This window comes from Mytilus galloprovincialis, chromosome 10, assembly GCF_965363235.1.
Source record: "Mytilus galloprovincialis chromosome 10, xbMytGall1.hap1.1, whole genome shotgun sequence".
NCBI lineage: Eukaryota > Metazoa > Mollusca > Bivalvia > Mytilida > Mytilidae > Mytilus > Mytilus galloprovincialis.
This window is the reverse complement of record NC_134847.1, coordinates 69,759,278-69,903,456: the sequence shown is the minus strand read 5'-3', so window position 1 is coordinate 69,903,456 and position 144,179 is coordinate 69,759,278. Positions and strand designations below refer to the sequence as shown.

The window sequence follows — 144,179 nt, the reverse complement described above, 5'->3', positions numbered from 1 at the left end:
AAACCAATGTTATCCTATATAATAGATGCAAATTATTCAGTTATCCCGTTTTTTTTGGGGGGGGGGGCAAAATATCTATCAGGTCAAAATATTCTTTATTCAGTTCCTAAACCCCTCCTCCTTTAAAAGAAAACCAAAAGAAGCAAATAAAATCAGATTGTGGTTCACAAACCCCGATCGTATGAAAAACACTCTTTAATCATCAACCGATCATCCTGTTATCTTGATCGATAATGTCACCGTAATCATGTGTTTATTTATTCAAAGTATATCCTTAAGGGATTACAGTGTAGTATTCTATTTAGTAATAGTATTTGAAATATGAATGATTAATAATCATAAGTATCATCAGTTTAAACTATGAATGACGTTAGTTAGATATTTAAATCTTAATATCTCATTTAGATCAATCAATACACGTCCTAATACCCCAGTCCCACTAGGCCACAATCGCACTACAATCTGTGAAAAAAATGCAAGTTTTGATGATCGTAGTGCGATCGTGTAGATCGCAGTAAGGTCGTATCACGGTCGTGGTGAGGTCTTCAAGATCGTGAAGAGCGTGGCCAACTTTGAACATGTTCAAAACAATCGTGGTGCGGTCGTGGCGAAATCAGGTCGTAGTAGAAGCGTAGTGAGAGCGCACTAAGATCGTAGTAAGATCGCAAAGGTCGCTGTACAATCGTATCGAGAGCGTAGCGAAAGTATGATTCTATTCGGAGATACTGCGCTACGATTTCACAGCGACGTTATCACGACCTCACTACGACCATCTCGTTCTCACTGCGACCCAACTACGCTTCCACTACGACTATACCACGCTGTTCACGACCATTGTACGATTCTAGCACGCCCTTGCTGTCCTCATCACGCTCTTCTTACGACCTGACTACGTTCACACTACGATCATCATTCTCATTGTCATTTTCACATAAAATATATAAAAAAGCTCCTAGATTTTGTTTCTTTGAATGTAATTATCCATTTGCTCTAACTGCTCAACCATGCTTCTCGTTTTTATATAAATTAGACCGTTGGTTTTCCCGTTGAAATGGTTTAACACTAGTAATATGTTGGGTCCTTTATAACGTGTTGATTGATTATGAGCCAAGGCTCCGTGTTGAAGGCCGAACCTTGGCCTATAATGGTTTACTTTTATAAATTGTTTCTTGGATGGAGAGTTGTCTCATTGGCACTCATACCACATCTTCCTATATATATCATCTCTGCTATCGTTCACTAAAATATCGTCATTGAGCTTTATGGACCAGTAATAGGTTGTAATTTAGGTTGTATTGGTCGGTCCGACATCTCTGCTAGATCAGGATTCGTTACTTTGCTCCCTCTGCCTCTACATCAACTCCTACCACCATGCCCAGGTGTTTTGTAGATTTTGGTGGCATGACTGTATGTTTCCGAGAATCTACGATTTAATCAGAAATAGATGGAATTGAACTGTATTGATATGGAACACGATGTTGACGTTATTGCTGAGAACGTAGTAAGATCGCGCTATGAACGTAGTATAATCGTGGAAAGAACGTGTTATAATCGCAGTAAGATCGTGTTGCAATCGGATAACTCGTGGTATGGTCGTAATGAGAACGTGAAGAGCGTAGAAAGATCTTGATAAGCGTAGTGAGGTCGCAGAATAAGCGCGGTGAGAACGTGGTATAATCGTAGCGGGATCTTTGTAGAAGCGTAGAGAGGACGTAGTAGCATCGTGAAAGCAAAGAAAATTTACATTTTCATGCAGCTCATACCGCGACCTCACCACGATCTAAATTTATTTTAGATCGCGGTGAGCGTGGTGCGATCGTGGTCTAGTGGGACTGGGGCTTAAGGCTTGTTAAGATTTCACAGATTGTTCATGTGATAGCCTAGAAATGTATAAATGAATTATTATTTTTTAATGATATTTGTCAATGTGAATGGCTAACGAAACAAAAAGCCCAAAGTCTACGCGCGTTAAGTGAGGCATTTAGCAAGCTATAAAACAAGGTTTAATCCCACATTTTCTACCTAAGAAAATGCCTGAACAAAGTTAGGAAGTTGTCCATTCGTTTGATGTGTTTGAGCTTTTGATTTTGCCATTTGATTAGGGACTTTCCGCTTTGAATTTTCCTCGGATTTCAGTATTTTTATAATTTTACTTTTTTCTATATATACTAACCCAGTAATTTGTATCACAACTTTGTAATATCAGATCAGGAATGCAGAACAATTTGTCTTTTCTAAATAGATTATTTTAAGTTGTCTGTATTATTTTCTTGGCATGTAACCTAAAGTTCTCTTATAAATGTAGTTAAGCTTATAACTTATAGATAAAGATAGAATTCAAGGCAAAATTATCTTTTTTTAGTGAATGCTTCATCCCTGTGAGATTCTTTGATGCTCACAATTACTGAATAGAAGAACCTTTATAATTTTACTCTTCACAATAATATTATCTTCGATTTGAAACCACCACACCTAGACAACGACCTTCAAGTACTGTTTGTCCCCTCTGTCAACACAAGTTGTGTGTTAGATTTGTAAATAGTCTTTGCATCTTTCGCAACACTTCAAGATACGAAGGGGGTGATTTTTACCCAGCCACACATCTCTAAACAATTATCTTAGTATGTTATCAACCCTGCCCTACCCAGACCCTGTGAACATAGTGGAAAACGGATTTAGTTTTGTTCATATCCGCAGCTATTGGTGTCTGAGATTAAGTAGATCTTTTCTGTTTATAACTTATACAATTTATATAAAAAAAGAATTGAGTTGCCTCTCTTGACATGTTAGTGTTTAAATTTTGAATATCATTCATTTTTTAATATTTCACAAGTAAATGTCTGTCCATTAATAATGTCCAAAAACTCTAAAAGTATCGTATATATGTAACCCCCCAAACGTGTCTGATTCCCCCAAACGTGTCCACATCGACGTCACTGAACTGCAAAGACATGTCTAGTTGTCAAAGGGCGCCAAAGCGTGTCATTTGTATAAAGGCTCAAACGTGTCCATTTTTTAATAAACCCCCAGTCGTGTCCAATCCCCCAAACGTGTCCATACCAAGCTTTTTTTTTATTTTACTTGAACTATCATTCGTGTTCATATTATAAAAACGTAGGTTATTTGTGGTTTTTTTTTATTATTATCATTGTATACTCATTTTACGATCTTTTACTATTTCATTAAAAGATCAAAATAAATTAAATAAATTACTTAAATTCTTTTTCTATGCTTTGAATTTTCCTCGGATTTCAGTATTTTTATAATTTTACTTTTTTCTATATATACTAACCCAGTAATTTGTATCACTACTGTGTAATATCAGATCAGGAATGCAGAACAATTTGTCTTTTCTAAATTGATTATTTTAAGTTGTCTGTATTATTTTCTTGGCATGTAACCTAAAGTTGTCTTATAAATGTAGTTAAGCTTATAACTTATAGATAAAGATAGAATTCAAGGCAAAATTATCTTTTTTTTAGTGAATGCTTCATCCCTGTGAGATTCTTTGATGCTCACAATTACTGAATAGAAGAACCTTTATAATTTTACTCTTCACAATAATATTATCTTCGATTTGAAACCACCACACCTAGACAACGACCTTCAAGTACTGTTTGTCCCCTCTGTCAACACAAGTTGTGAGTTAGATTTGTAAATAGTCTTTGCATCTTTCGCAACACTTCAAGATACGAAGGGGGTGATTTTTACCCAGCCACACATCTCTAAACAATTATCTTAGTATGTTATCAACCCTGCCCTACCCAGACCCTGTGAACATAGTGGAAAACGGATTTAGTTTTGTTCATATCCGCAGCTATTGGTGTCTGAGATTAAGTAGATCTTTTCTGTTTATAACTTATACAATTTATATAAAAAAAGAATTGAGTTGCCTCTCTTGACATGTTAGTGTTTAAATTTTGAATATCATTCATTTTTTAATATTTCACAAGTAAATGTCTGTCCATTAATAATGTCCAAAAACTCTAAAAGTATCGTATATATGTAACCCCCCAAACGTGTCTGATTCCCCCAAACGTGTCCACATCGACGTCACTGAACTGCAAAGACATGTCTAGTTGTCAAAGGGCGCCAAAGCGTGTCATTTGTATAAAGGCTCAAACGTGTCCATTTTTTAATAAACCCCCAGTCGTGTCCAATCCCCCAAACGTGTCGATACCAAGCTTTTTTTTATTTTACTGAAACTATCATTCGTGTCCATATTATAAAAACGTAGGTTATTTGTGTTTTTTTTTTATTATTATCATTGTATACTCATTTTATGATCTTTTACTATTTCATTAAAAGATCAAAATAAATTACTTAAATTCTTTTTCTATGCCCATTAAAATGTTTGTAGCATTTCACTCGTTATAATGTGCCATACTTTGTATTTTGGAAGGCAAATTTTTTTTTTAATTTCTACAACTTTTATTTGAAACGGCCTCTATATTACATAACAGACATTGAAGTAGTTTCTTACTGAAGTCATAAACAAATCGGTCTTTACTCGCATTTATTTTTCTTTAGATTAAAATCCAAACTAGTGGTCATCCCAAATAACCGTAAAAATTAATGCCCAATTTTAAATTCCCGGTTTGATAATATAACCTATTTACAGTATATATCGTTAATATGATATCGTTCAAAAAACGAATGAAATATTTGGCACTGGACGTTATTTCTCTTGTTCGTGTGTCTTTAGTGACGCTCGTAACCTAAAATTTATTAAAATTAGAACTGTTAAAAAAAGATGGGAGGTCAATTCGACTGAGAGCCCACCGTGGAATATTCTGATTAATATAAAAGGCATCATCGGAGCTTATTAGTATAAAAGAATTTACATAGTAAACGATTAATTCAACTATACTAGAATTATTTGTATGTTCGCTTTAAATGAGTATGAAATACTTGCAACTGGACAATAAGCAAATTAAGTCAAAAGTTAATGCATATGTTAAATTTCAGTAATGATAATCATTAACAACCGGCATTGAACAAGTTAATGTTAATAAATTACCACTTCATCACCTGTGTCCCCATCATAGAACTGCCGTGAACGTTATTGATGTCGCGTTTAGGACATGTATTAGCGCAAAAGACACGAGACGTTCTGGCGTTTAAAAGTGGACACGTTTGGGCGAATAACAATAGTATCGGGCACGTTTGGGGTTCTGAAATCGGACACGTTTGGGGAATATTGAATATTATGGACACGTTTGGTGAGAATAGACACGTATGGGGGAATCGGACACGTTTGGGGGGAAGGACACGTTTGGGAGTGTTACACACATATATATATATATATGGAATAAACACATTAAAAATTTAAATTGTTTGATCGATATTTAAATACCAAACCAGTTAGACATTTTTTAAACAGAATAGCTTGTATGCCTTCGACGTTTCACAATTATACTCTCCGCTTTGAGTCAGAATAAGGCATACAATTAAATTTACAAGTCGATCATATGGTCATTGCTATATTAATAGTATCAAAATTACAACACAGAAAGCCCTTCTAGTTAGACTAATATGTATTATGCTTGATGGTTAATGCTTTATGAAATAGTTTCAAAATTACAACACAGGGAGCCCTCCGAGTCAGACTAATATGTAGTATGTTCGTTGATAATTCACATTTGATTCTGTATAAATCCATTAAGACCTAACTTTATATAGACGCCCTACTTAATTTCAAATACGGTTTCAAACCATAGCCAGCGTAGATTTCAATTTGGTATTTGTGTAAAATTGCCAGATTATTTAATTTCACTTTCAGATATATTGATGATGTTCTTTCCATAAACAATCCGAACTTTTCTGATTAGGTTCCATAAATATATCCCCCAGAACTAGATATTAAAGAAACAACAGACACGGCTTCCTCCGCCTCATTTTTAGACTTATATCTCGAATTTGACTTAAACAGTCATCTCAGTACCAGAATCTATTACAAACGAGACGATTTTAATTTTGAAATTATAAATTTCCCCCACCTTAGTAGCAATATACCAACTTTACCTGCATATGTGATATATATTTCCCAACTTATTCGATATTAAAGAGCTTGCAGCTCCTACTCAGACTTTGTAAAACGTCATCAGTGTCTGAGTAGAAAGTTAATGAACCAGGGGTATGTCAAAGAACGTCTCGTCCTTTTTCTAAAAAAGTTCATCGGAAGGTACCAAGACCTTGTTGATAAATATTCCGTATCAACTTCACAAATAATACACGATGGTCTTGATGTATAGATTCTGCGTACTGATGTTGTTTATCATCTTAACAACGTGTTTTATAGTTCTTTCATTTGTCTTTGTTCTATTATTAATATTACTTTTACTGTTGAATGGTTTTATGTGATATCCGTTTGGCGTGGCTCGGTACTTGTACATCTCGTCAATGTGTTTGTATTGTCTTTCAATTTTTGGTGTCGTGCTTTGTATATGCGACTTTTTGTATTTCTTTGGTTCTTATAACGTGACTCTGTACTTCAAAAGATCCCGTCAGTATGATATTGTTCCAGTTTATGTCATTATGATATATTTCTATTATGAATTACAAAATACGTTGAACCATAAACGTCAAAATCATTCAATCGCGTAGTGGAATTTACTATTTGTGGATTCTTATAAATTCTATATATAACTTTTGGACTATTTTCAATCTTTTACATATCTCAAAATTAGATGTTTTTCACCTTTTTCACATTTTTTTCTCGTTCAAAATTTCATGTCACCATACCAAGGACCGGTAACTCGTAAGAACCTCCGAGGTGATACCAAAGATATTTGTTTTAGATATGGTAATGTTCCAGATTTATGGAATAGAATTATTATAAATCCTATTCCTAAATCTAACATGTCGGACCCGAGAGACCCCCTTTGTTATAGAGGGATCGCCCTGGCAGCCGTGTCTTACAAATTGTATTGTAATATACTGAGCGATAGATTAGCTCAATGGGTAGATGATAACAATGTACTGGCTGACGAGCAGAATGGTTTCCGGCAACAAAGTAGTACAATTGACCAATTATCTAGTCTTACTAATTTGATAGATGTAAGAAAAAAACTTCGTAAATCAACATTTTGCGCCTTTATAGATTTTAAAAAGGCTTACGACACTATACAAAGGGATATTTTGTGGTATAAATTGAATAACATGGGTGTTGCACAGCCTTTTTGTTCTGCTATTAAGTCAATTTATACAAATGTTTTATGTTCTGTAAGAATAAACGGTCATTTCACAGACTGGTTTGATGTTAACTGTGGCTTGAAACAAGGATGTCCCTTGTCGCCCATTTTGTTCAACTTGTATATTAATGATTTAGTTACATTTCTTAAGTCCTTTGACTGCGGAATAGAAATAGGTGATGAAAAACTGTGTATTTTATTATATGCTGATGACGTTGTAATTATAGCAAACGATGAAAAAGAGCTTCAACTTCTGTTAAATGCTTTATCTACATGGTGTGAAAACAATGTATGACAATTAATGTAAACAAGAGTAACGTTGTACATTTTAGACCGCCATCTATACCTAGATCTGATGTAATTTTTAATTGTAATGGTCATACTATTAATTTTTCTAGTAATTATACTTATCTTGGTCTCGTTTTAAACGAGCATTTAGACTATAATGTTACTGCAAAAGCCGTTGCATCTTCGGCAAATAGAGCTTTAGGGTTGGTAATAGCCAAATGTAAACTTTTAGGTGGTGTTTGTTTCGATGTATTTGTAAAATTATATGAAAGTTTGGTTTGTCCTATAATAGAATATGGAGCAGGTATATGGGGTGTAAAAACATATTCTTGTATTAACTCCATACATACTAGGGCTTGTAGATTTTTTCTCGGAGTAGGAAAATATGCACCAAATGCTGCAGTTACTGGAGACTTAGGTATAACACCTATTTTTGATAAGCAGTGGAAAAGTATTATTCGTTTGTGGTGTAGATTAAATAACATGAGCTTAAATCGGTTAAATGCAAAAGTTCACAAGTGGGCTAATAGTAAACTAAATTTAAGTCATTTATCGTGTCCTGAAAATATGGACACTAACTATGTTATAAAAAAAATTATGTCAAAATTACACGAAAAACATGTCGATAATTGGCATGGTGTTTTACATTTAGATAAATCTATATCCGACAGAGGTGGCAATAAGCTACGAACTTACAGACTGTTTAAGGAAAATTTTGAATCGGAGGAATATTGTAAAATAGCTTTACCCTTCAGTCACAGAAGTGCTTTCGCCAAATTTAGATATGGTGTTGCTCCCCTAAGAATTGAAACAGGGAGATATGAAAATATTGTTTTAGAAAATAGAATGTGCCATATATGTGACGTTTTTATTGACGATGAAGCGCATGTTTTATTAAAATGTCCTCTGTATGACGATTTTAGAAACCATTTATATTATGTTGCTGAAACTTTTAATGATAATTTTAATACTTTAGATGATAATCAAAAGTTAGTGTTTTTATTCTCAGATGTAAATATGATACGTGTGTGTGCCAAAACCTGTCATTTGATTTTTAAAAGACGTAGAAATTTTATTTATTGTAAATAGTATTTTATTTCATATTGTGTATTATATCTATGCATTTTAATAGTCTCTTATAATTCTGTATAGAATGGCTCTTATTTTATTTAGTGTTATTTTACAATGTATAAAGATTGATTGTACTTGTTGAGAGATGAGACTTTAATAAAACATTGAATTGAATTGTATTTTCCTAAATCGTTAAGAAAACAAAACATGAAATATTCACACAAGTCACGAATATGCCAGGCTATTACTGATTAGACGTCGTTATTGACAATTAGAACATCAAACCTTCTTCTAATCTTTTATCTTCAACTTATTGCCAGAGGCATAAGGATTAAATTTTAAAATGATTTTTGTAAAAATAATCTAATAAAAAAGTTGTTTTAATGTTCCTTTTTTTCATATTTCTATTTCGATATATGGAATTATTTGCAATTGCATCCGTATCTGATTCCTTCATAAGTTAATTTTGTCTTGTTTTTAGTTTGAGAAATTCAATGATATTTTGTCAATAAACGGGTTAATAGAAGCACATATAAATTGATCACTATTGTTGCTAATAAATTAAACATATAAATTGAACGAAACACCAAAATAAAACAAATGATTTTTGAGAGAAAACAGCCAAAATATCGCGACGCCAAAATTTCCCAATTTACGGTATTAACGAAGTCGTTTCCGTCGGTTAATCATTAGTACTCGGAGAGACCGAAGCTTGATCAGCGGTGGTCTTTAGCAGGTTTGTTGCTGCTGTGTGTGTGGTTTCGTCAGATGTTTGTCCGTGAGGCTGAGAAACAGTAGTTGTACCTTCTGTGTTTGTGAAATATTTATCGGTGATTGTGCCAATGATCCTTGTGGCTATGCTAGCAGTATAAGACATCGAGGTAAGTTGGATGGTTTTTGCAGCTGTAACAGTAGCTTATCTACTAGTTGTGTTTGTCATCGTAGTATCGTCTGTTGTGAAGCCGATCGTCTGCGTGTCAGATATGGGTGTAGACGTTTTTCTTGGCGTTTCAAAGTTAGCTATGATTTCCGTATTTTCCGTCAATTTATCATTAGCAATCGAATTGACCGAAGCTGGATCAGCGGTTGTCTTTAACAGGGTTGTTGCTGCCGTGTAAGTTGTTTCGTCAGATGTTGGTCCATGAGTCTCAGAAAGAGTAGTTGTTTCATCTGTGTTTGTCAAATGTTTATCGGTGGTAGTTGTTTTGTCTGTCATCGAAGTATAATCTGTTGTAAAGCCGATCGTCTGAGTGTAAAAAGTAAAATGACAAAAATACGGAACTTAGAGGAAAACCAATTCGGAAAGTCCATAATCACATAGCAAAATCAAATAACAAAACGTATCAAAAACGAATGGAAAAGAACTGTCCTATTCCTGACTTGGTACAGGCATTTTAAAATGTAGAAAATGGTGTATTGAAACTGGTTTTATAGCTAGCTAAACCTCTCATTTGTATGACAGTCGCATCAAATTCCATTATATTGTCACCGATGCGTGAATAAAACAAACAGACACAATAGGTAAAAATGTCAAAAATGGGGTACAGCAGTCAACATTGTGTTATCATCTTAATTAATCACTATAAAAACAACAAATGTAACGAAGAAGCACAAAAAGGCATACATCAAATTTAACATCCTCATTTTGCTTATATTATACGATTTTATTAATTTATGTAAAATGCAACCATAAAGGATGGAGGGTTTTAAGTACTGGTGTAAAATTGCGCGTATGAAATTCGCACAGGTAGAAATGAAATAATTTTGTCGTTCAAAGTATGACGGGATACATAAATACAGTCACGTAAAATGGATATAACAATACAGACTTAACAGTAAGAGTAATAATAATAAATAGAATAATAGTGTGGTTAAAAGTATGACGGGATACATAAATACAGAGTCACGTCAAATGTATATCACAAAAAAACAGACGTAACAGTAACCCGAATAATTCAGTCCCTCCCCGTAATCGATCTCTCCTACTTGTAATGTAGTAAGCGGAATATAACGACTGAATTATTCGTGTTAACATAACAGTAAATTTAAAGTAATATTGATAAATAAAATAATTTTGTCATTCAAAGTATGACAAGAAACATAGGTACAGAGTCACATCATAAAATAATTTTGTCGTTCAAAGTATGATGGGATACATAAGCACAAAGTTTCGTCAAAAGGATATCTAAAAAACAGACTTAACAGTAAAAGTAATATTAATAAAGAAAAATAAAAGAATAATATAACACGTTATTAAGATGATAAACAACGTCAGTCATATACAAAACACAACACCAAAAACTGAAAGACAAGTGTTAGATATGGCTGTAGTCGTTTTTGTTGGCGTTTCCGAGATAGCTATGGCTTCCGTATTTTCCGTCAATTTATCATTAGTAATCGAAGTGACCGAAGTTGTTTCGTCGTATGTTGGTCCATGAGTCTCAGAAAGAGTAGTTGTTCCATCTGTGTTTGTCAAATGTTTATCGGTGGTAGTACCAATGGTGCTTGTGGTTATGCCAGCAGTATTATATATCGAGGTAAGTTCGATGGTTTTTGCAGCTGTTACAGTAGCTTCACTAGTTGTTGTGTCTATCATCGTAGTATCATCTGGTGTAAAGACGATTGTCTGAGTGTCATAAATGGCTTCATTCGTTTTTGTTGGCGTTTCTGAGCTAGGTATGGTTTCCGTCAATTCCGTCGGTTTATCATTCGGAGAGACCGTAGATTGACCAACAGTGGTCTTTAACAAGATTGTAGGTGATGTGTGTGTAATTTCGTAAGATTTTGGTCCGTGAGGCTGAGAGACAATTGTTGTACCTTCTGTGTTTTTCAAAGGTTTTTCTGTCGTAGTACCAACAGTTTTTGAGGTAGTGCCAACATAATTTGATATAGAGGTAAGTTCGATAGTTTTTACAGCTGTAGCGTCACTAGTTGTTGTGTCTACCATCGTTATAACATCTGTTGTAAAGACGTTCGTCTGAGTGTCGGATATAGATGTAGTCGTTTTTGTTGGCGTTTCTGCGCTAGCTATGGTTTCCGTCGTTTCCGTCGGTTTATCATTAGTATTTGGAGAGACCGTAGATTGACCACCAGTTGTCTTTAGGGAGATTGTAGGTGTCGTGTGTGTGGTTTCGTCAGATGTTGCTCCGTGACGTTGCGATACAGTAGTTGTACCTTCTGTTTTGGTCAATTGTTTTTCTGTGGTAGTCCCAACAGTGTTTGAAAAAGTGCCAGCATAATTTGATATTGAGCTGAATTTGATAGTTTTTGCAGCTGTATTAGTAGCGTCACTAGTTGCTGTATCGACCATCGTTATATCATCTGTTGTAGTGCCAATCGTCTGCGTGTTGGAATTGAATGCCGATGTTATCCTTGGAGTTGCTAAGCTAGCTATAGTGTCTGTCATTTCCATTGGTTTATTATTATCAATCGAAGAGTTCGTAGTTTGACCAGCGGTGGTATTTAGCAGGGTTGTTACTGCCATGTAAGTTGTTTCGTCAGATGATGGTCCGTGAGTCTTAGAAACAGTAGTTGTACCTTCTGTGTTTGTCAAATATTTATCGGTGATAGTACCAATGGTCCCAGTGGTTATGCCAGCAGTATTAGATATCGAGGTAAGTTGGATAGTTTTTGTGACTGTGTCAGTAGCGTCACTAGAAGTTGTGTCTGTCATTGTAGTATCATCTGTTGTTAAGCCGATCGTCTGGGTGTTATATATGGGTGTAGACGTTTTTGTTGGCGTTTCCGAGGTAGCTTTGATTTCCATATTTTCTGTCAATTTGTCATTAGTAATCGAAGTGACCAAAGCTGTATCAGTGGTAGTCTTTAGCAGAGTTGTTGGTGCTGTGTAAGTTGTTTTGTCAGATGTTGGTCCATGAGTCTCAGAAAGAGTAATTGTTCCATCTGCGTTTGTCAAAAGTTTATCGGTGGTAGTACCAATGGTGTTTGTGGTTATGCCAGCAGTATTAGATATCGAGGTAAGTTGGATAGATTTTGTGACTGTGTCAGTAGCGTTACTAGATGTTGTGTCTGTCATTGTAGTATCATCTGTTGTTAAGCTGATCGTCTGGGTGTTAGATATGGATGTAGACGTTTTTGTTGGCGTTTCCGAGCTAGCTTTGGTTTCCATATTTTCTGTCAATTTTTCATTAGTAATCGAAGTGACCAAAGCTGTACCAGTGGTAGTCTTTAGCAGAGTTGTTGGTGCTGTGTAAGTTGTTTTGTCAGATGTTGGTCCATGAGTATCAGAAAGAGTAATTGTTCCATCTGCGTTTGTCAAATATTTATCGGTGATAGTACCAATGGTCCTAGTGGTTATGCCAGCAGTATTAGATATCGAGGTAAGTTGGATAGCTTTTATGACTGTGTCAGTAGCGTCACTAGATGTTGTGGCTGTCATTGTAGTATCATCTGTTGTTAAGCCGATTGTCTGGGTGTTAGATATGGGTGTAGACGTTTTTGTTGGCGTTTCCGAGGTAGCTTTGATTTCCATATTTTCTGTCAATTTGTCATTAGAATTCGAAGTGACCAAAGCTGTATCAGTGGTAGTCTTTAGCAGAGTTGTTGGTGCTGTGTAAGTTGTTTTGTCAGATGTTGGTCCATGAGTCTCAGAAAGAGTAATTGTTCCATCTGCGTTTGTCAAATGTTTATCGGTGGTAGTACCAATGGTGTTTGTGGTTATGCAAGCAGTATTAGATATCGAGGTAAGTTGGATAGTTTTTGTGACTGTGTCAGTAGCGTCACTAGATGTTGTGTCTGTCATTGTAGTATCATCTGTTGTTAAGCCGATCGTCTGGGTGTTAGATATGGGTGTAGACGTTTTTGTTGGCGTTTCCGAGCTAGCTTTGGTTTCCATATTTTCTGTCAATTTTTCATTAGTAATCGAAGTGACCAAATCTGTATCAGTGGTAGTCTTTAGCAGAGTTGTTGGTGCTGTGTAAGTTGTTTTGTCAGATGTTGGTCCATGAGTCTCAGAAAGAGTAATTGTTCCATCTGCGTTTGTCAAATGTTTATCGGTGGTAGTACCAATGGTGCTTAGGGTTATGCCAGCAGTATTATATATCGAGGTAAGTTCGATGGTTTTTGAAGTTGTTACACTAGCTTCACTAGTTGTTGTGTCTATCATCGTAGTATCATCTGGTGTAAAGACGATTGTATGTGTTTCATAAATGGATTCATTCGTTTTTGTTGGCATTTCTGAGCTAGGTATGGTTTCCGTCGTTTCCGTCGTTTTATTATTAGTATTTGGACGGACCGTAGATTGACCAGCAGTTGTCTTTAGGAAGATTGTAGGTGTCGCGTGTGTGGTTTCGTCAGATGTTGCTCTGTGACGTTGCGATACAGTAGTTGTACCTTCTGTTTTGGTCAATTGTTTTTCTGTGGTAGTACCAACAGTGTTTGAAAAAGTGCCAGCATAATTTGATATAGAGGGAAGTTCGATAGTTTTTGCAGCTGTAGCGTCACTAGTTGTTGTGTCTACCATCGTTATATCATCTGTTGTAAAGACGTTCGTCTGAGTGTCGGATATAGATGTAGACGTTTTTGTTGGCGTTTCTGCGCTAGCTATGGTTTCCGTCGGTTTATCATTAGTATTTGGACGGACCGTAGATTGACCAGCAGTTGTCTTTAGGAAGATTGTAGGTGTCGCGTGTGTGGTTTCGTCAGATGTTGCTCTGTGACGTTGCGATACAGTAGTTGCACCTTCTGTTTTGGTCAATTGTTTTTCTGTGGTAGTCCCAACAGTGTTTGAAAAAGTGCCAGCATAATTTGATATAGAGGGAAGTTCGATAGTTTTTGCAGCTGTAGCGTCACTAGTTGTTGTGTCTACCATCGTTATATCATCTGTTGTAAAGACGTTCGTCTGAGTGTTGGATATAAATGTAGCCGTTTTTGTTGGCGTTTTTGCGCTAGCTATGGTTTCCGTCGTTTCCGTCGGTTTATCATTAATATTTGGACGGACCGTAGATTGACCAGCAGTTGTCTTTAGGAAGATTGTAGGTGTCGCGTGTGTGGTTTCGTCAGATGTTGCTCTGTGACGTTGCGATACAGTGGTTGTACCTTCTGTTTTGGTCAATTGTTTTTCTGTGGTAGTCCCAACAGTGTTTGAAAAAGTGCCAGTATAATTTGATATTGAGGTGAGTTGGATAGTTTTTGCAGCTGTATTAGTAGCGTCACTAGTTGTTGTGTCGACCATCGTTCTATCATCTCTTGTAGTGTCAATCGTCTGCCTGTCGGAATTGAATGCCGATGTTATCCTTGGAGTTGCTAAGCTAGCTAAAGTGTCTGTCATTTCCATTGGTTTATTATTATCAATCGAAGAGTTCGTAGTTTGACCAGCGGTGGTATTTAGCAGGGTTGTTACTGCCATGTAAGTTGTTTCGTCAGATGATGGTCCGTGAGTCTTAGAAACAGTAGTTGTACCTTCTGTGTTTGTCAAATATTTATCGGTGATAGTACCAATGGTCCTAGTGGTTATGCCAGCAGTATTAGATATCGAGGTAAGTTGGATAGTTTTTGTGACTGTGTCAGTAGCGTCACTAGAAGTTGTGTCTGTCATTGTAGTATCATCTGTTGTTAAGCCGATCGTCTGGGTGTTAGATATGGGTGTAGACGTTTTTGTTGGCGTTTCCGAGCTAGCTTTGATTTCCATATTTTCTGTCAATTTGTCATTAGTAATTGAAGTGACAAAAGCTGTATCAGTGGTAGTCTTTAGCAGAGTTGTTGGTGCTGTGTAAGTTGATTTGTCAGATGTTGGTCCATGAGTCTCAGAAAGAGTAATTGTTCCATCTGCGTTTGTCAAATATTTATCGGTGATAGTACCAATGGTCCTAATGGTTATGCCAGCAGTATTAGATATCGAGGTAAGTTGGATAACTTTTATGACTGTGTCAGTAGCGTCACTAGATGTTGTGGTTGTCATTGTAGTATCATCTGTTGTTAAGCCGATTGTCTGGGTGTTAGATATGGGTGTAGACGTTTTTGTTGGCGTTTCCGAGGTAGCTTTGATTTCCATATTTTCTGTCAATTTGTCATTAGAATTCGAAGTGACCAAAGCTGTATCAGTGGTAGTCTTTAGCAGAGTTGTTGGTGCTGTGTAAGTTGTTTTGTCAGATGTTGGTCCATGAGTCTTAGAAAGAGTAATTGTTCCATCTGCGATTGTCAAATATTTATCGGTGGTAGTACCAATGGTGTTTGTGGTTATGCCAGCAGTATTAGATATCGAGGTAAGTTGGATAGTTTTTGTGACTGTCTCAATAGCGTCACTAGATGTTGTGTCTGTCATTGTAGTATCATCTGTTGTTAAGCCGATCGTCTGGGTGTTAGATATGGGTGTAGACGTTTTTGTTGGCGTTTCCGAGCTAGCTTTGGTTTCCATATTTTCTGTCAATTTTTCATTAGTAAGCGAAGTGACCAAAGCTGTATCAGTGGTAGTCTTTAGCAGAGTTGTTGGTGCTGTGTAAGTTGTTTTGTCAGATGTTGGTCCATGAGTCTCAGAAAGAGTAATTGTTCCATCTGCGTTTGTCAAATGTTTATCGGTGGTAGTACCAATGGTGCTTGGGGTTATGCCAGCAGTATTATATATCGAGGTAAGTTCGATGGTTTTTGAAGCTGTTACAGTAGCTTCACTAGTTGTTGTGTCTATCATCGTAGTATCATCTGGTGTAAAGACGATTGTCTGAGTGTCATAAATGGATTCATTCGTTTTTGTTGGCGTTTCTGAGCTAGGTATGGTTTCCGTCGTTTCCGTCGGTTTATCATTCGGAGAGACCGTAGATTGACCAGCAGTGGTCTTTAACAAGATTGTAGGTGCTGTGTGTGTAATATCGTAAGATTTTGGTCCGTGAGGCTGAGAGAAAATTGTTGTACCTTCTGTGTTTTTCAAATGTTTTTCTGTCGTAGTACCAACAATTTTTGAGGTAGTGCCAACATAATTTGATATAGAGGGAAGTTCGATAGTTTTTGCAGCTGTAGCGTCACTAGTTGTTGTGTCTACCATCGTTATATCATCTGTTGTAAAGACGTTCGTCTGAGTGTTGGATATAGATGTAGTCGTTTTTGTTGGCGTTTCTGCGCTAGCTATGGTTTCCGTCGTTTCCGTCGGTTTATCGTTAGTATTTGGACGGACCGTAGATTGACCAGCAGTTGTCTTTAGGAAGATTGTAGGTGTCGTGTGTGTGGTTTCGTCAGATGTTGATCTGTAACTTTGCGATACAGTAGTTGTACTTTCTGTGTTGGTCAAATGTTTTTCTGTGGTAGTCCCAACAGTGTTTGAAAAAGTGCCAGCATAATTTGATATTGAGGTGAGTTTGATAGTTTTTGCAGCTGTATTAGTAGCGTCACTAGTTGTTGTGTCGACCATCGTTATATCATCTGTTGTAGTGCCAATCGTCTGCGTGTCGGAATTGAATGCCGATGTTATCCTTGGAGTTGCATAGCTAGCTATAGTGTCTGTCATTTCCATTGGTTTATTATTCTTAATCGAAGAGTTCGTAGTTTGACCAGCGGTGGTATTTAGCAGGGTTGTTACTGCCATGTAAGTTGTTTCGAAAGATTTTGGTCCGTGAGTCTTAGAAACAGTAGTTGTACCTTCTGTGTTTGTCAAATATTTATCGGTGATAGTACCAATGGTCCTAGTGGTTATGCCAGCAGTATTAGATATCGAGGTAAGTTGGATAGTTTTTGTGACTGTGTCAGTAGCGTCACTAGATGTTGTGTCTGTCATTGTAGTATCATCTGTTGTTAAGCTGATCGTCTGGGTGTTAGATATGGGTGTAAACGTTTTTGTTGGCGTTTCTGATCTAGCTTTGGTTTCCGTATTTTCTGTCAATTTGTCATTAGTATTCGAAGTGACCGAAGCTGTATCAGTGGTAGTCTTTAGCAAAGTTGTTGGTGCTGTGTAAGTTGTTTCGTCATATGTTGGTTCATAAGTCTCAGAAAGAGTAGTTGTTCCATCTGCGTTTGTCAAATGTTTATCGGTGGTAGTACCAATGATGCTTGTGGTTATGCCAGCAGTATTAGATATCGAGGTAAGTTGGATATTTTTTGCGGCTGATACAGTAGCTTCACTAGTTGTTGTGTCTGTCATCGTCGTATCATCTGTTGTTAAGCCGATCGTATGAGTGTCAGATATGGACGTAGACTTTTTTGTTGGCGTTTCCAAGCTAGCTATGGTTTCTGTCGGTTTATCATTAGTAATTGGAGAGACTGTCAATTGAACAGCGGTGGTCCCTAGCAATGTGACTGCGGTATGAGTGGTTTCGTCAGATGTTGGTCCAATAGTCCCGGAGGCAGAAATTGTACCTTTTGTGTCTGTTAACCGTTTTTCTGTAATAATGCCAACAGTCTTATTAGTAATGGCAATATAAGTAGATATTGAGGTTATATTGGCAGTTGTGACAGTATCTTCATCAGTTGTTGTGTGTGTCACAGTCGTATCATTTGTTATAGTGCCAATAGCCTCAGTGTCAGAAATGAATGCCGGTGTTTTCTCTGTATTTGCTGTGCTCGCTATTGAGTCCCAAGTTTTCGTTGTTTGATCATCAGTACTTGGAGAATGCGAAGCTTGATCAGCAGTAGTTTCTAGCAAGGTTGTGTTATTGGTTTTGTGAAATGATGGCCTATCTATCTCAGAGACAGTTGTACCATTGGTTTTTGGCAACTGAGAACCGATAGTGTTAGTGGAAATACCAACAGTATAAGATATGGAGGTAAGTTCGATGTTTTTTTGTGTTGTGTCAGTAGCTGTCACAGTCATGTTATCAGTTTTAATGCTAATGGTTTGACTGTTTGACATTAATGCCGGTGTTTTAGTTGTCGGTTTTGAGCTGGCCATAGTGTCTAGCATTTCATTCGGATTATAAGAAGTAGTCAGAGAGACCCAGGCGACATCGCTTGTCCCTAACAATATTGTTGCTGCTGTGTCATCTGTTTTGTCAGATGATGATTCGTGAGTTTCAGAGATAGTAGTTGGACCTTCTATGCTCATCAACGAGTTTTCTCCGGTAGTACCAACAGTCCTAGTGGTAACGCCAACAGTATTTGATATCGAGGTAATTTCAATGATTTTTGCAGCTGTGACAGAAGCTTCATCAGTTGTTGCGACTGTCATAATTGTGTCATCTGTTCTAGTGCCAATCGTCATAGTATTAGACATGGATGCCGGTGTTTTCGTTGGCGTTGATGAGCTAGATATAGTATCTGTCATCTCTTTATGTTTTAGATTAGTATGTGGAAAGGTTGAATATTGATCAATGGTTGTCTTTATCAAGGTTGATGCTGCTGTGTGAGTTGTTTCTTCAGATTTTGACCCATGATTCTCAACAACAGGTGTACCTTCGGTGTTTATCGGCTTTTCGGCAGAAGTACCAACAGTGTGAGTGGTAGTGCCAACATTATACGATATAGAACTGCGTTTTACGGAATCTTCGGCTGTGACCGTATCTTCATCAGTTATTGCGTCTGTCAAAGTACTATCGTCTGTTGTAAAGCCAATCGTTTGAGTGTGAGACATGTATGCTGGTGTTTTCGTTGGCGTTACTGAGCTAGCTATAGTGTCCGTCGTTTCCTCCTGTTTATCATAAGACGTCGGAAAGTTCGAAGATTGACCAGCAGTTGTCTTCAGTAATTTTGATGCTGCTGTGTGAGTCTCGGAGACAGTTGTACTCTCGGGGTTTGTCAATGTAATTTCAGCGGTAGTTGTAATAATCTTAGACATAGAGGTTAGCTTTGTAGTTTTTGCAGCTGTAGCTTCACTAGGTGCTACGTCTGTTACAGTGCCAATCGTCTGAGTGTTAGAAATGAATGGTGGTGTTGCTGATCTAGTTTTAGTGTCTTTCATTTCTGTCGGTTTATTATTAGTAATTGGAAAGATCGATCTTTGATCCGAGGCTGTCTCTAACAAGATTGTTGCTGATGCGTGAGTTTTTTCGTTAGATGATGGTCCATGAGTCTCAGAGACAGCAGTTGTACCTTTGGTGTTAATCAACGGGTGTTCTTCGGTAGTACCAACTGTGTTCGTTGTAGTTCCAACAGTATTCGATAAAGAGGTAGGTGTGATGGTTTTTGCGGATGTGATAGTAGCATCACTAGTTGATGTGCCTGTCATAGTCGTATCATATGTTGTAGTGCCAATAGTATGAGTGATAGAGACGTGCACCGGTGTTTTTGTTCGGGTTTCTGAGCCAGTCACAGTTTCTGTCGTCAACTTCGGTTTATCATTAGTGATCGTATAATTCGAAACTTGATTAGCGGTGGTTTTTAGCAATCTCGTTGCTGCTGTGTGAGATGTTTCGTCAGATGTTGGTCCATGATTGTCATATACGGTAGTTTCAAATTCGGTTTTGGTCAAATGTTTCTCGGCGGTAGTAACAACAGTCTTAGTGGTTGTGCCAACATTAATATATATGGAGGTAAGTTCTGTGCTTTTTGTGGCTGTGCCAATCGTCTGAGAAATGGAGGCCATTGTTTTTGTTTGCGCTTCTGAAGTGCCAGTATTTCGAATGTTTGTATTGTCGTTTGTTGTTGTTTTAACCGATTTTGTAGTGGAAGTTGGTTCTGAAAAAGAGAAAACGAGACGTCATTATTCATCCAAATCTGGATCGTACTCGAATTTAAAACGTTCAATTTCAATGTTTTGCGACGTGTTCTTTTATTTGTATATGAATATTATTCCATTTACTGTTTAGGGAGCTACCATTTGATTTTTATGGGGGGGGGGGGGGGGGGGGGGGTGCTAGGATGAAACATTTTGTCCTGCATTTTTTGTTAGCTGTAATCTCTGTCCTGCCTCTTTAGTTTTCACTCTAATCGGTCCTGCCTTTTTTTTAAAGTTTATCCTGACTTTTTTTTACCTAAATTGTCGTCCTGACTTTTTTTTTTGCAAGTGTCACATCCTGCCTTTTTTTTTTACTCAAAACTCCTGTTCTGCCTATTTTTTTCAAATTTCATCCTAGCCCCCATAAAAATCAAATGGTAGCTCCCTTAGTACATTTTCAGTGATTTTTTTTTTCGCGTGCCTCGGTATTCATATATCCCGCCATTTGTTTATTGTTCTGTGACCAATTTGTGTATTCCTGTCTTCCATTTTGGCTCATGTACTTTGTCTATAGATGCCATGTTATTTTTAGTTGTTGGCATAGTTGTTCATTTTGATAGTAAATAAGATTTTAACAAAATAATGACAGCTTTTGTTCACATATTGTTGTCAATATAAAGACATTTTATGCGATGGTCACACAAAAGGGAGGAAAAGCTAGTTATAAAATCAGGTTTAATCCACCATTTTCTACATAAGAAAATTTATGTACCAAGTCATGAATATGACTGCTTTTTTCCATTCGTTCGTTTGAAGTATTTACGCTTTTAATTTGCCATTTGATAAGGGATTTTCCGATTTGAATTTGATTGGAGTTCGGTTTATTTCCTCACACTACTTTTTTTGTTGCATCATGCTGCATCAAGATGTGTCAAAGGCGTTCACAACGTTATTGGAATTTCATCACATTTCAGACACGGCGTTTGCAGGCAACATGTCATTTCGGAATTCAGATTGATTGAAATTACAATTTATGTATATTCCATGGATGAAATTATCAAAGGAGTAGGTCCGATGAGGGCTGGTTTTAGCCTCAAATTTCAGGTTCATCTGACGAAAGATTTTGTACACTTTTTAAAACTTAAGTATCTATTTCAGTTGATTCAATAAGTATATGTGAACTATTTCGACCTATTTACTCATTAAAAACGCTCAAACAATTCAAGCTTAAATAGGAAAAATCTATGCACAAAAATGTCACTTTTCTGATAGTTTTTATCAAAGGATTTCGTCTTAAATGAAAGTGGCAGCATCAGTGTTCATCCCAAACGTTTATATATGTTATGTATTATCATCAAATACAACTTACATTTCAATATTAAGAATGAACACAAATGCGGCCACTTTCATTTAAGACGAAAACCTTCTAAAATTTAACTAAAAAACAAAAAAAGTTAAGATTTCAGTAATTTAGCATGACTTAATGATGTTTATACCCGATATATGTGCATTGTAATGTCAAAAACAGCACATGTTTATGTAGCAGAAGAAATTTACAATCCAATTAATAACTAAAAGTCTACATTTTAACAATTTTGTAAAACTGCTATATTTTGGGGCCAAAAGAGGGTCCAATTGAATCTACTCCTTTGTTTTAATTCTCTGTTTGATTTGGCAAATACATTAAATGTTTGTTCCTATTGAACATAATAGGTTAGCCAATACTATGCCAAAATGTATAATCATTAAATTACAATGATAAAACTTTATCATTAAATATTAAAATTACTAATCGTATTGTCTTTATTTCAAAACCCTTTTACCTTTATAGTCATTGTTTCTTAAAAAAGATAATTACATTAACTCTTTTGTTTAGTATGCATTTAAATCAAGGAAAGAATGATTCCACCTAACTTTCCCGCTCCTTTTTAATTTTCATTACAACAAAATATCTATTTAATCATACACAAAACAGAAATCTTACAAATATTTCAGATATTTCCGACAATCAACGATACATTTACCTTTAATTATGTACTTATTATCTTTTACACAAAATGTGTTTCCATCCAGTTTTATTTCACAAATCTCTGCTGACTTGCAGGGTTTTCTATGACATGGATCCAGTAGAGGGTCCTAAAATGTTGAGATAGGATCATGAGTGCATAGTATATAATACCGATTTAAATGCATTGGTGTCTTGAATGATCTTCAACAGGAACAAACAAGGCCAATACTGTGAATTCATTTATTTTTGTGGATACCAATTTTCGTGGATTGAGGAAAACTTGCATGTTCGTAGATATTTGATTTCGTGGTTTTGCCTAAATCTGAATATTACCTTATAGAAAATTTGTATTTCGTGAATCCACGCAATCCACGAACATTAATGAATCCACAGTATCTAAGATTTTAAAAAAAGTATCATATGTACCAAAGCACATCAATAGGACTGGTAAAGATGACTCAAATTATATTAAATCTGTACGAAACCACTATTTATCATGTTCAAATTTTCCATTGGTTATATGTCTCCAAACTCCTGACGTCTAAGAAAATAAGAAATACGAACATAAAATTGAGAATGGAAATGGGGAATGTGCCAAAGAGACAACAACCCAACCATAGAGCAGTCAACAGCAGAAGGTCATCAACAGGTCTTCAATGCAACGAGAAATTCTCGCACCCGGAGGCGTCCTTCAGCTGGCCCCTAAACAAATATATACTGGTTCAGTGATAATGAACCCCATACTAAACTCCAAATTGTACACAAGAAACTAAAGTTAAAATAATACAAGACTAACAAAGGCCAGAGGCTCCTGACTTGGGACAGGCACAAAAATGTGGCGGGGTTAAACATGTTTGTGAAATCTCAACCCTCCCCTATACCTCTAGCCAATGCAGAAAAGTAAACGCATAACAATACGCACATTAAAATTCAGTTCAAGAGAAGTCCGAGTCTGATGTCAGAAGATGTAACCAAAGAAAATAAACAATAAACAAAATAAAACAAATGACAATAATACATAAATAACATCAGACTACTAGCAGTTAACTGATATGCCAGCTCCGGACCTCAATTAAACTGATTGAAAAATTATGTCTTCATCATATGAATATCAGGCACAATCCCCCCCTGAGGGGTTTAGTCTCAAATCATCATAACAAATATGAGAAGAACATAACCCGTGTCATGCCAACAACTGGTTTATTAATAATAAATGTGTTTAGTTCCGATGCAAAGACCCTATAAGTGAATCAATATTAACGCCAAAATATGCAATCTTTAATGACCTGACAACAGTATCGTAACTATATCCCTTCTTAATAAGTCTATTTAAAGGTTTTGTTAGCTTCTGAGGTGAATACTGACATTTTTGTGCTTTATAAAGAATATTTCCATAAAATATTGGATGTGAAATACCTGAACGTATAAGAAATCTGCATGTTGAGCTATATTTACGAATGATGTCCTTATACCGATGATAAAATTTAGTAAATGTTTTGACTAGTTTGTGATATCGAAAACCCTGGTGTAATAATTTTTCAGTAATACATAAATTTCTATCGTTAAAATCTACAACATTGTTACATACACGAGCGAATCGTACAAGTTGAGATATATAAACACCGTAAGATGGTGACAAGGGAACGTCACCATCTAAAAATGGATAATTAACGATAGGAAATGAGAAATCATCTCTTTTATCATAAATTTTAGTATTAAACTTTCCGTTAATGATATATATATCAAGATCGAGGTAAGGGCAGTGGTCATTGTTAGCATTAGCTTTATTTAAAGTAAGTTCAACAGGATAAATTTCTTTAGTTTACATACTTAAGTCGTCATTATTGAGAGCTTAAATATCATCCAAATATCTAAAAGTATTATTAAATTTGTGTATCAGAAATGTTTCGATGGGTCTTTGCTGATTTTTGTCATATATTGTAACTCATAGCAATACAAAAACAGGTCCGCAAAAAGTGGTGCACAGTTAGTCCCCATTGGAATTCCGATAACCTGACGATATACGGAATCTGCAAAGCGAACAAAAAAGTTATCTAGTAAAAATTCAAGAGCAGATATAGTATCAAAGCATGTCCAATTGACATAGTTTTTTTGTTTATTGCTACTAAAAAATGACCTAAAAGAGTTTGAACATATATATTCACATTCTGACTTTTTAAATGCCCATTTAATTAGGTGTGTGAATTTTTTCTTAATGAGAATGTGAGGCAATGTGGTATATAGGGTAGAAAAATTAAAACTTTGAACAGATTCAAAATCACCAATATAAGCATGCAATTTATCAAGTACTTCCAACGAGTTTTTGACACTCCAAAAGTAATTAATTCCACTATTTTCGAAGGCCTTATTTGAACAATTTATTATCAGGTTTTTGATTGTACCAAGTGTACTGGTAAGAAGAATAGATAATTTAGTAGTGGAACAATGGCTTGAAGACGAAATAAATCTATATTTGTAAGGTGTTTTGTGTAGTTTCGGAAGCAAATACATAGTTGGGACTTTCATTGTTTTTGGTTCTGTTTGTAAAGCAGTAGCTAAAAGTTTATGTTTGTTACAGATGTCGTTTTCTGAAAATGGAGTCAGTTGGAATATTGTTGAATTGGTGATTTCTTTTTGTAGAACCTCAATGTAAAATTTACGTCAAACAATAATAATATTATTAGCAGCTTTATCGGCCGGGACAAAAACAAATTCTTTTAGTTTATGTTTGATACGAGTAATAGGTTTATTGTGGTTATTGTTAAGAGTAAAATGTTCTTTAAAATGTTGAATACGTATATTAACAATGTTTATTACTGAATTAAAAAAAGAGTCCAAAGATTTTTTGTCAGCTTTTTCCCGTTTTATCCATTTCAAACAGTAAGTACGGAGTGAGTCGTGGATGATATCACGACACTCATTCCAATTAATAGTTGAAGGGGGACGATATTTAGGTCCTTTACTGAGGAATGATTTCAACTCTCGGTCTTGAACGATGTTAAGATCTCCTGTTATAACATGGGAAATGGGTGCATAAATGTATTTGGAATTACTGCAATTACATGAAGTAGGTGTATTTTCACTGATATTAACATCTTTACACAATTGGCTATAATTAAACACAAATTTCCGGGTAGATTTCTTGTAAATATAACAAATAAGAGGGAGCTCAGTATTATCAAAATATCCAGGAATTTGTTCTTTAACAGAATGGTCGTTAAAAATACCAGCAATATTAGCAAAATCAAAACCTTTATTGACATACTTTATTTTAATAAAATGTTTTTTATGATCTTCAGGACGATCAATTTTAGGACAGTTTAGAATTATATTTAACTTATTAATCGGTAACGAACAGAGCTTAGTTAACAGATAATGTCTGCCGTTGTTTTTTGAAATAGAAATTAGGTCCGAAATATTGGTATGATTTGTCCGAAGTTTTCTTTGATTGCGATTTTTTCTACGACCATGAGAGCGGTTTTTTTCGAACAGTTTTAGAAACAATATCCAAAATGTTAACAGAATCGGTTCTTGATATATTGCCAATTCCCATGATATTATCAATAAGACAGAGAGGGTAGACTATCTGTAATTTTTTAATTCAATTATTTTCCGTGATCGTACAAACTTTGAATGAGATTCACCAGGCTGCTTATTTACTACTTCCAAAGGTTGAACTGCTAAATATTTAATAGGATGATTGTGCTTCTTAAGGTGTTGATAAATGATACTTTTGAATTTATTGGGTCTTTTAAAACGATACTTATCAATAGAAGGGTAACCAAGATTTTTATTGTTAAAAATATTAGCGATGGTTGTACTTTTATATAAGCGATTTTCAAGATTGAGACGTGTAGATACCCTTTGAACGAGTTTAGTATTTAATATTTTTCCATTTCTAAGCTTCATATTTGTTTTTTGTTTGTGAATTATATTAGAAAGGAGCAAAGACTGGTGTCCAGAATATGAACCAGCATACAATGAATTAGGTTATGTAAAAATGATAAATCTGTACGGCTAAAGATGTCAAACGCTATCCGTATTAATTACCCCGAAACGATAGGGTGTATTAGGGTAGCGACTGACGTCTGACTAAATTGTAGAAAGGGGCTGAATATCTATGTTTGATTTTTGTCATTTATATATCCTTTGCTCAACAGCATTGTTTACAATTATCTGAAACGATGTTGCAGTAGGTAAAGTATTTTTTGGGTGAAGATTTTGATAAATGTTTTACCATAACTATGTGTAATGTTATCGTTTTAGGTCAAATGAATCAATTTTACTATTTTAACATGACAAACTATATTTCTGCACCACGGTATTTAGATGTTTTGTTCTAAAAGAGTGGCGAAAGATACCAGAGGGACAGTCACATTCATAGATCGAAAATAAAATTACAACTCCGTGGCTGAAAAAGAAAAAGACAAACAGACAAGTAATAGTACACAAGACACAACAAAGAAAACAAAGAAGACAAAGCAACAACACGAACCCAGCAATCACCACAAAATTAACCTATTTACGTTATAATTGATATGATTGAAGGCTGATAATAAGTTAAGAACATATTATTTTTCTAATTATATTTCTGTCTTTACGAATCACGGACAATGCTCAAAACTTATATTTCGTTCAGAATAATACAATAAATCGAAAACGTTAGTCAAAAAAGATATTATTTTCCTTATTATATGAATTTTTTACATACCCCTCTGTACTGTTCAATTTCAACATACACATATCCATTCTGAAAAAAGAAATCATCAGAAGATACAGATTTTGGCTTGTTATTTAGTTCACATGTCAGTAAAGATTTATTATAGTTGTACGAGTGACAGTTAGGTCGTCGTATACATTTGTTAAAGCACAACCTCGGTGATATTTTCTCAAATGTTAAATAAATGTATCCTTGCAGTTTAGAATCAAGCCGATCTGGGTGAATGCGAAAAATGTTTGATTCAGTTTGAGCCGGACTGAAAACATTTATAAAGAATAAAACGTATTTAACTATAAACATGTTTGCACTTTGTGGTATCATTAAATATTTCTACGAAAAATTCGTATCGTCTTTGCAAGATTTCTTGCAGATTCTCACTCACGTACCTGTAGTATTATAATCATGAATAATTAATGAATTTAAATATTAGGTATACACAAATGAATGATTTATGTTTGTATCTACCAACGGGAAAACTTTGACATTGGAAATATAATTGCTACTATCTAATTATCAATGTCATTTCAATACAGTTATGAGAAGGATTTGTTTGCATATTTTGTATTTAAGGAGGCTCGCGGGTACAAAATTTTCAGCAAAAAATTAAACATTTATTTTTTCATTACAAATTTTATGTATTACACTATTAGTTATTACTTTATGATATGGTACAAAAATCAACCAATAAAATCGATTCTGTTTGTCCCCAGATGACTTTTAAAATGTTTATATCATTGAAAAAGCTCCAAATTATCTGCCTTTGGTCCAAAAATGCAATTTTTTGGCAATAAAATTGAAATACATCGGTGACCTATAATTTTTTATTATTGTTTTTAAATAAGTTGTACATAAACTAAATAATTGTAAAATTTAAGCGATTTCTGTAATTAGGTTATCATTTTATTTCGATATTACCTCTATTTCTGCTAATAGTTCTACAGAAAAAAAGTACCTTTACAAAAAATGTATGCTTCTTTCGAATGCAGATTGTGAGCGTAAATGAACGGTGACCCCAATTTTTTATTTTATTTTTCTTTTAGGTATAAGATAAAGTTCATTTATAGAAAAATATAGCGAAATCCTATATTAGAAAAAAAAAATTGATTTAGACCCGCGAGCCCCCTTACACATAAAAGGTTGAGGGGAGAAATACATCATTGAATATCAAAACACATAACCTGTTCCTGTTTGTTAGTTAGTATTTATTGAAGTCATTCTCCTAAAAAAAACAACCGAAATCCTCCTTCCAAATTATGAATGATAAGAGCCTAAGTTAAATTGAATTCTGTAGTGTTCCAGTAAGTATGGTGTATATATAATATCAAAGATATAGGTTAAACGAAAGTACAGAAGATATTCATTTTTTTTTTTGGTTCACTGTCTCGAAAAGGAAAGATTTATACTTATTGTAAGTGAAGATAAATGTCGTGATGGCACTTTTCCAAAACTCTTTATCATGCGGTTCTTTTTGTAAGAGTCGTTCACCACACGTCGAAATTGTAGAGCATATAAAGATTATATCATTAGAAATAAACTGCAAAACTTTGTTGTGTATTTTATATTCAGATTTATTCATTGCGAAATGATATTGAGAATAAAGAATATGTTACATATTTCAAATTTTTATTTACTACATTTCAACATCAGGTGGGTTTATTCTTTGATATGTTTGTGATTGTTTAAATGCTAAGATGGAAAATGTGTATGTTGCTTACATGCATTTCATAATATCTTTATGACAGAATTTATCTTATTTATCTTATTAATTTTGGTGTCCCCAAATTCTTATGGTCGTCTAGTTCTGCGTTAATGAATTCCATAAACAACTTATATGAAGGTATTCTTTATCTGTCTAATGCTTTTGAATAATCAACATTTTTATTGACAAAGTCGTCAAACGATAATGACTTATATTAATAATAGAGGACAGAACCTGAAAACAATCAGTAAAATGTAACAATGTTTCACATGGACTTTACAGCGGTATCTTGTTTTAGAGATCTTTCCAGCTCTGCTGCCAATGTAAAGTTAACATTTTTCTTTTGACATGAAATTTTTCGCATGAAAACATAGCCTTAATTATGTAGGACCAGAAGAACAAAATTTCTGATCTTTAATGTTAAATTTCTGAAGCATCAAGTTCTAAAATCATATTAACTTTTCTTTCGGGGATTTATATTTTAATAATAAGGGAATATAAAAGGAGAAACATAATATGCATTGAAATCATCTTTCCATATTTTGTTTCAAATAAATAAATAATGGGTCGTTTTCAAAATCCATTCATAGTTCATTTGTATTAGTTAAACTATATTTTTAATATTCTACTGAACTCACAGTAGTTTATATGAACAAAGTCTTTAATATGCAGTCTTGTGCGAAGATAATTTCAAATGCAAAATGAGATAACATAAATTTGTCAACTACATTACAATAGCATTTATGTTGATATATCAATGTTCTGTAGTGACAAATGATGACATGTTCCTTAGTTATTAAAAAATCGGTGGAGTTTTTAGTCCCCGATGGTATCACCAGCCAAGGAGTCAGCACTTAAGTGTTGACATAAATTATGATTGATATGGTTATTATTATAAATTATCTGTTTACAAAACTTTGAGTATTTAATATTAAGGCTTTTCTACCTCAAGAATAGATAACCTTAACTGTATTTGGGAAAAACTTTAACGAATTGTTGGTCCTCAATGCTTTTAAACTTCATACTTTATTTGGCGTTTTCAATTTTTTTATTCGAGAGTCACTGATGAATCTTTTGTAGACGAAACGCGCGTCAGGCGTTAATACAAAATTTTAATCCTTGTATCTATGATGAGTTTATTTACTCTTTTCTTATTACTTAAGTTATAACATGTTAAACGTACGATCTTGACTTTTGCCTTTTGTCACTTATAAAACGATATTATTAACTACATTAGAAGAATGCCAACTGCATAAAAAATTGATCTATTGTATTGTAGTTGATCGTTTTGTAGTGGACGTCTTCACACTTTGTGGCATTTGTTAATACCACTGATATTTCGACATCACAAACACTGTAAATGCAAAACATTGATTATAATGATATAGATATGAACGTGTTTGATGTTCCATTGTAATCTTTATTAAAAATCCCGTTTCCAAGTGGACCAGTTAAAAAATACATTTTACCGCTACCTACTTAAATGTAAAAAAATATTGATTCCATTACAGAGTTATTTATTTATGCAGCCATTATTATTATGATAGGTAGAGTTATAGTTTAGTATAGGCACTTTCTAGATACAAAAGGAGTTTCATGAGTTATATTATAGCAAACAAATATCAAATACATTTAAAATATTAAGATAAATCTGAAATCAAACCAACAACTAAAGGTGTTGTTATATCAATCTACATTATATTTTCTATCTAAACAGAAATTTGTAAGATTTGTGTAATTGTAAAGATGTTTATATTGATACGATATTTGGTATTTTTGGGGTTGGGTCATGCAGTTTGAGGTCATGTTAGAACTTTGAGCATAATTTTCAAGAAAATCAACGGACCTATTCCTTATTTGTCTATTGCAAATAGTAGAACTTACGTGGCACTAAGCAGGACACCAAAATTCAAATAATGACACATCCGTATTTTCCTCAAAGGTCAGTTGTACAAGAATGTTGACAGATTTTGAAAAAGAACTTATACTAAACAAAATATTTAGTAAATAAGCAAATTGCACAGGTTTACGATGAAAAAAACCCAATGTTATCCAAATGCAAATTATTCAGTTATCCTGTCTTTTATTTGGGGCAAAATATCTATCAGGTCAAAATACTCTTTATTCAGTTCCTAAATCCGTCCAAAAAAAAAAAAAAAAAAAAAAAACCAAAAGAAGCAAATAAAATCAGATTGTCGTTCACAAACCCTGATCGTATGGAAAACACTCTTTTATCATCAACCAATCATCCTGTTATCTTGATCGATAATGTCACCGTAATCATGTGTTTATTTATTCAAAGTATATCCTTAAGGGGTTACAATGTAGTATTCTATTTAGTAATAGTATTCACAAATCTTTGTTAAGTAATGGCATGGAAATATGAATGATTAATACTCATAAGTATCATCAGTTGAAACTTTGAATGACGTTAGTTAGATATTTAAATCTTAATATCTCATTTAGATCAATCAATATACGTCCTAAGGCTTGTTAAGATTTTACAGATTGTTCATGTGATAGCCTAGAAATTATAAATGAACTATGCTTGTTTTATGATATTTGTCAATGTGAATGGCTAACGAATCAAAAAGCCCAAAGTCTACGTGCGTTAAGTGAGACGTTTAGCAAGCTATAAAACAAGGTTTAATCCCACACTTTTTACCTAAGAAAATGCCTGAACCAAGTTAGGAATATGACAGTAGTTGTCAATTCGTTTGATGTGTTTGAGCTTTTGATTTTGCCATTTAATTAGGGACATTCCGCTTTGAATATTTCTCGGAGTTCAGTATTTTTATGATTTTACTTTTTTTTATATACTAATCCAGTAATTTGTATCACAACTTTGTAATATCAGATCAGGAATGCAGAACAATTTGTCTTTTCTAAATGGATTATTTTCAGTTTTCTGTATTATTTTCTTGGCATGTAACCTAAATTTCTCTTATAAATGTAGTTATGCTTATAACTTATAGATAAAGATAGAAAACTTTTTTTAGTGAATTCTTCATTCCTGTGAGTTTCTTTGATGCTCACAATTACTGAATAGAAGAACGTTTATAATTTTAGTCTTCACAATAATATTATTTTCGATTTGAAACCACCACAGCTAGACAACGACCTTCAAGTACTGTTTGTCCCCTCTGTCAACACAAGTTGTGAGTTAGATTTGTAAATAGTCTTTGCATTTTTCGCAACACTTCAAGATACGAAGGGGGTGATTTTTACCCAGCCACACATTTCTAAACAATTATCTTAGTATGTTATCAACCCTGCCCTACCCAGACCATGTGAACAAAGTGGAAAACGGATTTCTTTTTGTTTATATCCGTAGCTATTGGTGTCTGAGATTAAGTAGATCTTTTCTGTTTATAACTTATACAATTTATATAAAAAAAGAATTGAGTTGCCTCTCTTGACATGTTAGTGTTTAAATTTTGAATATCATTCATTTTTTAATATTTCACAAGTAAATGTCTGTCCAATAATAATGTCCAAAAACTATAAAAGTATCGTATATATGTAACCCCCCAAACGTGACCGATTCCCCCAAACGTGTCCACATCGACGTCACTGAACTGCAAAGACATGTCTAGTTGTCAAATGGCACCAAAGCGTGTCATTTGTATAAACGCTCAAACGTGTCCATTTTTTAATAAACCCCCAGTCGTGTCCAATCCCCCAAACGTGTCCATACCAAGCTTTTTTTATTTTACTGGAACTATCATTCGTGTTCATATTATAAAAACGTAGGTTATTTGTGTGTGTTTTTTTTATTACTATCATTGTATACTCATTTTACGATCTTTTACTACTTCATTAAAAGATCAACATAAATTACTTAAATTCTTTTTCTATGCCCATTAAAATGTTTGTAGCATTTCACTCTTTATAATGTGCCAAACTTTGTATTTTGGAAGGCAAATTTTTTTTTAATTTCTACAACTTTTATTTGAAACGGCCTCTATATTACATAACAGACATTGAAGTAGTTTCTTACTGAAGTCATAAACAAATCGGTCTTTACTCGCATTTATTTTTCTTTAGATTAAAATCCAAACTAGTGGTCATCCCAAATAACCGTAAAAATTAATGCCCAATTTTAAATTCCCGGTTTGATAATATAACCTATCTACAGTATATATCGTTAATATGATATCGTTCAAATAACGAATGAAATATTTGGCACTGGACGTTATATCTCTTGTTCGTGTGTCTTTAGTGACGCTCGTAACTTAAAATTTATTAAAATTAGAACTGTTAAAAAAAGATGGGAGTTCAATTCGACTGAAAGCCCACCGTGGAATATTCTGATTAATATAAAAGGCATCATCGGAGTTTATTAGTATAAAATTTACATAGTAAACGATTAATTCAACTGTACTAGAATTATTTGTATGTTCGCTTTAAATGAGTATGAAATACTTGCAACTGGACAATAAGCAAATTAAGTCAAAAGTTAATGCATATGTTACATATTAAATTTTCAGTAATGATAATCATTAACAACCGGCATTGAACAAGTTAATGTTAATAAATTACCACTTTATCAACTGTGTCCCCCATCATAGAACTGCCGCGAACGTTATTGATGTCGCGTTTAGGACATGTATTAGCGCAAAAGACACGAGACGTTCTGGCGTTTAAAAGTGGACACGTTTGGGCGAATAACAATAGTATCGGGCACGTTTGGAGGTTCTGAAATCGGACACGTTTGGGGAATATTGAATATTATGGACACGTTTGGGGAGAATAGACACGTATGGGGGAATCGGACACGTTTGGGGGGAAGGACACGTTTGGGAGTGTTACACATATATATATATATATGGAATAAACACATTAAAAATTTAAATTGTTTGATCGATATTTAATTACCAAACCAGTCAGAAATTTTTTATACAGAAAAGCTTGTATGCCTTCGACGTTTCACAATTATACTCTCCGCTTTGAGTCAGAATAAGGCATATAATTAAATTTACAAGTCGAATCATACGGTCATTGCTATATTAATAGTATCAAAATTACAACACAGAAAGCCCTCCTAGTCAGACTAATATGTATCATGCTTGATGGTCATTGCTATATGAAATAGTATCAAAATTACAACACAGAAAGCCCTCCTAGTCAGACTAATATGTATTATGCTTGATGGTCATTGCTATATGAAATAGTATCGAAATTACAACACAGAAAGCCCTTCTAGTTAGACGAATATGTATTATGCTTGATGGTTAATGCTTTATGAAATAGTTTCAATTACAACACAGGGAGCCCTCCGAGTCAGACTAATATGTAGTATGTTTGTTGATAATTCACATTTGATTCTGTATAAATTCATTAAGACCTAACTTTATATAGACGCCCTACTTAATTTCAAATACGGTTTCAAACCATAGCCAGCGTAGATTTCAATTTGGTATTTGTGTAAAATTGCCAGATTATTTAATTTCACTTTCAGATATATTGATGATGTTCTTTCCATAAACAATCCGAACTTTTCTGATTGGGTTCCATTAATATATCCCCCAGAACTAGAGATTAAAGAAACAACAGACACGGTTTCCTCTGCCTCATTTTTTCCCGTTGTGTCGTTTGTTTTCTTCTATTTTTGAGTATGAATTCACATTACTATAAGACGTGTCACAGTACTTTTCTATCCCAAATTCATGTTTTTGGTTTTGATGTTATATTGGTTATTCTCATCGGATTTTGTCTAATGCTTAGTCCGTTGCTGTGTGTGTTACAATTTAATGTTGTGTCGTTATTCTCCTCTAATATTTAATGCGTTTCCCTCGGTTTTAGTTTGTTACCCCGATTTTGTTTTTTGTCCATAGATTTATGAGTTTTGAACAGCGGTATACTACTGTTGCCTTTATTCATTCTTAGACTTATATCTCGAATTTGACTAACACAGTCATCTCAGTACCAGAATCTATTACAAACGAGACGATTTTAATTTTGAAATTATAAATTTCCCCCACCTTAGTAGCAATATACCAACTTCACCTGCATATGGGATATATATTTCCCAACTTATTCGATATTCAAGAGCTTGCAGCTCCTACTCAGACTTTGTAAAACGTCATCAGTGTCTGAGTAGAAAGTTAATGAACCAGGTGTATGTCAAAGAACGTCTCGTCCTTTTTCTAAAAAAAGTTCATCGGAAGGTACCAAGACCTTGTTGATAAATATTCCGTATCAACGTCACAAATAATACACGATGGTCTTGATGTATAGATTCTGCGTACTGATGTTGTTTATCATCTTAACAACGTGTTTTATAGTTCTTTCATTTGTCTTTGTTCTATTATTAATATTACTTTTACTGGTGAATGGTTTGATGTGATCTCCGTTTGACGTGTCTCGGTACTTGTACATCTCATCAATGTGCTTGTATTGTCTTTCCATTTTTGGTGTCGTGCTTTGTATATGCGACATTTTGTATTTCTTTGGTTCTTATAACGTGACTCTGTACTTCAAAAGATCCCGTATGTCAGTATGATATTGTTCTAGTTTATGTCATTATGATATATTTCTATTATGAATTACAAAATACGTTGAACCATAAACGTCAAAATCATTCAATCGCGTAGTGGAATTTACTATTTGTGAATTCTTATAAATTCTATATATAACTTTTGGACTATTTTCAATCTCGGTCTATTTCTGAAATTTATTCTTACATACTTTTGATTTTTTAACCCTATATGCTTACGTTGCCTTTGTAAATTTTAAAATTGATTGTATGCACATTGAACGACAAATTTATGTGACGTATAAAATTTTCTGACGTCAGACACTCAAATCAATGAATGTGTTTGTAGATAGATGTTTTTGTGTTCTGTTAAATTGTTCCTTTTAAAATTGTTATACGATGATGACTGATGTGCCCATATTTTGACTGTTTTATTTATTGTGTCTGTTTAGTTTACGCATCAATGTAAATATTACGGAATTTGATGAGACTGTCATCAAAGTGAGAGGGTTATCGCTATAAAACCAGGTTTAATCCACCATTTTATACATTTGAAAATGCCTGTACAAGTCAGGAATATAACAGTTCTTGTCCATTCGTTTTTGATGCGTTTGGTTATTTGATTTTGCCATGTGATTATTATTGTCTTGTGCTAAACAGAAATATTCCGTTTTATTGATTTTGTTATCTATATAAATATTGACAATGGTTGAATATACTGTTGCCTTGTGACAGGGAACCTACAACTCCCTAGTCAGACGCATCGAGTTCTCGAACGAACATGTATCGTCAATTCATCTATATATTTATTACCTTGAATTTAACCTCTGACAGACTGTCATCATGACGAATCCATACCTGTACTTTTACTATTATTCATTAGTCGATCGACATTTCTTTTGCCAGTATCCAGCAACTAAAGAAAACCATTGGCGGATCCAAGGGGGGGGGTTCCGGGGGTTGGAACCCCCCTTTTTTTGGCCGATCAATGCATTTGAATGGGGACATATAGTTGGAACCCCCCCCTTTTGTCCTGGGTTGGGAACCCCCCTTTTTAAAATGGCTGGAACCGCCCCTGAAAACTGATAAAAATGTCACCGCGTTAAGTATGAAAGCTCTGATATATTACGTGGTAAAGTATGTAATTCTATTATTGTTTTGTACAATTTATTCATAATTAATACTTTGATGGTTTGTTAAATGATTTTTCGGCGTTGTGAGTAGCAATATATATATGTTAGAAATATACATGATATATGATCAAGGTCAAGGTACCGTTATTCTATTCTGGTCATTAACATTTTGCCTGTCAACAAATAGCTATAAGAAGATGTTGTATGAGTGCCAGTGAGACAACTTTTCATCCAAGTCACAATTTATAAAAGTAAACCATTATAGGTCAAAGTACGGCCTTCAACACGGAGCCTTGGCTCACACCCAACAACACGCTATAAAAAATCCCAGTTTCAGTCCTTTCTTTTGGATATTGTGCAGATATAAGCACAACGCTAACCTCCAACTAGAAATTCTGTTGTTTATAGTTTCATTATATTGGCAAAATTAGATAAGAAAACCAAAAAAACTTAATAGATAATTTGAAATTAATTGGGATTCAGCATCCAAAACTGTGTAAACATACATCACAACTGACAAATTAATCTTACAAAGACGCAAGCAAATTCCTATTTACAACTACCTGACTAAGAGTACCCTTTTAAACAAACAGTGCTAATTAACTTTGTCACTCTGCATTGTATATATAGAGCTGGCTATCATGGATCATTTAAGTACAGCTCTTTGTAAGAACCAGGCAGAGTGCGATACATGATGGTTTCAGATTTTTTCTATAATTGGCCTAGTAGTAGCAATAAATGAATCCTGCTCAAAAAATAATTTTGAGTGGGAAAATATGAGTGGTTGCCATGGTAACGGCCACTCTATTTTTTGGTTGTTAAGCGTGGTAAAATCTGTCAAAAAACAGCTAAATCACCACAATTCAGAGCCTGATTATGAATAGAATCATGCATTTTTCATTAATTTTCATATGTAACATAGATAGAACATCGTTTAAGTTTCATTTTAGTGAAGATTGCATGTCAACCAAATTTGTAAATTTTTTGAAAAATTTTGTGAAAAAATGCATATTTTCAACTTTTCTGAAATTTGGATTTTTGCTGAATTATCAAATTTTCTCTAGTGTTTTTCAGAAAAGTGCAAATGTGTACAGAATAGTTAGCACTGTAGTTATGAAGTTTGGATACTTCTTTATCAAATTAAATAGTGAAATGCGTGGGATTTTTTTTAGTTTTGTCACCATAGCAACCGATTTTTTCCTTGGAAACGGAGTTTTTATTTGCAGAATATTGTAGTTTAAGAGCTCAAATGTCCTGAATTGTTTTATAACCGATAAAAAAAATACATAAAAGCTAGCGCAAACTTAAAATTACATTCGTCAAGTGTTGTTGACTTCAATTGTTACCACGGAAACACATATTATCCATAGCAACATCCACTCTGAAATTGGATAATTTTTTTAAATCTCAGAATATGATCAAGATTCTTTGATAGAAAGTCATTGAATTTTCATTTCAATATAATAAAGTATTCTTTTTAAGATGCTTGGGTAGCAATTTGAATAGATAGAATATGATTTTATTAATAAAAACATCTTCATTCTATATATTTATTGCAAAACTACTTTACACAGTTCTCAAACGAGAGCTTACTTTGGAAGTATATTTATATTCGGTTATAGTTATATTAGCAGGGTTGATTTTTGTTCTTCCGTATCACCTCAATTTACTCAATTTTCTTTATAGTATATATACTAGTAGTAACAAGGATATCGTTTCTGGGGGCCTTTATAGTTTCTTGTTCAGTGTAAGCTAATGCTCCGTGTTGAAGACCGTACTTTGGCCTATGATAGTTTACTTTTAGGAATAGTGACTTAGATAGAGAGTTTTCTTATTGGCATTCATACCACATTTTCTTATATAATTTTGCTCATTATTGAAGTCAATGATATATGATCTAATTATTCAAGGATTTTACTTTGCAATCTATTAATAACTACTGTTTCCTTTGAATCTTAAATAAGAAATAAGCTAAAACAAAGGTTTGCGTTATTTCGCAAAGGTTTGCGTTGTAACGCAAACATTGGAAGAAAAAATTTAAAAAATGTTTGGCGCTAATACGCTTCCGTAGATTTTAAGAAAGGTAGTGCATATATTACTTAAGAATCGGTGCTCACCCATTACATTAAGAATTGAAAACTGCCAGACAAACGTAATGTACAGCTGATAGAGTGGAGGATGAGCGTCATTTTTCAATCGAATGCTTACTTCATAATGATTTGAGGGAGGAACTCTTTCAGCACATTTCTAGCACATCTCGATGTTAACACAAAAAAACTTTACTATTATGGGGATACTGACGATTGTATTGTTAAACAATAGTTCTTTTGAATAATGTAGTGCATGTTTGGGCGGGGTACATTGTATCATCAGTAGTTCGCACCACCACTGGTTTTTAATATGCTCTTTATAGACCCTTTAATTTGGAAAAATGAAATATTCTGTTCTGTTTTATTCTATATACAGATTTCGAATTGAGTATATAGAAAGTATTCGAACTACCTAAGCCTTATGTTATATATACAGAGTTATTTCTTTAAAAACATGTTACTTTATCGTATATCTAAACGTAATATAATAATACAGACAGACAATTTTCTTTTATCCTGTTACCCTTATGCTTGACTTGATAAGTGTTGGACTAATGTGTTGTTGGAGTATTGGGCTGTCGGAGCAATTGATTGTCAGACTATTGGGTGGTTGGACTAATGGGTTGTTGGACCAATGGGCTGTTGGACCAATGGGCTGTCGGACCAATGGGTTGTCGGACTAATGGGTTGTCAGACTACATGTTATGGGCTGTCGGAATAATGGCGTGTAACCATCTCATTAACAATTATACCACATCTTCATTTTTAAATTAACAGAAAAGATAAAAAGAAATCTACATGAAAGTCGAAAAATATAATATTGAATGTATGACGAAAAGAGGGCTACAAAAAGGTTCTCAGTCCTAAGATCAAATGGTAACTTTTAGAAATTTATTTAGTTAACCAGGCCATATTAGGCAAATTATACAGTTAACACTTACAGTGACACCAACAAAATTCAAACTTGATATCTCTGTGTATACATGTTTCATAAGATTTGATTTAGGCAAACTAAAATCATAAAATGGAAACAAACTTTGTGATGACTAATGTACTGACAAACATGGGTTAAAGCTACTACAACCCTTCCCCCTCCAAAACAAAAAAATTGCGACACGGTCATAAAAGTGTTTATTTTAGTTTTTGCCCGGCCTTGTACCTTGAATCGATCAAATGTGTGGGACATTGGAAATTTATTCTCTTATTTCACAGGGGACACTAAAGTCTTGTACATGTATTCATGAATGTTTACAACTTGTTGGGATTAAAAAGCATTGATAATTACAAAGAAAAATAAGATTGGTATGTACTGCACTGTTTCTAGTGTTGCAGTTTATTGAATGTGTGGAATTTGTCTTCAAATTATTACTGTTTTTATACGACCGCAAATTTTGAAAAAATTTTCGTCGTATATTACTATGACGTTGGCGTCTGCGTCGTCGTCGTCGTCGTCGTCGTCGTCGTCGTCGTCCAGCGTCCGAATACTTTTAGTTTTCGCACTCTAACTTTAGTAAAAGTGAATAGAAATCTATGAAATTTTAACACAAGGTTTATGACCATAAAAGGAAGGTTGGTATTGATTTTGGGAGTTTTGGTCCCAACATTTTAGGAATAAGGGGCCAAAAAGGGCCCAAATAAGCATTTTCTTGGTTTTCGCACCATAACTTTAGTTTAAGTTAATAGAAATCTATGAAATTTTGACACAAGGTTTATGACCACAAAAGAAAGATTGGGATTGATTTTGGGAGTTTTGGTTTCAATAGTTTAGGAATAAGGGGCCAATAAAGGGCCCAAATAAGCATTTTTCTTGGTTTTTGCACAATAACCTTAGGTTAAGTAAATGGAAATCTATGAAATTTAAACACAATGTTTATGACCACAAAAGGAAGGTTGGTATTTATTTTGGGAGTTTAGGACCCAACAGATTAGGAATTAGGGGCCAAAAAGGGACCCAAATAAGCATTTTTCTTGGTTTTCGCACTATAATGTTAGTATAAGTAAATACAAATCTATGAAATTTAAACACAAGGCTTATGACCATAAAAGGAAGGTTGGTATTGATTTTGGGAGTTTTGGTCCCAACAGTTTAGGAAAAAGGGGCCCAAAGGGTCCAAAATTAAACTTTGTTTGATTTCATCAAAATTGAATAATTGGGGTTCTTTGATATGCCGAATCTAACTGTATATGTAGATTCTCAACTTTTGGTCCCGTTTTCAAATCGGTCTACATTAAGGTCCAAAGGGTCCAAAATTAAACTTAGTTTGATTTTGACAAAAAATGAATCGGTTGGGTTCTTTGATATGTTGAATCTAAAAATGTACTTAGATTCTTGATTATTGAAGTTTTTTTGGTCCAGTTTTCAAATTGGTCTTCATTAAGGTCCAAAGGGTCCAAAATTAAACTTTGTTTGATTTCATCAAAAATTGAATCCTTGGGGTTCTTTGATATGCCAAATCTAACTGTGTATGTAGATTCTTCATTTTTGGTCCTGTTTTCAAATTTCAAATTCTACATTAAAGTCCAAAGGGTCCAAAATTAAACTAAGTTTGATTTTAACAAAAATTGAATTCTTGGGCCTCTTTGATATGCTGAATCTAAACATGTACTTAGATTTTTGATTATGGGCCCAGTTTTCAAGTTGGTCCAAATCAGGATCTAAAATTATTATATTAAGTATTGTGCAATAGCAAGTCTTTTCAATTGCACAGTATTGTGCAATGGCAAGAAATATCTAATTGCACAATATTGTGAAATAGCAATTTTTTTTTTAATTAGAGTTATCTTTCTTTGTCCAGAATAGTAAGCAAGAAATATCCTATTTGTGCAATAGCAAGAATTTTTTTTAATTGGAGTTATCTTTCTTTGTCCAGAATCAACTTAAATCTTTGTTATATACAATATACAATGTATATACACTTTTTACTACCAACTGATAAATTTAAATAATCTTTACCATTCAGTGATAACAAGCAGTTTTTTTACATCTTAATATTTTATGATGTATTTAAATGAGTAGTTATTGTTGCAAACTCCATTAGAAATTTGAATTGATATCAGTTTTGAAAAAGGGAAACGGGGATGTGAAAAAAAAGGGGGGGGGGGTTAAATTTTTCTCATTTCAGATTTCATAAATAAAAAGAAAATTTCTTCAAACATTTTTTTGAGAGGATTAATATTCAACAGCATAGTGATTTGCTCAAAGGCAAAAAAAACCTTTTAAGTTCATTAGACCACATTCATTCTGTGTCAGAAACCTATGCTGTGTCAACTATTTAATTTTAGATTTAAAAAGTTTGAAGAAGAAATCTTTAATTGATTTGTAAAATCTTGGCATTTGTTTTGTGTAAAAAAAAACCATGTAATGTCAAAAATTTGATCACAATCCAAATTCAGAGCTGTATCATTCTTGAATGTTTTGTCCATACTTGCCCCAACTGTTCAGGGTTCGACCTCTGCGGTCGTATAAAGCTGCGCCCTGCGGAGCACCTGGTTAATCTTGTATTTATGCAGACATTCTGAGCTTAGTGGTTTCATTCCAAATCTCGGGATTAATGCAGTCTTTTGTAAAGGTTACAGAGACAGATACAGAAAATAAGGGCGTAATTCATGTAAAGGTTAAAAAAAACGTTGAGAATAGCAAAACAATTTTTTCGAAGATTTATCCTAAAATATTATACCTCAATTTACAGGTCTCTTAAAGGACAGGAGGGGGATTTCAGAAGGATTATAAGTGTGCTTCAGCTGAATCCCCCTCCCCAACACACACAAAACAAGATATTATGATATTGGAATCATGAACTTAAAAAATGTGAGATATATGTAGAACGACGCATAGTAAGAAATGATTCATTATTGATACAATTATATTGCTTGATAATTTTGATTTCATAGTTTTGCCGGTAATAGCATAAATATTTTACTGGGATTAGCACAATTCTAACTTAGCAGATGTATTATATTTGTCTATCTCGGAGATCCGGAATTCCAATTGCGGGATAGTAGTACAACAAAGCCGTTATTAATGATATGTTAATAGCTACATGTATATATTAAGAGGATTCCATTATACTGGACTTCCGATATTAGCTATCACCCATTGACTATTATTATTTTTTAAATCACCACCAACTTAAAATATGTTCAATTTGCCAGTCCGTCTATCCGCTTGTCCATCACACTTCAGTTTCAGTTTAGAAATGCTTTGACCAAATTATTAGTTTGTTAATATTATGTTGCGGGTGAATTTTGTGATTTATGCTGGTGGAATAACATCTCAGACGGATGTGTGCCATAAGAAATTACAATTGTTAGTGCCATATCTATCTTGCCTTTCCATAAGCCAGGTTGGCACAGCTATTGCAATCCCATGAAGTTCATCATCTGTTAACCTTAAACCAGATGCTCCACAGGGCGCAGCTTTATACGACCACAGAGTTCGAACCCTGAACAGTTGGGGCAAGTATGGACACAACATTCAAACTTGATACAGCTCTGAATTTGGATTGCGATTAAATAGTTGACACAACATAGTTTTCTGACACACAATGAATGTAGTCTAAGAACTTAAACTTAAAAACTTAAACATTGGAGATTTACCTATTATGGTCCAATATCCAAAATCTAAATACACGGTTAAATTCAGCATATCAAAGAACCCCAAGAATTAATTTTTTGTTAAAATCAAACTAAAAAGTTTAATTTTGGACCCTTTGGACCTTAATGTAAAATAATTTAAAAACTGGACCAAAAATTTACATTTACAGTAAGATTCGGCATATCAAAGAACCCCAATTATTCAATTTTTGATGAAATCAAACAAAGTTTAATTTTAACCCTTTGGGCCCCTAATTACTAAACTGTTGGGACCAAAACTCCCAAAATCAATCCCAACCTTCCTTTTATGGTAATAAACCTTGTATTTAAATTTCATAGATTTCTATTTACTTATACTAAATTTATGGTGCGAAAACCAAGAAAAATGCTTAATTGGGCCCCTTTTTGGCCCCTAATTCCTAAACTGTTGGGACCAAAACTCCCTAAATCAATCCCAACTTTCTTTTGTGTTCATAAACCTTGTGTGTGAATTTCATAGATTTCTATTAACTTGTACTAAAATTATTGTGTGAAAACCACGAAAAATGCCTAAATGAGCCCTTTTTTCGCCCCTAATTCCTAACCTGTTGGGACCAAAACTCTCAAAATCAATCCCAACCTTCCTTTTGTGGTAATTAACCTTGTGTTTAAATTTAATAGATTTCTATTAAATTAAACTAAAGTTAAAGTGCAAAAACCAATGTGTCTTCGGACGATGTAACGCAATTCTCTTTTTCTCAAGTATCTACTTGTATGCAACATTTTAAAAAATCAACATACCCCTCCCCCCTTTTTCCAAGCCCCCCAACCCCAATGTTTCGTTACATATTAAATTTATTGAACCATCTGAAGAAAAAATTTAGACAAGACTGTGAGTGAAGCAAAGAAGGAAGTCATATTCCAATTTGAAAATTAACACCCTTTATTTATGTATTTTTTTACATAAATTTCTATTTATGCAGTTTTTTAATGGATGTTGCTATGGATAATATGTCTTTCTGTGGTAACAATTGAAGTCAGCAACACTTGACGATAGTAATTTAAAGTTTGAGTTAGCTTTTTTTTTTTCTTATCGGTTATAAAACAATTCAGGACATTTAAGCTCTTAAACTGCAATATTCTGCAAATGAAAACTCCGTTTCCAAGGAAAAAATCGGTTGCTATGGTGACAAAACTAAAAGAAATCCCACGCATTTTTCTATTAAATTTGGTAAAGTAGTATCCAAACTTCATAACTACAGTGCTAACTATTCTGTACACATTTGCACTTTTCTGAAAAACACCAGAGAATATTTGATAATTTCGCAAAAATCCCAATTTCAGAAAAGTTGAAAATATGCATTTTTTCGAAAAAAATTTCAAAAAATTTACAAATTTGGTTGACATGCAATCTTCACTAAAATGAAGCTTAAACCATGTTCTATCAATGTTACATATGAAAATTAATGAAACATGCATGGTTCTATTCATAATCAGGCTCTGAAATGTGGTGATTTAGCTGATTTGTGAAAGATTTTACTACGCTTAACAACCAAAAAATTGTGTGTCCGTTACCATGGCAACCGCTCATATTTTCCCACTCAAAATTATTTTTTGAGCAGGATTCATTTATTGCTTCTACTAGGCCAATTATAGATAAAATCTGAAACCCCCCATATATCACATGTATATGGCACTCTGCCTGGTTCTTATAAAGAGCTGTACTTAAAATTTGATCCAACTTAAATGTTCAATATAGTGGTCCTATTTTTGTGGTAATAAAGGCAGGCTTGAGTCAGGATCGTGACAGGTATATTGACCAATTTGACCAAAGTCATGTCAAAAAGCATACATATTCCAAAACTATATATCAACTAGTAAATAATTCATATATCAGATGATAAAGAGTTATATAATGAATAATCAGAAAGTTCTATTGATTGGTCTCCCACGAAAAGTAATCGTTATCGATGAACGTTCTTAATTTACTACCACACAGACCTGATGAAGGTCAAGTAGTACTTGATCTACCTTTTATGTATTAAACTATGTAGGATTGTCAAAATCAATTGATGAAATCTATTATTTGATAGCAAGTTGTATATGCCATTTCTATTGTGATATCTATAATACATTTCATAATTCGATAAGGCAAACAAGAACATCTAGTGCTATTTTAGACCCATGCACAATGCCGAATGATGAGAACGGAAAATCATCAAACTCTTGACATTACAAAAGTAATTGCCTGCCTTTGGAAAGACAAACATAATGAAAAAGATATGATTGCCATTGTGTCAACTAGCCATAGCCTGAAATGACAAATACGAATAATTACAAGTCAATATGCAACTTTTAACAATGAACAAAACCCATTTTAACTTATGTTTGTCAAACTCTCTCCATATCTGTTACCGTGGTTTAACAACACACTCAACAACAACAAAAAAACTGTATTAAGATAGTTGTTCTACATAGCACAGTTGAAAACAACTTTATAGTTAGATAAATAATTCGAAAAATAAATAAATAAAAAAGAACAAATAGATAATTATTTGAAAAGGGTTGATTTCATCCGGTCGCTACACAACCTAAACACCAAAGGACAAAGGACAGAAAGTGCCGACCTTAGAGTACTCGCAGTTATAAAAATCTAATTTAAACTCAAATTCAGCAAAAAGATAAGTCATTATCTGCAAGACTCAATTTTTATTTATTCCATCTCCGATAGATCTGTATATGTTTGACGGAGAAATAAGTCGTTCAGCTGGAAATCATTTAGGAATTTGTTAATATGAGATCATTGAATTTCAACGTCATTGCTGGATTACAGCATATTTCTCAATGATTACAGCATATTTTTCAGCGCCTACACCATATTTTTCTATGGTTTTCAAATGTCTCGATATTGCTCTGGGATTTTTTCCATAGTACGCATATATACACTTTGGTTGGGGTATGTTTTACTTTTTATATAGATATTATTAATTTATTATATTCATATTAATATTGCCACTTCTAATCTTTGAAGCCAAACAGTTGTTATGGAATAATTGAATTTACCGCTGACATTGACGTTAGAAACTCCTTTGATCGTGCTTAATGGTTTGACTGATTTGTTTCATATTTAAAAAATAGTTGATAATATCTACGTCTGGACAGTTATTTGCAATTATATCATATTTATTTTATATTTATATGTAAGATGATGAAAAGTAAGCCACGGGACTGTCAAGTTTATTTTCAATTTATGAGTTTGAACGTCACTGTGGTAAAAACTAAGGATTTTCTTGTCCGAAGAATAGATTACCTTAGCCGTATTTGGTACAACTTTTTGGAATTTTGGATCCTCTATGCTCTTTAACTTTGTATTGTTTGGCTTTATAACTATTTTGATATGAGCGTCACTGATGAGTCTTATGTAGACGAAACGCGCGTCTGGTGTCTGGCGTGGTAAATTATAATCCTGGTACTTTTGATAACTATCGTCTCTCTTTTGATATTTTTATCATTTCAAAGTAACAAATTTGTTAATATCTTTTTACACATACACTCACCCAATATGCCATATTTATGATTATATGATATTCAAATAATACACAGTAGATTTGGGTGTTTAATTGACATTGAACTGGATGGATGATATTAAAAGTTTAAATCAATAATACATTTTTTAACCTTTTCACAAAAACAAAGCTCGAATTTTACATGGAAAAACCTATGTTTTCGTCAAATAAGTTGATTTTAACATGTTTATAATGTCATAGTGACATCACAAGTGACACTACTGCACTGACGTTTCCTGATTATACAAAAACACTCATTAACCAATAAATCTTACATGATTTTATTAGATTTTAAACAATTTGCTTATATTATCCATATTATCTGAAAACTCAGGATCTAATCTAATTTAATGTTTTGGAACCATATAAAATTGTGTAATTGACATTATTTTGATTATCAAATAATTATTTTCTTCATTTATTTGTCCTGTGTGATATATTTGGATAGTTGTTTTCTATGTCTTCCACTTTTTACAACATCTCAAACAGCTCAGCTTTTCACAAGGATTTATGACTAAGCGGTTCTATGACATTGCCGACATAGTTAACAAAAATCCGAGAACGACTTACACATTTATATATCTGAAACTTGAAAATAGAATATAATGTTATCTTAAAGTTGGGGGTATAAATAGCACTTGTACTTTTTTTAAAGTAAGATTATAATTTTAATTTTAAAACAGTGAAATACCAAATATTCAATTTTCTCTTAACAACAAAGTATTGAAACAAACAAGTTATATGTCATTTTTTTACTGATTTGATGTATTAAAGCCCAATATAGAACAATGGTTTAGAAGATGTAATAAGAGAATAGAAACATTTCGTTTTTTTTTGTAGAATGTCTAAACGAGAAATGTTTGTTTTTTGCTTTAGAAATTTGACACTGAATGTTTTCAGTAAATTTGAAAAATACACATTTTTATTAACGAAATGCCTCCATATATTTCAATAGTCATGACTATGTCATTCCGTTTTCCGTACAAAACAACCCTTAGTTCCTTACTAGATCAGACTTGAAGCAAATCTGAACAATGATCTTCATGACTTTCTGGGGCACCGATTACATCGGGGTTTGATTTAAATTCTGGTATCTCAAACTTATTATTATGGTGTTTTCGTCGTAATTTTTAGATTGGTTTATATTCAAAGATATCAACTCTCAATGATATACAATATAACATTTAACATATGATGCCCACCATTTTTTTTTCTTAAAATGTACCAAGTCAGGAATATGGCAGTTGTTATCTAGTAGTTCGTTTCTATGTATTGTTTTTTTTCTAATATTGCACTTGTATGTTCTGTTATTTCGTTGTTTTCGTTTAATAGTTGATGTGTTTCCTTCGGTTTTAGTTTATAACCCGGATTTGTTTTCTCTCAATCGATTTATGAGATAAGATAAAATCCATATAAGTGTTTACGACACACGCGTTCCGAATGAAAACGATCATTTCTATATACCACAAATAGACATATATGCAACATTACAATGCTATGACTTTAAAATATGTTTTGTTTTTTTAATCTTCATATAATGGACTTGTTTAAATGAGCTTGATATTCGAAAATATTTTAATTTTTATCACAGAGTTGATCTTGTGATCTCGTAATAGTTAAAACAGTATGAGGTTAAGCTAGCTATGAGACCAGCTTTATCTCCCCTTCCCCCTTTTCAATGGTAAATGCCTGTGCCATGTCACAAATATGACAGTTGGTTTCCAATCGTTCTGTTGGTTTATATAAACAAACGTTTGATTTCTGGACTTTCTCCTTTAAAAATTTTTTAAGAGTGCGATTTTTGTTAAAAATGTCTTTCAAATTGTCCTGCTTCGATTTTAAATAGTGCAACACCACGTAACAATGTATGTATATGAATGGCATTGGAATTGTCAAAAGTCTTCCAGTTTCAAAACTTTTCTTGAATAGATTAAGACAACGATCCAATAGAATATTTTTGGAAAATTAAGTAGTACTAATACAGTATGCGATTTTACACACACACTCTAGATTGACACAGAAAATGCATTCATCTAAAAAACAAAAAAAGTTTTCTACACCTTTTGTTTCTGTAAGGAACACCTGGAAATAAGAAAATCGTTTTAACTTTCTAAATATCATTTGCATCTACATTATTCGATGTATATTTTACGGCATTAACAAACAATAAAATTGAGAATGGAAATTGAATGGAAATGAGGAATATTTCAAAAAGACAACAACCCGACCAAAGAGCCGAAAACATCTGAAAGCTCCAAGGACCAGCACCACATTCCTAATTGGGAACCTCATAAATACATCACAATTTGTACACCACAGAAACTTTTACACTTAGATATTCAAAGACTAAGCGCTCTATTTGTAGAGGCGATAATAAGTTTAGCAGTAACACTATGATATGAAAAAGCTCGACCTAAAAACGTTTATGTAGTAGAGGACTGAATACTACAAATCCCCCATTAAATATAAAATGTTGTGTTTTCACAAGATGTCCTTTATAATACACAATATTACTCGTGTTGTTATTAACATCCATATATTACGCTACACGCCAATTATGTAATGCTAAAAAAAATCTAAACACCAGAATAGAATAATGATATGAAAATATGTTGTATCAATAATATAAACACCACACTCATTTGAACCAAGGTAACTTATACCAACGTTGAACATAGGTGAGAATTGACATCACTTTCGACATTAATAGTTCTGGTAAATGACCACTTTATAGTTGTACTGACCATAGTACATTTGTATAAATAGACCGTTAAGCTTTGATCACAGTTAGTTTTCGATTATGGTATAATAATTTTTTTTAAGTCAATTAAATCATGTCAAATCTCATATGCTTATAGATTGTTATTAACTACCTTTTGCGTTAGTCTTTCGTTTGAAAAATTACAAAACAAATGTTAATACAATACAAAATAAGTGGTAACGCAGATTTAACGTGTTTGTTTAAGGTATGAGATTTATCCGAACCAAAGCTTTCTCTACATTGCTTTTATTTTTCTTTCGTTTGTTAATGAACTATAATGATAACTAAGGTGTAGAAATATGTCAATATAGTTCCTCCTTTCTAAATGCAATACCCGTTCTAATAATGACAGGGATGGGTATAGTTATATGTTATTAATATGCTGATTATTTTGGGTGAAATCAATGTTGCATAGTGTGAGAATATTTTGCGTCAAGATACGCAAAAGATACCAAAGGGACATTCAAACTCATAAGTCGAAAATAAACTGACAACGTATTAATTGATAACAAAAAGACCAACATGCAACCAACAGTACACAGAACACAACATAGAAAACGAAAGACTGAGCAACACGACACAAAACAAACACTGGGGGTAAATACCGACACAGTTGAAGAACGATAAGACCAGAATATTTATCCAAATTTATCCAGGGTCAACTGTGATTAAGGGAGTTAAAATCTCAGTTTCTTTTCAACTTCTAAGTTCATAAACGAACAGTTTTTTTTTAAATATTGCAAAATTGAATCATGTCGGTACCACAGTATGGAATACTTAGCTGATGATACCCTCGTCAACTTGTGGTCCCCTAACAGTGATATCGAGCCTCTGATGTAAATATGAAAACAGCGCTTTATTAATTTTAGCTCTAAAGAAACCGTCCCTTTTTTAAAGTTTTTTTCCCCTCATGTATGACACGACTCTTGTTATATTTAATGCATATGCAGGCAATCATGTGTTATAAAACTATGAAGTTATCCCTTTATTTTTATACTTTAGTATGACCAATCAAGCTGATCTGAATGGTGACTTTGAAATTATGTCTATAAATATCTGTTCAGATTTTATAGAATATCAAAAAATAATTCAAGTCAATTACATCTAATTTCAATAATTGATAATATTTCCGGATTTCCAGTATTCTTTTCGTTTTTTAAGCAATAACCCATCATCTAGTTGAGTTCGTGTGGCTCATTCCTTAATTTTTGCCTGGTTGACTTGTTTGTCTTTATTCTATTTTTTATTTGTTTTGATCATGGTGTTGCTATCGCATTCTTTCCCTACACTTTCGAATTTTTATTGTCCCGCTTGTTCATCCACGCCTTCTTATATTGTGACTTAAACTCAAAGTTTACATAGAAATTTCTCGGCCATTCTCCTTTGAAAACTTAACCATAAATATATCTCCTCCGATTCGCTTTTGTTTTAATCTCAGGAAAAAAAAAGTAATTTACGATTGGCAGAGTTCAAAGTTTTAAAGTACAGTCGAGCTGTTTACACAAAGATTAAGCAACCTTGCATCTTAATTGATATATGAAGGGCTATTTAGACTTTTTATATCTTTTTATCGAGTCAGAAAACTGTCATTGACATCTGCAAGATAAGTGTCCATAAATATTAACCACACAGTATTGACCAATTTAGATTGTCAATACTATTCTTATTAAACTTGAAGTGGAATGCCATTATTGGATTAGCCTTGTAAACAAAGCATAACATTGAGATTCTTATTCTAGAGGTCAAATTATCTTGACTGCTAGGAACAACCATAGAGAAACACTCAGAATATCATAAACATTCAAGATAATACTGATAACAAAATTTATACGATAATTTCAAAATTTATTATAAAGCTGGTCTTGTATGACTTCCGTTGAAATAGGTATTTCATTTCAATGTTTTAGCTATTCAAAGTCATTTTCATCAAGTTATTTTAGCCAGATTTAATGTTCGTATCTTTTGCGACTATAATTTTTGCATTATATACCTTCTTTGTAATATTCAATTTTATAAATCAAAAAAATGTCTAGATATTCTACATCATCTGCAAATTAGAAATGAAGAAAACTTTGATTTATAATTATCCTGTCTTCTTAAAAAATATATTGACTATTTCATTGCAAACCAATACAGACACTTAAAATTAATTTTTTAATGACAAAATTTAGTATAAATGAATTGATGTGTATATGATGGATGCATTGACCATAACTTAGTATATGAAGAATAAACAATTAAGGAAAAAATGTTGTTATAAACTCGAGACTAATCTCCTTCTGTTTTTTTTTTTTTATTTTTTTTTTTTTATTTTACTTCGCTCAGATTTACATATTCATGAAAAGATATCGAAGACCTGGTAAGACGCAGTGAATGGGCTATTTTCATAAGAACATTCATTATAATAAAGAAATACAATGCGTTAATAATTTGGTTCAAGAGCTCTCTACTATATATACCAGTGACATCCATCTGTTTACCTGTTTAAACCGATTGAAGTGGGATAACCGACACAATGGCATTTTACAATAGCAGATTGGTAAATGTCTCTTAGTCTTGCACATGCTAGTAAATAGAAATTTCAAAAATATCGGTACCTTTAAACTGAATATGTGAGTTAAAAAAAAAAGATTTATAAGGGCAATGATAAGAACGTTGCCAATAGTAAAACATATAAATGTTTACAAAAATTATTCTAAAAACGATGGTGCTATAGATTGGTAAGCGGTTCCTGCTTCACTGTTTGTGTCTGTTTTGTAGAAACCCAGTGTAAGTCTAATTCAATTTTATAAAGTAATATCGGGAAAATGGATTGGATAGATATTACGACAAATGAAACACATTAGTATCACCACTAACAAATATATGTCATTACCGTCAACCAAATTATAATAGGGGCAGTAAACCTTTGGAAGAAATAGCTGAAACAGCTTTATTGTAAGAGCAACAAATAATAATCAGCTGGAATAGGCTTGACTAATCAGATTGACATTAAGCACCAAAAAAAAAAGCCATAAAATAACGTGTCGACCTAGGAAAACTCGCAGTTACTGAAAGTTTGGTTAAATATAAAAAAAAGATGTGGTATGATTGCCAATGAGACAACTGTCCACAAGAGACCAAAATAACACATACATTAACAACTATAGGTCACCGTACGGCCTTCAACAATGAGCAAAGCCCATTCTGCATAGTCAGCTATAAATGGTCCCGATATAACAATGTAAAACAATTCAAACGAGAAAACTAACGGCCTTATTTATATATAAAAAAATGAACGAAAAACAAATATGTAACACATAAACAAATGACAACCACTGTATTACAGGCTCCTGACTTGGGACAGGCACATACATAAATAATGTGGCGGGGTTAAACATGTTAGCGGGATCCCAATCCTTCCCCTAACCTGGACAGTGGTATAACAGTACAATATAAGAACGAACTATAAAAATGAGTTGAAAAAGGCTTAACTCATCAGATGGACAAAAATACTTTCAAATATAAAGAGAAAATCATCATCTTCCAGAATAAATTTCATTCAATACCCCTCTTATATGTCTGCATATATTTGGAAGGAAACTGAATCATTGCAGAAGCAGGAGAACATGTAATGATGAGTTTATATGAGATCTGGTAATTTTTTAATGTGTGTGGTTTAAAGGAATCATTGGATCTCATTCAAGAAAATTCTCAGCTACTTTTGTTTTCATAAAGTAAGTATAAATATACATATTTTTATTATTTTCAATTACCACTCACATTCATTATCTTGGAATCAAGACTATGTTTAGGAATATATATGAATACCTATCACATTGACACAAAAAACGACCTTTATCTGGCTATATTATTGGCTGCTTTGTTTCATAATTAAGTACATCACATTTGGATGATCGATTTATGAGTTTTAAACATCGGTATACTACTGTTGCCTTTATTTAAAGCAGAAAAAAGTTCAACTGTTAGTATTTTGTCTATTTTAATGTGTTAACTTTGTTATTTTTGCTTTTACAAGTACATCCAAATAATACGACTTCGTTGAAAAAATCAACGACTTCAACTAATGCGAAGGAAACCGAATTGACATGGAAGTGAATGGATGACGGTGCAAATTGATAGTTATGACATTTATGTTATATTATTTTTGTTTCCTCAGACAAACATGACTACTGTTACAACAACAAATATCATCACAAACATTCAAACAAGAAAACATATTTGTCAGTAAGGTTAGTTCAACTAACGATCAATTTAGTTCATTAATTCACCCGTGTAAAATGTCACTGGATCGTTCAGATAAGAAATAATTTATTATACTTCAATTTAACATAAATGAACCTATATATTTAATGTTCCTTTTTCAGTCAAAAAACTTGAAAAACATCTTAAGGCGAAAAATTAACCTCAATTTTGAATATAAATAGGGTTTTGCTACATTTTTAAGTCAAACATATACTAGTATTCTGTAATGTTACAAAAATATTCTATATTATGCCAAGAAATTGTTTCCATTAAAAAAAATTCCAAATTTTGTCGGTGTTTTATATTAAGAATATCTGCCAATATGAAACCTCTCTGTTCAAATAAAGAGGCAGAATATACTATGATCTTGAGGCGGTTTAACTATACCTGTAGATTTATTTTAAAAAACATGATATCGCATCCTTTTTTTTACGGTGATGTTGTTTTTAAAGTCTGTAAATGTAGCTACAACCCATGTAAACTAATGAATCATTTGAATTACCTTGTTCTTGAAGATTTTTAAGTTAACATAGTTATGAAATATTTAAATATTGTTTTTATTGGTACTTACACTGATGTTGTTATTGAAAATATAGTTTGCAATATATGATCCGACAGCTTGTCGATAACCAAGGTCATGTATTTTTCAGAGTATTTATGACGCCTTAACACTAAACATTCATTAAATGTATACTGACTGAAATTTTAGTCTGACCGAACATAATTTAGTTGAAATAGGCTTTGAACTAGCTTTCAGTAACTGCGAGTACTCTTTTTTTAGTGGTTTATGTCTATTGTTTTTACGTTAGTTGTGTTAGTGCCTCGTGTCAATGGTTTGAGTGTAGGCAATTGTACCTGATTTTAATAGTTTGTCTTAAATTGTGCTGCTACACCACTAGCATACCGGGACCTCACAAACATGTTTAACCCCGTTACACTCTGTATGTGCCTGTCCCAAGTTAGAAGCCTGTAGTTCAGAAGTCGTCGTTGGTTCGTGTGTGTCATATTTGCTTTTTATCGATGTTTTTTCTTTTCTTAAAACGCTGGCTTCCTCGTTTGAATTGTTAATCATTTTGAATGTCGTGTCTTTTATAGCCGACGATACGGTATTGGTTTTCAGCACATTTACAAACTCATAACTACCACAATTTGATATTAATTAGTATTGTAATTTTCATTGTTATTAATAAATGTTATATCAGTATTACAAATTCAAATGTGACGTCACTTTGTGCTTTGATGACTTTGGCTAACTCGGCTGTGTTTTTATATGTACTAGTTTAGATTGTTTTATGTAATGTATCCGTTTTTATTCTGTAGTGTGTCACCACTTCGGTTTTATCATGTATATCTATTATATAGTCATTTTATAAAATTTACTTTTGCAAAAGTATGAATTATTCTTAATAATAAGGATGTTCTTATCCCAGGCAAAAAAACCCTAGTCGTATTGGGCACAACGTTTTGGAACTTTTGGTTCTCAGTGCTCTTCAACTTTGTACTTGTTTTGGCTTTCGAACTTTTTTCATCTGAGCGTCGCTGGTGAGTCTTGTGTGGACGAAACGGGCGTCTGGCGTATTAAATTTTTGACCTGGTACCTTTTGTTCGCTATTATTCGTGTGTTTCTCTGTTCTATATGTTCTCCAATTTATTTGTATTGTAGTCCAATCATGTAATGTTGTCATTTTAATGTTATATTTAACATTGCCATAAAAGAGGTTGGGTATGCCACAAAACCAGGTTCAACCGACCATTTTTTTCTTAAAATGTCCTGTACCAAGTCAGGAAAATGACCATTGATATATTATAGTTCGTATCTGTGTGAGTTACATTTTAATGTTGTGTGTCTGTTGTGTCGTAGTTCTCCTCTTATATTTGATGCGTTTCCCTCAGTTTTAGTTTGTAACCCGGATTTGTTTTTTTCTCCATCGATTTATGATTTTCGAACAGCGGTATACTACTGTTGCCTTTATTCAGAGGAATAAAAAATCTACAAGCTTTATTATATATGTCATTATAAAAAGAAAAGTCTAACAACACTAAATTCCAGCATCATTTTCAACCAGTAGGGTTACTAAACTCTCATCGAGTCTCTATTTGCATATAATATTCATATAAATACTCAAATATCCATCTCATCAGTATACAGTCAACTGCAACATTGTTCTTTATTCTCTTCAAGACTTCACTCATATAACACCAGAAAAGCCACCTTGGTAATTTTTACAGAGATTAAGGCGAGTGACGTTTACCAGAATTTTTAGTTGAAATCATATGCAATGCATATAGGTAAACTGATTTTTTTTTTTTTTTTTTTTTTTTTTTAAATTTTGAAATGCAGTTCAAATGATATTGAATCGGCTTCCTCCACTGACAACAACTGGCAGCCACGAAATTACCCAAAAAGCAGTGCTTAAAAGTGGCGTTTAAAACACAAAAATCAAATAAAGTCATATAATATTTTATTCAGAAACAAGCATTCTTTCTAAAGCTTTTACAATTGTTCCAAATACCACCATCTGCAAGTAGGGATCATTTATCACTTTTTTGTGTATATAACACATATGTGACCAGCCACGACATATCCAAGCTTATGGAGGTAGAACGTCATTGTAAGAAAAAAGCCGTTAACTATATGTGACTAACCACTTCTAGGCTTAGGAGGGTACATTGTCTAAAATTTGCTTTTTGTATATTTATCTAGAATATTCCGAAACAAAACTCTCTGTCATGTTGTTATGATATATTTATTTTAATGGCAATGAAACGAGTCATTTCGAATATCGTTATGAAAATGAGACTGTTCTATGACGGCTTTAATTTATTGAAGGCACTAATTTATAAAATATAAAATTATTGTATTTATTGGCTCTTAGTAATGTTCAATAGCGTATTTGAATAAAATTTCAAAGACTTAAATTTACTACACTACAAACAATTCTTAGCTCTATTTTAGAACATGTAATTAAAATTGTTGAAATGAAGTTAGTTTAAAATTTGTCAAAGTAAGCTTGAAGAATTTCTTTTTTTTTTAATTCGTCTTTTAATTTAGATTTATCATGCATGTCTCTAAACATAGTATGCGACGCGTAACAGTTTATAAGTAGGTGTTCTCATATATGCATTTGATACGGTGCATTTATTATGGATATATTTCAGACTCAATTTATGAAAGAAAATTTATAAAGCAGAGCATTTTTTTTTGTAGCTCTATTTTAGAACATGTAATTTAAACTTGTTGAAATGAAGTTAGTTTAAAATTTGTCAAAGTAAGCTTTAAGAATTCCTTTTTTTAATTTAGATTTATTATGCATGTCTCTATACTTAGTATGCGACGCGTAACAGTTTATAAGTAGGTATTATCTTGTATGAGATCTTGGATACGGTACATTCGTTAGGGATATTTTTCAGATTTCATTTATGAAAGGAAATCTATAGAGCAGAAATTTGATTTTTTTTTTTGTATCAATTTAAAATGGTAGATTCAAATATTTTCACTTCAAACGATAAAGTAAGACTTCTTCAAAACTATATATGATGTATAGTTCGGCGTCAGCAAAAAAAAAGCCAAGGAAAGTGCTTATCTCTTCTTCACAAATACGTATTTCATTGAATCTCGATATTTATCATGTTTATAATTTTTCTAACAATGACGTTCTACCTCCATAAGCCTCCAAATGTCATGGCGGGTCACATATATTGCTGTCAATATCATTAACAAAACAATTTACAATATCTGAAAAAGGTATATAAAAGGTATCTGCAGAAAAAAATATGTTGATGCGTGTCTATAAATTAACATATGTGATAATTTTCATCGCAATCGATATTAAACCATTCTAATAAATGTCCTTTTCTAAGATTGTACTGAACATAGTACATGTGTATGAAAAGCATCACACCAGTTTCCTGGAATGTGAAGACCGTTTTGCTTTTACCACAGTATATTTCTATCAATGAACCAATATAATCTGTATCAAATTCCTTTCAAAAATCAATGAAATTACAAATGTAGATTTACAAAGTTTTTTTTTCAGTCATTGTTAGAGTGAAAACAGTTGTATTAAAACCACTTGTTCATCTTAGAGAATATCAATGTCAACTTACCATTATAATAGCATTTTATTTGAAATATTACAATCAAACTGATACGAAACACAGGTTGAACCTGGTTTTGTGGCAAACTTTTAGGAATTTTGGTCCTCAATGCTTTTTGACTTCGTACAATATTTGGCCTTTTTAACTTTTTTGGATTCGAGCGTCACTGATGAGTCTTTTGTAGACGAAACGTGCGTCTGGCGTATATATAAAATTAAGTCCTGGTATCTATGATGAGTTTATTTGCAGGATAAAGTCACAAGAATCTATCATGTTTATTTTGTATATTGCTGTAATTAACACAATATAATTGTATTGTTATCTTTTTTTGTATCGTTTGGCCAATGGTAATAAACTGAGATATAGGTATATGTCAACAAAGTTGCAATACTTGTTCTGAAAAGTAAAGACTCGAAATGTTTGTCCGCGTATGACAGGTATGTATATACTGCGTTTTTTTTTTTGGTTAACAATACATTCATGATGCTTGATGGGAAAATTATATATAGCTCTTCATCCTGTTTATAAGATTGAGATTTTAAAATGTTTTGGCATCAATCATCATTGAAGAGACATTGGTACCGTTTAGGTTATTGCGTGCTGTTCACGCTTTTAAGCAATCTGAACTTCTGACTCTGCTATAAATGTCGTTGTTCTTTTAAAAAAATTACAAAAAAGTCAAATGTAAGAAATTAGTGGATCAAACCACTCATTGGTATGACAGACAAAACCTATGTCCTAAAAAGTAAAATCACAAAAATACTGAACTTAGAGGAAAATCAATTTGGAAAGTCCATAATCAGATGGCAATTTCAAATAACAAAACGCATCAAAAACGAATGGACAAGAACTGTCATATTCCTGACTTGGTACAGGCATTTTCAAATGTAGAAAATGGTGGATTAAACCTGGTTTTATAGCGCTAACCCTCTAACTCTGATGACAGTCTAATCAAATTCCGTTATATTGACATTGATGCGTGAACTAAACAGATATAATAAATAAATAGTCAAAATATGGGTACATCAGTTATCATCCTAAGTCAGTCCGATAATTATACATTTTCGTATTACCAATTCCAAGCTAAAACAAAATTCTAAAGACATTGCATGTGAAAAGTAACCTCACAAAAATACTGAGCCCCAAATAAAGATCAAAATGGAAAGTCCCTTATAAAATGACAAAATCAAAATCTTAAACATGTTAAACGAATTGATAACAATTGTCATATTCCTGACTTGGTACAAACATTTTCTTATGCAGAAAATCATGGAATAAATCTGGTTTTATAGCTGGCAAAGAGATTATATTTTAAAAGCTTAACCGTTTCTTTTATAAACCTAACTTCACCATGGTTAATATCAACAAAACTTTACTTTATAATGTTAAATTGGTTATATACACGGACAAAAGAACAGTCGAGCTGTATACACAATGATAAGCAACCTTGCCTCTAAATTCATAGATTTGTTATTTAGATTATAAAGAAAGATCTTGAGTCAGGATAATTGTCATTTTCAAGATACGTGTCCATAAATATCAACCAAACATTATTGACCAATTTAGATTACCATTACTATTCTTATCAAACTTGAAGTGGTTTAGCCTTGTAAACAAAGTAGAATAGCATTGAGTTTTTTTTATTTCAGAGGTCATATTATCTTCAGTTTATGGAAAATCAAAGGAAAGACTGTTATTAAATGAAAGCTTTAAAAAAATCATCAAAGAATCAAAGACTTTCAAAAAACTTATAAAAAGCTTTTTACCATAATTATGTTGACAAGAAACGAATGCTATTAAATACATTATTGGCTCTCAAATATAAACGCTGATCATAATGTATAAACAAACCTGGACTTGAAGGATAGTTGCTTTATGGAGATAGATCTAAAAGGCATTGCATTTTTGTTTGGATTACAATTAAATCAAACTAAGACAGATTATGGTTATTTACTTCGTTTGTTCAGCCATATAAAGTCTTTTTATCCTTTATTCGCAGTGTTATTTACACCAGGCTTGGTGTGAGCACATTTGGCCACTTTTTTATTGTTTGTATTATATTTCGAATGTCTTTGCAATTTTCGTCGCCATGTAATACAGTGTCGAGTTATTCTACAACTTATGTAAAATAGTAGTAACGAAGAAACCTTTGATTTTATAGATAATTCAGTCTTCTTAAAAATATATTGATTATTTAATTGCAAACCCATGATATTATACAGACACGTGAAATGATTACCTTTTATGACAACATAGAACAGAAATCGATCGAGAAATATCATTTGACCATCAATAAGAAGACTACACAATATGTCGGAAAAATTATTTCCATACACTGTATAGATAAAGACGACTTATCTTTGTTTTATCTGCATATATTTACATATATATTAAAAAAAACTTAATACCTGTGTGGAAGCAGTGAATGGATTATCAGTTTTATAAATTTCTATAATTCGAGTAATACCAGATCATATATTCTTAATTTTATATAATTTTCCAGAAAGAGAACCATACACTGTAAATCTTTTATAGAAATTTACTCCAGATGAAATTTTTTCAGTTGGTACTCAATTTAATTATAAAAGAAGTATATTGTGTTAATGATTCGTTTTTGATGTATCTACCTGTGAAATCTGTCGTGTTTCTCTGTTTGAACAAATTGAGGAGGCATAACCAATGACATGGTTCCAAACAAAAGCAGATTGTATTGCAATTTGTTTGTAACGACAATTTTTATAGGACGTTGACAAATAGTTTGAAGAGTTAGATTCCAAGTTCAAGATTCCAGTTACTGAAAAAAATCACCATTTTAAATTACGATTGTTTTGGTATGTAATTTCTTAAAAAACAAACATTAAGTCACATTTTGTGCCTCAAAATTTGTTAGTCAGTATTGAAACCAACCAAAAGCGTACGAAAAGTAAAAATACGTCTTGTGTTTATTTTTGACACTTGTATACCTATGACGTCACATTATTTTGAAACCAAAAACGATGCAACTGTTTCGCAGACTTTTTCATTTTGGTATTTTTAAGTCAAAATAGTTATTGAATGGAATTCATGTAAATATGTGCCAATAAAATGAATTGACTGTATTTTCTTTTGAAATTAACCGTCTTAAAACATGATTTAACTATCGTAAATATCCGTTTACCTAGTTCCGCTTTGCGTTAAACTCAAAACAGTTACCTCCTAATTGGTTAATGATTCGTGTTCAGTACATAGATATTCCCAAAAAAACTTACATAAAAGTAACAATAAAGATACTTTAAAAGCGTTAGAAACAAAAATGGTGTGGAAGAGTAAGATTTTCCTGCTCCACTAGTGATACTCATCTTGTTTGAACAAATGTAAAGTATCATATGACGGTTTTAAACAATAAACCATTGTTTTGAAAGGAAGTGAAGCTAATCCTCTAAAATCTTTTTTTTTAGTAAGAGAAATCAATTGATTTATATACTTTTGCAGAGGACAGGATTTTGTATGTTCCCTAATATATACCCTTATAGATCTTTTGAAAGATTGTTTTAGTTTCCTCATAATAGAATAAGTTTATACACAGAACTCTCAAGCCCGATTATGCTTTATGAAGAAACATGTGTTGGTTGTTTGGAAAGCGGTTTCATATTGTATTCAACAGATCTAGTAACATAACGTTGTACGTATAAACGCTATGGTCTAAATGGTTATTAAAATATATATTGTTATTATCTCTCCATACAATGCATTTGAGAGCAACATTAATAATGTATGTTGATGCACTAATTTAATCTTTCTACACCCACGACACAATCAATAGTTTTGTCGATCTATTGTTTACCTACGGTGTCATGTTTATGAAATCAAGCATAAGTTCGTATGAAGTATAAAACGATAGGATTAATTTCTTGATCAATACTAGAAAAAATGTATTTGTATATATGCATAAACCTGTCGTAATTAAACCATTCCAATGTATCGATAACCTGAAATCCTGACTTGATATTCATACTGATTATTTTCTGTTTTATTTTAATTAAAAAGTCATTGCAAGTGTTATTTAAGCGTGGAGTACCTTCCGTAGAAAGAAATCAATATAGAATCCAGCTGTAGAGACACAGAAAAATTATTTATTGAATTATTGTTCAGCTAAGTTGTGTTGTTTTCGGACCTAGGCGTATTTTACTTATACTAGACAATTTGGATATTATGTTATTGATATGTCAGAGAAATTTAACAAAATGACATGAATCGAGACAATCTTTTCTCTGTTTTATCTCATGGAATACAGAAAGAATTAAGAACACTAAGGTAACTTCCTATTTCTTTATCATCAGAAATAATCAGAAATAATGCATTATCATTTAAAATTATGAATAATTTATTTACGTATTTCTTTAAAGTCTATACTCGACTAAAAAGTAGCTGTTTTTTCTCTTTGTAGCGGTTTATTTTGAAATCTTTAAAGTATTTCATTTCAAATGCATTATCAAATGCATGCTTGTTTCTAATAAGAACATGCAGAGTGATGGATGTATTCACTAGTCATCGATTATGAGGAATATGCTCATTGTTGACATGAAAACATACAGATGCCTATAAAAACGCTATATATGTAGTCATTTAAAAAATCTGTAATATTGTACCATGTCAAATGTTAAAAGAAAATTCACCATTCTTGGATTTTTTTATGTAAATTTTGGGTGGAAGTCAGATTCATATAGTTGAACATCATTGAAGCAAACGAAGGAACAATTCATTTTTTAAATACAACTGTGAAGTGAATATAATAAGGAAATAACTGTATTGTTTTTGTAACTCCAACGGCATCAATTAGTAATTTGATGTTCACAAACTAAGTATACTGGCGAAGTGTTAGCGGGACCAGGACACGTCTATTTGCGACCATCAAATCACCAGTTGATGCCATAAGAGCTTAAAATACAATATATTTATCTCCATTATAATTTAACCTTTAAAAAACACCATCAAATCATACATTTAAAATCCGCCATGCGTAGTTTGTGCTTGCGCGTTCGTTTTTATAGCATCAATTGTGAATTCATGTTATGAAAATTTGTGAAGTGATCCAATAAAAATGAACTTCACAAAAAATGTTGCATTAGAACGATCAACTATCTAATACTACAACATATATGATAGTGTGTATGCTGAGCTTCATTTTTCAACAAATTGATCATAATATAAGAAAATCTTATTAAAAAATCTTCTGAATGTTCAGGAGTAGTCTAAAATGGTCAGTCCTTTGAAATGAAAGTCTGGATATATCAATGGTTACATTCATTTCTATTGACATCTTTTTGAGTAATTACTATCGGTTTTTAAATTTCTTCGTGTTTTCAGGTCTTTAATCCTAATCTTTAGTTACTAAGACAATAACTATCAAAACCAAGGAATAAACAAAGACTAAAAAAACCAAAGGACATTTACATCAACAGTTATAAATAATAAATAAGAATAACACGAACTCCACTACAAACCGGAAGGGTACTAAGCATTTCCTGTACCGTATACGGCCCCCGTCGTGTTATTTCTTTGTTCAGTTCGGTAATGACGGAAGTTTATTATGACTGAGGAAGAATATCAGATATGATTTCTGACACACTTTTGTCATAATGGCAAATCAGCTCATGACGGCGACCGTAAAATTTCTTCAGTGATGACCTTAATTTGATTGATGACCTTAATTTGATTGATTCATAGCCCTGTCTTAGCAACTTTCGAGAAAACACTAACTAAGGTACTAAATTTACCTCTATCATCCACAGCCTTTCGCTTGCTTGAAGTACTCACTTAAATCAAAAGAATTGACCTAAATAAGTCTTATAATACTCAATACTTTTCGCACTTAATTTGACATTATGAACTTTTTTATTAGAGCGTAACTGATGAGTCATTTGCATACAAAACGTGTGTTTTTGTGTAGAAAATTTGCATCCTCCTGTCTATGAACAGTTTATTTGATTGACTTTCATATTTTATTTTATTTCATTGTCATCATATTGCATAGAAAACAAAGATCAACGATCAACCGAACAATCTTTCAGAATTCGAAAAGTGGCCGAACTTAGGATTAAGAATGTACTTTCATGACAAGAAAAAGAGAGTAGTGTTCTTGATAATCTCGATATATTTGAAAGAAACGCTGAACAAAACATAAGTAATCTCTCTGATAACCTATTTGCATTATGACTGCCATTGAGCCTCACAATTTATTGATGCACCGAAAATTGATACCCTACAGAGTAGGAGGGTTGAGATTTAAGATATCTGCTTCACTATAAGACATGCCATAATGATCGTTTTTTTAGTCATATCAAAATTTACTCAAGTCTCCTATCAATTTCCTTTGAAAAAGTATTCTGTTAATATATATTCTGAGAAAGATCGGCGAAAGTCATAGAAAGTTAAAAAGTAATTAAATATGTATTGCTCTCAGTGGACACATACCATGAAGTAATATATAATTAAAAAAAAAAAAGACATCTGTAGATAAAAATGGATCTTCCATGAAATGAATAAATCGACATTTCATGGTCTATTTCAAATTTAAAACATTTATTTGGAAAACCAACATGAATGACTAGATATTTCAAAGTATTTTGTAGCTTAAAATTTAATGTTTTGTTGCGAGTAAAAAGATAGTTGAGAAAACAATAAAGCCCAACTCTCATCGAGTATCAAAACATGGTAAATATATAAACTTGCTATTGAAATGACAGCCAAATTTAATTGATGATATGACAATACTCTTCGTTAGGACATGTATATTCCATAATCAAACTTATCCTTTTAAAATCATTGTTTATCTCTCAATTCCTTTTTATAATTGTAGGTACTGTCTACTAGTATTCGATCAATTGCTGACAAATATTAGAATTTAATATCGCATCGTATAACTGAAGTAAGCTAAATAAGATTATCATGCCCGATATACCTTTGAGAAGGAGACACTAGTCTTAACTTTTCTGCATGCAATGTCGTAGGAGTAGACTGAAAAGTGAGATGGGACAAAAGTATTATGTAATGAACTCGTCGCTCTGTTTCATTTTAATTTATTATTTTGAATAGATGTTACAGTATAAAATGGTTGACAGAAACATAGTTTCCCCTAAAATCCCCTTTGTTTTTCTGTGATGTATTGTGTTGGTTAATTCCTCCACAGGGCTATACCTCTACTGCTTGAAATCTAAGCTGGACAGTATGACATTTCTTTGACAATTCTGTGTACAAAGTTTATAACGTCAACTGTCTTTATACTTTGTAATTATATGAAAATAATTATATAGAGTATTTGACTGACTTTACTTGACATGTGTGGCCAGACACTACTCAGTTTTGAAGAACAGATAAACAGGTCAGTCAATGGGTTTGGATTGTTTTGGTTGTGTATAATGTAGAGGCGTAAGATCTCGAGTTCTAAGCTATAAAACAGATTCTTATAAGTAGATTTCTTCTTTGATAAACATTGTTATTATTCGTATTGATTATTTTTTCATTAAGAAATCGGTAGCCATAGTAGACAAGACGCTTTGACATGATATCAGTCGGTATTAAAATTGCATCATTACTACACTCCATGATAAAACTAAAATTACAAAAAACTCCAAGGATAATTAAAAGATATATTTGTAAAGGTAAATGTTTCATCAGGTTATGAGCACCATATGTTTTTGCTTTACACCACTCACATAAATGTCTGATTGATTTTCAGGGAGAAGTTTGGAAGGTTCTGTAGAACGTTTAATCAATTCTGTAAAATATTTTGCGTAAAAGAACTGGCAGACTGACTTCTATTAGTACACTTAATTTATTAAGACGATTTGTATATGGAAAAAAAAGTTTAAGAGAAAAAAATGACGTGTCCTCTATTATAGACACACAAGGTAATATTTTTATATAAAAACGCCTATTCTGTTACTTTTACTCGGTGCAAAGGTACTTTATAAAGGTATAAAGTTGATGAGCAATGAGGACCCCCCCCCCCCAATATAGCATTTGATTTTGTTTTATACATTTAAGCTTTGTTATACTTTCATAACCATAGAAATAACGAAACAATTCCAAAATGTCAACGTAGTCATGGTTTGCCTTCTTTAATTAAGAGTTTAATTTTTATCATTTAATTTGAAGTGCTCATTTGACTGCTTTATCCCTATGTATTTCAATGTCGTTTGAAGCTATGTATATGAACTTCTTGATAAAAACTATATTTGGGATTAAACCATTTACAATAGGAAATGCATTGTAAGTAAGCATGTTATGTGTTACCTATTTGTTTTTCGTTCATTTTGTAAAATAAATAAGGCCGTTAGTTTTCTCGTTTGAATTGTTTTACATTGTCATTTCGGGGCTATTTAAAGCTGACTAGACGGTAAGGGCTTTGCTCATTGTTGAAGGCGGTACGGTGACCTATAGTTGTTAATTTCTGTATCATGTTGGTGCAAAGTATTCAGCAATCATACCACATCTTCTTTTTTATATGTATATTTTAAATTGATAATAAATTGATATTGTTTGATCAAGGTCATACAATACAAACTTCTTGTTCCTATTCTCTACTGTGTTAAGTCATTAAGATATCTGTTCTGTGATATATCTCTTTTACTGTGGGAAATTCATACCAGGAATGTAAATCATTCTCATACACTTCAATATGATCGTTAAATTACACCAAGATGTAGTTTTCTAATAGATAATTATTAATTAATTGTTACAACTATTTAGTAAAGATGAATATACAGATTTAAACTTTCAGATGACAAATGAATCCATAGACCAGTTGTAAAAAACGTATTCGTAAAAGCAGGACATTTATCAAATAATGGATTGGTAAATTATCTTCGACTTAACACTTCCACAATTTACTTATTGTTTTGTATAATAATTTAGTTCAAAAGATTATCCCGTCATCTAATGGTTTGGTTCTATATATATTGCATTGGTGTTGATTTTGTTGCGCTTCAATGTTTCTGTTGTTTCGTTGTTTTCCTCTGATAGTTGATATCTTTACCTCAGTTTTAGTTTGTAACCCAGATTTGTTTTCTCTCAATCGATTCATGACTTTTGAACAGCGGTATACTACTGTTGTCTTTATATACCATGTAGTATTTGACAGTAAATCGACTAAACATCAGAATAGTTCTTGTATCCCGTTAACACCTTGGTTGGATGTCTTATTACATAAGCTTATTATGGTATTATCCTCTTTAAAATCTGTAAGTCTTCGTAAGTCTTAAATTGTTCGGCTTCACTTATTCCTATCGTGCAACGTTACGTAAAATATCATTTATTTGATGTTGGCAACTGTTCACACACCACACAAAGCGATAAATACTCTATTAAAATGTATTTACATAACATCGTAATTGATATAAAATTTCCTCATTTATGGAATTGGTCGTGTTTTGGTATAAAATAAATAAACAAGAATAAAAAAAAAGGGCATACAAATTATTACTGTGAATGTTACAGTTTACCTTTTGAAAGACCTTGATCTGCTATGACTTATAACCGAATGTTTGCTTATACTATTCAATCATAGGATGAAAAAAACAAGTAACAATACTAACTAGTGCATGAGAGCATGGATATGCGGGCATCTAGAAGGATGTTACCCAAGACTTGTAAATGTTAACATGCCTTGTTAGTCATAACTATTTGATTAATGTCCACATATCATTTCTTGTAAATGAAGTTGTTATCCAGATGAAAACATAATTCTGCATGTGACAGATCCTCGTCAATCAAAGCAGGCTAACCTTCAAAGTAACATTAAACTTTTCCATTAGTTCTAATGGTGTTTGTCTTGATTGATTATGAAGATGACTCTATCTTCAAATGAATTTTATGATTAATCACGTAAATGAGTTCATTAAGACATTTTAATAGTATCTTTCATTCGTGAATATATCTTAAGAAATACACCGACCGTTAGGTATCAAGATTGAGAATTCATAAACAATTATGAAGTAGATTGTAAAGTAAAGTAAAATTTCAATCCTGGTATCTATGATGAGTTTTTTTTATTATTCAATACATTCGTATTTTCACGCAATTTTAAGCATTTTTGTAAAGATTGAAATACTTCTGAAAATGTAATATAATAAATTCAGAATGGATTTGCCATAGGTCTTTATTATTGGAACTTTCCTTGTCAAGATGTTATTTTTTTTAATAAAGTTGCGTCATCAAAGACAATGTAAAACAAGGTAAAATTTAATACTTATTTTCTTAGTAAGCATTGAATTGAAAATTTCAAAAGAGATAATGTGTTATTAAAGTTGTCTGATGCATTTAAGGGTGTTTGATTAAAAATCGGCAGATGACGTCAATCCATTCATTTAAAAATGAATAGCGGTAGTATAATGGACACTCAAGAAGAAGTAGTTATCAAAATTGTTTCCTTATTCTTTTTTTTAAACAGAAAACAATGTAAAAATACAATGGTTTGGTTATTGACAGACATATGACGCAATTGTTACATTATGTTCAAAGCTTTAGTGTGGTGGTTTTACAGTCCTTTAACAGCTTGTCGATATTGTGACTGAAAATTGATTACGAATATATTGTAGCAAATCCCAACTTTTCTTTATATGATAATATAAATTGAGAAAAAGGCGAGGAGTCAAAACATGATTGGATTAAAAGAATTAGAATTAAGATTAAAATTAATAGATAGTTCTAATATACATTATACCTTTCACAGATTTGAGAAAATCTAAGTAACAATTAATAATTTTGTACATCCAAATAGATTGATATTTATGAAGAACACGCTAATTAAACTATTTTCACCCAAAGAACCGTCAGCTGGCAATAAAACCATTTTTTGTCCACCAGATTCTACATAAGAAAACCTTGTACCAAGTCAGGAATATATTTGTTTTCCAATCGTTGGAAGGATTTGAGCTTTTGATTTTGCCATTTTCCGAGGAACTTTTCATTTATAAGTTCAGAATTTTTGTTATTTTACTTTTTGTAGCTACTTTGATACGTGGGAATCTCCCAAAGTAACATGAAAAGAAAACCCTCATCAATGAATTGTCAAGTTTGAATTGGATTTTTAACGTAAGGTCCAGGATAATTTTATGAATAACCAACGCCAAATTAAAAAAGCATCTAAGCACTTAAAACTTCGATGATGATAATATAGGGGATAATTGGACAGAAGAGGATGTGTGTGGTATGAGTGCTTATAAGACAACTCTGTATCAAAGTCATAATTTTGTAAAAGTAAAGCATTATAGGTCAAAGAACGGTCTTCAATACGGCGCATTGAACTACACCGAACAGCTAGCTATAAATGGCCCCAAAAAATGACTAGAGTAAATCCATCCAAACAGAACACCAACTCTGTAAACGAGAAATGAGAAACACTAATGAATAGTTATCAAAAGTACCAGGATTATAATTTAGTACACCAGACGCGCGTTTCGTCTACATAAGACTCATCGGTGACGCTCATATCAAAATAGTTATAAAGCCAAACAAGTTCAAAATTGAAGAGCATTGAGGATCCAAAATTCCAAAAAGTTGTGCCAAATATGGCTAAGGTAATCTATTCCTAGGACAAGAAAATCCTTAGTTTTTCGAAAAATTCAAAGTTTTGTATGAACATTTGTCTTTCTTTTTATTTTTAGCCATGGCGTTGTCAGTTTATTTTCAATCAGTCTGTCCCTCTTTTGTTCCTCTTTATGAACTACGTAAACAAACGACAACCACTATACATCAGTCTCTTGACTTAAGACAGGTGCAAATAAATTCATCAGGTTTAAACGTTTTGATAGGTAATAACCTTCACTCTATTCCGAAACAATAGTGTAACATCCCATCATAAAAAGACACACTGTGAAATATCAACAGGAATGGTTTAACTCAATCAAAAGAAATATTAACACAAACAAGTGAACATACAGTGAAGGAATACATTTGATCTATGATATAATGTAAATAAAGTCAGCTAGATAAGGGGTGAGATGTTAAACAATATCAAAATAGCCAATCATAACCTTGAACAAAATGAAGCTTTAATTTTTATATTTGAATTTTTAACTTTCGTTTAAAATATCATGCAATTTAAAAGAAATATCTTATTCCCTCTTTTTTCCCAAAACAAAACATTGGTATACTTACAATTTTAAGAACACAAGATATATGCAACAGGTTTATAGCACGTATATTTCTGTTCAACACAATTGAAACTGAATCCTTATCCAATACCTTATCGATAGTCTGCAAAACAAATCAATGTAGGTTGATATGGATCGAGGCATTCCACGATTAAAGAAACAAAAAATAGCTTGGCTGTGGGTACTTCCAGATTGGTACATCTAACCTCATTAAGGCACTCATCGTTATGCTAAAAGCCAAAGTCATGTAAATTGCACGTAAAACAGGACTTGTTTTGCAATGCTAATATCGTTGATGTTCATACTTACATTACTTCACACTAAAAGCCTTTTGATAAGCTATGAGATTGAAAGTAAGAATAAGAGATCACCCTAGTTTATGGTGGAATTGTTATGACAAAGTCTTTAGCTGTCTTTCTTATGTTTTGTAAACTTGTCTATGTATATTGATCTTTTTTCCTTTTTATATGTCATTTCGCTTTCAAATTTTGAGTTTGACTATCCCTTTGGTATCTTGCGCCATTATTATAGAACAAATTGTAACATGATATGCCATCTAGTTCTTGCAATGCATAAGTTTATAAAATGTTAAGACAAACGAGTTTTTTTTTATCTGTAAGGGTCTCGCTAAAAGGTAAGTGATATATAAATATGGACATGGAATCAACTTCGACTGTGAGGCGGAGACGTAATCTTGAACTTATACTTTATACACATCCTATTTTGGATGGGGGAAGAACAAAAATTACCATAACTCGACAGTAAACCCTTGTGTCTACTATAAAAATGTGTAACTAAATATATTATTTATAGTGCATATGTAATTCGTTTATGACAAAGTTTTGTTTCTTTTCTTTCATTGATTCAATCCCCATGATATATTAAAGGGGACGGAATCATCTGATTGCATAATAACCGATAAAAAGTATAAACGATTCCCCAGTATTCGATTACCATTTAATGAATATATAGTCAATTGGCGTCCTTATTCGATTTGGACTATGTTAGTAAAGTAAAAAATACTTATAATGGTGACATATGAAATTTTCATAAATAAAAAAGATCACCCGATTAACTTTGGACCAAAAAGTCATCTCTGTCTTTCAATTCAATACAAAGGTATTATAATAAACTATGCAGCTTCGTCTGAAAAAAACTGTCAACGAAACTGATACTTCTTTTAAACGTTCTTTTGTTGATTGGACGCTTAATTCTTATACATGATCGATTAGCAAACAATTACGGTAAAGACATCTTTTGTTCGTTTAGATAAATGAGAAATATCAACCTTGATATAAATATTGAGTATTCCGGGTGAAATGTTGCGCAAAGTGCTTTTTATTTTGTTGATTCTGTTGATTCGAATTATGTTTTTACTAGAGTACTTGTGAGATAATGTCGGAAGAGACAGCCAGACATCTCTTTGTTTTGTCTTATGTTTATCAATTACATTCAAGAAATATTTCCTTGTCAGTACTATGGTAATTGTTATCAAATAGTTCGTTTCTATGTTTGTTAGCGTTTGTTTTTTGTTGCACTTCAGTGTTCCTGTTGTTCCTTTGTTCTCCCCTTATAATTCATGTGTTACCCTCAGTTTTAGTTTGTAACCCAGCTTTGTGTTCTCTCAATCGAATTATGACTTTTGAACACCGGTATACTACTGTTGCCTTTATTGCATATGTATGCTATTGGTTTAGTTGATCTACGACATGCATGTTGTTTATACATACAATACTGTTGTCCATTTACTGACGAAAAATGATCAATAATTTGAATTATAAAATAATCAAACTTATTTGTAGCACTTAATCATTGTGCAAAGGACCAATCAAGTAAAAGTTTGATTGTTATAGTTATATGTTTGAATTGATTTTTTAGCCTACGCATATGTCTTTGTGCTATATTGTAAGTGCATTTCATTTAAATCCACTCCAAGCTTGCCCTTGAATTGATAGCAATTCAATTTATATAAAGCAATGTATTTATTATTCATAGGAAAATATGAGGAAAATTAGAGTTAACCGCTTAAACCTTATCAAAATCTGATTAAATATATATATTTCTTTCTGATAAAAACCTTTTCAGTTCACAGAGACATGGAAGCGTATAGCAATATAGTTTAATAGTAAAGCTAAATGAAACGATTTTCATATAAACTTAATTACGTTACCTTTTCACAAATATGACTCACCGAATTTCACTAAATACCTGGTTTTTAATAATATGTGCAACATAACGAGTGCCACATGTGACGCAGGATCTGCTTATCCTTCCAGAGCACATGAATTAACCCCAAGTTTTTTGTGGAGTTCGTGTTTCTTAATCTTTAGTTTTCTATTGTCTGTCTGTTTGTCTTTTCATTTTTTAGCCATGACTGTATCAGTTTGTTTCCGATCTATGAGTTTGAGTGTCCCTCTGGTATCTTTCGACTGTTATACTTAAAACAATAATTCATGGGGGCTTGAATATATCGTGATTTTATCACGGGTTGGCCCTTTATGACAAATATTTTACCCTGATCGATACTGTTTTTATATTTGTCTATGTATATTTTTAACCTTGATTGTTTTTTTTTAACGTAATATTCTGTTGGCGTGGCTCGGAATATATCCATCTCGCCATTGTGTTATTGTGCTTTAATAATTTTTTGTATTCTTGTATTCTTGCATTTCATTTCTGCTTATGTGCCATATCTATAGGGTGTCTACATGCCATTATGTTTTTCTTTGTTTACATAATGGTTTGTTTATAGAGATTATTTAACAAAAATATATTTACGGTGTACCAATAATGTTTCTTTGTTTTGCTTCAAATTGGTGTTAATATAATGGAATTATAAGCGACTGAAACACAAGTGAAATATGTATAACACCAGGTTTAATATTCCAGCTTGCTGCATCCGAAAATGCATGTACCAAGTCAGGAAAATTCCAGTTAATTTCCATTAGTCTATTGTGTTTAAGCATTTTGCCATTTGTTTATGGACTTTCGATTATGTATTTTCCTTGGAATTCTGAATTTGTGTTATGACCTTTCATTTTTAGACATGGCGTTGTCAGTTTGTTTTAGATTTATGAGTTTGACTGTCCCTTTGGTATCTTTCGTCCCTCTTTTTTTTTAATCAGTTCATGTTTAAGGTTGAATCCAAATTATAATGCCTATTTGTATAATGATGGTTATCTTTATCAGGCTGCATTTTGTTCTATTATGTTGTTGATCTTTGTTTGCTTACTACAGAGTGTACTTTTTCGAATTTATATATGAGTGATATAGGGCCGGAGGACTCCTTCGTGATAATAAGGTATTTTATCAAGGCAAGGTATCTCTTTGTTTAATAAAACTTTACATGAATGAGTAAGGATACAGCTACAATTATGTACTACAGAATCATCGTTTGTCTGGATTTTTTCAGGACGAAATCCATTTTCAAATAGACTTTCTGGTTAATCAGGTCAAAGAAAAATCAAAGAAAAATTTCAACTGTAAGATTATTTGTAAACAAATACCAAGTAATTTGACATTAAGATCCAGAATTCTTATAGCAATATGTATAAGTTATTGTTGTCTCGAGTGTCTACTTTTAGATTGTTTTTAAGAATATCAACTTACATACAGAAGTTTTCCTCATCACGGTTGACCAGATGGGATTAAAGAATGTTCTTTCAGTCTTGCTCTCAAAATTGCGGTTGTCCGCTAGTTTTTTGTTTCTTCATTTAGATGTGACTGAATCTTACACAACAATTTGTTTCTACAATCTGTATTTTTATTCTGATACCTTAATGAGGTAATCAGTTGTCAGTTTGTTTTAGATTTATGAGTTTGACTGTCCCTTTTGTATCTTTCGTCCCTCTTTTGCAAATCAAATAAAAAAATGACAGAAATTGTTTCTCTAATGTATATAGCATTCCTTAAACAACACGGATGCATGATAAGTTGTCACTTTTATCTGCAATGACTTTTTAAAGGGTAAAACTTTGTGGAATAAAATTGAGAATGGAAATGGGGAATGTGCCTAAGAGACAACAACCCGACCATAGAAAAAAACAACAGCAGAAGGTCACCAACAGGATTATTATGTTTTCGAACGATTAATTAGTTAATGTATTTTCAAAAATACTATTTAGCGAACAACATAGTTTGACATCCTTAATTGCAATTTTGTTCTTTGCTCAGAATGTCTTTAATTGCTTATTTAACTTGATAACATACATATCATAAAGATATCACAACTGCAATTTTAACCTTTAATAATTCAATAATGTCTTGAACCCATATAAAAATAACAACTTCTATGATTCTGTTTATCATAATGTAGTAAAAAATGTTCAGTTAGAGTGGCAGTGCTGTAGAGTGAATATAGGTGCAATTGACCCTACATCTTGAATGAAATAGCTTACATTGTCAAGCTTTTTATTTCTTTTTTCATCTTTCTATTTCCATTGTTTTAACAAAACTCTTGTGTCATAGAATTAATGTTTGATTCAGCAGTAATTTACAAAGTAACAAAAGATGTAATGTTTTATCTTAGTTGTCTGATGCATTCAACTGTAATCTAAAGGTCGACAGCTGACGTCAATACATCTATGAAAATAGCGCTTTTCTACGGGAATCTTATAATGAAGTGATAATTATAATGGCTTTCTTGTTCTAGATTTCATCTTCAGGAAACAATAGTAAAATACAATAGTTTAGTTATTTGTAGATCTATGACTTTACATTTAGTTGACGTTGGATAATCTTTTGTATGGTCTATCGGCAGTACTGAAATAGCTACTTAGTATTGTCAATGAATAGAAAGAGGTGAATGATACTAAATGACATTCAAATTGATAGGGCGAAAATAAACTGACCACTCGATGGCAAAAAATTAAAACCCCTCCCCCCCAAAAAAATAAAAAAACAACAGTATACAAAAGCATTTAATTATATATGTATATTCAAATGTAAATACACTCAGTTATGGACAGTTTATATATCGGAATCTAAAAAAAGCAAGATATATTTTCTGATTGTAGTGATTGTCCTTAACTCTTATACTTAAAACTATGATGATATCGTCCGTGCATTTTTATACATCAAGGATGGATGAGAAACCATGTCGGGATCAAGAAAACAATATTCAAATTTACTATCTTTGCATCGAAGTCTTTGATTTTAAAACAATATTTGAAAAAAGGAATTTTATCTGATTTTTAAAGGATGTTTTTTTACTATCTATACTTGAGTTTCTGTTTTTATTTTGAATTAATATCATTCTATAAGTGCACTTGATATTTTGAGTGAAATATTCTACATCTGCTTGTTTACAAGGCCTTTTTACTTGCAATTTCAATAACCACGAGATATTAACCTGTCCTTACAATACGGTTAATTCGATACTACAATTATATCTATATCCTTGATCATTCGCGCAGAACTTTTTTGAATAAAGATATGACTTTCTGTAATATAATACCAAATTAGCATGAAGGTTTACTCTCGGCCATGTATCACTCATATCCGAATTCTAAAAAGTATAATCTGCAAAAAGCCACGAAAAAGAAAAAGTTTATTGTTGATTTAGCCTTAAAAGATAACCATCATCATACAAATAGGTACTATCACTTTGATTGAACCTTAAGTATGTGCTATTAAAACCGTTGGTATGACAATTTGCAAAACATACCAGGATGAATCTAATATTACAAGGATAATAGCTATAGGAAGATGTGGTGTGAGTGCCAATGCAGAAAAATAAGTTGGTTTATGTAAATATTCTCAATGTTTAAAAGCATTCTCTACTACATTCAAATCTTTTCTACATAACGACTCAACCATAAACGAAATACAACAGTAAGGAGAAGAAGACAAAAAACATGTTTTGTCTATGGTAAATTTGAACTGCAATTGATGACTTCTTCCAGCCAAAGTAATTACTTGATAATAATAAAAAAAAAATGAAAAACAAATTTTGTTTAAGATTTTGTCACATCTTAATTGAGGAAGAAAATAAAACGAAGAACAACAATTAAGAGAATTTGACTTAAAACATTCTTTAGTAACATCTCCTCGTCTACACTCATAAAGCAAACCTCCATGTGTAAATTGATATTCTTAAAAACAAATGTGAAAGTCGACACTCGAGACTATAGCAATATGATAGATAACTGTTTATGAATTATAGAACTTAACGTCTAGTAATTTATACCATATTTATAAGTTCTAATTAAAGTTTCTTAACGAACTATCTTTTACCTGATTAACTAGATAGTAGTTCATTTGAAATAGATTTGTTCATGATAAATGAAGACGAACGTCATTAGAACTAATAGAATGTTCAAATATTTCTCTAGACGTCAGCTGATTTGATTGTTAGGATCTGTCACATGCGGAATTATGTTTTCATTCGGATGACGAGTTCATTTGCAAGAAAATGTTTTTTTGAACACAAGTCGAATTATTTTTTTTTAAATATAAATATTGTATGTCGACATTAATAAACTTTTATTTATATGGTATTGTATATGAAAAGGTTAGCTTAAATTCAAAATACAACACAATGCATATATTTATCAAAGGTACCATGATTATAATTTAATACGCCAGACGCGCGTTTCGTCTACATAAGACTCATCAGTGACGCTCAGATCAAAATAGTTATCCAGCCAAACAAGTGCAAAGTTGAAGAGCATTAAGGACCCAAAAAAACAAAAAGTGGTGCTAAATACTGCTAAGGTAATCTATTCCTGGGGTAAGAAAATCCTAAGGTTTTAGAAAAATTCATAGTTTTGTAACAGTTAATTTATAAAAATGACCATATAATTGATATTTATGTCAACAACGAAGTCCTGACTACTGGGTTGGTGATACCCTCGGGGACGAAACGTCCACCAGCATTGGCATCGACCCAGTGGTGTAAATAGTTATCAAAAGTACCAGGATTATAATTTAATACGCCAAACGCGGGCTTCGTCTACATAAGACTCATCAGTGACGCTCAGATCAAAATAGTTATAAAGCCAAACAATAACAAATTTGAAGAGCACTGAAGACCCAAAATTCCAAAACGTGGTGCCAAATACGGCTAAGGTTATCTATTCCTGGGATAAAAATATTCTAGAATATACAATTATCATCTAATATGTGTCTTCAATATGGTACTCTTAGTTGGCTTTGTCTTAACTTTAACTTTCCTCCAAAGATGTCTGACATTTCTACTTGTAGACCATCATTCTCTGTCTGTTTGGAAATTTGAAAATATTTAGAAACTGAGGTTCTTACTTCTTAAGGCAAAGTTGACCTAACATGAATTTTGCTATTATTTAATTTTACTTTTTGTCGTATAGCTCTTCATATTTTATTGATTTTAAAATTTGGGTCTTTGATCGTTCTTGGAATAGTTACATCTAGAAAAACGTTGCAGTCGCATAAAATGAAGTTTTATTTTAACTTACTCTGTTAGACAAGCGTTTAATGGTATCAATAGCGCACTCATTCATACTTACTCTTGGCTTATAAACGATATAAAAGTACTTGAATATAAATTCTATCTATCGTGCTACGTGTTCAATAATTAATCAAGCTAGAACAATAATAGTCGTATAACCTTTAGCAAACACAGTATCTCCGGTAAAATCTCTTGTCTGCGGTATTATTAATTAAATTTTCCTAATTACTCAACGGACTTGATGAGATTCAAAATTCATATCCAGAATTATATATTGAATTGTCATTTAACTGGTGCAAATTTTCACAACTTTAAACAGGAAATTTGATGATATAAATTAGTATGTACATTAAATAGGATGATAGATTTCAATAGCCCTGAGATAGAAAATTTACATTCTCAGCCTAAAACATAATTTCTATTTCTGCCTGACCGTTACAAAAATATGAAGTTACTCTAAAATTTTCGGTCTTCTTTTTCTAAATGATATTGTGATTATGAAAAAAAAACTTAATGTTTGGTATAACATATGTTGTAAATATTTTAAGTTTAAAAAAGGTTTTGCTTAAGCGTTAATTGCACAAGACGATGTCATTCTGTACTGATTATGACGTTGACCAATGACATAATCTGAAAGCAACCATTAAAATGATGGTACATGCTTTTTTATTTATCAACAAGTAACAGTTCGAAAAAAGCATGTCACAAATGAAAACGGTTTTTTTTTACAATTTGTTGGAGTTAAAACCTTTCCCTCCTTTTCTTGATTATATTTTTAAGCTAAAGTGACTAACAAGTAGATATTTTTTTTATTTTGTCATTTGCATGACAATAAGAGGTCAAAAAATAAAAATAAACGTCATGATTTTAAGCATCCTAAATGCTTATCAGTGGTTATCTTCATCAGGAAAGCGCATAGTTAAAAAGAACTTGCCAATAACTGCAACAGGATTTATTTGCCCTTTACTCATAAATTGGGAGTCTTGTATTATTTAGTTGGCAGAAAAAAGTAAAATCACAAAAATACTGAACTCCAAGGAAATTCAAAAAGGAAAATCCCCAAACAAATGGCAAAATCAAAAGTTCAAACACATCAAACGAATGGATAACAACTGTCATATTCCTGACTTGGTACAGGCATTTTCTAATGTGTTTATGAACAGATATTTGTCACTTCGTGCATCTGTTTTGCCATGACGTTATTCTTTCTTCTGTTCTTTGTGATCTAAATTTGAAGAAGTTTACATCTGATAGAAAATAATTCTAATAGCATATGTGTACTTTCAAGCAGTTTGATAAATGAACGAAAATTAAAAGAGTCGCTCAACAAATAGCCTGTTACATGTCAAAAATATAACAATTGTTATTCATGATGTGTTTTAGCTTTTGATTAACCAAAGAGACTTTCCGTTTTGAATTTGAGTTTCGGTATTTTTGTGATTTTACTTTTTTGACAAATTCTTTTAATGACCGAAAGTGAGGAAGTATATTACATTATATATAATATTTCTCCAGTTTTCCAAGAAAAAGTGTATTCAATATACTGTTCCAATATTCTAAATAGAATCCTTTTGTGGCATTATGACTCTCAGTGTCATAGTTCGTGAGTTTGGAATCGGCCCCAAGACACGAAAGACAAAGTCAAGCACACTCTTTATATTTTTTATCCCTCAAAATGATACAAAGTTATTAATTTAAATGAGAGGGATTTTTTTTATAATTACGTCTCTCACAATAAAAAACTAAAATATTTTATAGCTATTCTCTATGTTTAATGTGCTGGTAGAACATAATATAGATGTTTAATTACTGGAGGCCACATAAAGAAAGGTCATACCGTCTCTACTCCTCGGTCAATATCGTTTATCTATTATTCATATCATTAACAATTGGTTAATGAATTCCTCCAAGAAGATCCTTAACACAAAAGTCCATTGCAACCTAATTCTAGCCAAGGGATCATTATTTCATTTGAATAAAAGAAAAATTCTCTCATTCTGCAAGTTCTGCAAGATTAAATATCGTTCTCATTGGCTAAGTTATTCATAAGGAGAGTGTTTTCGCGTATCATGACAGTGGACAAAAAATGGTGACAAATAGTTTCATGTTTTATGTAAGTCGAATATTTAGGTAATGTTAACTAGAAATCCATTTTATTGACATATGCGAATGAAAAAAATCTAATTAAATTAAATCAGTCAAAGAAATCAGATTATAGAAGTGTGCATTTGGTAAATAAACTGTTCCGTATCTGATAAAGTAATCAATTGAAAAGATTACTAAAGACAGATCAGAAAAAATCTTGAATAATTATCCTTTTACATGAAAAAACTGATTATTGTCGATCTGCTTGTAAAACAACATGTTCAAAAACACAAACGAGTAAAGATAATTTAAAAACATTATTCTTGTCGAATAGTTAGAGCAGAAAATTTCGCATACATTTAACACCTTATTTGTGTCTTGTTGTTGGTAGATCAACATGTTAACAAGCACATTCTGTAGGATATTACCGATACATAGAAAAAAATATATGGTTATTTTCAGCTTGTTTGATTAAAAAATGCATTGCAGATATATAATGTTGGACAATGAGGAAGCAATCCAAATACCCTCACCCTGTGAAAAGGACATTTCGTGGTACAAATGTAAATGCTAGAAAATTAAGCCAACGTAACAATAAAGGAAATGAAAAAGTCGTAGATATTATCATGAATTATGGTCGGAAGGTTACCTTGAAAAAATTTAAACATCAAGATCTAAAAATATAACAGTTATTGAGAACTCACTTCTGTTGATTGTATAGTCATTGCAACCATCGAGCTTGTTTTTTTTATTATTAATTTGGGATTTTAAAACTAATTTGTGTTAAAATAATATGATTTTTTTTATAACATCGGAATATTATGAAATGTTGGTGTCAAGAAAATGGAATATTTCATCTTTTGTTAAACTTTCAAAAGGAACTAATAACATGGATATGATTGTCAATGCATTTCTTTTTTTGGAATGTGATTGCTTACAAATGAATTTTGGAAACATCTATCTATATCACATTATGAAGATATCTCTTTTACATAAATGACTAAAATTGCGCGTTATAACTTATACATATATATATAGATATAGGAAGATGTGGTATGAGTGCCAATGAAACAACTCTCCATCCAAGTCACAATTTATAAAAGTAAACCATTATAGGTCAATGTACGGTCTTCAACATGTTTTATCTTCAAACAATACAAATTGTATGATAGTTAAATAGAATTGAGCATCCTTTTACAGAAGACCATTTTAAAAATATGATTACATGTGTCAGTTTTTAGAATCTTTTTTTTCAACGTCTAATTATATCTTTAGAGTTGGTGTAATGTTATACATGTAACATATTATTTTACCTTACAAGGTGTACATGAACTGACTTTTTGTTATTTTGAATTATATATCAAATCTAAAGTCTTTGATATAATGTAATCTCAATTGACAGTTCTTTTCTCTAGTAAATGTTGGATTAAACAAAACATATGTACGTATCTTTTTACTAATGGTATCAGTACAATATGTATAATAGAGGCAACATCAACTATGTGTCATTGTTGCACTTCAGTGTTTTGTTGTTTCGTTCGTTTTAATCTAATAGTTGGTGGTTTCTCTTGGATTTAGTTTTTTATTCGGATTTGTTTTTTTCTCAATCGATTTAAGACTTTTTAACAGCGGTATACTGCTGTTTCCCTTCTTCATTGGACTTCTACATGCGATGTTATGGATTCAAACCTTGACACACTCGCATAATAAAACAAGTCTAATGCCCCACATTAGACAGCAATTATCCGTGAATTTGATGAGTTTGTACAAGGTGTTGATTGTATCTGATGTTAATAGTGTTTCCGTCTAATCGTCTTAATTATCTTGGTTAATATCTTACAGTACATAGAAACAAGTTTTACTATCACGCAATGTCGAGTTTCCTAAAGCTACTTGACAATTCATAGAAATAGTTTTAGCACATTGCATCATGCGAATAAAAATCATGAACTTGTAAACGGTTCTTTCTGGGAAAAGTGCAAGCAATTTCTTCATGTCTTTAGTTACAAAATAATAATTATATGTTATTTATAGTTATAAATATGTGATGACAGAAACAGAATTTTTAACGAAGATAAAATTATTCTGGTTCTGTTGTTAAATGTAGAATTACGTAAACTAGAATTTGGTTATTTTGGAAAATGGATGATTTTGGTATATTTCGTGACAAAAAATCAAAGTGACTAAGTTGTTTTACCTGGCACGCCTGATAAGTGTTTCGTTTGACTAAGACCCACCAGTTTAGTTTGAATCGAGCCCCGTCAGTGGCATTACCTTGTTACATCTTATATGTTTGTCTTATCAAATAATTAATACTGATGGCCCATCTTTGAATATATCTAAACATTCATTATTCATTAAAGCCATTAGAGGATTTAAAGTATATATTGGCATAATGTAAAGCTATAATCTTATATTGTATTCAACATGTCTTATACTTATTCTTACGTATATACTGTTGTATTTAGTAAACATTTGGAGAAAAATAATTATTATCAAATAAATGTATAAAGTTATTTCTGTTTGACATTTCATAATTTCGTCTACGTTTATTTTGCTTCTGCTTGAGCTTGTAGACGCTTTTTTATGATATAGCTTTTCATTAAGAAACATTTCACGTTCTTTAAAATGAATTTGCAAATTAACAAATATATTTATTTTTTTCTATTTTTCAACTGATGACGACCTTCAGATTACATCTCATTGAAGTAGTATATACGACTAGTCGAGTTCGTGGGAAGTTTAATATATATTAATGACGATCAACTCATTCCTTTCATGTTTTATATTACGGCAACGTTTGGTATTTAACTTTAACAACTAAATATCAATAGAAAAAAAAACCAGACCCAACTTATAAAATCGACAAAACCGTAAACAAGAAATAATACGTGTGGAAAACCAAACCCAAAACAACATCAACAATTTTAAGATATAATAAATGACAAATCATTAGCACAAGTTGTAAACATACCAACTCGAAATGATAAAATTTTAGATCTTGTGTTAACAAATTATCCAGCCATCATTGAAAAAACTGAAACATGCCACCATTAGGAGAGGAAGACCATGATATTGTATATATAGAATGTTTACTATCATTAAAAAGATGCCAAATCAAGACAGTAAAGTATGTAAATATCGAAATGCATACTGGCAAAAAATAAAAGAGAATATAGATAAAATATATCAAAAGATCATACATAAAAAAATTAGTGAAGATACAAATACACTTTGGTTAATATTTTAAAACTCATTACAAAACACTATCACTGAGAACATACCACAGAAAATGATGAGAAACGGCAAAAATTTACCTTGGATAACAGACAGTATTAGACGGCAAATGAAAAAGTACAAGAAAAAATAATCAAAAGTACGAATTGAAAGGCAAAGGGAAACTAGACCAACTCAAAAAGCTGAAACATGATATACAAAAACAACAAAGAACATCATATTGGAACTATATTGGAAATATGATATGTGGTATACCAGTTGATGACAACCCTACTACTATATCAAAGAGCTTCTAGAAAAATCTGTTTAGTTATATAAAAACACAAACGTCTGAAAGCTCTTACATATCACTACTCCGAAAAGAGGGCTCACTAACATCTGACTCAAAAGCAAAAACTAACATTTTAAATACACTGTTCAAATTAGCATACACACCTGTAACAGATGACCCAATACCAGATAAGGGCGTCAGTAAAAATCCACAGATGCCTGATATTAAGATACAATAATACGGCATAGAAAATCTTCTAAATAATATCAATATCAACAAAGCCGCTGGGACTGATCTCATCCATGGACAAATTTTAAAAGAATGTAAATCATCTATCACTCCCATCGTATCAATCATATTCCAAACATCACTGAACTCTGGAAAGATCTTAGACGACTGGCGTCACGCAAGTGTATGTCCATCATTAAAAAAAGGCGACAAACACGATCCTATAAACTATCGACCAATAAATTGACTTGCATCTGATGCAAACTATTAAACATGTTGTAGCTAGTAGTATAATGAAACATCTGGGGAAAAAATACTATATGACTATCAACATGGTTTTTGATCCTCCCATCTCTGTGAAAATAGCTAATTCATTTATTCAAGATCTTGCAAATTCAAATAATAAAAACATTCAAATAGACATTATAATAATGTATTTTGCAAAAGCATTTGATAAAATTTCACACAACCACCTCATGTATAAAATTGGTTTCTATAAATTGCAATGCATATCATTCAAGATTTCTTAAAAAACAAAACACAGACAGTAGTCTAAGTTAAAGGTGAAACATCAAATAAAGTTCCTGTAACATCTAGGGTACCCCAAGGCACAGTGCTTGGTTCAAATTTATTTTTGATCTTTATTAATGATTTGGCAGAATATATGGAACATAGTACATTAAGATTGTTTGCAGATGATAGCATTATTTATAGGGAAATTAAACAAAACAGATGACGCAGATGACAGTCTGACTTAGAAGTGGCCGGCAGGTGGGAGCAGGACTGGCTCATGCATTTTCACCCTGATAAGTGAAACATTTTCAATGTAACTCAAAAACGCAAACCTTTAGACTTCACTTATAAATTACACAATCACTCAAAAAAGTCAACTCTACAAAATATTTAGGCCTAACTCTTTAATCAAATTTAAAATGGGACAAACCTATCGATGACATGACATCAAAAGCAAACCAGTCCCTTTGATTTATTCGTAGAAACCTAAAAGCCTTACCGAAAGTTAAAGCTCATGCATATACAGCTCTTGTCCGACCAAAATTAGAGTACTGCTCAACAATTTGGGACCCACATCAAACAGCAAATTTCACAAATCGAAAAAGTTCAGAGAAGAGCAGCACGCTTCTCATGCAATCGCTTCCATAACACCAGCTCAGTTACTGAAATGATGGCAGATTGGTACCCACTCGAAATTATTCATGAAATTGTTGCAGTCCCTACACATAACCTTTTGATCCCACTAGACAATAGAACCAGACATAGTAATCCACACTTATTTAGGCAAATAGAAATACAAACATCTAAAGACAGTTAGCATATTAATTTTATCCACGAACAGTAATGAATTTGAATCATCTGCCACAACAAAAAGTATCATGCAGTACAGTACAGGGATTCAAGACTACGATCTCAGAATCTGCTCTCATCCCCATATTCTTTCCCTAACTATTCTGTTGTCAAATTTTATAGTTTTATCACAATTTATATTTACAAATGTACATACGTTATTTGATTTTGTTATTTTTGATTTTTTCTTGCTAAAGTGTAAAAGAGGGACGACGAAAGATACCAGAGGGACAGTCAAACTCATAGATAGAAAATAAACTGACAACGCCATGGCTAAACATGAAAATGACAAATAGACAAACAATAGTTCACATGACACAACATAGAAAACTAAAGAATAAACAACACGAACCCCACCAAAAACAAGGGGCGATCTCAGGTGCTCCGGAAGGGTAAGCAGATCCTGCTCCACATGTGGCACCCGTCACGTTGCTTATTTCATAACAAATCCGGTCTTATTCGGTAGGTCACATTCATGAAAGGGACGGGGATTGTAGTTACGACGTAAGGAACATATCATTTGTGAAACTGTTATTCCATAACGGTCAACCAACTCGTGATGGCATCCGTAAAATTTTCGAAGAGATGAATAAATTATAAATTATAAATATCATATTAAAAATAGTGAGAAGCGAATCTTAGAATGGTTAGAAATTTCTTTTTCTAGTAAAGCTGACATTCAGAAATACAACAGGCAATGGCCTTTTTGTGAATATAACTTAATTCGTGTTAATTCATTATATGGATAAAAAAACAACAATAAAAGTGTTCATGATCAGTTGCTGAATAAATAACAATCCATATATTGTTGTTCGATATGTTCTCCACAAAAAAAAATGAAAATCTTGTCATAAGCAATGATGAATGTCTTTGAATGTTAATGTCATGACTATTAATCAAGCAAAATTGTTATAATAAAACTGGTGCTCAGTACCGCATGATGATTAGAACCAAATGAAGTTTGATGATTATTTATAGAAGAATGTCGTGAAACAAACGGACAGACTACGAAATTTCAATCAGTGTTACTGCTAAACTGACAGAAAAGCAAATTTTGAATAACTTCTACTGATTATTGACAATTAAAAGGTTTCGTTGACAAGTATGACATAAATTGATTTTTGAAAAGGGTGAGCAGTTTAGATAAAACAAGGTGTGGATGGGGAACGTCACCAAATTAAATAAAAAAAAAAATAACAAAAATACCAATCACCAAAGTAAGAACATTAAAACTGAGAAAATCAAAGATTCTGAACCCAACAGATCTAAAGGAAAACAACTGTCATATTACTAACCAACGGATCTATTGGAAAACAACTGTCATATTACTAACCAACGGATCTAAAGGAAAACAAATGTCATATTACTAACCAACGGATCTAAAGGAAAACAACTGTCATATTACTAACCAACGGATCTAAAGAAAAACAACTGTCATATTACTAACCAACGGATCTAATGGAAAACAACTGTCATATTACTAACCAACGGATATATTGGAAAACAACTGTCATATTACTAACTAACTGATCTATTGGAAAACAACTGTCATATTACTAACCAACAGATCTATTGGAAAACAACTGTCATATTACTAACCAACGGATCTAAAGGAAAACAACTGTCATATTACTAACCAACGGATCTAAAGGAAAACAACTGTCATATTACTAACCAATGGATCTAAAGAAAAACAACTGTCATATTACTAACCAACGGATCTATTGGAAAACAACTGTCATATTACTAATCAACAGATCTAATGGAAAACAACTGTCATATTACTAACCAACGGATCTATTGGAAAACAACTGTCATATTACTAACCAACGGATCTATAGGAAAACAACTGTCATATTACTAACCAACGGATCTAATGGAAAACAACTGTCATATTACTAACCAACGGATCTATTGGAAAACAACTGTCATATTACTAACCAACAGATCTAATGGAAAACAACTGTCATATTACTAACCAACGGATCTATTGGAAAACAACTGTCATATTACTAATCAACAGATCTAATGGAAAACAACTGTCATATTACTAACCAACGGATCTATTGGAAAACAACTGTCATATTACTAACCAACGGATCTATAGGAAAACAACTGTCATATTACTAACCAACGGATCTAATGGAAAACAACTGTCATATTACTAACCAACGGATCTATTGGAAAACAACTGTCATATTACTAACCAACAGATCTAATGGAAAACAACTGTCATATTACTAACCAACAGATCTATTGGAAAACAACTGTCATATTAGTAACCAACGGATCTAATGGAAAACAACTGTCATATTACTAACCAACGGATCTATTGGAAAACAACTGTCATATTACTAACCAACAGATATAATGGAAAACAAATGTCATATTCCTAACCAACAAATCTATTGGAAAACAACTGTCATATTACTAACCATCGGATCTAATGGAAAACAACTGTCATATTACTAACCAACGGATCTATTGGAAAACAACTGTCATATCACTAACCAACAGATCTAATGGAAAACAACTGTCATATTACTAACCAACGGATCTATTGGAAAACAACTGTCATATTACTAACCAACGGATATAATGGAAAACAACTGTCATATTACTAACCAACGGATCTATTGGAAAACAACTGTCATATTACTAACCAACAGATCTAATGGAAAACAACTGTCATATTACTAACCAACGGATCTATTGGAAAACAACTGTCATATTACTAACCAACGGATCGGAAAACAACTGTCATATTACTAACCAACAGATCTAATGGAAAACAACTGTCTCATTATTAACCAAAGGATCTATTGGAAAACAACTGTCATATTACTAACCAACGGATCTATTGGAAAACAACTGTCATATAACTAACCAACAGATCTAATGGAAAACAACTATCATATTACTAACCAACGGATCTATTAGAAAAAACTGTCATATTACTAACCAACAGATCTAATGGAAAACAACTGTCATATTGCTAACCAACGGATCTATTGGAAAACAACTGTCATGTTACTAATCAACGGATCTAATGGAAAACAACTGTCATATTCCTAACCAACGGATCTATTGGAAAACAACTGTCATATTACTAACCAACGGATCTAATGGAAAACAACTGTCATATTACTAACCAACGGATCTATTGGAAAACAACTGTCATATTGCTAACCAACGGATCTAATGGAAAACAACTGTCATATTACTAACCAACAGATCTAATGGAAAACAACTGTCATAATACTAACCAACGGATCTATTGGAAAACAACTGTCATATTACTAACCAACAGATCTAATGGAAAACAACTGTCATATTACTAACCAACGGATCTAATGGAAAACAACTGTCATATTACTAACTTGGAACAGGAATTTTCCAAAAGAAATTGTGGTTTTTGCCTGGTGTTATAGCTAGATTAACAACCTTCTTGTATGACATGTGCTTATACCTCGTTAATATTGACAAAACTGAGTGAGCGACTGTCATAAAACTGAGATATTTAGCTAGCTTAAAACTAGTTTTACTCAAACAATTTCTAAATACATGTGCCAAATCAATCTGACAGTTGATTTCCATCTGTTTGATATTTTGAGCTTGTTTTTGCCCTTTGATAAGAGACTATCCGGTTTGAGTTTTCCTTAGAGTGCGATAGTTTTTTTATTTTACTTTTTACAGAAAACTTTAACTTCATCAGTCAATAACCACACCAATTCATTTTGAAGTTTGGTCATAACCAATAAAATATTTTGGGGTGTTTATTGAGCTTGTATATTAAGATATGATCAATTTTCACTTATTGGTTATTCGAATTCTTGTACAATGATATCAGTAAAACAATGCATTAAGATCTTGGAATATCATGTTTTTTTAACCATACTAACATTGATATGATTTTCAATTACCTAACAAATAATAGATTAATTAATATCATACCTTTTCCACGCTATCAACACATATGGGCATAGGTCCTGTCGACATCTTCTTTTTAGGAATCCAACTGTTCATGCTTTTGAAAGAACACTTACTACGTCGTTACAATAAAATATTGAAGGTTGTACATATTATTTTTGGACTGGGAAAGCTAATATATTCACAAGTTAAAATTGAACCTATTTATTGGCGGTACTTCTTTCTATTCACTACAAACCATTAAAAGTCTGAAATGGCCTATATCTGTACTTGACTGTACTGATTTTTACTCGACCATTTTGAATTCGTCTGAGATTTACTTGATAATACTCGACTGTAGTCTGAACCATACTTAACAGTCTGAATGTGTACTTGACCAGTACTTAACCGTTTTATACGAGTCTGAACCGTACTCAACCTAGTCTGAACCATACTCGACCTAGTCTGAACCATACTCGAGCAAGTCTTAACCAAACTAGACCTATTCTTTGTATCTATCAACTGAACTTTATCAATTTAGGATTTCTTTTAATAAAAATGAAATTTGAACAACAACTTGAAATTAAAAATGTAGTCAATACAGTATTGAAATAAAAATTTCACAATAATCGATCATACTATAACTTCAACTCAATATTTATCAACACCTACATAATAATATATATCAACTTTTAAAATATTAATAAAACAAGCTGATCAAATAATCCAAAAAAAATGAATTGTGACTAATATTTTCAATATTATTCAAAATTTTATGAATATTTCGGAAGTATTTTATGGTAACTGGACTATTTTCACCATTAACTTAAGCCTAGTATAGATTTATGGTGTCAGTTCAGTTCAGGTAATAATGCAGTGAATGTTTTTTTTATTAAGATATATATAAAATAGTATATTAAGCAACTTAATTAATTTTAAAAAAAATGAGAGCTTAATTGTTTTGTTTTATTAAACCAAGAATTTTATATAATCATTATAATAGAATTTCCATAGCAATCCTTGATAACCTTTTAAAAAAAGGAAATGTATTCCAAAGTAACAGTAAAAAAAAATTTCAATTGATTTAAGTATTTTTTTGTCAAATATACATGGCGTACAAAGCACTTTAATATGTTCTAATTACCTCAGTACATGTGTGTTTTACAGGTAAAAAGAAAGTCCTATTTTCTTAAATTCGTGTATTACTTATCTAGTTCATACATGTATATTCGAGAGGCCTTGTTATTTAATTTAAACAGGATGTTTCAATTTTGAATCAATGTTATTTAGAATTTAATACCTCTGACAAGGTGTGATCTTATTTATGAGTTTGCCCCCAAGCAGAGGTTATACTTTATATTTCACCACTAATCAGAAAAACAATTTTATTTATTTATTTAAGTTTATCCCTTTTTGATATAAGTTATATATAGTACATTTTTTTTTTATCCTAAATATAATCAGATATATATTTCTTTTATAAGGTTAAATATTTTTATAAATTATGTTGGCTGTTGTTATATATGTCAGTTAAAAAGAAATTTATTTTAACAGTTAAAAAAGTAGAGGTTTTTTGGTCTAGTATGGTTCAGACTGGTCGAGTATTGTTCAGACCTTTGGTTAAGTATGGTTTAGACTGGTAAAATAGGTCGAGTACGTGTCGAGAATGGGTTAAGACTGTTTCAGACTGGTCGAGCAATAGTTCAGACTATTTTCAACGGCAAAGATAAGGGTTAAGTACGATTCCGTACAGTCAAGTATGGTTCAGACTGGGGTCGAGTAATGTCAAGTAAAAGTCAGACCAATTCAGACTGATCGAGTAAAAATCAGTACAGTCGAGTACAGATATAGGCCATTTCAGACTTTAGTGGTTTGTAGTGATTATGTTTTACATTCTTCGTGCCGATCTGAAATGCCAATACCTTTATAGTTTGTCCATTTCAAGAGTGTGTTGGACGATTACAATCATGTTTGAGATCTTTTATTGCTCAGTAGTTGTCTGATTACCCAATCTCTTTATTTAAGAAATAATTCATGGAAGCCATAGATTTGTTGGAAATTTACACATGGCCTGGGCCGTGATATTCGAATTTTATCCTGAGCGTTAGCGAGGGATAAAATTAACGAATATCACGGCCCAGGCCATGTGTAAATTTACAACAAATCTATGGCTTCCATGAATTATTTTGATTCTAATAGGACAAATACGATCATTAAAAAACTGAAGCGATGATGGGAATACCGTGTGTGTGGCTGTTCTATTTTACCCACTGTTCGATAAATGTAAAACAAATCTAATAAACCTGCATGAATGATTTCTTAACTAACGGCTAGAAAAAAATGTGATTACTTTTTTTACTTCTCAGTAAACCCAACATTTGCAATTTTAAATTTACATTTTTTATCGTAAGCTACCATCAAATTCACTGTTGACATGTTGTAACCAAGGAGCCGCCATGTTGACTTGCTGAAATCAGTAAATGTGCGAATAATGCAATAGAACAGAAAACAAGCAACACCTACCTCAATACTTTATTTTAATGCAATTGTATCCGAGTTTAGAAGGTAAACGCAATAGAAAAACCTTCAGCTTTAACGTTTTCATTCGTATGACGTCATGTTTTGAAATGACGTTAATGCGCAAAAATCATTACTGGAATTTCGCGGAATTTTAATTTATTTTGTTTTTGTCCATTTTTCCGTTCTCTAATGTGTAAATTCTTTTTGTTATGCATCAGAATCAGAATAAATGTTCTTAAGGTTTTATTCAATTGTAATTGTTAACACAGCGAAATCCACAACCGTTTACACATAGGTTACGATACATGTGGATTTACGTGGGAGGCATATTTAAACAGCCATTTGTGTACAGCTTGGAGTCTGCGCTAAGTATAGATATATCGAGAATTTTATCACGGTGTTGTTTACAAAGCGAAAGAAGCACGTCATATTAGAATTCAATATTAACCCCGACACATTGTCGGTTCCTTAACAAGACAGGTGATTGTAGTCTAGTGTTAGACATTTTTTGTCGTCTGTCATTTTTGGTTCAATTTATAAGCTTAAATAATTACATTAGATGTATGTTTCATTATAATATTTTATTCTGATTGGCTAACTGCACATCACGTGTTATTCAGTAAGCAGTTGCATTGCTCAATACAACTTTTCATTCATTATAACACGTGCTCCAACAATAAAGTCCACAGGTGAATTAAATAATAAAATATATAAAATTTGTGTTTTCATGATCATAGCTAAAAAATGCAATTATAAGCATTGAATGCTTCTTTTTGTAACTTTATAGGGTTGTAAAAGCGTTGACCGTGCGTACATTTTTAGAATGAAGCGCTTCCGCGCTTCATACAAAATGTACTTCGGTCAACGCTTTTACACCCCAATAAATTTACAAAAAGAAGCATTCAATTCTTAAATATTACTGCTAGCTTAACTCTCTCCCTCTCTCTCTCTCTCAGTTGTTTGTTTCTAGTGTTTTTCCACAACCTTTTATAGCTAAATGGTTGGTGTTATGCACCTTGTTGAAGGTCGTACCTTGACCTATAATAAATTATTTAAATCCTTTTCCGTTGGTCTTTTGGTTGAGCGTTATCTTATTGGCAATCATAACGAAGTTCCGTGTTTTTATATGGAAAAAGCTATTATTCTGAAACTGTTAAAACTTATCACAAAAATAATAGATCCAGCAATGAATTTTCATCGAGGAAAAAAGAGTACAATTTGTTTACGGACAATTAGTTATTGGTAAATTTATTTCAGATATCTTTGTAGCTGTTTTTTTAATTGAGGTAAACAGTACTTTTTTGCATGAAAAGAGAGTGGAAGTAATCGTGATTTATTGACAGCAAAAGGCCTCAGCGCCATTAAATCTATAGCAAGAAAATATATAAAAGATATCATAAAATTTAATATACATGTATTTTCTAAATAGATTAGACCGTTAGTTTTCACGTTTGAATGGTTTTACTCTAGTATTGTTTTGGGGGCCCTTTATAGTTTGCTGTTTGGTGTGAGCCACGGACTCCGTGTTGAAGACCGTACCTTGAACTATAATGGTTTACTTTTATAAATTGTGACCTGGATGGAGAGTTGTCTCATTGGCGCTCATACCACATCTTCCTTTATCCATGCATGTCAGATTAACTTTAAGGCATTTGAGATCGTTTTCAATTCATGATGGCATTAAATTAACTTTCCATGAATACCATACGAGTTGAAATTTCCTCAAAACTAATCTAAAGAATCTCATGAAATAATCTCATCATAGATACCAGGATTACAATTGTATACGCCAGACTCGTGTTTCCTCCACAAAAGACTCATTTGTAACACTCAAAGAAAAAAAACCAGATAAATGGCATTTAAAAAGTATGCCATTTTTTCTAGAAAATATGATACTTTCCACATTTTGATTACGTTTTTTTACTATAGATTTATAAGAGTACATTTATGTCACTTCTTTTTTTATTATTCCTTATAGAGTTGGATGATTTTCCTTTCTTACCATATGTAAATGATCGGTAAATATTGATCTTCTTGGTAATTTGGTGGGTTTTATTTTGTATTTAAAAAATATTCCTTTTGAAATAACTGTATTGTTGTAAATGTTTACAGAAGTTGATCGATATAACGTTAATTGGTGTAAAAGCATAATGGTAAATATCAAAATTGTTTGCATTTCTCTTCGATTGCACTTTCATCCAAATACTAAATTCGCGTTGATTCAGCTCATTATACCAATCAAATAACTCAAAAATAGTTAACATAGAAACTCATTGATTTGGTCCTTCCAATTATTAAATAAACACTTAGGAATAACATAGACTTTTACAAAAATGTAATTAATCTATGGTACCGTATACTCAATCCATTAAGTGATTTTTACTTTTCACAGTAAACCCTGAAAATCGTTGTGCACGGATAATATCCTCTTAGTATTTATTTGCACAAAAGGTAAATTGAAAAAGTTCATGTATTGGTTAAAAAACTAATGGTAACCTGGTGTATATATTACAATTTACATAGATCAATACGGACGTAAGGAAATAAGCATTAAATTGATATTGAAATTTTAGAACGGGATTTATTAATATCAGCTTCAGATTCATATACATATGTTATAAGCAATCCACCATGTAAGTAGAACGTATTTTTGTTATGTTTTTTTTTTTTGTTACCTTTAATGTAGATAATGTAAGGCTAATCTTGATGTTTTAAATGTGTAGCAGATATGTTTTGACTTGCTGCGAAAGAACTATAAGTGAATAAAATCTTTAGTTAAATAATTTATAAAATCTTAATTATTTTAATCTGCACGCATCTTGGCTACAGTCATATATATGTGAAATATTGTACGTTTTTAAACAATTCTCTTTTTATTATCTTTCAAATGGACTAGACCTTGAAATTCTTTTTTGTTATTTACTTTTTTTTCCATTGGTAAGTTATGAAAGGTGAAAGATAGAAGAATTAATCATAGCTGGAAAAGGTTAAGAGGTGTAAGGAAAACTTGTTTATGTTGAACTTAAACTGCTGCAAATAACTTTTATTCTTTAAGATGTTAATTTTGAAACCGTTCGTTAGAAATGCCTGTTGTCTTTAAAATAGATTTATAAGAAATAAAAAGTTATCTGTTGTATTCTTCAACTGTAAAATATTTCTTAATATGCCTAAAACTAGAGACTCTGGTGTCGTTAACCTGAATCTTTGTGCATCCTCACCATGGACACGCAAAAGTGAACAAAAATCATTAAATGATGGCTATAAAAAGTTGTCTGACAATACCAGTCACCTGAAAGTATTTGTATTGAATGTTATTACAATATTCAGGAGGGTTATAGGTAAAACAAAAAGAAGATTGCTGTCATTTTGACCTATCTTTTTTAGTTTATGAAAAAAAAAATGATAATCGCCAAACACTCAGATAAGATGTTCATTGACAATTTCTATTTTTGCTGATGAAATCTTGCTGATCGTTTTTGCTTTTTTGTTTCATTTACGGGTAATAATTCCTTTAAGTCGTCTGACAATTTTGAGATTCTACACATGTGTGCCACTGTCTTCAGATATAGCGGTTTTAAAGATAGTCGTCAATACTTGAATTTTACTGATATGTTCCAATTTTAGCTTTGCCGGTCAAGTTGGTGGGCTGGTAGGATAATTGAGAATATTTTAAAAACACTATATCCTAATAATAATTGTAATTAATTTTGGTTCCAAAGGACCCAGTTGTTCAAAGGAGAAGATTGTTGAAAATACATAACGGACGGACGACCGACACCTAATGATGAGAATAGAATTGAGAAGGAAAACGGGGAATGTATCAAAGCAACAACAACCCGTACGAAAGCAGAAAACAGCTAAAGGCCCGTGATCAAGCTCACTAAACCCTTCGTGTCAGGATGGATACAAAGTCAAAACAATGCAAAATGTTAGGGCTATAAAATACGATATATCTAATTATACATAGAAAGGCTACTTATATTTCTAAAACGAGACAAACCCACACAAAAGTTGGAAAACGGTTAATTGTTTTAAGTCATTATTCATTATCCTATTAGGTCAAAACACTTTTGATAAATGTCAAGAAATATTATAGTCGTTTTGATCCTTTGGTTTTTACTTCAGATGCTCATGATGTAAATGAGAAAAATAAAAAAATGGTTGTAAATCTCAGAACAGTGATAGACAAGTTATTCAAATTAAAAAGAAAAAAACCTATACAACCCTCTACACAGGTCAGGGTCAACTAAATATTTTATTTCATTGAAACTCTCTCAAGTTTTTGTAAGATCACTTGGTTGTAGTCAACAACAAAATGGGTAAATAAATATACAAACTCAAAGACCAAATGTTTACTTTCAAACAATGATCGATCCAAAACTATGATCTATAATAAGTAGAAAGCAAAATGTAAAAGAAAATATCAAATCTTTATCAATGCTTGCCACAATTTGATCCATCTCAATATTTCTGTTAATTTGCTGTACTTTTTCAGTTAAAATTAAATTGTCTGGAGCATTAGTAACAGCAAATAATCTATCGAAATACTTTTAAAAGGTAGAAACTGCGAAATGTGTTTTATATAGACATTCTGTTTTATTAAATTAATGTGTTCTGCTGTTAATCTATGACAATCAATTGCTAGCTGGAAAATGAATACTCTTGATCATATCTTATTGTCTGACTACTATTGTATGCCACAGTTTATAAAGTTATATTAGGTTGCAAAACTAGTCACTAGAGGAATATAAACTTTTTTCAAGATTACAAAATTTCTTTTACGATTAGAAAGATACTTGACTGTATAGGAATACAATCGTGACGATTTAGAGCTTACCATACATTTGTTCTCTTTCTGAAGATTGTATGCTGCCCTATAGATGTCAATTTGGGAAAGTCGACTTCGGCTTTATTATTGACATATGATCTGCATGTCTTTTTTTTCGAATCAAGTATGCTAAACTATATCAGATTTCGTCTTGTTTACAGTAAGAAGGCACATACTGCATTGACGTACGTTCAATTCATCAGTATTGTTTGCTTAAAACTATTTTTGTTCTTAGGGACATTGTATCATTAACATTTACTTTGCCTGTCTTTTTATTCAAATCAATTATGCTGAACTATATCAGATTTCGACTTGTTTACAGTAAGAAGGCATAAACTGCATTGACTTACGTTCAATTCATCAGTATTGTTTGTTTTAAACTGCTTTTTTCTTAGGGACATTGAAATAACTACTGTCCTCTATGTCGTCAGTTTTTACTGAATATTTTTTCTAGATAATTAAGTGATTATCAATTACAGGCGTAAGACCTCTTTTCAACAACAAAGATGACATCGTGATATCGAAAATAATAGTGTTTCCGTTATTTCTAGCGGCCACTTTTATTCATTCACGAAACTTCTCTTCGTTACCTGCTGAAGAAAAGGAATTGAGGTTACAAATAATCAAGCTATACTACAAACATGAGAACAAGCAACCAACTGTTCCATAAGGGTTAGTTCAATATTTTTTTTAATCTGAGTTTTTTTTTTTTTATTATGATATAGAGTTGTTATCATGATAAATAAAACAATCGAACGAAAAAAGAAAAAAACAACACTTCATGAATTGCATTCATCTAAAGCGTTTTTATGGATTACTCTTACTCAAACAATCTGCTCATTCTTGTTTTTCCCCATCGTTGTATCTACTACTAGAAATTATGTGAATCAACATTTTCCCCCTCAAGGAAATTAAACCTAACGTTTGAAGTCATAATTTAACAAAATAATTGTCAGCTTGCATTATTCGGTTCTTTACTGTTTAGTTATGAGAGTTATGGGAAATTACTGTTTACATCACTTTAATTACAGACCTTTTACTACAGAGTAGCTCCGTGTTGAAGATCGTACTTTTACCTTTAATGGTTTATTTAGTACAAATTGTGACTTGGACTTATATCTCTTTACTAGCTGAATATAAACAGACAATATTTTTATGTACCATAACTGACATGATATCAGATGTTGCAGTATAGATTAGCTGAAAATAATAGTTGTTGATAATAAGAAGTAATTCATAATACATTCACTGTTATGAAAATTCATCATACAAGCAACACCATAATCCTGAACTGTAAAACGACTTCTAAACACATATACATTAAATCAATATAAAACATTTCAAATATAATGCAATGGACCATTTCAGAATCTTTTGATTTTAAAAAGACGAAATAAAGTACAAAGTTGAAGAACAATGAGGACCAAAAATTCCTAAAGTTCTGCCAAATGCAGCTAAAGTAATCTATTTCTGAGATAGAAAAGCCGTAGTATTTCAATCATTCAATGTTTTGTAAGCCAAGAAGATGGCTACCAAAGATATAACGAATTACACCAATACAACAAATAAAAATATTGAATTCCATGCAATATGGTCACCAGAGTGAAACACACTTAAGTCGGATAACACCAATGCAATCCATACAAATACTGAATTTCATGGTCACCAAAGTAAAACAAACATAAGTAGGATTATAATGCTAATGCAAACCATACCATACTGGATTCCATGGTCACTAGAGAAAAACAAATATGACCAAGGTTCTCTGTCAATATAAGTATATACAATGTCTAAATATTAAGGTTATAAAATGCAATCATTAAAGTTAGTACAGTGAGGGTTTGGATGAATACAGAACGGACAAAACCTGCAGAGTAATAGGCAAAAAATAAAATAAAGACAAAATAGTTAAGTTTACAACTAATGGGGTTTGAAATATAAAGAATACAGAATAGAAGGTAAAAAAGTAAACAAATTGAGAAAAAATGGTTAAAAGAAATGATAGACCCCAACCAAGACCATCTTCTTTCATACCGATATTGAAAGTATTTAAAAGTTTCTTGTTTCGATAAAAAGAAATTGAATATTATAAAATAATCCATTTTGCTTTTATTCTTTGATTTTCCTTTACTTTACTTTTAATAGTTTTAATTTTAATGTCATTCTTTTGGTTGTTGTTATGTAAAGGTTTACACTAGAGTTATTGGTTTACACTGCTTATCTTTCAATCAATATTGGTTTTCATTATGTGATTTTCTCTTAATTTTAATAGTTTTAATGTTTTAATGTTATTCTTTCTGATTGTATCAATGAAAGGTTTTACTCTGCTCGTCAATACAAAACTGATTATTTTTCAATAAATCGTTAAATTATTTGTTTAATTTTAAATTTATAACAGAATTTATAATTAATAATTTAGCAATTATCGATTGTTTGCGATGTGGTGATAACGGGTTCTATAATAGGTTTTGTGAATAACATATTTCATTGTACTTTAACGGTACGAAGAAAATAAATCCGTGTTAAAAAGCTGAGATGAAAAAAAAAAAACAACAATTGCGTCAAATGTTGTAAACTTTTGAATATTGTAGTTTTTACTAATATATCTTATATACAGTAATTGTTGACCCTATCCACGAAAGAAAAATAAAAGTTATTTTATTGTCAATATAAGAATAAGAACATGTGGTATGATTGCCAATGACAGACAATTCACCATCAAAGAAGAAATGGCATATACAGTTTGTTTTCAACTTAGTGGTTGGAATGTTACTTTGGTATCTTTAATCCCTCTTTTATTGCTTAATTGCAATTTTCTTTTATAAATGTCCTTTGGTTATTACTTAAGTTTATTATATCTCAATAACCATCCCTACTTTTTTCTCTCAATTAGATTAACCTAAATTAAGGGCAACAGTAGTATACCGCTGTTCAAAACTCATAAATCCATGGACAAAAAACAAAATCGGTGTAACAAACTAAAACTGAGGGGAAACATTAAATATAAGACGAGAACAACGACACAACATTAAAATGTAACACACACACACACACACACACACACACACACACAGAGAGAGAGAAACGGACTAAGAATTAGAAAAAATCCTACAAGAATAACAAATATATTATCAAAACAAAATACATGAATTTGGGATAGATAAGTTCCGTGACACGTCTTATAGTAATGTGAATACACACTTAAAAATAAGAGAAAACAAACGACTCAACGCAAACACAACGTTAAAATGTAACACACACACAGAAACGAACTATAATATAACAATGGCCATACTCCTGACTTGGTACAGGACATTTTTAAAGGAAAAAACGGTGGGTTGAACCTGGTTTTGTGGCATGCCAAACCTCCCTCTTTTATGGCCATGTAAAATATAGCATTAAAATGACAAGCTTCATCGCCATTATTTTTTCACATTATTTTTTTAATCATACAGTTAATAATAGTGTTGCATGACAAGATAATGGACGTCTAGGGTGTTGATATATGTTGCAACTGATTAATGACAACTATCATGTTTCTAATGAAAAATGGTGCCTTAACATGTATAGAAGAAAATCAGTCTGATTTGAGATACATATAAACCAATCGATTGACAATATCATAACGGGATCGAAAATAGTTCGCATCATTGCCCTATGGTCTTTAATTAATAGGTCTCAATGGCAATCAATACACATTTCCTTAATATTTCTATACATAGGTTAGACAATACTCATGATTCTTGGTTATACCATTATATGTTATGAATAATTTTATACATAGGTTAGAGAATACTCATGATTCTTGGTTATATCATTATATGTTATGAATAATTTTATACATAGGTTAGACAATACTCATGATTCTTTGCTATACGTTATGAATATTTTTATCCATAGGTTAGACAATACTCATGATTCTTTGCTATACGTTATGAATACATTTATACATAGGTTAGACAATTATACTCATGATTCTTGGTCATACGTTATGAATATTTTTAAACATAGGTTAGACAATTATACTCATGATTCTTTGCTATACGTTATGAATATTTTTAAACATAGATTAGACAATTATACTCATGATTCTTTGCTATACGTTATGAATATTTTTATATATAGGTTAGACAATTATACTCATGATTCTTGATTATACGTTATGAATATTTTTAATCATAGGTTAGACAATTATACTCATGATTCTTTGCTATACGTTATGAATATTTTTATACATAGGTTAGACAATTATACTCATGATTCTTTGCTATACGTTATGAATATTTTTAAACATAGGTTAGACAATTATACTCATAATTCTTGGTTATACGTTATGAATATTTTTATACATAGGTCAGACAATTATACTCATGATTCTTTGCTATACGTTATGAATATTTTTAAACATAGGTTAGACAATTATACTCATGATTCTTTGCTATACGTTATGAATATTTTTAAACATAGGTTAGACAATTAAACTCATAATTCTTGGTTATACGTTATGAATATTTTTATACATAGGTCAGACAATTATACTCATGATTCTTTGCTATACGTTATGAATATTTTTAAACTTAGGTTAGACAATTATACTCATGATTCTTGATTATACGTTATGAATATTTTTATACATAGGTTAGACAATTATACTCATGATTCTTGATTATACATTATGAATATTTTAAACATAGATTAGACAATTATACTCATGATTCTTGATTATACGTTATGAATATTTTTATACATAGGTTAGACAATTATACTCATGATTCTTGATTATACATTATGAATATTTTAAACATAGATTAGACAATTATACTCATGATTCTTGATTATACGTTATGAATATTTTTAAACATAGGTTAGACAATTATACTCATGATTCTTAGTTATACGTTATGAATATTTTTATACATAGGTTAGACAATTATACTCATGATTCTTTGCTATACGTTATGAATATTTTTATACATAGGTTAGACAAAGGTTAGACAATTATACTCATGATTCTTTGCTATACGCTATGAATATTTTTAATCATAGATTAGACAATTATACTCATGATTCTTTGCTATACGTTATGAATATTTTTAAACATAGGTTAGACAATTACACTCATGATTCTTTGCTATACGTTATGAATATTTTAAACATAGGTTAGACAATTATACTCATGATTTTTGGTCATACGTTATGTATATTTTAAACTTAGGTTAGACAATTACACTCATGATTCTTGGTTATACGTTATGAATATTTTTAAACATAGGTTAGACAATTATACTCATGATTCTTAGTTATACGTTATGAATATTTTTAAACATAGGTTAGACAATTATACTCATGATTCTTTGCTATACGTTATGAATATTTTTATACATAGGTTAGACAATTATACTCATGATTCTTAGTTATACGTTATGAATATTTTTATACATAGGTTAGACAATTATACTCATGATTCTTTGCTATACGTTATGAATATTTTTATACATAGGTTAAACAATTATACTCATGATTCTTTGCTATACGCTATGAATATTTTTAATCATAGATTAGACAATTATACTCATGATTCTTTGCTTTACGTTATGAATATTTTTAAACATAGGTTAGACAATTACACTCATGATTCTTTGCTATACGTTATGAATATTTTAAACATAGGTTAGACAATTATACTCATGATTTTTGGTCATACGTTATGAATATTTTAAACTTAGGTTAGACAATTACACTCATGATTCTTGGTTATACGTTATGAATATTTTTAAACATAGGTTAGACAATTATACTCATGATTCTTAGTTATACGTTATGAATATTTTTAAACTTAGGTTAGACAATTATACTCATAATTCTTGGTTATACGTTATGAATACTTTTAAACATAGGTTAGACAATTATACTCATAATTCTTTGCTATGTGTTTTGAACATTCAAAGTGAGAGGTGTATCTATAATGTTTTCCCCTAAAGATTCATTAGATTGATAAATCAAGTCATTGTATATTACATAAAATATTTTTTAAAAAAGGCTGACTCTTAAATCTGGTGTATTTTCCATAATGGATAACATTAAACAACCTTTAAATCATATCCCGGTTTTAACCAATTTCTCAATTTTCAATTGTTTCATAATATACAAGTCAACAAAAGAAACGATACATGAGTTTTTTTCTTTCTCTTGTTTTTATTCCACGGAAATTGTTTTGTGGGTTTCACTTGTTAGTACAAGAGTTCACTATACTAATTAATTTACATGTCCCATAATATCATTAATGTATAGCATTAATTTCACAGTATATGAAAAGTCATATCTACAATGAAAAATTGAAGGGAAAAACTGATTTCCCATTGGGCTGACAGTGGTCAGTATGTTCTAACAACCAATATGGGCTTATAATTTATATACCTTCTAAGGCAACAGAATAACTGTTTTTGATTTTTGTTCTAAATTCCTGTACGAAGTCAGGAAAATGGCAATTGTTATCTTATAATTTGTTTATGTGTGTGTTGCATTGTCATTTGAATTTTTGTTGCACTTAAATGTTTCTGATGTTTCGTTGTGTTCTTCTTATATTTGATGTGTTTCCCTCACTTTTAGTTTTTTACCCGGATTTGTTTTTTCTTTATCGATTTATGACTTTTGAAAAGCGGTATACTACTGTTGCCTTCATTTACCGGTGATTTTTTATAACACAGTATGGTCCACCATTTGTTATTGTTGCTGTTTTATATCGAGGTATATGATTACATATTTTTTTCAGAAGTATAAGAATGACTAAACGTTGAACGCTGGATTTTAGAAATCAAAAACTACACGCAACAAAAATCCGTTAACTTCGATTAGACTTTTGATAACAGAAGTAGTAAAATAGTTTATTAAGAGTTCAATCTTGATTTCAACACTATCATGACTTTCTTCAAAGGGCTGAAATTTTTAAGATAGGGATACCGTAGCTATCGATATCGTGACAAACTTGAATGACTGAATGAGGACTTGAAACTAATCGGTCGACGAAAGGGATGTCGCTGGAGTATATATTTATATACATATATGTGTGTGTGTGTGTGTGTGTGTGTGTGTATTATTCAAAGCATTACTTTAGTCTTTTATTTGCAGTTATGAAAGAATATAATCAGCCACGTCTGGCCAGGAATGGGATGTGATGGAAGCAAAGTTGCAGATGTCATAGATACAAATCCGGATGTGCCTCCGGAAGAAAACGATTTCTCTGAATTAGTTACAGACACGATTAGAAGCACGTGGCCTTTGTTGTCAGACGATATAGAAAATACTGGCATTAAAGTGTTTCTCAGGATATTTTATGAGGAACCAAAAATAAGAAATGTATTCAAGCGATTTGGGTAAGCGTTGTTGTTTTGTCCATCAGATAGTCAATAGAGCGTTCCGTATCAGATTCATATCAGTGCTTCTTGTATTTGGTATTGTAAAGACAACCAAGTGTCCTTCAAATTGAAACTGGAGTGTTCGGTATCAGATAAATGTTCATGCTTCTTGAATTTTGTTTTGTTTAGAGTACAAAGTGTCAATGAGATTTTGACTGGAGTGTTCCGTGTCAGATACTTGTCCATTTTTTCTTGAATTTGGTTTTGTTTAGACAACCAAGTGTACATCGTATTGAAACTGGAGTGCTCCGTATCAGATAAATGTTAATGCTTCTTGCATTGGGGTTGTTAAGAAAACCAAGTGTCCTTCAGATTGAAACTGGAGTGCTCAGTATCAGATATATGTTCATGCTTCTAACATAGGTTTTGTTAAGACAAACAAGTGTCCATCCGACAGTCAATGGAGTGTTCCCTATCAGATACTTGTTCATCCTTCTTGTATTGGTTTTGTTTAGACAAACAAGTGTCGTTCAGATAGTCAATAGAGTGCTCCTTATCAGATACTTGTTAACGATTCTTACCTTGGTTTGTTAAGAAAACCAAGTGTTTATCAGACAGTCACTGGAGTGCTCTGTATCAGATACTTGTTCATGCTTCTTGCATTGGTTTTGTTTAAGCCCCAGTCCCACTAGACCACGATCGCACCACGCTCACCGCGATCTAAAATAAATTTAGATCGTGGTGAGGTCGCGGTATGAGCGGCATGAAAATGTAAATTTTCGTTGCTTTCACGATGCTACTACGTCCTCTACGCTTCTACAAAGATCCCGCTACGATTATACCACGTTCTCACCGCGCTTATTCTGCGACCTCACTACGCTTATCAAGATCTTTCTACGCTCTTTACGTTCTCACTACGACCATACCACGAGTTATCCGATTGCAACACGATCTTACTGCGATTATAACACGTTCTTACCACGATTAGCCTACGTTCATAGCGCGATCTTACTACGTTCTCAGCAATAACGTCAACATCGTGTTCCATATCAATACAGTTCAATTCCTTCTATTTCTGATTAAATCGTAGATTTCTCGGAAACATACAGTCATGCCACCAAAATCTACCAGAACACGTGGGCATGGTGGTAGGAGTTGATGTAGAGGCAGAGGGAGCAAAGTAACGAATCCTGATCTAGCAGAGATGTCGGACCGACCAATACAACCTAAATTACAACCTATTGCTGGTCCATAAAGCTCAATGACGATATTTTAGTGAACGATAGCAGAGATGACATAGATGTATCAATATATATATATAGGAAGATGTGGTATGAGTGCCAATGAGACAACTCTCCATCCAAGAAACAATTTATAAAAGTAAACTATTATAAGCCAAGGTACGGCCTTCAACACGGAGCCTTGGCTCACATCAATCAGCACGTTATAAAGGACCCAACATATTACTAGTGTTAAACCATTTCAACGGGAAAACCAACGGTCTAATCTATATAAAAACGAGAAGCATGGTTGAGCCGTTAGAGCAAATGGATAATTACATTCAAACAAACAAAATCTAGGGAGCTTTTTGATATATTTTATGTGAAAATGACAATGAGAATGATGGTCGTAGTGTGAACGTAGTCAGGTCGTAAGAAGAGCGTGATGAGGACGGCAAGGGCGTGATAGAATCGTACAATGATCGTGAACAGCGTGGTATAGTCGTAGTGGAAGCGTAGTTGGGTCGCAGTGAGAACGTGATGGTCGTAGTGAGGTCGTGATAACGTCGCTGTGCGATCGTAGCGCAGTATCTCAGAATAGAATCACGCTTTCGCTACGCTCTCGCTACGATTGTACAGCGACCTTTGCGATCTTAGTGCGCTCTCACTACGCTTCTACTACGACCAGATTTCGCCACGACCGCACCACGATTGTTTTGAACATGTTCAAAGTTGGCCACGCTCTTCACGATCTTGAAGACCTCACCACGACCGTGATACGACCTTACTGCGATCTACACGATCGCACTACGATCATCAAAATTTGCATTTTTTTCACAGATCGTAGTGCGATCGTGGCCTAGTGGGACTGGGGTATTAGACAAAAAAAAATGTTCATTAGATATTTACTCGAGTGTTCCGTATCAGATACATGTTCCTATTTCTTGCTTTGGTTTTTTTTTCAGACAAACAATCATCCATCATATAGTCACTGGAGTGTTTCGTATCAGACACTAGTTCATGTTTCTTTCATTGGTTTTGTTTTTAGACAACCGAGTATACATGATATAGTGACCTTATATTTCCTTTGATATCGCTTTTCAAATATTTCAGTTAATATGTTACTAATTGGCTGTCTTTAGATTTGATTGACATATTCAACATAATCACCATTTAATGGTACCTTGTGATTGGAGAATACAAAAATAGCAACCGGCGTGTGTCTCATATTTATATTCAATCCAATAACAAATACATTTCGTGAATTATAAATAAATCCTCTAGCGATCCGCTTAATAAAAATAAAACTCTGACAGAATCTGCTTACCGTTTAGATGATGTCCTTTCATCTAAACAAAATTGTTAAGTTCAAGACTCCAAATAAAATGATTAATAACTTGACCTTCAACTTATAAAAGACAGTGATACTCAACGCATATAAGAACATTTGCAATATTAACTGTTATAGAAAACCATTTAACTGTAACAGTTATAATTGCTAAAATATTATCAAATGAAAATCCTATATATAAGTAACCATTTGCATAGAATGAACGTAAAACCTACATAATTTCGTCCGAAGTATTTTCTTTCCTCTACAAACAGTACATGATACACTCCTTGCAATCGATATATATGTAAACTGGTGCTAATTTACATTCAAAAGACGCATAACGATAAAAGGGTCAACGAATTTAAAATTTTAAACCTGATTTCGGAAGGAAAAATTGGTTATTATTTAGCGATGTACGATGGGCCGCGCGGTTGTCAAACGGTGTCCATGCAATAACTTAAAAACTCTTTGACGAAATCTTTTCAAATTCAGACGTTGTTACTTGAGACTGAATGAAGGTTAAGTTCAATTGCCACGATTTGTGGTTTTATCGTTGTTGAGGTGTACACCTTAGTAGCGAAAAGTGAAAACGAATTTTACATAGAAATAATAGTTCTACGAATAGCCAAAATTGCTAGAAAGTGGCGTTAAACACCAATCAGTTCATTTATTAATTAGACAGACATCGAACGACACAAAAACAAAAACAAAAACATATTATATAAAAATGAAATATAAAGGATTAAGTGTCTGGGTATATTTTCGATTCATTGTATATAAGAGCCATCTTTCAAAAAAAAAGGTTACTAATAATTTGGCGTTTATATTCCGAAAAATTTAAAAATTTAACCTCCGCCATAGACGCGTGACTCTTGTAAGGTGTATGTGTTAAAGATTTTCAGATTGTTTTAGTCAGAAAATCTTATTTAATTCTTCACATCTGATTTGATTTGAGTAATTTATCTAGAATCTATTTCGGAGGAAAACCTGATGAAAAATCTCATCTAATATTATAAGTTACTAAAGTTTTATATAGCTACTCTTTATATAGTTTTTAATGTCTAATTTTGCTATAGGTTATCATGGTTTTGTCTGGTTTATTGTCTGATAAAAAAATCATGCAGTGCATTTGTGTAAAGGAAATTGCTTTTTGCGGTTCATTTATCATAAATTATTTGGTTTATTCTAAACCCAATCGATTGGCGGCAGGAAAAGAATTAGACTAAGTCATAAATATTTGTAAGCAATTATTATTTCTTTTGAATGAGTGAGTTAGCACAAACCCATGTTTACGGTAAAATTCAAACATAGGAAATACCATTTTAAATGATTTATTGTTCGAAAGGAACTAACATCGATTTCAATCGTTCCTTTTATGCGTGATCTATATGCATTTCATCAAACAAACCATAATGCATGATGAATGATACAGCAATAACATGGTGTTGTCTTGGTTTATCTTGAATACTCTTGTTCAGCAAGATAAACTCGTCTTTTGCTTGATAGGTTGCTATTTTTTTTTTATTTGGACATAAAGTATGAAAATCAAGTTACAGATCTTTACCGAATACTGCATATATTGTTAGCAGCCCATTGGTTTCTATGTTTTACTTTATTTGACTATAAAGGTACAGATCTTAACTAAATACTGCATCTTATCTGTGACAATAATCTCCGACAAAAAAGAAGAAAAATTTCGGATTGATAAACATACAATGTTCACACCGTCTAACAAATGCATATCGATACGTACACTCATAAGCGAGGTCTTGTTCGGACCGGTGGTTTACTTGATTTTTTAAAAGTGTTCATATTGGCAAAATAGACAACTATCATGATCGGTTTGCTTGACAATACAGACGCTAATAGTGTTTAAGATATTAAGTTGTATGTATATAAATCGTATTTTTTATTCTGCTACATGTAAAAACTGATGGCTAAATATATCGAGTCTATATCGTGCGATGCAACGCGGTTAAAACAAAGTTTCAACACATTGTACACGGCGAAAACTGTCAATATCATATTAATTTAAAAAAAAAAAAAAAAAAAAAAAAAAAGGATGTGACATAATTGCCAATGAGACGACTCTCCACTAGTGATCAAATGATATAGGTGTAAGTAATTATAGGTCATCGATCTTATTTCAAGTTCATATTCTAAAACAGAAAGAAAAATGTCATATGATATATAATTACTTATTGATATAATATCAATAAATGTAATCATAAACTAATGAAGGTATGAGAAATTGCATGTATCAGGACATACAATTCAAGGATGTCACAAAAGCTTTAATCAGAGAAAATAAACTTTCAAAATTAAACCTTGTCTAAGATGAATTACATTTTTATCATCGGAAAGTCATATTTTTCACAATCGATGCCCTCGGGTAACATTCCCAGTTTTTCGATTAACAAATCTGCAAATCTCAATATAAAGACATAGGATAAGTACATGTATATCATGATATAAAACGTTTCTCTGGTATGTATACATTTAATTCGCTCACGCAAGTTAAAAAAAATAAAAAATAAAAAATGCGAACAATATAAATGTTAGCAAGATTAAAATACGACGTTTTACAAATAGCTAAATTTGTTATATATAATGTTATTGAATGATGGTTGTATTTCAGAGAAATGGACGAGATTGAACTTCGCAGATCACCAATCTTCAAGGAACATGCGTATAGATTTATGAGAGTTGTTGACGATTTAGTAGATAGTATGGATCAGCCAAAAACACACATTCAGCAAAATTTGATGATGTTAGGTGCCAAACATGCAACTTTTGAAGGATTTAGAATTGAATATTTTGAAGCTTATTCAAAGTCACTAATTGACGTTTGGGAATATACTATAGGAGAAGAATTCATACCGGAAGTTCGAGAAAGTTGGACCGAATTTTTTGATTATCTAGTGAAGTATATGTGTCAAGGTTATAATGTTTTTATCAACGAAACAGACGTGACTTGTAATGGTGACGATCATTTCAGATTCGAATGATGCTCACGTGATCAAATGTATAATGTAAAAAACAGTCACGTGACTTGTAATGGTGACGATCGTATTTCAGATTCGAGTGATGCTCACATAAATATCAAATGTATAATTTATAAACCAGTTGTTATTAGTTTATTAAATTCTTTTCTATTTCGTCTTTCTGTGCCAACTATGCAGATGCAATTTGCTTCATGACATTTACTGCACATCTTTTATTCATGCCATAGAGCAACATTTACCAATTACAGTCTAAACTCATAGATCTTGCAGGTTTAACGTAGAATAAATGTATTTACATAAGCACATCAATTATGAGAAGCTGGGACTAAGCACTAGCCGTTGGGGAAATCATATTTCATATATCATGTAGTAAAAAGATATTTTAATTCGAATGAGATATTTTCATTGACTCAGGTCTTATTTATCATTTGAAAAAAACAATACAGGTTTGTTATCATAGTTAAAGTACATGTTTTCATCTTTTTAAATATAAAAATAAGGAGATATGGTATAATTGCCTTTAAATATAAAAATAAGGAGATGTGCCGAAAAGACAACTATCCACCCAAGTTCAAATGAAGTGGATGTTAGCAGTTTTGGCAACCGTACGGCCTTCAAAATTGACAAAAGCTCATACTGCATGGTCGGCTGTAAAAGGCACCGACATGAAATATGAAAAAAAAAATCAATTTAGAGTACTAACGTCCTATTTTATAACAAAACAATTTACGGAAAACTAATATGACAGACATGAGCCTATGACAACCACTGAACTGCAGGCTCCGGACTTAGGACAGGAACAGGTAGAATGTGGCACTATTTGTGATTTTTCAATCCCCCCTCTAACCTGGGACAGTGGTGAAACATTACAACATAAGAACACACAATGATACATACATTTAGATTGAAGCGGCTTGACTTATCAGATTGATATAAAAAAAACACCGACTGGACGTGAACGGCTAGTAATACACCCCTATTAAAGTACAGATCTGAGAGTATTTGTTCTAAAACACACAAAACACAATCGTCGTTTCAATTATTTGCAGTGTATACACGTATGAAACCTTTGGCTGTGGTTTGTAGATTTGACTTTGATACACTAGTTACATTTGTATTTTATATACTTTGATCTCTGGTGTTAATGTCTTTTGCTAATGTCCTGTACAGAGAAACCTGTCAAATGCAACACAAAGCCATGTATACTAGTTAGTTTAGTTTAAACATATTTATTTATAGTGGATTGGGAAACAAGTTTTGCAACTTATATTAATTCCTTTCCACTTTGTGGGTGCGAGTGCTGCATTGCAGCGGCATTAGCCTGCTCTTTTTCGAAATCTACAAAGGTGTCTTTAACGTGCAATAGATATGGCTCTCTCTTAACACGGGTCAGCCATTTATCGTCCCCTTCTGACGGACTATCATCGTTTCCTCAAGACCATACTCGCAAATGGTGTCAAGGGAGAGCCGAAAATTCAGTCCCTGAAATTTTCATCCCAGACGGGAATCGAACCAGACACCTTTGTGTTAGTAGTCCGATGCACTAACCACTACACCACGGCTCTCATACTATATTTCCTAGATAGATATAAAAAAAAAGGAAAATGTGGTATGATTACAAACGAGACAACTCTTCACAAAAGACCAAATAACACATGGACGTCAAGTTGGTTACCTATTCCCTATTCCCTATTCGTTACCTATTCCCTATTCCCTATTCGTTACCTATTCGTTACCTATTCCCTATTCCCTATTCGTTACCTATTCGTTACCTATTCCCTATTCCCTATTCGTTACCTATTCGTTACCTATTCCCTATTCCCTATTCGTTACCTATTCGTTACCTATTCCCTATTCCCTATTCGTTACCTATTCATTACCTATTCCCTATTCCCTATTCGTTACCTATTCTTTACCTATTCCCTATTCGTTACCTATTCGTTACCTATTCCCTATTCCCTATTCGTTACCTATTCGTTACCTATTCCCTATTCGTTACTTATTCCCTATTCCCTATCGTTACCTATTCGTTACTTATTCCCTATTCCTTATTCGTTACTTATTCGATTTTTAATATCCTTCCCCCTTTTTAATTAAGTCTCCCAAACAAAGTTTGGAGACTTATTGTTTTTGCTCAGTTCTTATTATTTTTATTATGTCACCCGATCGACAAGAAAAATGGTGAAAAAATATAATTTTGGAGTTCCTTGAATTATTTGAGAATGCTTAAGCTTAAAATCTTTAGATTTTAATACAATGTAGGTGCCCACTATATACTGGTTTTGGATGATTTTGGCACATTTTGGAACTGCTATGTTGCCATGGAAACTACACCAAAAATTTCAAAAATATGGAAATGCTCCAATTATTTTGAAATTTTAGCATAACGATGAGCAACTTTGGTAGATGTGGAATTTGGCGTTGGAACTTCCAAAATGTCTGCCGTTTCCATGCAAACAATGCAAAAAGGTCAAAATGCTCCAAAAACTTCCGGGTTTGGTGAATAACTTTGGTATGCTTGAAGTTAAAATCATCAAATTTTTATGCAATATAGTTGTCCACTATATACAGGTTTTGAATGATTTTGATAATCATTGGAACTACTATGTTACCATGGATACAGGAGCAAAAATTTCAGAATGCTTCAAAATTAATGAAACTTGATATGATTGTTAACTGTCAAGTCTTGATATGACTTTTGAAGTTGGAATTTCCAAAATGGCCACGGTTGCCATGGAAACTGCAAAAATGTCAAAAATTCTCAAAATGGTTTTAACTTAATGAAATTTGATATTATTGGTAACTGACAAGTTTAGATGAGACTTTTGACTTTGAAATTTTCAAAATGGCTGCCATTGCCATGGAAACGGTATAAATGTGAAATACTTTAAAATGCTCTGAATATACTGAAAATTTACAAAAAAGATGAATAGCCATGAAGATTTGCAAAATTTTATTTTCAGCATCCTATTTTATCGACCACACCAAAGTATGATATTCCTTTCTAAAACGTTCAGGTTTTGATACACCCTACGGCTTATTTAGAATGTGAAATAAAACTATTTAAAATATAAATCTTATAAACTATTATCCATGCACAATAAAAATATCACTGCAACGGCATCAAGTATAAAGACAAAAATGAATTGTTACCATCCGATAACGGTGTAGGAAAATTACAAGACACTTTATAAGTTAATTATTGTACAAACTTAGTTTATTTAAAGGGGGTGCTATGGTTTTTTTTTCTTTTTGTAATGCATTTCTAACGCGAAAAGTGATTATTTTTTCAACATTTTCAATTAAATCGAATGAAATATTCTTAATTATTTCTTTTGAATAGCAAAACATTTTTAAACAGATGATCAAAATTTAATTGTATACCCTTCCCCCCTATTCATTACCTATTCCCTATTCCCTATTCGTTACCTATTCTTTACCTATTCCCTATTCCCTATTCGTTACCTATTCGTTACCTGTTCCCTAATCCCTATTCGTTACCTATTCGTTACCTATTCCCTATTCGTTACATATTCGTTACTTATTCCCTATTCCCTATCGTTACCTATTCGTTACTTATTCCCTATTCCTTATTCGTTACTTATTCGATTTTTAATATCCTTCCCCCTTTTTAATTAAGTCTCCCAAACAAAGTTTGGAGACTTATTGTTTTTGCTCAGTTCTTATTATTTTTATTATGTCACCCGATCGACAAGAAAAATGGTGAAAAAATATAATTTTGGAGTTCCTTGAATTATTTGAGAATGCTTAAGCTTAAAATCTTTAGATTTTAAAACAATGTAGGTGCCCACTATATACTGGTTTTGGATGATTTTGGCACATTTTGGAACTGCTATGTTGTTATGGAAACTACACCAAAAATTTCAAAAATATGGAAATGCTCCAATTATTTTGAAATTTTAGCATAACGATGAGCAGCTTTGGTAGATGTGGAATTTGGCGTTGGAACTTCCAAAATGTCTGCCGTTTCCATGCAAACAATGCAAAAAGGTCAAAATGCTCCAAAAACTTCCGGGTTTGGTGAATAACTTTGGTATGCTTGAAGTTAAAATCATCAAATTTTTATGCAATATAGTTGTCCACTATATACAGGTTTTGAATGATTTTGATAATCATTGGAACTACTATGTTACCATGGATACAGGAGCAAAAATTTCAGAATGCTTCAAAATTGATGAAACTTGATATGATTGTTAACTGTCAAGTCTAGATATGACTTTTGAAGTTGGAATTTCCAAAATGGCCACGGTTGCCATGGAAACTGCAAAAATGTCAAAAATTCTCAAAATGGTTTTAACTTAATGAAATTTGATATTATTGGTAACTGACAAGTTTAGATGAGACTTTTGACTTTGAAATTTTCAAAATGGCTGCCATTGCCATGGAAACGGTATAAATGTGAAATACTTTAAAATGCTCTGAATATACTGAAAATTTACAAAAAGATGAATAGCCATGCATATTTGTGCATTTACTGTTAAACAAGTTTGAAATGGCTGCCGCTTAGTGGCAATAGGGGGAAGGGTGACATCCGCTATTGCTTGCAATGGCAATTCTAGTTATTCTTCTTCTTCCTCTTCTTCTTCCGCCACTTTAAAAATGAACTTGTCCGCAGCATTTCTCCAAAACTACTTGTCAGATTTACTTAGGGTTTCATAAAATGTTAGACTAATATGTCTAGGTGAGCCATCAATCGTTCATTTGTGCATTGGGGTCTATTAAGGGGTATTTTGGGGGGCAGAAAGAAGGGAGGGGTTTACTATAGAACCCTATGGGATTTTATTTTCTAAAATTTTCAAATGTCAGAATATAACTTGAAAACTGTAAGTGATAGATACATGCAATCTTCAGAAATGATTAAAGGACAATAAAAACAAATCACATGAAATACAGGGGAGTCCCTGGGGGGTCATCCCTACCCCCTTCAATTCGAGAATATGCTTTTAACTTGTAAACGGTCCAGATCCCCACCCCTAAACCATATATATTCTTGTATGGGACAATAAAACTAATCAAATGAAATTAAATAAAAGTTCCTGGGGGTCACCCCCACCCCGTTCAATTTGAGAATGTACTATTATCTTGTAAACCGTCCAGATCCCCACCCCTAAACCATATATATTCTTGTAGGGGACAATAAAACTAATCAAATGAAATTAAATGGAAGTTCGTGGGGGTCACCCCCACCCCGTTCAATTTGGGGATGTACTATTATCTTGTAAATGGTCCAGATCACCACCCCTAAACCATATATTTTCTTGTAGGGGACAATAAAACAAATGAAATGAAATAAAAGGAAAGTCCCTAGGGGGTCAGCCCACCCCCTCTTGTTTGAAAACTTATAAACGGTCAACATCCCCACCCCTAAACTATATATATTCTTGTAAGGGACAATAAAACTAATCAAATGAAATTAAATGGAAGTTCCTTGGGGTCACCCCACCCCGTTCAATTTGAGAATGTACTATTATCTTGTAAATGGTCCAGATCCCCATCCTAAACCATATATATTCTTGTAGGGGACAATAAAACAAATGAAATGAAATAAAAGGAAAGTCCCTAGGGGGTCAGCCCAACCCCTCTTGTTTGAAAACTTGTAAACGGTCAACATCCCCACCCCTCAACTATATATATTCTTGTAAGGGACAATAAAACTAATCAAATGAAATTAAATGGAAACAATGTCTTCTTAGAGATGAAATGACCCTATTAGCGCGCGTGTACCCGTTCCAGCGCTCGGTTAATACCTTGTTACCTATTCGTTACCTATTCGTTACCTATTCGTTACCTATTCACTTATAATACGTTTGGTGTACGTTGCACCTTTTAAAAAAGGATTTTCACTTGTGTTCATGCTCTGGTGGTAACAATGTGTAATTATAGATGAAATGACCCTATTAGCGTGCATGTACCCGTTCCAGCGCTCGGTTAATACCCTGTTACCTATTCGTTACCTATTCGTTACTTATTCGCTTTTAATACGTTTGTTGTACGTTGCACCTTTAAGAAACGGATTTTCAATTGTGTTCATATCTCTTGTGGTAATAATGTGTTCTTATAGATGAAATACCCCTATTAGCGCATATTACCCGTTCCAGCGCTCGGATAATACCCGGTTACTTATTCGTTCCTTATTCGCTTTTAATGCGCAGGGTATACGTTGCACCTTGAAATAAATCGTTTTTTAATTGTGTTCGTGTCTCTGGTGGTAACAATGTGTTCTTAGAGATGAAATGACCCTATTAGCGCGCATGTACCCGTTCCAGCGCTCGGTTAATACCCTGTTACCTATTCGTTACCTATTCGTTACCTATTCACTTATAATACATTTGTTGTACGTTGCACCTTTTAGAAATGGATTTTCACTTGTGTTCATGTCTCTGGTGGTAACAATGTGTAATTAGAGATGAAATGACCCTATTAGCGTGCTTGTTCCCGTTCCAGCGCTCGGTTAATACCCTGTTACCTATTCGTTACCTATTCACTTATAATACGTTTGTTGTACGTTGCACCTTTTAGAAAAGGATTTTCAATTGTGTCCATGTCTCTGGTGGTAACAATGTGTTCATAGAGATGAAATGACCCTATTAGCGCGCATGTACCCGTTCCAGCGCTTGGTTAATACCCTGTTACCTATTCGTTACCTATTCGTTACTTATTCGCTTTAAATACGTTTGTTGTACGTTGCACCTTTTAGAAAAGGATTTTCACTTGTGTTCATGTCTCTGGTGGTAACAATGTGTAATTAGAGATGAAATGACCCTATTAGCCTGCATGTACCCGTTCCAGCGCTCGGTTAATACCCTGTTACCTATTCGTTACCTATTCACTTATAATACGTTTGTTGTACGTTGCACCTTTTAGAAAAGGATTTTCAATTATGTCCATGTCTCTGGTGGTAACAATGTGTTCTTAGAGATGAAATGACCCTATTAGCGCGCATGTACCCGTTCCAGCGCTCGGTTAATACCCTGTTACCTATTCGTTACCTATTCGTTACCTATTCACTTATAATACGTTTGTTGTACGTTGCACCTTTTAGAAAAGGATTTTCAATTGTGTCCATGTCTCTGGTGGTAACAATGTCTTCTCAGAGATAAAATGACTCTATTAGCGTGCATGTACCCGTTCCAGCGCGCGGATTATACCCTGATACTTATTCCTTCCTTACTCGCTTTTAATGCGCGGGGTAAGTATACCTTGCACCTTGAAATAAATCGTTTTTTAATTGTCTTCATGTCTCTGGTGGTAACAATATGTTCTTAGAGACGAAATGACCCTATTAGAGCGCATGTACCCGTTCCAGCGCTCGGTTAATACCCTGTTACCTATTCGTTACCTATTCACTTATAATACATTTGTTGTACGTTGCACTTTTTAGAAAAGAATTTTCACTTGTGTTCATGTCTCTGGTGAGAACAATGTGTAATTACAGATGAAATGACCCTATTAGCGTGCATGTACCCGTTCCAGCGCTCGGATAATACCCTGTTACTTAGTCGTTCCTTATTCGCTTTTAATGCGCGGGGTAAATATACGTTGCACCTTGAAATAAATCGTTTTTTAATTGTTTTCATGTCTCTGGTGGTAACAATATGTTCTTAGAAACGAAATGACCCTATTAGAGCGCATGTACCCGTTCCAGCGCTCGGTTAATACCCTGTTACCTATTCGTTACCTATTCACTTATAATACGTTTGTTGTACGTTGCACCTTTAAGAAAAGGATTTTCAATTGTGTCCATGTCTCTGGTGGTAACAATGTGTTCTTAGAGATGAAATGACCCTATTAGCGCGCATGTACCCGTTCCAGCGCTCGGTTAATACCCTGTTACCTATTCGTTACCTATTCGTTACCTATTCACTTATAATACGTTTGTTGTACGTTGCAACTTTTAGAAAAGGATTTTCAATTGTGTCCATGTCTCTGGTAGTAACAATGTGTTCTTAGAGATGAAATGACCCTATTAACGCGTATGTACCCTTTCCAGCGCTCGGTTATTACCCTGTTACTTATTCGTTACTTATTCGCTGATAATACGTTTGTTGTACGTTGCACCTTTTAAAAAGGGATTTTCAATTGTGTTTATGTCTCTGGTGGTAACAATGTGTTTAGAGATAAAATGACCCTATTAGCGTGCATCTACCCGTTCCAGCGCTCGGTTAATACCGTTAATATTCGTTACTTATTCCCTATTCCCTATGCGTTACCTATTTGTAATTTATTCTCTATTCCCTATTCGTTACCTATTCGTTACTTATTCCTTATTCGTTACTTATTCAATTTTTGATATCCTCACCCTTTTTAATTTTTGTCGAGCCTGCAACTTTTGTTGCAGAAAGCTCGACATAGGGATAGTGATCCGGCGGCTACGGCGGCGGCGGTGTTAGCTAACTTTTTAAAAACTTTATATTTTAGAAGGTGGAAGAACTGGATGCTTCATACTTTGTATATGGATGCCTCATGTTACGAAGTTTCTGTCAGTCACATGTCAAATGTCCTTGACCTCATTTTCATGGTTCAGTGACCACTTGAAAATAAAGTTAAGATTTTTTGTAATGTTGAATTCTGTCTTATTTTTAGTAATAGGATAATTATATTTGGTATGTGCGTACCTTGTAAGGTCCTCATGCCCGTCAGACAATTTTCACTTAACCTCGACCTCATTTCATATTTCAATATTATATGATCTGTATGTCAGTCGCGCAGGTTTTATTTGACCTCGACCTCATTTTCACGGTTCATTGCTCAGTGTTAAGTTTTTGTGTTTGGTCTATTTTTCTTAAACTATAAGTAAGAGGTCAACTATATTTGTTGTATGAAAGCATTGTTAGCTGTACATGTCTGTCTGGCATGTTTCATCTGACCTTGACCTCACTTTCCTGGTTCATTCAATTTGGTTTTTGTTATCTTGGTTAATGTTAAGTTATGTGACAGTTGTTATAAAGCTTTATACTTAAGACTATCAATATAATATCAATGATTAGTAAAGAAGGCAAGACATTTCAGCGTGTGCACTCTTGTTTATATTCTTATCTCTTGTTATAGATCTAAATTTGTTGAGGTAAAATGACCTTCTTATGACCTATTTATATGTGTTTGTGCTCAACCGATCCTGTTGCTTTATGTTAGATACTTATTTGTTTATTATTTGATTTTTATACGTCCTACCTTTTAAATGTTTTATATTCGTATGTTTGAAGATCTGGTTCTTGGTTCGAAGAGGTGAAATCACCTTTTAGCGCTTGTATAAAAATGAACATTTTAGAAAATGATTTTCAATTGTGTTCTTGTCTCTGGCGGTAACTATGTGTTCTTGGAGATGAAATAACCCTATTAGCGTGTATGTACCCGTTCCAGCGCTCGGTTTATACCCTGTAACTTATTCGTTCCTTAATCGCTTTCAATACGCGTGGTATACGTTGCACCTTGAAATAAAACGATTATCGATTGCTTTCATGTCTCTGGTGGTAATTATGTGTTCTCTGAGTTGAAAAAACCTATTAGCACATATGTACCCATTTCACCGCTACACTGATACCCTGTTACTTATTCGTTCCTTATTCGCTTTTAAAACGTGTGTTATGCGTTGCACTTTAAAAAAGAAATATTTGTGTGTCTCTGGTGGTAACTTTCGGTTCTTAGAGGTGAAATAACCCTAATAGAACATATGTACCTGTTTCAGCGCTCGACTGATACCCTGTTACTTATTCGTTCCTTATTCGCTTTTAATACGCGTGGTATACGTTGCACCTTGGAATAAATCGATTATCTATTGCTTTCATGTCTCTGGCGGTAATTGTGTGTTTTCTGAAGTGAAAAAACCCTATTAGCGCATATGTACCCGTTTCAGCGCAACACTGATACCCTGTTACTTATTCGTTTCTTATTCGCTTATAAAACGTGTTGTAGCGGTTAGTGTATCGGACTACTAACACAATGGTTCCTGGTTCGATTCCCGTTCGGGATGAAAATTTCAGGAACTCAATTTTCGGCTTTCCCTTGACACCATTTGCGACTATGGTCTTCAGGAAACGATGATAGTCCGTCGGAAGGGGACGATAAATGGCTGACCCGTGTTAAGAGAGAGCCATTTCTCTTGCACGTTGAAGACACCCTTGTAGATTTCGAAAAAGAGTAGGCTGATGCCGCTACAAGGCAGCACTCGCACCCGAAAAGTGGAAAGGGGTAAATATAAGTTGCAAAACTTGTTTCCCAATCCACTATAAATAAATATGTTTAAATCAAAAAATAAAACGTGTGTTATGCGTTGCACTTTAAAAAAAAGAAATATGTTTGTGTCTTTGGTGGTAACTGTCGGTTTTTAGAGGTGAAATAACCCTAATAGAACATATGTACCCGTTTCAGCGCTCGACTGATACCCTGTTACTTATTCGTTCCTTATTCGCTTTAAATACGCGTGGTATACGTTGCATCTTGAAATAAATCGATTATCGATTGATTTCACGTCTCTGGTGGTAATTATGTGTTCTCTGATCTGAGTTGAAAAAACCCTATTAGCGCATATGTACCCATTTCACCGCTCAGTGATACCCTGTTACTTATTCGTTCCTTATTCGCTTTTAAAACGTGTGTAATGCGTTGCACTTTAAAAAGAAATATTTTTGTGTCTCTGGTGGTAACTGTCGGTTCTTAGAGGTGAAATAACCTTAATCGAACATATGTACCCGTTTCAGCGCTCAACTGATACCCTGTTACTTATTCGTTCCTTATTCGCTTTAAATACGCGTGCTATGCGTTGCACCTTGAAATAAGAAGTAAGGAATAGGTAACAAGGTATTAGCCGAGCGCTGGAACGGGTACATACGCGCTAAAAGGGTTATTTCATCTCTAAGAACACATTGTTACCACCAGAGACATGAACACAAATGAAAATCTTTTTCTAAAAGGTGCAACGTACAACAAACGTATTACAAGTGAATAGGTAACGAACAGGTAACGAATAGGTAACAGGGTATTAACCGAGCGCTGGAACGGGTACATATGCACTAATAGGGTCATTTCATCTCTAAGAACACATTGTTACCACCAGAGACATGAACACAATTGAAAATCCTTTTGTAAAAGGTGCAACGTACAACAAACGTATTACAAGTGAATAGGTAACGAATAGGTAACGAATAGGTAACAGGGTATTAACCGAGCGCTGGAACGGGTACATGCGCGCTAATAGGGTCATTTCATCTCTTAGAACACATTGTTACCACCAGAGACATGGACACAATTGAAAATCCTTTTCTAAAAGATGCAACGTACAACAAACGTATTATAAGTGAATATGTAACGAATAGGTAACAGGGTATTAACCGAGCGCTGGAACGGGTACATGCGCTCTAATAGGGTCATTTCGTCTCTAAGAACATATTGTTACCACCAGAGACATGAAGACAATTAAAAAACGATTTATTTCAAGGTGCAACGTATACTTACCCCGCGCATTAAAAGCGAATAAGGAAGGAATAAGTAACAGGGTATAATCCGCGCGCTGGAACGGGGACATGCACGCTAATAGAGTCATTTTATCTCTAAGAAGACATTGTTACCACCAGAGACATGCACACAATTGAAAATCCTTTTCTAAAAGGTGCAACGTACAACAAACGTATTATAAGTGAATAGGTAACGAATAGGTAACGAATAGGTAACAGGGTATTAACCGAGCGCTGGAACGGGTACATATGCGCTAATAGGGTCATTTCATCTCTAAGAACACATTGTTACCACCAGAGACATGAACACAATTGAAAATCCTTTTCTAAAAGGTGCAACGTACAACAAATGTATTATAAGTGAATAGGTAACGAATAGGTAACGAATAGGTAACAGGGTATTAACCGAGCGCTGGAACGGGTACATGCACGCTAATAGGGTCATTTCATCTCTAATTACACATTGTTACCACCAGAGACATGAACACAAGTGAAAATCCTTTTCCAAATGTGCAACGTACAACAAACGTATTTAAAGCGAATAAGTAACGAATAGGTAACAAATAGGTAACAGGGTATTAAATGAGCGCTGGAACGGGTACATATGCGCTAATAGGGTCATTTCATCTCTAAGAACACATTGTTACCACCAGAGACATGAACACAATTGAAAATCCTTTTGTAAAAGGTGCAACGTACAACAAACGTATTACAAGTGAATAGGTAACGAACAGGTAACGAATAGGTAACAGGGTATTAACCGAGCGCTGGAACGGGTACATATGCACTAATAGGGTCATTTCATCTCTAAGAACACATTGTTACCACCAGAGACATGAACACAATTGAAAATCCTTTTGTAAAAGGTGCAACGTACAACAAACGTATTACAAGTGAATAGGTAACGAATAGGTAAGAATAGGTAACAGGGTATTAACCGAGCGCTGGAACGGGTACATGCGCGCTAATAGGGTCATTTCATCTCTTAGAACACATTGTTACCACCAGAGACATGGACACAATTGAAAATCCTTTTCTAAAAGATGCAACGTACAACAAACGTATTATAAGTGAATATGTAACGAATAGGTAACAGGGTGTTAACCGAGCGCTGGAACGGGTACATGCGCTCTAATAGGGTCATTTTGTCTCTAAGAACATATTGTTACCACCAGAGACATGAACACAATTGAAAATTCTTTTCTAAAAGGTACAACAAACGTATTATAAGTGAATAAGTAACGAATAGGTAACGAATAGGTAACAGGGTATTAACCGAGCGCTGGAACGGGTACATATGCGCTAATAGGGTCATTTCATCTCTAAGAACACACTGTTACCACCAGAGACATGAACACAATTGAAAATTCTTTTCTAAAAGGTGCAACGTACAACAAACGTATTATAAGTGAATAGGTAACGAATAGGTAACGAATAGGTAACAGGGTATTAACCGACCGCTGGGACGGGTACATGCGCGCTAATAGGGTCATTTCATCTCTAAGAACACATTGTTACCACCAGAGACATGGACACAATTGAAAATCCTTTTCTAAAAGGTGCAACGTACAACAAACGTATTATAAGTGAATATGTAACGAATAGGTAACGAATAGGTAACAGGGTATTAACCGAGCGCCGGAACGGGTACATGCACGCTAATAGGGTCATTTCATCTCTAATTACACATTGTTACCACCAGAGACATGAACACAAGTGAAAATCCTTTTCTTAAAGGTGCAACGTACAACAAACGTATTTAAAGCGAATAAGTAACGAATAGGTAACGAATAGGTAACAGGGTATTAACCGAGCGCTGGAACGGGTACATATGCGCTAATAGGGTCATTTCATCTCTAAGAACACATTGTTACCACCAGAGACATGAACACAATTGAAAATCCTTTTCTAAAAGGTGCAACGTACAACAAATGTATTATAAGTGAATAGATAACGAATAGGTAACGAATAGGTAACAGGGTATTAACCGAGCGCTGGAACGGGTACATGCGCGCTAATAGGGTCATTTCATCTCTAAGAACACATTGTTACCACCAGAGACATGAACACAATTAAAAAACGATTTATTTCAAGGTGCAACCTATACCCTGCGCTTTAAAAGCGAATAAGGAACGAATAAGTAACCGGGTATTATCCGAGCGCTGGAACGGGTAATATGCGCTAATAGGGGTATTTCATCTATAAGAACACATTGTTTCCACCAGAGACATGGACACAATTGAAAATCCTTTTTTAAAAGGTGCAACGTACAACAAACGTATTATAAGTGAATAGGTAACGAATAGGTAACACGGTATTAACCGAGCGCTGGAACGAGTACATGCGCGATAATAGGGTCATTTCATCTCTAATAACACATTGTTACCACAAGAGACATGAACACAAGTGAAAATCCTTTTCTTAAAGGTGCAACGTACAACAAACGTATTTAAAGCGAATAAGTAACGAATAGGTAACGAATAGGTAACAGGGTATTAACCGAGCGCTGGAACGGGTACATATGCGCTAATAGGGTCATTTCATTTCTAAGAACACATTGTTACCACCAGAGACATGAACATAATTGAAAATCCTTTTCTAAAAGGTGCAACGTACAACAAACGTATTATAAGTGAATAGGTAACGAATAGGTAACGAATAGGTAACAGGGTATTAACCGAGCGCTGGAACGGGTACACGCGCGCTAATAGGGTCATTTCATCTCTAAGAAGACATTGTTACCACCAGAGACACGAACACAATGAAAAAACGATTTATTTTAAGGTGCAACGTATTATCTGCGCATTAAAAGCGAATAAGGAACGAATAAGTAACCGGGTATTATCCGAGCGCTGGAACGGGTAATATGCGCTAATAGGGGTATTTCATCTATAAGAACACATTATTACCACAAGAGATATGAACACAAATGAAAATCCGTTTCTTAAAGGTGCAACGTACAACAAACGTATTAAAAGCGAATAAGTAACGAATAGGTAACGAATAGGTAACAGGGTATTAACCGAGCGCTGGAACGGGTACATGCACGCTAATAGGGTCATTTCATCTCTAATTACACATTGTTACCACCAGAGACATGAACACAAGTGAAAATCCTTTTCTAAAAGGTGCAACGTACAACAAACGTATTATAAGTGAATAGGTAACGAATAGGTAACACTGTATTAACCGAGCGCTGGAACGGGTACATGCGCTCTAATAGGGTTATTTCGTCTCTAAGAACACATTGTTACCACCAGAGACATGAACACAATTAAAAAACGATTTATTTCAAGGTGCAACGTATACTTACCCCGCGCATTAAAAGCGAGTAAGGAACGAATAAGTAACAGGGTATTATCCGAGCGCTGGAACTGGTACATACGCGCTAATAGGGATATTTCATCTATAAGAACACATTATTACCACCAGAGATATGAACACAATTGAAAATCCTTTTCTAAAAGGTGCAACGTACAACAAACGTATTAAAAGCGAATAAGTAACGAATATTTAACAGGGTATTAACCCAGCGCCGGAACTGGTACATGCACGCTAATAGGGTCATTTCATCTCTAATTACACATTGTTACCACCAGAGACATGAACACAAGTGAAAATCCTTTTCTTAAAGGTGCAACGTACAACAAACGTATTTAAAGCGAATAAGTAACGAATAGGTAACGAATAGGTAACAGGGTATTAACCGAGCGCTGGAACGGGTACATATGCGCTAATAGGGTCATTTCATCTCTAAGAACACATTGTTACCACCAGAGACATTAACACAATTGAAAATCCTTTTCTAAAAGGTGCAACGTACAACAAATGTATTATAAGTGAATAGATAACAGGGTTTTAACCGAGCGCTGGAACGGGTACATGCGCGCTAATAGGGTCATTTCATCTCTAAGAACACATTGTTACCACCAGAGACACGAACACAATTAAAAAACGATTTATTTCAAGGTGCAACCTATACCCTGCGCTTTAAAAGCGAATAAGGAACGAATAAGTAACCGGGTATTATCCGAGCGCTGGAACGGGTAATATGCGCTAATAGGGGTATTTCATCTATAAGAACACATTGTTTCCACCAGAGACATGGACACAATTGAAAATCCTTTTTTAAAAGGTGCAACGTACAACAAACGTATTATAAGTGAATAGGTAACGAATAGGTAACACGGTATTAACCGAGCGCTGGAACGAGTACATGCGCGATAATAGGGTCATTTCATCTCTAATAACACATTGTTACCACAAGAGACATGAACACAAGTGAAAATCCTTTTCTTAAAGGTGCAACGTACAACAAACGTATTTAAAGCGAATAAGTAACGAATAGGTAACGAATAGGTAACAGGGTATTAACCGAGCGCTGGAACGGGTACATATGCGCTAATAGGGTCATTTCATTTCTAAGAACACATTGTTACCACCAGAGACATGAACATAATTGAAAATCCTTTTCTAAAAGGTGCAACGTACAACAAACGTATTATAAGTGAATAGGTAACGAATAGGTAACGAATAGGTAACAGGGTATTAACCGAGCGCTGGAACGGGTACACGCGCGCTAATAGGGTCATTTCATCTCTAAGAAGACATTGTTACCACCAGAGACACGAACACAATGAAAAAACGATTTATTTTAAGGTGCAACGTATTATCTGCGCATTAAAAGCGAATAAGGAACGAATAAGTAACCGGGTATTATCCGAGCGCTGGAACGGGTAATATGCGCTAATAGGGGTATTTCATCTATAAGAACACATTATTACCACAAGAGATATGAACACAAATGAAAATCCGTTTCTTAAAGGTGCAACGTACAACAAACGTATTAAAAGCGAATAAGTAACGAATAGGTAACGAATAGGTAACAGGGTATTAACCGAGCGCTGGAACGGGTACATGCACGCTAATAGGGTCATTTCATCTCTAATTACACATTGTTACCACCAGAGACATGAACACAAGTGAAAATCCTTTTCTAAAAGGTGCAACGTACAACAAACGTATTATAAGTGAATAGGTAACGAATAGGTAACACTGTATTAACCGAGCGCTGGAACGGGTACATGCGCTCTAATAGGGTTATTTCGTCTCTAAGAACACATTGTTACCACCAGAGACATGAACACAATTAAAAAACGATTTATTTCAAGGTGCAACGTATACTTACCCCGCGCATTAAAAGCGAGTAAGGAACGAATAAGTAACAGGGTATTATCCGAGCGCTGGAACTGGTACATACGCGCTAATAGGGATATTTCATCTATAAGAACACATTATTACCACCAGAGATATGAACACAATTGAAAATCCTTTTCTAAAAGGTGCAACGTACAACAAACGTATTAAAAGCGAATAAGTAACGAATATTTAACAGGGTATTATCCGAGCGCTGGAACGGGTACATATGCGCTTATAGAGTTATATCACCTCTAAGAACCCAAATCTACCACCAGAGACAACAAAACAATTGAAAATCATGTTTTAAAAGGTGCAACGTATGATACACGTATTATAAGCGAATTATAAGCGAGTGATGGAACGAATTAAACAAGGTAATAGCATGCTCCGAAACGATGTACACCCTGCTAACATGTTTAACCCCACCACATTATGTTAGTATGTGCCTGTCCCTAGACAAGAGCCTGCAATTAAGGAGTTATCGTTTGTTTTTGTGTTACATATTTGTTTTCGGTTTATTTTTTTGTATATGAAATACGGCCGTTAGTTTTGTTGTTTGAATTGTTTGAAATTGTCATATCTGGGCCTTTTATAGGTGACTACACGGTTTGGGCTATGCTCATTGTTGAAGGCCGTACATTGACCTATAGTTGATAGTTTCTGTGTCATTTTGGTCTATTGTGGGTTGTTGTCTCATTGGTAATCATACCACATCTTTTTTTTATGCAAGCGCTAACACGGTGATTTCATCCCTTCGAACCAAGATCCATCTTCAAACAAACGGACATAAAGCAGTTAAAAGGTAGAACGTATAAAAATCAAATAAGGAACAAATGAGTATCGAACATAAAGTAAAAGGATCGGTTGAGCACAAACACATATAAATAGGTCATAAAAAGATCATTTTACCTCAACAAATTTAGAACTATTACCAGATATAAGAGTATAAACAACAAGAAGTAATTGTAACAGGATGCTGTTACGAAGTCTCCTCAACAAAGCTCCCATAACTCGCAATTCATATGGTCCCATGTTCATTTGATTTGATTTTTTGTCCCATACAAGAATATATATGGCTTACTGGTGGGGATCTCCACCATTAACAAGTATTCAAACAGGAGGGGGTGGTGGTGACCCCCAGGGACTTTACCTACATTTCATTTTATTTGTTTTATTGTCCCCTACAAGAATATATATGGTTTAGGGGTGGGGATGTTGACCGTTTACAAGTTTTCAAACAAGAGGGGGTGGGCTGACCCCCTAGGGACTTTCCTTTTATTTTATTTCATTTGTTTTATTGTCCCCTACAAGAATATATATGGTTTAGGGGTGGGGATCTGGACCATTTACAAGATAATAGTACATTCTCAAATTGAACGGGGTGGGGGTGACCCCCAGGAACTTCAATTTAATTTCATTTGATTAGTTTTATTGTCCCCTACAAGAATATATATGGTTTAGGGGTGGGGATCTGGACCGTTTACAAGATAATAGCACATTCTAAAATTGAACAGGGTGGGGATGACCCCGGGGACTTCCATTTAATTTAATTTGATTTGTTTTATCGTCCTATTCAAGAATATATATGGTTTAGGGGTGGGGATCTGGACCGTTTACAAGATAATAGTACATTCTCAAATTGAACGGGGTGGGGGTGACCCCCAGGAACTTTTATTTAATTTCATTTGATTAGTTTTATTGTCCCATACAAGAATATATATGGTTTAGGGACGGGGATCTGGACCGTTTACAAATTAAAAGCATATTCTCGAATTGAAGGGGGTAGGGATGACCCCCCAGGGACTCCCCTGTATTTCATGTGATTTGTTTTATTGTCCTTTAATCATTTCTGAAGACTGCATGTATCTATCACTTACAGTTTTCAAGTTATATTCATTTGAAAATTTTAGAAAATAAAATCCCATAGGGTTCTATAGTAAACCACTCCCTTATTTCTGCCCCCCCCCAAATACCCCTTAATAGACCCCAATGCACAAATGAACGATTGATGGCTCACCTAGACATATTAGTCTAACATTTTATGAAACCCTAAGTAAATCTGACAAGTAGTTTTGGAGAAATGCTGCGGACAAGTTCATTTTTAAAGTGGCGGAAGAAGAAGAGGAAGAAGAGGAAGAAGAAGAATAATAACTAGAATTGCCATTGCAAGCAATAGCGGATGTCACCCTTCCCCCTATTGCCACTAAGCGGCAGCCATTTAAAAAAATGTTTAAAATTGAATGAACAAATATACATGACTATACATCTTTCTGTAATTTTTTTAGTTCATTTAGATCATTTTAAAACAAATTTCATTTCTGTCGTTTCCATGGCAACGGCAGCCATTTTGAAATTTTCAAAGTCATAAGTCTCATCTATACATGCCAGTTAATCAAAATATCAAGTTTCATTAAGTTCAAAGCATTTTGAATTTTTTTTTACATTTTTGCAGTTTCCATGGCAACGGTGGCCTTTTTGGAAATTCCATCATCAAAAGTCTCATCCAGACTTGCCAGTCTACAATTATATAAAGTTTCATAAAATTTTGAGCATTTTGAAATTTTTGAAATTTTGACACTTTTGATGGTTCCTATGGCAACAGAGACCATTCCCAAAAGTTAATGGCATATACCACATTGGTACATGGGAGGGACCATACCATCAAAGTTTCGATCAATTTGACCTACCATTTTAAGAAAGTAAATGCCACTTTAAGGTTTTTGAACCATTTTGACCTGTTTTGCATTGTTTCCATGGTAACGGCAGACATTTTTGAAATTCTAACGCCAAATTCCATATCTACCAATGTTGCTCATCGTTACTGTAAAGTTTCGTTAATTTTGGAGCATTTTGATATTTTTGAAAATTTTGGTGTAGTTTCCATGACAACATAGTAGTTCCAATGATTGCCAAAATCCTCTAAAACTAGTATATAGTGGGCACCTACATTGTATCAAAATATAATGATTCTGAGTTTAAGCATATCCAAATAATTCATTAAAACCAAAAACTGATTTTTTCACATTTGTTCTGTTTCCATGGTAACGGCAGCAATTTGTTAGTTCCAAAGTTGCACTGCAACTCGAAAGTCAGGGTTCCTTGTTATAGTGAACTATCATTTAGATTGGTTCCTTTGGTTCCGAGAAAGCGGGCGGACAAAATTAGGAGGAAGAAAAATAATAATAGGGAAAAAGAAACAGAGGAAAAGCAATATGTCACCCGACATTGTCGATCGGGTGACATAAAAATAATAAGAACTGACCAAAAACAATAAGACTCCAAACTTTGTTTGGGAGACTTAATTAAGGGCATACGATACAGTTTTGAACCTGTATTTACAAGTTGATGAAAATTTGCATATAGGCTTTTTTTTACCTGATTAAATCAAATATGTTATAAAAGATATACCTTCATGTGCTGCTTTTTGAGTAAAATAAGGTCGAAATTTTGTATATTTGCTCAAAATTCAGATTTGTGTCCGTATTTTCTTTTTCGAAAGAAAGACATAACTTTTTTGTTTTAAAAGATAAACACAAAATGGTTTTTGTTAAATAATCGGTAATTTCTGCATTTTATAAGTATCATTAAAAATTATGCAATTTTTATTCCGAAATAACTCTATATTTATCAAATGTTCATGAATAGAGAAAAAAAAACGTCATTTTTTGCTGCATGTTTATCAAAATTAAAAAAATTGCGCTATTTACAGTTTTATAAAATTTGGGTCACATAATCTCCTTGCAAAATGAAACAAATTGCTGTTTTAAAAAATTGGGGTCCATGCACTCGTTTTCAAATTAAATCAGTTTGAATGATAAAAAACAGTCGAAAAATGCATCTTTTCCCGATATGTCAGAGTTTGATGTCGCGAAAATAACATTTTACGTTAGCAACGTCATTACCTTCACTGTAACTGTATCGTATGCCCTTAAAAAGGGGGAAGGATATTAAAAATCGAATAAGTAACGAATAAGGAATAGGGAATAAGTAACGAATAGGTAACGATAGGGAATAGGGAATAAGTAACGAATAGGGAATAGGGAATAGGTAACGAATAGGTAACGAATAGGGAATAGGGAATAGGTAACGAATAGGTAACGAATAGGGAATAGGGAATAGGTAACGAATAGGTAACGAATATGGAATAGGGAATAGGTAACGAATAGGTAACGAATAGGGAATAGGAAATAGGTAACGAATAGGTAACGAATAGGGAATAGGGAATAGGTAACGAATAGGGAATAGGGAATAGGTAACGAATAGGTAACGAATAGGGAATAGGGAATAGGTAACGAATAGGTAACGAATAGGGAATAGGGAATAGGTAACGAATAGGTAACGAATAGGGAATAGGGAATAGGTAACGAATAGGTAGCGAATAGGGAATAGGGAATAGGTAACGAATAGGGAATAGGGAATAGGTAACGAATAGGTAACGAATAGGGAATAAGGAATAGGTAACGAATAGGGAATAGGGAATAGGTAACCAACTTGACGTCCATAAATAATACAGATTTAACAATTATAGTTCACCGTACGAATTTCAACAATACGCAAAACCCATACCACATATATAGTCAGCTATAAAAGGTCCCGAAATCGGACAATTGTAATACAACTAAGATGGCCTAAGTGAAATGTCTTGAATAAAAGTTGCATTTTTTTATAATATAAAATTAGGCATTTATAATGTGTCACAACACAACCCCCTGTCTCATGTAACCTTAGTATTTCAGCTCGTTGTCAGAACAGAAATATTCTTGTTTTTGGAAACACCCACCAAATCAAACAAAATTTCATTTCTAGACTTATAGTGACCAGAGTCAGTAATGATAATCATTGTATCGGTATAAAATGTTAAAAAAAAAGTATCCGTTTGCTTATTGTTGAAGGCCGTATGGTGTTATGTACTTGTAATTGTTTATATCAAATTTATTTAGACTATTTCATAGTTGTCTTGTGAGTAATTATACCTACTCTCCTTATTTGTTATTTTTCTTTTAAAACTATGATTTTCATTAGAGTCATTCTTTCGAATTTGGTCAGACATGAAAATTGATACCAGCCGATTTACATAATTATGAAAATAACCTTCCGAAATTTACTGGTACTTATAAATACCAATTTAACAATACTTCCTCTTGACATATGTTGACAAGTGTTAAGGAATGTTAGACAGTTGTCTCGATCGAAATCAAGTTTTATATGTTCTGTTTTCTCTCTCAATTACGATGCAAATTTGATCTCAATAAGTTGTTAACTTGTTCTCAATAAGTTATAAACTTGTTCTTTTATATGCCCAACTTACCTAACTTTTGCGAATACATATGTACCGTCATCATTCTGAGCCACTCTTTGATATAATTGTTGAATGATAAAATTGAGAATGGAAATGGGGAATGTGCCAAAGAGACAACAACCCGACCATAGAAAAAAAAAAACAAAAAACAACAACAACAACAACAACAGCAGAAGGTCACCAACAGGTCTTCAATGTAGCGAGAAATTCCCGCACCCAGAGGCGTCCTTCAGCTGGCCCCTAAACAAATATATACTAGTTCAGTGATAATGAACGCCATACTAATTTCCAAATTGTACACAAGAAACTAAAATTAAAATAATACAAGACTAACAAAGGCCAGAGGCTCCTGACTTGGGACAGGCGCAAAATGAAACTACTCTTGTTATAATAGAGTAAAATTTAGCAATTCTACGGAGGACAGTATCATTTATTACGAGCCAAAATATTGTGGAGACCAGAGGTACAATAATGCCCTTTTAATTCATAAATTGTTGTTGTCAAATCTTGACGAATATGTTAAGGTAGTATGGGGTACTAAAAATAGACAGAATACGCAATTGAAAAACCAATAATAAAAAAAGACTTAATTTGAAGAAACCCGACAAAACCAGGACAATAAAACGCAAACGACAAACAACAGTTCACGACGCACTACATAAATCAAAGAGCTGAAAGCTCTGAAGAAAAATGACGCCACTGTCTCTAATATTGGGATAGTTTTTATGCAAGTCTTGATTTTCACATACCGTAATTAGTTTAACAATGCAACATGTATCGTAAGCATATAATTGATATTCGTATATGTGTGTGTGTGTGAAGTGAAGGTGACAACTGGCTGGTTTTTTAAGACAAATGAATAGGTCAAGACTAGCTGAATTGTACAAATAAATACCGTAGAAAGGCTTGTATATTTCTCACTGGTACATAGTCTGAATCTGAGTCCGTTCGCTTCCATTCACGTTTGCGCCCACTCATTTTCACCCCTTTCACTTTCACACCCTACATGTTCGCACCCAATCTTAATTGGTTTTGTGTTTAACAACTATGTAAGCAAGTGTTTTCTTATAAGTATAATTGTTGTCATTGTCTCAAAATAAAGTGAGACAGCAATTTTTTTTTTGTGTTGAATAAATCTTAATTATGTTTTGGATAAGGTATTGCTAAAAAAAATAATAATAATCCTTTCTAAATAAAGTGGTATTTTGTCAACGTTTTATTTTGTGTTGAATAACTCTTAATCATGTTTTGGTTAGTGTATTGCTATAACTTGTTTCATTGACTTGTTTCAAAATGAAGTGAGATTCTGACTATCATGACTATGTTTGTTTCTGCGTGTTGAATAAATTTTATCATGTTTTGGTTATATTAGTGGATTGCTATATTTTGGTTTCTATGTTTTATTGTTTCGTTGTTTCAGATCAATGGGACCAAGCTGTTAAAAACAATTATCTTTTGTGTTTTTTCCTTTAAAATCTTCAATGTTTTACTCATACCAAGCTATAAATACATTCAGTATTTACACCCAAGCAATTTAAAACAACAACCATAATTTTCCAATTATTCAACTTGAATTTGAATTAAAATTGGGCGTGAATGAGTAGAGTGTGAATGTGCGAACGTGTAGGGTGCGAAAATGTATTGGGCACAAACAGACCTGATGCCACACAGTCTGAACCCCCTTCTCCCACAAAATATTAAGTAAATAATCTTTTTGTTACTGCTATCAAAGGTCTAATGAAACTCAGATAGTTTCAAACATTTATCAAAGAATTCTAGTCAAACTGGCACCTAGTTAAATTGGCACCTGAACGTCGTAGGAAGGCGTCCCAGAAAAATAATAAAATAGCCTTGCCAGACGTCATAATTATTTGGACTAATACATGAGATATTGTGTATTTTTCTGCATTATTTTAACCAGTTGATCATTTTACAGGATTGTTGGTTTAATGCTGTTTAAACTTTACTGAAAAACAAACACCTTAAATTTGCTAATTATTTGGCATGAAAGTTTGATTTATTGAAAGGGACTCATAGTTTTCCATTTTATTTTAATAATTGACTTGTTTTTACAATTACACAAATTGTCTAATTGTTAAAACAACAGCTTTGGTAAGGGCTTCGTTGTTTACCTTTATACACTACATATTCACTTTCGTTTCGTGGTTTACCAAATTACACAACAACATATTCACTATGTACTTGGTAACAGTAATTAATTAATTGAATAGAAAATATTATATCAAATATTATTGGATGCCGAATTGACGTCGAATAGGTGCCGATTTGACTAGATGCCTATTTAACCAGGTGCCGACTTGACTTGTACGTTTCAATTCCTCTGCGATCGTTTGCGGTATTTTCTTGAGAAAACCTATTTTCCATCATCAAAGAGAAGAAGAAACTGCTTTAAAATGATCCTGGAACGCTTCATGATTGTTAAAATAAGTTTAATTCACTCAAAAACAATTTTAAAACTTGCGATTAAACAGGAAGTTTCCAAAGCACGTGTAAAAGAAGAAATTAACCGGTGAGAGTGGAAATCCGTATATGACAGATATCCCTATAGTACGACTTTGAAAGTAAAACAGTTCAATCCTTTTGTAAAACAATCGTTAATATACCTATCACATTAATGTTTGAATGGTCTTAAGCTTATTCAAACCATATAAGTCGGTATGAAACACCAAAACGGAATGAACAATAACCGATTACGTTTTGTAGTTTACAAATTCTAAAACTGGTTCCCGTCAAACTACAACACTTTGTTCGAGTGTAGTGGAATACAAGCAAAAACCAGTGTAAACTGGGTCCTGGCTGGTTTAATACTACACAATGATGCATAATGATAACACAAGCAGATACCAGTTTGTTTGGAAAATAGAAAATACGAAACCAAGCGCGGTAGGCAGAGCATGTAATGAAGTTCAGGTCGGCAGTTATGGAACAATGACTGCGTCATTTTCCAAAAACTAAGTCTAAGCCACACGAACACCTGCAAAAACCAGGGTTTATATCAATAGCCCTAAAGGATTAATCATATCCTGCTCTATATTCAAATAAACGTTAATGATTTCTTAGTTTATTCTGCACTATTGAACGATACTTTTTATTTTGACTTCAATGTTTCTCACATTTGTCATTTGAACGCTCTCTCTGCAAACTTTTGATATTCTCTTCTCGTTCATCTCATTCTTTCATATATGTCTGCTTATTTGACAATTATATCATATCATATCTTTTTGGCTCCTTGGGGAATCATTCATCATTTTTTGTTTTGGAAAACAGTTTGAATAACCTTATAAATGATTACAATTATGATCATCTGTCGACATTTTCTTTCTGATGTGAAATTTAGTGAAAAATATTGTCACTTGTGATAGAGTTGAAAAAGTATCTTTTGTTTTGTAGAAACGTATACCTAATCCGCAAGAGTCAGGAAAAGTGTATGACAGGTTTGATTAAAAGGTGAATTTGTATCTGTTTTAACCAAAGAACATTTTTTGGGGTTTTGTATTTATGTTTGTTCCCCTGCACTAGCATATGAGACTTCCTTGAGCTTATTTGTTCGAAATTCTACAAATTAGGATCATGATTCATTCAATGACTGCCGCTTTATATCAATAATTTGTTGGTGTTATTACGTTTTTATTACTTTTGTACATTTTTCACCCATGGGCCAGCAGTGATAACTATTGCGAACACTTGGACTTCATAAAAAGGGACGGGAGTTATCAAGGGGTTCTTTAAAATTCATAAGTCGACAGATACTGCCATCGCCATGACAAAATATAGAAGGAGGAAGGAAAGAACAAACAAGTCAACAAAATAAACGGTTCTCTCTAATTATGTTTCGATGTCGTATACCACACACCTGGGTTTATTTATATGAAAATGTTTACAATGTAGAAGTAATTATGTTCTTTTTCGGCTTAGTTGTGCATCATTTGTAATGAATAACATTATCAATGTTGTATTTAATCATTTTACCATGTTATATAACATGAAAACTAAATGGGTAGCTGACCTGATACCATATACTATATATATATACCATACGACACATATTTCTTGTTACATAGAAATATTGATAGAGACGTCAACCAAACAATACGATAATGCATTTTTTCAGATGGTCAACTAACATTTTTTTTTACGATATAGACAACCAAACCGACTAAGTCATATAGACTTCGAGTCCTAATTAATAATCTAACTAACATTATACAGACGCAGTAACATTTATGAGAAAACACTAAACACTATATTCAAGTCTTTGTTTCAATTCAATCTCTTTCTTTGACCTTTGAACCATATTCAGCTGGAACAGATATAAAACTTCCATTGCAATGGTTGAAGGAAAGATAACTCAAATATCACACTTTAACCAAGCTTTAGGCTACCTGAAAAATAAATATAATATTTATTATGTTTGCGTAAGACGTCTGGTATTCCTGTTCCACTTTTCTTTAGGGAAAGAGTGCACATGAGAGATACGATACATAGTTCTTGCTTTGTCATTTCTAGCACAATTAATATTTCGCGAACGAATCTTCGGTTAAAACTTTACTTTGATTTGTGGTTTCAATTTGAGATTGTGAATTGTGAACTACTAGATTTTTTGCAAATTAAAAGAACATGATACTACGAAGATGATTTTGAAGCTGCAATGTCTTTTACAAAAATATCAAATCCCAAGAAATGATCGAAGCAATGTTTGTTCATCAACTTTTAATACAAATATAGATGGAATTGGGCACCTTACAAGTGGTTATGTCCTTACACACAAAAAAAGTCATAATTATGCAATTGAAATATTCCATACAACGGAAAAACACAATCTTTAATGAAAATAGTTCTATATGTCTAATGGACGAGTTGATTTAAAAAAAAAGAAAATGATAGTAATTATTAGTGTTATTTTATGTATATTATTTTACATTTATTTCAAGGCAAGTTATCAAATTTTGTATGGTAAGTTATTATATAATTTAGAATGAGAGGTAAAAAAAATACTTTCAAAAATAATAGTTTAACTGCTATTATGACTAATAGCGTATTTAAATGTTATGCTTGTAACGCTGTTTTACCAGACAAGCTGGACCAAAACAGCCGTTGGACGTCAGAGTAATCTCGGACTACGTATATGTTTGTCGAATAAAAAGCTACTAAACACATTTTTCTCTGAGCTTAAATATCAATTCAATAGTAAAATCCGATGTGTGAATAACATTAAAACTTTACAGTTCACTTATTCGTTAAAGATCGTGTAATTTGTAATGTTTCAATGACTTTTAAATGATTCTGAAAAACGCAATTTCAATTTATAGAAGTTTTTAAATAAACAAAAACGTACCTTTTTCAATCGTTTAAAGCTTTATCAGGCGACGTCTGAAGCACAAGCACTTTCTAGCCATTGCAACAAGGAGTCCCTATCCAGTTCATTGTTCCTGTGATTTGAGAAATTACTGCAAAATCTTTCCGCTGAAGAATAATTTTCTGACATTTGAAACGACAATTCCTTTGAATGAATGTCTTTGTTCTCTTCGGTTTTGTCTTGTTCCTGTACAGCGTTTGTTAAATATCGAATGTATTTTATAGTCTTTCTAAGAATTTCAGCTTTACTCATTTTTCTTGATGTCCATTCTTCTGGTAGCTTACCCTTTAACTCTTCAAAAACATGACTTATTTTTCTAACACGATGTCGTTCACGAAAATTCCTATCAATTCGGTATTCAGACGAATTGGCATTGTTTAAATTATACATGGTTTTTAGTTAGTAACGATATATTGAGGTTGTACAGTATATATAGTAAAGCAACAGACGACTTACGAAAACTGATGAACAATTATAATAATTTTCTAACTTTTACATCTTTTGATTTAAAATCTTAAAAGACAAGATACCGCCATGAACTATAAGATCGGTGAATGTTTGGTGATACATCGTGATAAATAGCACCATTATTGTGTGATTAGCACCATGCGGTTCTATTCAACTCGATAAACGGTGAACCGTTAGCTAATGCGTCAAAGTAAAGAACAATTAGCACATTTTATAATTACCTAAAATTTTATAGAACGCGACAGTTGTTTAGATACACTTCGATTAGTAATAATGCTTATGGAACATTGTTTTTATTCTTACGTTCTTTTCTCGAAGTTTTGAATTCATTATTTTGAATTAAACCGATTTCATGTACGAAATGATTCTGTTAAACCTTATACTTTAGTTTAAGATGCAAGATAAAGAATTGACGATCTATTTTAAAAAGCTAGGGATTCTATAGAAATTGGATAAAATGCACATCGATCCACACTTAGAAATCTTTTTCCTTTTAATGTTTGCATGACAAATTTTAAATTTGCTATTAAAGAGTGAAAGCATATAAATGATTAGTACAGTTGACTGGACTGATTATAGAATACAATATGTTTGGATGACGTCCTTTTTACACTTTTATATGGGCAACAATGTATATGGTTATGTAATGCAATGAAGAATATTCTACTTATATAAGCTATTAAATAAATCATGAAGTGGTCACCTGCAGACATATTAATAAGCTTGTCCTAAATCAAATTATACTATTTCATTTTGAGTTATCTCCCTTCAGCTTGTCTTTTAAATAATTCCGTTGCGGAGAAAGCATTTAAAAAAAAATAAAAAAAATTGAAGTGATAACAGGAACTTTAACTTACAAAACATATACGTGCAATGAGTCAATAATACAATCAAAAAGATTAAAAAAAAAAGACAGTGTTGATAATTTAGCTGTATGTTCATCTCTGACTAAGAAGATATGAATCAATACATATTCATACTGCAGATAAAATGAACAGTCAAGCATCAAAGAAGAAGACAGAATTTGGCCGTACCAATGAGAATACTTTCATTAGACATAATCTACAGGTTTGATAATGTTCCTTTCCTTTCAGTCTCGAACATGTTGTTAAACAATACCAAGGCCTTGCAATCTTCGCTGCGAGGAAAGTGTGGCATGACTGCCAATGAGATAGCTCGGTCTTCTTTTAAACTGAGTTTTACTGTAGTTATTACTGAGTGTTGTTTTTTTACATTGACTTGAAGTTTAGGGATAGGGTTGAGATCCCACATTACATGTTTAAACACATCGCATTTTTGCTCCTACATAAAGTTAGGCTCCTCTGGCCTTTGTAAGTCTTGTATGATTTTCAATTCTAGTTCATTTCTATATTTGTGCTTAGTATTTGTTTGAGTTTTGTTCTTCATATAGCGATTTTGAATTCAAAACAACAGTTCGATAATTATTAAATGTTCATATAGAATACATTACACGCGACCCCCCCCCCCCCACCCCACCCCCGAGTAAGAAACCAAAATCCGTTTATTCTGAATATCGGTGTTGCATATACTGACTGACATTTTGTCTTGCGCACATGGTTTACATATTAGAAAAATTAGATGTTAATTTGAAATCATTTGTTACAGGTTACAGAGGGATTGAGGGTTCAAAAAACTGGCAAATCTCGTCACATTATTGGTATATATATATACATATACGTTCTTTATGGTTCTAATTATGGATGTATGGATAAACTCTTTAATCATTTTTTACATGTAATTCAGCGGCGCATTGGCCATAAAATTAAATTAAGAATGAAAATGGGGAATATGTCAATGAGACAACAACCCGACCAAAGATCAGACAACAGCCGAAGGCAACCAATGGGTCTGCAACGCAGCGAGAAAATCCCTTACCCAGAGGTGGTTCACAGTTGGCCCCTAAATAAAATTGTGCACTAGTTCAGTGAAAATGGACGACACATCAAACTCAAAAATTTATAAATGAACCAAAATAAAATAAAAAACATACAAGACTAACAAAAGCCAATTATTTAAACAGTTTTGGTATTGAAGATGGGACCATTGAAGATCAGACTAATCGAAATTGCTTTTGCATCGATAATCCACATGAAGAACCAGCAGGTATTGACAATTTTTTACACGTTGTCGTAATATCAAATCTTTTTTTTTATTTATTTAGTAAAAATCCATAATCGTATTGACTCTTAATCACTTTTAATAACGCCAAACCCCACACATAGGAATAGCTGTACTTTGCGGGTCATCGTTTGGGTCGTGTTAATATCACAATTTTCCTTCTATATATCTCTCTACATTCTTTGTTTTACATTTCTTTTAGTTCTTGTGTATTTTCTGTCTCTTCTTTTTCTTTAAATTTTCGCTTTGTCACAAGACTTCTTGGTTAGGGAAATCATTCATATGTGATTCTTATTTATTTCTCTTTTATCTTTTAAATGTTTTTTGCTTTTTTCTATGTTGTGATTTGGCAATTTCTCTCCTTCATTTTTTCTGTTTTATACTTTTGTTATAAATATTTAAATAGTTTTTGATGATTTAAAAATTGTTGATAGACAACGTATGGTCATGAGATCGTTGGTTTTTTTTTTTCTTCTAAAACTAATTTTATCAACATTTTATTCGTAATAGGTCCTTTGTGTTCTTTTTTTCATAATAAGTGGCTAATACTATAACCTATATTTTAATTTTCACAGTTTATCGTGAATAAATTCGAACAAATAATCATCATCTTATACGTATTACTTTACGATTATGACATCGATTACGATTTGTGGAAATTGTAAAAAATGGCAATATGATTTGAAAGTCATATTCTCTAACGATAAAATTTATGAAATATGCATGAAGTTTGAAATAAAAATACATTTGTTTATATTTCCATTGTAAACTATCGACATTTAAAGGTGGATTTGGACCCTGACTAATTTTATTAGTGCAAAGCTGAAAATAATCGATTTAAATTTCGACTATTATGAGCAATTTGAAGCAGAAATGAAATTCATGCATACACTTTTCAGCTACATGAAAAGAGTTTATCTTGTGGTTTCATCTTTGTCATATAAAAATACAATGTTTTCATCAATTTAAAATTTGCCTTGAAATCTATGTTTAAATAAGTCGGCAAAGTTGCCCTTTCTAGAACCCTCTTTCTAGTATATGGTTTCAGCTACTAATAGTATCGTTGAGTCCTTTAGGTCATATAGCAGAGCTCTTCAATTGGTATTGTTTGTATAGACCAAAATACTTTCAAACATTCGGCTATGAGCGTTCTTCATGAAGGCAACTACAGCAGCTCAAGCAAAAATACTTGTTATCAGCTCTTTGGTCGGGTTGTTGTGGAAGTACACCACTAATTCATGGTCCCTTTACTTTCTATGTTAAATTCCTCCATTTCAAGCAGGCACACCTCTTTCATTTTAAGTTCAAATAAAGTGACAATCATTGCATGTCAAAGCAACACTTAATGGTGTCTTGTACTGAAAAAATCAGCATACCTTTAATGGCATTTAAGAAAGAACTGGTTCCCGGAACTTCGGATGTACCAAAACAGAGCCTTCTATCGACAAGTGTCATGCCAAAAATTGACTTACATGTCCCCGTCTTTCCACCAACAATACGGTAAGGTTCACATTTAATGGTCGCACATTTTCTTTAAAATTTGAAACTTATATAACTTGAAAAACAAACAGTCTTATTTAATTTCTCACATGAAACAAACCGGGATGCGGTATTCAGTACGTAGGTGAAACTGGACGGTATTTATCTAAACGCACTCAAGAACATCTGTATCGTTTTAAAAGACCCAATAAATTCAAAAGTATCATTTATCAACACCTTAAGAAGCACAATCATCCTATTAAATATTTAGCAGTTCAACCTTTGGAAGTAGTAAATAAGCAGCCTGGTGAATCTCATTCAAAGTTTGTACGATCACGGAAAATAATTGAATTAAATTGGATTCAAAAATTACAGACAGTCTACCCTCTCGGTCTTACTGATAATATCATGGGAATTGGCAATATATCAAGAACCAATTCTGTTAACATTTTGGATATTGTTTCTAAAACTGTTCGAAAAAACCGCTCTCATGGTCGTAGAAAAAAATCGCAATCAAAGAAAATTTCGGACAAATCATACCAATATTTCGGACCTAATTTCTATTTCAAAACCAACGGCAGACATTATCTGTTAACAAAGCTCTGTTCATTACCGATTAATAAGTTAAATATAATTTTAGAGGATTGCAACACAATTTCATATAGCAGTCCTAAGTATGAAATCGTTCAAATTATAATGGCATATTGTTATTCTAAACTGTTTCCTAAAATTGATCGTCCTGAAGATCATAAAAAACATTTTATTAAAATAAAGTATGTCAATAAAGGTTTTGATTTTGTTAATATTGCTGGTATTTTTAACGACCATTCTGTTAAAGAACAAATTCCTGGATATTTTGATAATACTGAGCTCCCTCTTATTTGTTATATTTACAAGAAATCTACCCGGAAATTTGTGTTTAATTATAGCCAATTATGTAAAATTGTTATTATCAGTGAAAATACACCTACTTCATGTAATTGCAGTAATTCCAAATACATTTATGCACCCATTTCCCATGTTATAACAGGAGATCTTAACATCGTTCAAGACCGAGAGTTGAAATCATTCCTCAGTAAAGGACCTAAATATCGTCCCCCTTCAACTATTAATTGGAATGAGTGTCGTGATATCAACCACGACTCACTCCGTACTTACTGTTTGAAATGGATAAAACGGGAAAAAGCTGACAAAAAATCTTTGGACTCTTTTTTTAATTCAGTAATAAACATTGTTGATATATGTATTCAACATTTTAAAGAACATTTTACTCTTAACAATAACCACAATAAACCTATTTCTCGTATCAAACATAAACTAAAAGAACTAGCCAAGGAATTTGTTTTTGTCCCGGCCGATAAAGCTGCTAATAATATTATTATTGTTTGACGTAAATTTTACATTGAGGTTCTACAAAAAGAAATCACCAATTCACCAACATTCCAACTGACTCCATTTTCAGAAAACGACATCTGTAACAAACATAAACTTTAAGCTACTGCTTTACAAGCAGAACCAAAAACAATGAAAGTCCCAACTATGTATTGGCTTCCGAAACTGCACAAAACACCTTACAAATATAGATTTATTTCGTCTTCAAGCCATTGTTCCACGACTAAATTATCTATTCTTCTTACCAGTACACTTGGTACAATCAAAAACCTGATAATAAATTGTTCAAACAAGGCCTTCGAAAATAGTGGAATTAATTACTTTAGGAGTGTCAAAAACTCGTTGGAAGTACTTGATAAATTGAATGCTTATATTGGTGATTTTGAATCTGTTCAAAGTTTTGATTTTTCTACCCTATATACCACATTGCCTCATATTCTCATTAAGAAAAAATTCACACACCTAATTAAATGGGCATTTAAAAAGTCAGAATGTGAATATATATGTTCAATCTCTTTTAGGTCATTTTTTAGTAGCAATAAACAAAAAAACTATGTCAATTGGACATGCTTTGATACTATATCTGCTCTAGAATTTTTACTAGATAACATTTTTGTTCGCTTTGGAGATTCCGTATATCGTCAGGTTATCGGAATTCCAATGGGGACTAACTGTGCACCACTTATTGCGGACCTGTTTTTGTATTGCTATGAGTTACAATTTATGACAAAAATCAGCAAAAACCCATCGAAACAACATCTGATACACAAATTTAATAATACTTTTAGATATTTGGATGATATTTTAGCTCTCAATAATGACGACTTCAGTATGTATACTAAAGAAATTTATCCTGTTGAACTTACTTTGAATAAAGCTAATGCTAACAATGACCACTGCCCTTTCCTCGATCTTGATATATATATATCATTAACAGAAAGCTTAATACTAAAATTTATGATAAAAGAGATGATTTCTCATTTCCTATCGTTAATTATCCATTTTTAGATGGTGACGTTCCCTTGTCACCATCTTACGGTGTTTATATATCTCAACTTGTACGATTCGCTCGTGTATGTAACAATGTTTTAGATTTTAACGAGAGAAATTTATGTATTACTGAAAAATTATTACACCAGGGTTTTCGATATCACAAACTAGTCAAAACATTTACTAAATTTTATCATCGGTATAAGGACATCATTCGTAAATATAGCTCAACATGCAGACTTCTTATACGTTCAGGTATTTCACATCCAATATTTTATGGAAATATTCTTTATAAAGCACAAAAATGTCAGTATTCACCTTAGAAGCTAACAAAACCTTTAAATAGACTTATTAAGAAGGGATATAGTTACGATACTGTTGCCAGGTCATTAAGGATCGCATATTTTGGCGTTAATATTGATTCACTTATAGGGTCTTTGCATCGGAACTAAACACATTTATTATTAATAAACCAGTTGTTGGCATGACACGGGTTATGTTCTTCTCATATTTGTTATGATGGTATGATACTAAACCCCTCAGGGGGGGGGGGGGATTGTGCCTGATATTGATATGAGGAAGACATAATTTTTCAATCAGTTTAATTGAGGTCCGGAGCTGGCATGTCAGTTAACTGCTAGTAGTCTGTTGTTATTTATGTATTATTGTCATTATGTTTATTTTCTTTCGTTACATCTTCTGACATCAGACTCGGACTTCTCTTGAACTGAATTTTAATGTGCGTATTGTTATGCGTTTACTTTTCTGCATTGGCTAGAGGTATAGGGGGAGGGTTGAGATCTCACAAACATGTTTAACCCCGCCACATTTTTGCGACTGTCCCAAGTCAGGAGCCTTTGGCCTTTGTTAGTCTTGTATTATTTTAACTTTAGGTTCTTGTGTACAATTGAGTTTAGTATGGGGTTCATTATCACTGAACCAGTATATATTTGTTTAGGGGCCAGCTGAAGGACACCTCCGGGTGCGAGAATTTCTCGCTGCATTGAAGACCTGTTGGTGACCTTCTGCTGTTGTCTGCTCTATGGTCGGGTTGTTGTCTCTTTGGCACATTCCCCATTTCCATTCTCAATTTTACATCAGATCTGACAAACAGACAAAATGTACCCTCTTTTTAAAATTTGGTGCAGTTTTTTTAATATTTAAAATTAAAAGTCCAAAAGTGTTCTACAATGATCACCAGTCCTTCAGCTTTCATTTGATGCCAAAAATACCTAAATATGATACATATTTTGAATGTTACTCATGCGTAGGAACTTTTTTGTGTTAAATATGTACTACTTTCTGGTACATGTATGTGCTTTCTGGCCGGACCCGAACTAGTAGGGTTACACCTTGTATCTTTGACATATCCCCATTTCCATTCTCAATTTTATGCCACATAAGTAGGAAATTTAATATAGTTTCCCTTCATATCAATGTGTAATAATGACGACAAAGTGAAATTATATTTTAAAAAAAGCCTCTGAATCATTATATGTATGATTTTGTATTTCTGGACATTTTATTTGACACAGGGAAACGACGATGTTTTGAAAGTCAGACCACAGTAAGATAGTGATGACTTCAGATTGCTTCTATAGGATATTTATAAATGTTCTGATACAATTGAAAGTCCTTAACAATTTTTATATATTATAATAGTTAAGACAGATATTTTTAGGAGTTGAGCAGTTGAATGGGACTATTTTTCTTTTCTGATTCTCAACACTTTTGACATATCCAAAGCACAAAATCCCGTGTTTTACTGATTTTTTTTGTATATTTTCTTTAAAATAATATGAAGAACACCAATATTTATTTGATAAAAAAAAGACCTTGAATAAGATTAACCTGCTATCTACCGCATTTTCGAAGACACCAATATTGTGCGCATAAATGTACAGTTCAAGGAAGGCACTAAAGCATGCATGATGTTAAAAACGGAGAGGGTTTTTTGATAGCTAAAAGTGACTGCTTAAACCCTTTACAACTGCATG

At 32.8% G+C, this 144,179-nt stretch overlaps 1 protein-coding gene and 1 long non-coding RNA gene across 3 annotated transcripts; one reads left to right on the top strand and one right to left on the bottom strand.

Annotated features, from left to right (window-relative positions):
* The first annotated feature begins 61,474 nt into the window (after positions 1–61,474).
* On the top strand, positions 61,475–108,611 carry LOC143048257 (neuroglobin-like). 2 transcript variants are annotated; one of them, XM_076221822.1, is made up of 3 exons: positions 61,475–61,748; positions 102,584–102,828; positions 108,002–108,610. In XM_076221822.1, exons 2-3 carry the CDS (start codon positions 102,620–102,622, stop codon positions 108,369–108,371), a joined length of 579 nt encoding a protein of 192 aa, XP_076077937.1. In that variant the 5' UTR covers positions 61,475–61,748; positions 102,584–102,619; the 3' UTR covers positions 108,372–108,610. The 2 variants fall into 2 exon arrangements, with proteins under 2 accessions (XP_076077937.1, XP_076077938.1); XM_076221823.1 differs by lacking the exon at positions 61,475–61,748 and adding an exon at positions 93,024–93,260 and having other exon boundaries at positions 108,002–108,611.
* A 25,572-nt stretch (positions 108,612–134,183) lies between these two features.
* Positions 134,184–136,132, bottom strand: LOC143048256 (uncharacterized). The gene is made up of 2 exons (XR_012969772.1): positions 135,694–136,132; positions 134,184–134,740 (listed from the first exon to the last, which is right to left on the bottom strand). It is a non-coding gene; the product is annotated as an uncharacterized LOC143048256 (long non-coding RNA).
* Positions 136,133–144,179: the final 8,047 nt, after the last annotated feature.

Excerpts from the sequence above, each read along its gene's own strand:
- LOC143048257 (XM_076221823.1), top strand. The coding sequence starts at position 102,620 with ATGGGATGTGATGGAAGCAAAGTTGCAGATGTCATAGATACAAATCCG. Across the intron at positions 102,829-108,001 it reads AATGTATTCAAGCGATTTGG|AGAAATGGACGAGATTGAAC; the intron begins GTAAGCGTTGTT and ends GTTGTATTTCAG.